The 144,179-nt window shown below is 37.0% G+C and overlaps 2 protein-coding genes across 2 annotated transcripts; one reads left to right on the top strand and one right to left on the bottom strand.

The window, feature by feature from the left end:
* Positions 1-36,997: 36,997 nt before the first annotated feature.
* Positions 36,998-42,442, bottom strand: COX8 (Cytochrome c oxidase subunit 8). The gene is made up of 2 exons (XM_089092909.1): positions 42,271-42,442; positions 36,998-37,204 (listed from the first exon to the last, which is right to left on the bottom strand). The coding sequence occupies exons 1-2, from the start codon at positions 42,376-42,378 to the stop codon at positions 37,082-37,084; spliced, it is 231 nt and encodes a 76-aa protein (XP_088949035.1). The 5' UTR covers positions 42,379-42,442; the 3' UTR covers positions 36,998-37,081.
* A 25,007-nt stretch (positions 42,443-67,449) lies between these two features.
* On the top strand, positions 67,450-117,576 carry LOC148949275 (unc-112-related protein-like). The gene is given in 6 exon segments (XM_089092667.1): positions 67,450-67,518; positions 94,945-95,144; positions 97,311-97,326; positions 97,960-98,193; positions 117,377-117,518; positions 117,521-117,576. Coding segments are annotated over 6 exon segments (717 nt in total).
* Positions 117,577-144,179: the final 26,603 nt, after the last annotated feature.

Below are 144,179 nucleotides of genomic sequence, written 5' to 3'. Positions count from 1 at the left end.
AATATGTGTATAAATATTGGCCTTCCTTTTTCGTTCCTCCATGTTTATCGCGTAGTTTTTCTCACGTTCCTTGCTTGTATTTGATTCTCTGATAAGCAATGGTTTTAAACTGAAATGCTTGATTGGTTTCGAAAGTAATTTAAATGGAATAGAATGTTATTTTCTAGAATATCGCCAAAAAAACTGAGCCTCAGTAATAAAAATATTTTTTTAGTAATGCAGTGGATGTTAGATTTTATGTCCCTGATAGTTTCCCCTCAATTTTTGTTACCCTAATAGATTGTCATCGGGGTTGAGGAAAAATTAAGGAATCTTTTTCTATGAGAAACAAATGTCCAAATAAATATTTTTTTAGAGATATGAAAAAGGCCCAACGGTCTGTTTTTGGCCCACACCAAGCAGGCCAGCGAAATGCAAAATTGAAATTGTCTTGGTCTGTGACGTAAGGAATGAGGGATAGAATGACCCAAGCCCACACTAGCAAGAGAATTACTGTGACTTATCTTCCTCTAGCAGACTCCTCTGTGAGAGCTTACCATGGCTATTCACAGTAGCAAACTCCAGGGGTATCCAGTAGGGGAGGCGCCATTGCCCCTGTACTTTGAAATAAATATTTTTGAACATTCAATAAAAAAAAGTAAACCACTTGATTTTGAAATATCCTTTTTGTGTCTTCATTATATAATCAAATAGATTTCCCCTCCTCTAAATTTTCTGGAATTGGCATCCTCAACATAGCCATACATAAACAGTTCATGAGCATCCTACTGAAAGAACAGCTTGATTAGCCGCATAAAAGTTGACAATCAAAGTAATTAGCAACATCAAAACTTCAAACGAACAGAAATTATTACGTATACGAAGGGGTTACCCCCTACTCAATACTTCGCTCTTTACGCTGAGGTTTATTTAGAACTTTTAAAAAAGCTTATTATTCCAATTAAACGGCCCTTGTGTTTAAGAAGTTGTTCTTAAAGAATCGGGGGAAAAAAGTCAAACTTTAGCGTAAATAAGTAGGTATTGTGGAGCGGGTAACCCTCTCATATACGTAATAATTTATGTTTGTTTTAAGTTCTGATGTTGCTCCTTACTTTTAGTTAAAAATATTGTTTTTTTTTTATTTAATTTCTGATCGTATTTAAATAATGGAAAATAACGGCTCCATGAAAAATTCCTTCCCTATGGAAAATTTCTCCATGGAAATATCTTCCCACACAAAATACCCCCCCTCCCGGCCAAGAAGATTCCCCCAGACAATACCATTCGAGTTGAAAATTATCCCCGGAAAATTTCTTACGGATGATTCCAAGTGAAAAATTTTTCTAAGCCCACTTTCATTTGAAAAATACGTTAATTTCTGATTTTTTAAAATAATGCCAGAAATTCCTTCCTGCGTGGAAAAGTTTTCCCTCTAATACCCAACAGAGATAAAACAAAACTAATTCGGTAAATGGAAGAAAAAAATTATACAATGGATTCATACAAATGAGTTTCCGTGCGAGAGGCGGGATTGATTTCATGTACCCACTATCAGAAGGTATAGCCATATCCACTACATTATCGTACGGTAACCAAAGGTTCGATTTTTCTAATAGTTTGCTCACATTCTTTTGATTAGGGAATTATAAGGACTGACGTATAACCCCTTCTTAGTATAGTCAATAGCAGATTTGAGTTTGTATTTATGTCAATGGACAATTCAAAAAATGAAATGGTATAATCTCGTATGAATGAGGAATCAGATGACCAACAAGATAGGTATTATCAAGATTTATAATGGAATCTATCAAGATTATAATGGAATCAAAACTTTGTCTCAGTGCCACTCTCCCCCCCCCCCCCAATGCCTAGATATATTTCTAGGCAAAATATAAAATTTAATTCACAAATTGGTATTAGCAATCAATGGCAGGGGCTGATCTAGAGCAAAATCGTTGAGGGAGGTCCAATGACAATAGTGCCAATAATTGACCAAATTATTACTACTGCTAACAACTCACCGCAGAATCAAGTCGCCTGAAACCAACGGGGCTCCGTACGTTTCTCCTCTATCCTTATTCATTCAAATCCTCCCTCTTTACAGCCTCCCAGGAAGTTCCCATTTCCTTTAAATCTTACTTTATGACATCCCCCCCCCCCAAGACGAGGACGACCTGCTTTCCGTTTAGCCCTATACGGTTGGCCGAAAGAACAATCTTCGGCAATCTGTCATCCTTCATCCACAGAACGTGCCTTAGCCATCTCAACCTTTTTTTCATTATAGCCCTAGAAAGCGGGATTGAACCACATTTCTCGTACAGCTGGGTACCCAGAAAAATCCGTTGGCAATTTCTCTGGAAAACATCTAGCAAATCTTTATCCACTTTTCGGAGCGCCCATGCTTCAGAACCATATTTGACCACTGTCATCACTGTAGCTTCCAATATTCTAATCTTGGTTTGCAGAATTATCTTCCTGTTCTTCCAAACTTTATTTAACTGTGAAACAACACCCTGAGCCTAGAATATTCTACTTTTGACATCTTCACTGGTCCCACCCTCTTTACTAATAATACTACCAAGGTAAGTGAAGCTGTCCACCTGATCAATCTTTTCATTACCCAACTTCACCTTATCATCTTCACTTATTCTTCGCCTTAGTGACTTAGTCTTCTTAACATTAATTTTCAACCCTATTCTAGCACCATGAACTCGCAGAACCTCTAAAACCTCATTCATTTTGCTCACACTTTCATTTAGGATGCTCAAATCATCAGCATAATCTAAGTTCAAGAAACTTTTCACTCCCCATTTGATTCTGTGGTCTCTCGTTGCCTTTCCTGTGCTCCTTCAGACAAAGTCCATAAAACTAATCCATATAAATGGGGATAGAACACAACCCTGCTTAACTCCTGATTCAATAAAAAACCAGCTGCTTACCTCATTTCCTACCTTAACCGCAGCAGTGTTATTCTCGTATATAGCACTGATTACTTTAATGTTTATGTCTGGTATACCAAACAAGGGTAAGACCTTTGCTAATGCTCATTTATCAACAGAATCGAACGCTTGCTCATAATCTATATAACTGAGGACCAAAGGTGTTTGAGAACTCAAACACTTCTCAATTATTAACCTAAGAGTGAAAATTTGGTCGAAACATCCTCTACATTTTCTAAAACCACACTGTTCTTCTCTTAAAACTTTGTCTACAGCATCTCTCAGTTTAAAAAGTATCATATTGCTAAATAATTTGCTATCCACAGAGACAAGACTAATGCCTTTACAATTACCACACTCACTCTAATCACCTTTCTTGTACAGGGGTTTAATTAAGGTTTTCTTAAAATCGTTTGGTACTTTCCCTTTTTTAAAATCATATTCATAATCTTCAGTAACTTATTTCTAACGTTAAGAAACTCATTTAACACACAATCAGCACCTAGAGACTTATTATTTTTTAATCATTTTAGTACTGTCGCTAGTTCTTCCTCACAAAACAAATCTTCCTTCACATCCAAGGTATCACAAACTTTTTTATTTTCCTCTATATCTTTTCCTGCAACTCTATCTCGGTTTAGCACCTTCTCAAACTGTTCTTCCGATATCTCTCTAACTCTTTCCTTATCACTAATTGTGGCCTCGCTCTTAGCTCTAACTGGGACAAGTCCGGATTGACTACTCCCTCTCAATTTATCAACATGCCAGTACAATATTTTACCATTAGGCGGTCTGGCAGCATCTTCCAGTTCTTCGGCAATTTTATCCATGGCCTTCACTTCACACCTCCTTAGTTCATACTTTGTACTTTCTCCACTTTCTTTACATTCCTTTTGTTTTTATATGATCTATCCCTCATATAATTTTCGTACAAGCCCCTTCTCCTTTGTATTAAACATGAAGCTTTTTCACTAATATTCCTAGCAGCAGTCCTAACTTTCTCCCCTAAGACACCATGAGCAACTTCACAAATTGTTTTTCTAAAATTATTCAAACCATTTTCCACATTGTCAAATTTTAAACTCTTAAGTTTAGTATTCAACTGTTCCTGGAAAGTTTATCTCAAGTTCTCATCCTGGAGTCTACCAACATCATAACTTCCCGGTAGATAGTTACCCTTCCAAAATTTCATCTTTAAGTTAACCCTAGACACTACTAGATGGTGATCTTTACTTTTAACATCAATAACAGCACTCCTATATACCATAGTATCTCATACTGATCCTGCCAGACTTCGGTTTACTGTAACATAATCAATAAGGTTTGCTGTCTTGCCATCACGTGAATACCATGTAAACTTATTGGCCATTTTATGACACACCGTATTGGTTATAACTATATTATTATGCCTACAAAATTGCAAAAGTCTGTAGCCATTAATGTTTTCTTTTCCTACACCAAATTTACCTAGGCTAGGATACCATCTATCCCTATTTATATCAACTTGGGTTTTCAAAGCTCTTAGTAGAAAGATCAAGGTTTTGCCTTTGACCCTGTCTATTTGTTCGTGTAACTGTAGGTAAAATTCATCTGAGTCACTAGTATCTCTGTCAATCGGTACTACGGGGGCGTCTACTACTATACCTAATACCCTGAACTTTTTAGTCATAAAATGAGCAATTAGTATTCTATAATTTATACCTTCCCAGCCTAAACAAGACTTAGCAGATTCCTTATTCATCATGAGCCCTACTCTTTGTTTGTGTACCCCATTATTCCTGCCTGAGTAAACAAATTCTAAATCACCTAATTTCATGCTTCCTACCCCTGGGATATGAGTTTCTGAAACTCTTAATAAGTCTAGTTCGAATTGTCTAAATTCATCAGTCAAAATGTTGACACGATAATTATTTTTTAATGTCGTAACATTCCGAGTTCCAATTTTCATGTTTTTTAAATAATTGAAATTATTTTGGCCTCAGGAAAAGCAATGTTCCCGGATACCAGTACAGGATGGGGACCAAACATATCTTCTCGAGTCTACGCCAAAGCGCTTAAGTCAACTTAGAACCGGACAGCAAGAAGTCCCTGGGACCTCCAGTATGAGTGAAGGCTTTGTGCAATCTTGGGCCCATCTTGGTCACAACATGGTTTTCAGCACTTGGCGATGCTCTTCTATCAACAAGAGTCGAAATCCTGCACAGACAGTCTCAAGCCCATTACATCCGCCTCATTATATATTCATGCCTACAAATATTATGCTATCAAATATTATAGTATCAGTTATAGTAGTATATGCCCCTGTAGAACCGACTGACGGAGATACTAGTGACTCAGATGAATTTTACTTAGTTACAGGAGCAAATAGACAGGGTCCCAGGTAGAAATATGATGTTTTTATTGGGAGATTTTAACGCCCAGGTTGGTAGAAATAGGGATAGGTGTACCCTAGCCTAGGTAAATTTGGTGTAGGAAAAGAAAATAGAAATGAATACACATTTTTGCAATTTCGTAGGTATAACAATGTGGGTATAACCAATACGGTGTTTGTTCATAAAATGGCTCATAAGTTAAAACGGTATTCACGTGATGGTAAGACAGCAAATTTTATTGATTATTCTATTGTAAACCGAAGGCTAGCAGTATAAATACAAGATGCTAGGGTATATAGGAGTGCCGTTACTGATGTTAAAAATAAAGATCACCATCTAGTAGTGTCAAGGGTTAATTTAAAGCTGAAATATCGGAAGGATAACTACCTCCCGGGAAGTTATGATGTTGGTAGACTCCAGGATAAGAATTTGAGAGAAACTTTCCAGGAACAGTTGAATAATAAACTTAAGAGTTTAAAATTTGATAATGTGGAAGATGGTTGAAATAATTTTAGAAAAATAATTTGTAAAGTTGCTGAAGGTGTCTTGGGAAGAAAGCTAGAACTGCAACTAAGAATATTAGTGAAAAAGCTTAATGCTTGATAGAAAGGAGAAAAGACTTGTACAAGAATTACCTCAGTAATAGATCAGATGAAAACAAAAGGAATGTAAAGAAATTGAAGAAAGCATTAAAATATGGACTAAGGAGTTGTGAAGTAGAGGCCATGGATAAAATAGCCGAGGATAAGATAAAATGTTTATTTTAAAAAAATCGCTATCACAAGCCCACAAAGGGCCGAATTCGGACTTAGGAGTCGACAATATAAATGGTTACACTAAAAATGCAAAGAACAACAACGAAATAGAGAAAACCATAATGAAACAATCATTTAAAATTCAATGATTAAAACTGTAAAAAGTCAATTAAAAAATAAAAAAGATAAAAATTGGTCAAACTAAACTTAGAGCAAGACATAAATGCATTAAAAACTGGTAGAAACTGGTCAAACTAAACTTAGAGCGAGACATAAATGCATTTAAATTAAAAGGGATACTAAGAAGGTGTCAATAATTCAACTACAGTAAATCAATAAAAGAGTTAAAAACAATAAAAACTGGTCAAGAAAGGGGGGGGGGGGCAAACAAAAGATTGCAAGAACCAGGGCAGTACCATCAGCTAATAAACAAAAATGAGGAGGAAAAAAAGAAACGACTTAGACATTTTATTCATTTTTTCTGTAATGAAGGGGATAAAAGTTCTTTCGTATCTGGAAGTAACGCAGCGAATGGGGGACAAAGCAAGGATGGGCTCATAAACAGCTCGAGGCGGCCGTAATCTGGATGGGGAGTGACGTTTGGGGAAAATACTTGCCGTCCGAGGGTTTGTTATGGCATTTTTTGCAAAACGGAGGCACAACGAAACCCTCCATTAGCTTTTTTTAAGAGCAGAGAGTATGGCACCTTGCCTTCTTTGAAAATTATTCGCAAGGCCCTTTTTTGAACTGATTCGATTTTTTCGATTCTTCGCGAGAGATACCAAGGTGCCAAACTGGACAAGCATATTCTAGATGCGGGCGGACAAAAGACGTTTAAAATCTTAAGGAGTGGACAGGGGGGACGCTGAATTTATTTAGAAGCTTAAGGAGGGCGATAGACACATTAGCTCCATGGATGATGTCTTTAACGTGTTTATCCCACTTTAACTTTGAAGAAATTGTGACGCCAAGTAGTTTAAATGAGGACACAGAAATTTCAGGAGGGATAGGATTAAGGAAACAGGACGAGGATTTGAGGAAACAAATGGGCATTATCATGGACTTAGAGGGGTTTACTGTCATGTCTAAGTCTAAGGCCTCGTCTCCATTTTCATTGAGGATACTCATAGGGTCACTTATTAAATTTCTGAAGCAAGTTTCAACAACCGTTAGGTCATCAACAAATTTCCATCGGTCAGGAAATTCCTTTGCGAGGCTGTTGATCATTACTGAAAAAAGGAGGGGGACCTAGGAGAGTACCTTGGGGTATGCCGTTGTGGACAGGGAGAGGATTTGAATAATGATTTCGATATTTGACAACTTGCGATTTATTTGTTAAGAAGGAGGCAACTAATTTCACCAGTAAGGGATCAATATTGAACTCTTTGACAAGTTTCTCAATTAAAATATTGTGGTTAACATGGTCGAATGCTTTCTGAACGTCGATGGAAATTAAATTTAGCCAGGAATTAGGCTTTTCAAGGATTTTCCCGATGTGATCAATAAGATAAACTAGGTAATGGGAAGTAGAGGTAGATTTTAGGTTCCCAAATTGTTTCAAGTCAGTAAGAGGTAGGATTTTTTCCTTTAGCCAATCTGCAAGTAATCCTTCATAAAGTTTCGAGAAAATAGGAGTAAGAGTAATAGGCCGGACGCCTTCAAAACCAGGCTTTCCGTTTTTCTTTTTCAAAGGGGTTATGAAACCCTGTTTCCAAATTGTAGGAATTTGCCCAGACTCGGTAATCTTGTTAAACAGGAAAGACAAGGGCTTAAAAAAGAAATCACCGAAGGCACTAATAAGAGGAAAGGGGATATCCAAAGGACAAATACTTATCTTTCTTAGTTTTTGAATTCTTCTTTCTATCTCAGACGGGGAAACAGTGGGTAAAGAAGGGAAAGGGCTCCTGACGGTAATTGGTCGGACAGTGGTGGAAGACTCTGGACAATGGAAGTGAGGAATTTATTGAGATTATTGGCAGTAATATCATGGGAATCGGGTAGACTGAAGTTAAGCTGTTCAAGCCTCCTGCCACACAGTTTTTTAACCTCAGAATACCAGTTTTTTGGTTTATTAGTAAACAATACTTCGACCTTATTTTTGTAGTACGATCGTGCCAATTAGCGAATTTCTCTTTTATTTGATTTTCTTAGTTTATTGGCTTCATCTGGTTTACCATTTTTGAAAAGCTTCAATTTGGTTCTAATTAGTGTTTTTATAGTTTGGTTAATAAAGGGTTTGTCACTGGAGCAATTTTTAAATTTTTTTTTTAGGGAAGCAAATTTGATATTTGTCAATTAGCTTTTTGTGGAACAAAGCCATTTTCTTATCAATATTTTTTGAACTATAAACATCGGACCAATCTTCAGTATTCAGCCACATACAAAAAGAAAGAAGACCAGAATTTTGAAGAGGGCGATAACTGCCATAAGTTATTGAGAAAGAATGATTAAAATTTGAGGAGGGGGATATAAGAATCGAAAGATTATAACTCCCACCTAATGGAGGCAGAGGTGAGGGAGGGTTGTAAAAATTATACATATTAGTTAAAATAACATCAAGAGAGGTATTACCCCGAGTCGTTGGTATTTTAACAAAAAGCTTAAAATTAATTGTGGAGCAAAAAGAAAACAATTTAAGGTCGTTTTCATCGCCAACAAAAAAAAGACCACCAATGGGGTATTTAGAAATAGCAAAATCAACACTTGTCTGCAATTGCTGGATGAATTTACGTTTAGACTCGATATTTTGATTTGGGGAGTAATAGAAAACAGCTATTGCAATAATATTAAATGGACGAGGGAGAACTTTTGGTCTAATACCTAGCCAGAGGGTTTCATCGTACTCGGATAAACTAGGGACTCGAATAACCTTTGGGTAAAAGTTACTCTTAGTAAAGAACAAAACACCGCCACCTTTTTTTCCAAGTGGGTGTTCTAAAGGACGGAGTTTAATAAACTCTGAATAATTTGTCAGGCGCAGAGACCCTGGGTCGTGGGACTGTACTTCCGTAATAGCTATAATATCGATTACATTTGATTCTGAAAGCACCTCGAGTTCAGTCAGCTTTTCAAAATTAAGGCTTTCGGCATTAGTAACTGACAGTTTGGGAAAAACAAACCAATTGGGGAATTTCGACAGGGATATTTTGTGTTTTTGAGAATTTCCTGGGCGGAGTTTCAATTTAATATTATGATGCTGCGGAGAAATAGGGTAAGAGAAGGATTTACCTTGGGGATTTGGAGGTGGAGGGAAGGGCGAGGATATAGCTGAAGCATGATGAGGAAGGTGCGACTTGTTTTCAGTTGTCGGGAAGTGCGAACAAATAGGATTTAATACAAGACAATTATTAAATGCAAAAGGTCTCAGACCTGAGTCACCCTGGTAGGGTGGGCACGAGGGATTAAACGCATGGGTCGGAGGCGGGAAAATATGGGAGGGAAATAAGACGGTGGTATTTTCAGGGGGTTCAACTTGGGAGGGGTTAACTGGAGTGTTAAGAGAGACGGGATTTTGCTGGGAATATGGAGTTTAATCTGGGTGGTAAAGGTGGAAGTTTTTTGAGTGAGCAGGGTGGATTTGGGATAAAAAAGGAAGAGTATGCGCTGGTGAGCTAATTTTACTAATTGAATGAAGGGGACTCGGCTTTTGGGTTGATTGAGTACTTGTAACTATTTTACTATTAAAAATTATACTGCACCTGGCTAAAGCACGATAATCCCTGTTTTTCAAATGTAATAACATGCACATAGTTTCAAAATAAAAGCCACCTTGAAATTAATGGCATGGTCTGGAATGGAAAAGGGAGCAAGAATTGTCGTTACAGTGACCAGTAGTTAAAAAAAACATACAAGGGTGAGCAAAGGTATAATTACTCTTTTTTATACACTTGTTGGCCAAGTGAAAACGACAGGCAATAGAATTCTTCCCTGATTTGGCTTCAGGAACCGATTTACTAATAATACTCAAGTTGTCACTGACCCCTGGATCTGGAATATTGGCTGAGTTCACACTTAAATTGTCACTGACCTCTGGATCTGGAATATTTAATGAGTTCTCATTTAAGTTTTCACTGACCTCTGGAACTAGGTGACCGATTAAATTCATATTTGAGTTGACACTTGCATCATTAATATTCATGTGTTGGGAGTTGTTGCTTGTGGATTGAATTGCAGTTGGTTTCAAATTGGGCGTTTTTTTATATTTGTATTCACAGACTTAATTGTGTTCTTAATTATATTCACCCTAAGATCAATGAAAGTATAAATTTCGTTGGTAATGAACTCGAGTTTTGTTTTCAGCACTAAAAGGGAGGGGAGGGAAGGGTCACATAGGGGACTGGAATCACAATTGCCACAAGGAAAATTTTCAGTCTGGCATGAGGCATCATTAGAAGGCTCACAATTAGATTAAAAAACCGTCTGGGTACTGGCCAGCGGCGGATCCAGGGGGTGGGGGAGGCCTGGGCCCCCCCAAAATTTTCTGGCGCCCTCTCATCCATCGTGCAAACGACCCTTTTTTGTGAATGATTCAACTAAGGCCGACGCTAAAAAAAAAAAAATCGGATACGCCGTCATTTTTTACTTTCTTTTTATCACATTATCTAAAATTCAAATCCGACACTGCACGAATCAGGATTATTGGGTTTATTTTTGGGACGTGCTAAACGAGCAAAACATTTTGTGAATGCTTACGAGAAACGCATGTCTTTGGGGAGTTGCGTGGGTGGTTAGATCCAACCGGCGGGAGACTAGGCGCGAGCGACCCTGCCACTGCCTTCGGAGTATTTTTGCTCCGTGTGTTAGACCAGTTAGACGGAAAAGCATTTAAAATGGGTCGGAAAAAAAAATCAGGGCATGAATATAGAACAGAGAAGAAACAAAGAATGATGGCGGAAAGCCGTAAAGGATCGAGGGACATCTCTGATTATTTTGCCAAGAAAGATCAGATTAAAGGTAAGCTTTTAAAGATAGAACAATAAGGAAGGAGTGTCGTTTAAAGTGGGTATCAACACTTCTAATTTATAGCTTTATCCCATTTTCGGATAGCTTTCCTGATAAGGCTCATTCGTCAAGCTTCATCGCTTACCAGCTGCTTTTGTTGTTATATATTGCATACGGTCCCTCTTGTACAGTGTTCTTCGTATGCAATTTGTCCGAAGCGTTTGACCTGATTTTTACCAGCCCACTCGTCTCGCCTGACGGTTATGATATTGGCTTAAAGCAGTATTTTTACCGACACACTGTGTCAGCTCTGAAATTATCTTTCAAATTCTTGCAGTTAAAGCTCTCTCTTTAGCCTTGTAAACTTCGGTGATAATTGTTTCGGGTTTCAGCTCTTGAAAAATATTTGTTAGCATATGTCGGGGATCGGTTCTTGGGGTTGCAAATTAAATTAGTGATGTTTAGGGTGGTATTTTATTTTAAAGTCCGGGTTTCCTAGAAATAGTTTTGGGGTATGAAAGTTCAAGATTGTTGGGGGAGTTTAAAGTTAATGTTGCTGATTCAGTTTATTTTCAAATTTAGTTCTAATTCTGCCTTCTCCATGTTGAGAGTTAAATCTACTAAAGCAAGCCATTATACAAAGTGTATATACGTTTACAATAAATGTCTTGTGCAAACTTTAAAAGAGAAACTTTTTTTGTTAGATGTTGAGACGACGGCAACTTCTGATGCCCACTCTGAGTCGACGGTCGGAATGCACAAAAACGCATTCAGCCAGGAGAACGAACTGTCACCAACAACTCCGTCCACTTCACAGACGGCCTTCATAACAAACTTCGGCGAAACGACACACACTGATCAGCTGACTGAAGGATCAAGAAGCAGTACTCAAACCTTGGTGGTACATAGCCCAACACTGATTTCACAGTCCCCGCACCCGCAGCAGAATCAAAGCGCTATTTTTCGCCTGAAACTGACTTCACGCCGTCGAATGACTTTGGTATTGCAGTAGCGCTGAAAGAGCGAAATCAGTTGTCTTCTGGCGAAATTATGTTTTATATGAACGAAAGGTGGAAGCCGAAGAACCAATCTGATCTTCCAGTCTCGACACAAAAGAGAAAAGGTGGCGAAGTCAAGCGTCGCTTGAATACCGAACATCTTGCCCGGTATCCTTGGCTTGCAGTGAGTCGTCATCCAGACCACGAAGGCCTTTGGTGCAGTGTTTGTGTTTTGATGAGGACCACCGAAAGCGGAGGAGGATGGTCGGCTTTATCTGGAGGCGGCGGAGGGCAAAAAATGGGAAAGTTGGTCTTGAAACCGCTAAAAGACTATTCGAAACTTACCGGGAAAGATGGTGCGCTGACAAACCATGCTGAAGCACAGTTTCACAAATACTGCCAGGAAAAAGCTGCCGCGCTGCTAACAACGTTTCAGCGCGGTAGTCAAGATCAAGATATCAGGAATGCTCTGGACTGTGAAAGGGTCAAGCAAATACAGCAGAACCGTGCACTCTTGAGAAGCGTTGTTGAAACTGTCAAGCTTTGCGGGGCACAGAATATCCCCCTTCGTGGCCACCGTGATGATGGCAAACTTGATATCCAAGACTCTGATGTCATTACAGCAGTAAACGACGGGAATTTCCGCCACCTACTTCGGTATCGGATTCAGAGTGGAGACTCGCAACTTAAAAATTTACTTGAAAATGCACCGAGCAACGCCAAATATACGAGTAAACAGATCCAGAATGAACTGATTGGAACAATTGGGGAAATGATAAAAACCGAAGTAGTGAGAAAAGCAAACAAAGCAACGGGTTGGTGTCTTCTTGCGGACGAGTCAACAGACAGGCAGACCAGGGAGCTGATGGTCATTGTTTGACGTTATGTGTGTAAAACCGAGCAGGGATACGTGATTCGAGAAGATCCTTTTGCAGTTGTCGATGCCTTTCAAACCCTGTCAAGACTCGCTGGAGATGAGGAAAGTGACGACGGTAGAAGCATCGAAGAGAAGCTAGACGGCAAGAGCCTCGGGAAGCTGCTGTTGAGTGAGGTCAGGAAGTCAAATCTGGATTTGTCAAAGTGCGTTGGTCAGGGATACGACAAAGCTGCTAGCATGGCAAGCTTGACAAATGGTGCTGCTGCTGAAGTTAAACGCCAGTGTGAACTGGCAGATTGCTTCCACTGTGTGAGCCATGCCACAAATCTCTCATGTTCAAAGATAGTTTCAGCTCCCATTCTGTGCAATGCCCAAGACGTTGTTCGAGACACAATTTCTCACTTCAGCTCAAGTGCCAAGAGAACAAGACTTCTAAAAAGCATCTTATCGCGGACAAAGCTAAAACAGAGACACTCGTCAGTCTTTGTACCACGAGATTTGTAGAGAGACACGAAGCAATCAGCAGGTTTTGGGACTCCCTTCCGTCGATCGTTTCTGCTCTGCAGGAGATGGAAGGATGGCACGATCGAGAGGCAAGTAGCAGAGCTTATGCATTACGATCCTGCATTGAAAAATCAGATACACTCGTAGGACTGGTTTGCCTGAATTCGTTTTCGTCGATCATGAAACCTTTGGCCGAGTCACTACAACAGAAGGATGGTGACCTCGTGAGAGCCTTGTCCCTCATTAGCAGCGTGAAGGCAATGCTGGAAGATATGCGATCACATGCCGAAACCAAATTCAGACTGCTTTACGAAGATCTTCTGAAAATGGCCGAAAAGATTGATGCTACCATCAAGGTAACGCAGCCACGCATAGCTTCACGTTCTACATACCGGGCAGGGGTACCCAAGATGGATCCAGAAAGTCATTATAGGATGGCGGCATTTATTCCAGCCCTGGACGCCATGCTGCTTGATTTTACGGAGCGGTTCAGCTGCCATTTTACGAATGCTGCAAAACTTTCAGCTTTGATCCCGGCTGTGGTTAATGGCAAACGCTGGGAGGACGTTCAGCCAGGGTACGAAAAGTACAAGGAGCTGCTCGTGGGTACGGAGATAGACGTTAAAACCGAGTTCGAGATTTGGAACAAGTATTGGTCTAAGGAAACCGTGCAAAAACCGAAAACAGCTATTTCAGCGCTGAACAGTTGTCAGGAAAATGTATTTCCCAACATCTTCGCATTGTTGACAATTCTCGCGACGCTTCCTGTGTCAACCTGTGAAGCAGAACGAATGTTTTCAAAGGTTGACAGGACATGTTCATCAATACGAAGCATGATGACTGAAGAGAGGTTGGAGGCTCTACTACTCATGCAGACTTACAGAGACGAACTGCCGAAAACAGACGATGCTATCGATATGTTCGCTCTCAGAAAAGCTCGCCGATTGAGTTTAGTTGTGTAGTGTGGTACTGTTTTTATTTTCTTTTGCTACGTTTTACATTTATGAGCATATTTGGCATTTTTTTAATATAAATAAATAGCTATCAAATTTTTCCTGTTTAATAATTTTTTGGGGCCCGGTGTCCGGCGCGGCCCCCCCCCCCCCCCAAGATTTTCCTCTAGATCCGCCGGTGGTACTGGCATCTTCAGTTCCTAGCAGAAAAGCAGCTAGGCAACTGGCAACACTGGTTAAAACTTGTAGAGGAGTAGTCTGACACTCGTTTTGGGCTACAATAAAACCTTTACAACCCCTTTGGCATGTCGGGGCAAGGGGGGACGACTTGATATCATCTAAAATTTCCTTTAAGGAAGAATTTATTTCTGACTATCGGCGTCGTGGAGTATCACCACCTTTTGAAGAATTTATTCCTGACAATCGGCGTCGTGGGGTATCATTAGCTTTCGAAGAATTAGGGGTGGTATAATCTTGATTTTTGGTGATGTTTTATTTCGAGGAACAATCCAAACATAACCAGTTCTTATTCCACTGGGAACGTTCTATCCCTGCACATTGCTCATGAATGGAAGAGTTGCAAGTACTACATACCAGGCAATTGATTGTTGCCCTTAATCTACACTCAGGACACACTCTCTTGAAGTCCTTTAGTCATTTGGTTGATTAATATAAAGGGTTAAAAAATTCAATTCACCTGATGGCTGGTAACAAAATCTGGAAGTCAGGTCACAGTTAGTCAACTTTGTCACTGAATTGGTTGTCCTTTAGTTGGTTAATATAAAGGGTTAAAAAGTTCAATTCACCTGATGGCTGGTGGCAAAATCCGGAAGTAAGGTTACAGTTAATCAACTATGTCACTGAATTAACTGAGTTAAATGCAGAAAGGCATAAACCAAATAGATGTTAACAGGTTGAACTCTGGTTTAAGACTGAAGACTGGATCTAGAAGATGCAGATAGACGGCATAATAGTAAAATATTGTACTGGCATGTTAACAAATTGAGAGGGAGCAGTCAATGCGGACTTGGCCCAGTTAAAGATAGGAATGGGACCTCAATTAGCGATAAGGAAAAAACTAAAGAGAGATGGGCAGAACGTTTTGAGAATTTGCTTAACCGACATAGAGTTAAAGGAAAAGATGTAGAGGAAAATGAAAAAGTTTGTGATACCTTGGATGTGAAGGAATATTTGTTTTGTGAGGAAGAATTAGCGACAGTACTAAAAGGACTAAAAAAATAATAAGGCTCCAGGTGATGATAGCGTGGTAAATGGGTTTCTTAAATATGGTGGCTCTGAGGTTAGAAATAAGTAACTGTACTAAAGATTATGAATATGATTTTTGAAAAAGGGGAAGTACCTAACGATTTTAGGAAAACTTTAATTAATCCATTTTATAAGAAAGGTGATAAAAGTGAGTATGGTAATTATCGAGGGGTTAGTCTGGTCTCTGTAGGTAGTAAATTACTTAGTAATATGATACTTTTTAGACTGAGAGATGCCGTAGACAAAGTTTTAAGAAAGGAACAGAGCGGTTTTAGGAAAGGTAGAGGATGTGTCGACCTACTTTTCACTCTTAGGATAATAACTTAGAAGTGCATGATTTGTCAAAAACCTCTGGTTCTAAGTTTTAGAGACCATGAGCAAGCGTTTGATTCTGTTGATAGAAGAACTTTATTAAAAGTTTTATCCTTCTATGGTATATCAGAAAAATACATTAAAGTGATTAGTACTATGTACGAGAATAACACTGGTGCGGTTAAGGTAGGAAATGAGGTAAGCAGCTGGTTTTGTATCGAATCAGGAGTTAAGCAGGGTTTTGTTCTGTCCCCCTTTAAATGGATTATTTTGATGGACTTTGTCTTAAGGAGCACAGGAAAGGCAATTGGAGACCACGGAATGAAACGGGGAGGAAAAAGTCTCCTGGACTTAGATTATGCTGAAGATTTAAGCATCCTAGATGAAAGTGTGAGCAAAATGAATGAAGTTTTAGAGGTTTTTCGAGTTCAGGATGCTAGAATAGGTTTGAAAATTAATGTTAAGAAGACTAAGTCACTAAGGCTAGGAATAAGTGAAGATGAAAAGGTGAAGTTGGGTAATGAAAAGATTGATCAAGTGGCAGCTTCACTTATCTTGGTAGTATTATTAGTAAAGACGATGGGAGCAGTGAAGATATTAAAAGTAGAATAGGCAAGGCTCAGGGTGTTTATTCACAGTTTAAAAAAAGTTCGGAAAAATAGGAAGATAAGTCTGCAAATCAAGATTAGAATATTAGAAGCTACAGTGATGACAGTGGTCAAATATGGCTCTGAAGCATGGGCGCTCCGAAAAGCGGATGGAAATTTGCTAGATGTTTTCAAGAGAAATTGCTTAAGGATCGTTCTGGGTACACGGCTTTCAAACCGTATTTCAAACAATATGCTACACGAAAAATATGGTTCAGTACCGCTCTCTAAGGCTATAATGAAAGAAAGGTTGAGGTGGCTAGGGCATGTTGTGCCGATGAAGGATGACAGATTGTTCTTTTTGGCCAACTGTCTAGGGCTAAGTGGAAAGTAGGTCGTCCCCGTCTGGGATAGGAGGATGTCAAAAAGAGAGATTCAAAGAAATGGGAACTTCCTGGGAGGACGTAGAGAGGGAGGCTTTGAATAGATTGCGATGGAAGAGGAGCGTGCGTAGCTGTGTTGGCCTCAGGCGGCTTGGTGCTGCGGTGAGTTTGTTAGTAGTAGTAGTAATATTATGCTACTACAGGGAGGCAGCCCATAGTAGATAAATTAATTAGGAAAAGGTTTTTCAGCCCGAAAACACCCGTCAAAACACACCAAGCCCAGAAGAATCATCCATTAATCAGAAACTCCTGTGAATGCTGTGTCGTTTTCTAGGCCATAGTCCAAGGCTCGCTATTGTTCAAAAAAAGGGAAGGGGTGGCTCACATCAGCTGCAGTTGGTTTGAGGGTGGATTCTAGGGTAATCGGGGGCGCTTACAACGAATACCGGGGTGCACAAGCTTGCACGCATGTAGAACATGGTCATTCTAGCCTATAAAGTCAAATTTGGCCTATAACGACCTCATACCGCTCTTGATTTTTTTTACATGGTAAAACATATTTAAAGCTTTATAAACTTGACAATTTCTGAATCTAAATAACGAGTAATTTTACGTACTATTTTTAATATTTCGCCGAAACCTTTATTTTTTTAGTTAACTCCTATTCAGTTTTTAAGACAAGTTTTGTTTATGTATTTTTATTATTTTTTTCGTTTTTTCTGAAATTTTTGCCTACATAAGTATATTTTTTATGCTTTGTTTGAGTACTGCTCGTAATTAAGAGTCAAACTATGTGCTTCTTTTCCAAAAAATCTGAATTCTTGAGCAACTATTTATTTTTTCTAAATAACATCATAGCTTTCAGTAATTAGCCTACAATGACAAAGTTTTTTTAATTTATTTTAGTTGCTAAAAAAACGAAAACGAATCAAACTTCACATCATTCGGGCCGTCAGAATGTCTTACACGCTGCTAATAAAGCAAAGTCGATACTGGAATCTGCAAGAATATATAATCGTTTGAACAAGAAAATCCCCCCCCCCCCAAAAAAAAGAAAAGTTTCTAAATAGTGGCGTTTTACTCGAGTTTTTAACACAACCTATAATTTTAATCTCACCAAACGATATATCACTCTTTTTTTAATCAAATCTTGTATTTAGATTTTATACATCTAATATTTTTAACCAGGAAAAAAAACAACAGAAGCCCCGTTCTGCGATCGCATACGCGAATTTGGTTTCCATAGCATTAAAAAAACCTGAGCATCTTACATATCGGATTTTAGTTGCATAAAGTAGCGAAAGTTACAACATAAAAAGGAAAGGGTGTAGGCAGTGGATCTGCTCCAGCTAAAGGTAAAGATTCCTGCAACAAGGCTTTTAGGGGGTGTGCGTTGTCTTGCATGTGTTACGTCATGTTTTCTAGCATAGTATTGTTGTTTCACTGTTGTGTTCTTTTTGTCGTGTTTTCTCTCTTGTGTTACAATTGTTGTGTTTTCTTCTGACATTCAGTTTATTCCGTTTCCCGTTTTCCTCTGACCAAGGGTTCCACAACTTGGGACTGATGTACATTCCATGTACATCATCAGCTTGGAAACAAGTACACAGTCATCAGTCAGGATCTAGCTGTTTATGAAATAAGCTATGGCCTTCGAAAGTCCCAGCCCGAAAAAATTCTCTAATCCAGTTCTCTTATTGGGCGGTTTTCACAAGCTCATGAACATTTGAAAGCGGTTGGATCTCTCATGGATGGAGCAGGACTAAAAGAACACAGTCATCCGACAACCCTGTAACCGACAACCCTCTTGACACTCAAGCTAGTGAACATACCTGAAAGGTTAAAATCCCCAGCAAAACGCGACCTTGTGACTCTGCTTCCTTACTTTCTTTATTTGAAAAAAGTTACGAGATTCCGATGCCATTTTTGGCGCCGAACTTGGACCTCTGCTGGACGCTTTGTAGGTTGTGTCCTTCGAAACTTTTTGAAGTGGAATATGAAGAACCAACTCCCAGTTGGAAAGCCTTTAGAAAAGTTGTGTTTTTATTGTCGTGTTTTCTCTCTTGTGTTACAATTGTTGTGTTTTCTTCTGACATTCAGTTTATTCCGTTTCCCGTTTTCCTCTGACCAAGGGTTCCACAACTTGGGACTGATGTACATTCCATGTTGAAATTAATCCAGATTTAATCTCGGATTTTTACTTTTATTGCAAATTTTTGTGATGAACTCTGATTTTTAACGATGATTTATTTTCTACAGGTTGCTTGTCAACGTCTCCTGCAGACTTCAGAAGAACTGTTGATGTGACTGGTGTGTCGAGTGGAAGTTTCGAGATGATTTCCCGGGAAAGAACCCGACAGATGGTAACCGACAACTCTCTTGGCACTCAAGCTAGTGAACATACCTGGAAGGTTAAAATTCTCAGCAAAACGCGACCTTGTGACTCTGCTTCCTTACTTTCTTTATTTGAAAAAAGTTACGAGATTCCGATGCCATTTTTGGCGCCGAACTTGGACCTCTGCTGGACGCTTTGTAGGTTGTGTCCTTCGAAACTTTTTGAAGTGGAATATGAAGAACCAACTCAAAGTTGGAAAGCCTTCAACGCAAGAATCGTTCTTTTCTGGTGTGGCAAAACCACAGTAGGTTACTTACCCTTGCTTCCCTATTCACCAAAATCCTGTGAAGTCGTAGTCTCTGCCATTAGCATATGTCAAAGAAAAGCAGCGAAGCTTGGAAACAAGTACACAGTCATCAGTCAGGATTTAGCTGTTTATGAAATAAGCTATGGCCTTCGAAAGTCCCAGCCCGAAAAAATTCTCTAATCCAGTTCTCTTATTGGGCGGTTTTCACAAGCTCATGAACTTTTTGAAAGCGGTTGGATCTCTCATGGATGGAGCAGGACTAAAAGAAGTTATTGTTGCGGTAGAGATTCTCAGGAAAGGTACTGCAAATAAGGTCCTTTCAGGAAAGAATATGTACCAGACACTCCATGCTCACTTCCAGGTCTAAGAAGGAATGAACGCACTCTGGTGGGAGGCATTTGAGAATTGGCTTGAAACATCCTGCTTCGATTTAGTGCTTTCTACAGTCGAGAAACTTCGAATCCTGAGTGATGCAATTGAGCGCTTCAAAAGTGAAACTAGTTCAGAAGCATGTAAACAGATAGGAGATGCATTGGACAGTATTGCTCTGCTTTTCTTGAAGTACAACAAGTCCAGATCTACCATAAGGAATCATAGGCTCTGGATCAACTATTTAGATCTTATCCGTACCTGAAACGACTATCTTTATGCTGAAAGAGCTGCGGACTGGGGATCACACTTAAACGCCATAAAAGAGAGGATTCCGATTTCCTTCACATTTGGAAACCATAAAAACGCCGCAGCTGCGCTTAACTAGCTAGAAGAAATGCTATGCCTGCCTGAAAAAGTGCCAGAAGTTCACATAGAGTTTGTAAGTGGCAATTTATTGTTAGGAAAACAACACAGCCGTTTTGCAGCATTGCATGCGATCTGGTTTTAGAGTGGATTGTGAATCTGGACATCAAAAGTCATCGAGGAGTTTCTGGTGTCATGGGTGCGAAAACAAATGAAAATGCCAGGGATCTATATCTGGCTAATCTCCCCTTTCTTGCAGCAGTCCCTAGAACGCTGAAAGCAAACCTGAATATGGATGACGAGGCAATGAAGCATCGTGAAGATACCACTGCGTTTACAAATTTGACAATAAAAGGCAGGAATCGGGTTATGGACTTGGTAGAGTTGATCGGAAACCCATTCAAGACAACTATAACAGAACTGCACAAATTTACGACAGGGAAAACAGCTCCAGAAGCGATAGCGAATAGTGTGCTGAACTTCCAAGACATTGCTTTCGATGCCATAAGCTCATATCTCAAAAGGACATCTACGAAAGTAAAATTTGTCATATTGCCAACTTTCGCGTCTGTTGCCAAAAAAGGAAAAAAGAATCAGCCACAAAAAATATTTTGTGGAAACTAAGCTGCTTTAACCAGCTCTGTGTCTTGCAGACTCAACACAAAATTTGTCCCTCTGTGAGCTGCTGAAGTACGAGCTACAGCCATATCCGGCCTCACTTGCAGTATTATCATCATGTCGTACCATGTTGCTATCACCTTAGCAACATTAGTCTTGCTAAAATATCGCTTTTGGCGCCATTTATGGGGTTGAAAGCCTACGAAACGAAAAAAAATGGCGTGGTAATCTCCATGGTCGAAAATCAGTAACTGAAGGTTTATAACTCCTACGCTTGTATAGTAGCTACGTACCTGTACAAAGGCAACAGCTTTTAACTACATTCTTGAACAGTCTGGTTTGCAGTCATGGCCAAAAATGATTCCACATTCACTTTTTGAAGACCCTCCTCGATCTGACTATATAGTTGATGTCATGAGTGTCATAAGGTATTATCGACCAGAACAAAATAAGACGCTAGCTGATTTTGGAATAAGAGTTTACGATGGGATTCTTAAGAACATACCCGAAGCTTGTCAGTCTATCCATTTGGTTGGTGACAGGTATGACGGCCTTGGTGACGATCGAACCCGTGGTGATTACTCGTTCAACATCAAAGAAGCATCTGGCTTTCGAGAAAGAAAATGAAATCCTAGAGGAAATATTTCCAGCCCGTTCACTTCCTCCAGCAAAGCTGCAACACTCTGGGACAGGATTTTCAGTAGTTGCTCAGCGAAAGGTCGACTCTTGAAAGTTCTTTTCGAGGTCTGGGAGTACAAAATTTTGACCCGTCAGATGGTTCATCTCGGTGGAGGTTTCGAGAGTCGACATAGAGCTGTTACAATTTCGCCCCATGGAAACTCCGTTGATGATGATCTCTCGTCTTGCCATGAGGAAGCAGACACTCGGGTTTTATACCATACAACAGTTGCCGCAAGACGAAAGAGCACGCTTGTGATAATACAAGCCAACGATACTGATATCGTATTACTAGCTGCATATTATTTCCAGTATCTTGCTAGTCTCACCCTCAAGCAGCTCTGGGTTAAGTTTCCAGTCCTACTGCATACCTATTCATACGGCAGCGCAAAAACTAGAAGTAATATTTTGCAACGCCTTGCCATTGTCCACAACTTGAGTGGATGTGACACCACAAGCCTTATGTATGGAACTGGAAAGGTCCACTTTTTTCGAGCTGCGAAGTCTTCGGAAACTTTGTTGGGGTCTTTAGGTGATTAAGTTCGACCCCTTGCAGAGAAGTCTTCATATGTGCAAAGTAATGGTTTAGTCAGCATGTATAAGCAGCTTCTGGCTACAGTCAGTGGCAGAAGTGCGACTAATTTCAATAGTCTGAATAATCTTCGAGCATATTTGTACCAAGATTGGAGGATTTGCGGTGTTTACCACCAACTGATATCTCGTTTCTGCTTCATTTGAAAAGGTGCATATTTCAGTCACTGATTTGGATCCAAAGCTACAAGCCCTGTATTGATTCACCTCAGGCTACCGCTATGGGCTGGAAAATTGAAGATCATGAACTGAAGCCAGACCTAGTTTCTGCGATGCCGCATGGCCTAGCATCGCTTTCTTTCTGCAACTGTGACAAGACGAGGTGTGGCTCGCACTGCAAATGCTCCAAAATAGGTTTCTGTGATGGCCCATGCAAGTGTGGAGCTCACCCCCAAAAATGCCTACTTTCCGAAGTGAATCAGAACGAGTCCGAAGACAAAGATGAAGAAGAAAAAGAGATTTGATCCACCTTTTCATGTTAAGTTTTAAATAATTGATTTTTTATTTGTTTTGATATTAAACTGCTAATGCAGTCGTCTAAGCCTTACTTCAGCTGATCATGACAGTTATTGTCTACTACATCAGTGACCGTTGACACAATCTAACCAATTGGATCATTGGCCCCTGCTATGCTGGGATTTAAAGAAAATAGTATCTTAAATCAGCCTTAGTCACCTCTGCACCACAACTTCACATGGCTTCACCACCTTGAGACTCGTGTATGAGCCTAGGTAAACCAGATTGTATCTACTACTACAGCAAAAATAAATAGTTGCTCAAAAACTAATATTTTTTGGAAAAGAGGCACATGGTTTGACTCGTAATGACGAGCAGAATTCAAATAAAGCATAAAAAATATACCAAATTCGCGCATGCGATCGCAGAACGAGGTATCTGTTATTTTTTCTGGTTAAAAATATTGGTTCTATAGAATATAAATATATGATTTGATTAAAAAAAGAGCGATCTTTCGTTTGGTGAGATAAAAATTATAGGTTGTTCTGTAAATATTTCGAGTACAACGCCACAATTCAAAAGATTTTCTTTTTTTGAAAGGGGGGGGGGAATTTTCTTGTTTAAACGCTTATATATTCTTGCAGATTCAAGTCTCGACTTTTTTTTTATTAACAACATGTAAAGGACATTACGACGGTTCAAATGATGTGCAGTTTGATTCATTTTCATTTTTTTTTTTTAACAGCTAAATTTTTTTTAAAAAAAACTTGGTCATTGTAGGCTAATTTCTGAAAGCTATGACGCTATTTAGAAAAATAAATAGTTGCTCAAGAATTAAGATTTTTTTAAAGAAGTACTTGGTTTGACTTATAATAACGAGTAAAATTCAAATAAAGCATAAAAAAATATACTTATGTAGGCAAAAATTTAAGAAAAACCGAAAAAACTAAGAAAAAAATATATTTAAAAACATCGTTTTCGAAATTATATAAGGGTTAATGAAAAAATAAAGGTTGTGAGGAAAAAATAAATATACCAGGTGAAAGTACTCGTTCTTAGGATTCAGAATCTTTCAAGTTTGTAAAGTTTTCAGTTTATTTACCATGTAAAAAAATCAAGAGTGGTATGACGTCGCTATAGGCCAAATTTGACTTTATAGACTAAAATGACCATGTTCTACACGTGTGCAAACTTGTGCACCCCAATATTCGTTATCAGCGCCCCCGATTACCTCAGAATCCACCCTCAAACCAACTACAGCGAATGTGAGCCACCCCTTGAAAGATAACGGTCCCTGAATCACTGACTACTATAATTTCCTCAAGGGGCGCCACTCCTCAAGTGGGAATAGAGTTGACCGGAAGGTCCCCGGTCTTACAGGTACCCTGAAAGGGTCGAGGCAGCCCTTTGCAGAGGCCGTTGTCCACAGATATGGATCTTACGCCCTGCTGCAGCTGTCCTATAGAGGATCCTCCCACGATGGTATTCTGCGCCACCATACAATTCAACCCATTACTGGGAGAAGGTTTGTAACTCACGGGACGCGTGGACACGCCGGCAAATTTATTCTAAAAAAAGAGTGAAAAAGAAAAAAAACAGGGAAATAGGGCGCTATAAATATCTTGGAGGGGGCTCGAGGTCCCCCCGGCCCCCACTCTCGGATCCGCCAGTGATCAATGGTTGATTAGATGTAAATTCAAAAAGTGATCAGAACAAAACACTAAAGTCCAGGAACTTTTGTGAATACTAAAAAAAGTCCTAAAAAACGATCAAAAATGGCTTTTTTTAAGGCCAACAAAAATACTGAAAAACAAAGTGAATATTTGGGGAGGACAACCGCCTCCCTTCTTCAGCGCGAACAGAAAATTTTAATGAAAATGCCAAAAATGTGGGAAGACAAAGAACACCAAACAACGTGAAAACCAAAACATAATTTGCACTTTATTGAAAACAAATACATTTTGAATGTTTTCACTTTTTGACTTCGGTTAATAAAAAATATTAAAAATATAAAATAAATATCGGCATTTATGTATATTAAAGTGACAATGTATATTAAAGTGACAATTGTTTTTTTTCAGTAAAGTGTAAATTATTTACTTGTATTGAGTAGGAATATGGATTGTCAGCCCCACTTATCTTAATTTCAGCTCGTTTCGAGTTTGACTCTGTTATCTGTTTTCATTTCTGTTTGTTTTGGGTTTTATTTCTTTATTGATGGTGATTTGTAGTAGTTTTACGCTTGGAAGATTATTTGAATTTATGTCTTCTCATTTTTGGTTTAATACAGCTCTTTACTTTCCTTTGAAAAATTTGTTTTATGGAAAAAGTTTTTATGAATAATTTCTCGTCATTTTTTAATGACATAGTGTTTTTCATGAAAAAATAATAATATACTCTATTTTTTCGGTTTTTCTATAAGAATACATAGCTTAGCTTGCAATTTGTATATTAGAGAAATTTTGACAACAATTTTTAACATGAACGTAAATAGTATTGTTTAATTTAATCTTATACCTCCTCAAGTTGACCTGAAAAATAAAACTTAATATCAAACAGTTCGTGGTAACGAACTGTAAGTAAGGAACGACCCGGCTCAATGGTAACCGAAACTCTGAAAAACGGAATTTGATACCAATAGATACATCAAAAGAATCAGATTTTAATGCTGATTTCAAATATATAAGTTTCATCAAGTCTAGTTTTACCCATCAAAAGTTACATGCCTGAGAAAATTTGCCTGTTTTTAGAAAAAGGGGGAAAGGCCCCCTAAAAGCTATAGAACCTTAATAAAAATAACACCATCATATTCAGCATATCAGAGAACCACTGTACAGGTTTCAAGCACCTATCTACAAAAATGTGGAATTTTGCATTTTCTGCCAGAAGAAAGATCACGGATGCGTGTTTTTTTCCAGGGGTGATTTCATCGACCCAGTGGTCCTAGAATATCGTGAGAAGGCTCATTTGAACGGAAATTAAAAGTTCTAGTTCCCTTTTTAAGCGACCAAGGAAGATGGAGGGCAACTAGGCCCCCTCCCACGCTCATTTTTTCCCAAACTCATCCGATCAAAATTTTGATATAGCCATTTTGTTCAGCATGGTCGAAAATATGATAACTATTTCTTTTAGGATTACTTAATCCCCTGAAGTCCCCGGGGGGAGGGCTGAAAGTTATGAACTTTACCCAATGTTAACATATAGTATTGGTTATTGGGAAGTATACAGACGTTTTCAGGGGGGATTTTTTCTGGTAGGTGGGAGGGGGGTCGGGGGCTATATGGGAGGATCTTTCCATGAAGGAAGTTTTAATGGGGGAAGGGACATTGCTATGAAGGGGGCGCCGGATTTCCCAGCATTATTAAAAAAAAATCAGAAATTAAATAAAAAAAAGCTTTTTAACTAAAAGTAAGGAGCAACATCAATACTTAAAACGAACAGCAAATATTACGTATATGATTGGGTTCATCCCCTAGTCAATACTTCGGTCTTAGTACTTTCATAAGAGCTATTTATTCTAATTAACGGCCTCTGTGATTAAGGGGTCATTTTTAAAGAATTGGAACAAAATTCGAACTTTAGCATAAAGAGCAAGGTATTGACTAGGGGGCGAACCCCCTAATATACGTATTAAAAATCCATGAATATAGAAGTTCGTTACGCTAGTTAATTCGTAAGTTACGTATATTTACTACTAATAAAAACTTTCGAAAAATAAAATTAAACAAGTTTCGAGAAAGCCATTTAACCAAATAAAGGTAAAATTAATATGCAAAATTTTGTTTTAATTATTCATGTATGGTGAGCCAAAATCAAAACCTGCATTAATTTAAACGTTCAAAAATTAAATAAAAAAACAGGTTTTTTTACTGAAAGTAAGGAACGACGTTAAAACTTAAAACGAACAGAAATTATTCCGTATATGAAAGGGGCTGTCCCCTCCTCAACGCATCGCTCTTTACGCTAAAGTTTGACTTTCTCACAACTCTATTTTTTTAGACAATAAAAAACTTTAGCGTAAAGAGCGAGGCGTTGAGGAAGGGACAGCCCATTTCATATACGGAATAATTTCTGTTCGTTTTAGTTTTAACGTCGTTCCTTACTTTCAGTAAATAAAACCTGTTTTTTTGTTTATTTATCATTCCCAAAAGATTCTATCTATGCTCTTTGACAACATAGATAGACTTACATTCTTTTGATTCAGTCCAATTGTAAGAGAAGAAGTAGTAATAGTAGTAGCCCAAATGCTTCAACTTAATACCCCCAGTCGTTCTAGAGATATTACTAAGGTGTCTTATTGGCAACCATATATACAGTGCCTTTTTATTTAGTTTAAAAGCAACATTTAGTTTTACATCAAAATGGTGCAATTGCATAATTGTTTGGGATGGACATACCCAATATCCCTAGAGAGTAAAGACATAGTTGCTGGACCATTCTACTATGATAAAAAAATGCATGTCTCAAAAGTTTGACTGGATGTATTGGGAAAATGAATGAGCTGTGGAGAGGGGCTGATTGCCCTTCAATCTCTTTTTACTCTTAAAAGGGGTACCAGAACTTTTAATTTCGAATCGAATTAGCTCCTTTATAAGTTCCAATTATATTTCTATCTATTATAGAGCGGTGCTGCCTTTGCTATTACTTATATGCCTTTTTGAAAACCTTCATGCATATAGTTTTTCGTTTAATTGAAATTCTCCCTAAACGTTCCCTAAAAGTTCCACCTTAATACCCTTAGCGTCATAAGTTACAGTAACTGTAATGGCAGTATGAATAGCAGGAGCGAATCTCTAACATTTTTATTAGGGGGGGGGGGGTACAAGAAGGGTCCACATCTGGATAGTCAAAGGACATGGGATGTATAATATATTTTTCTCCACATTATTCGGGGGGGGGGGGGCAACTGCCCCCCCCCCAACGACGCCTTTGATGAATAGTGTACACATAGTGCCTTCTGGCTAGTTGAAAATCTGCCAAAACTTACCCTTAAAGATCTAACTTAATAGTGCAAGCCGTTCTTGAGATATTGCTTTGTTATCTTTTTGAAAATCCACATGTTCATAGTTTGTTTTGATATAGTTCAACATCTGCTTAAATATTCCTTAAAAACTTCACCTTAATACTTTTAGCTTGCGTAGTAGCAATATTCGTAGTAGCAATAGGAGCAGAATGCGCACAACACCCTGGGTTTCTTTAACACCCCTTTGAATACACACTGATTAGTCCAACTGTCAAACTTGACATATTTTATGTCCAAAGGACATATTTCTATGTGCCTGGACATAATGACATAATAGGGCAAAAAATGGAAACATTTTAGACATTTGGGACATAAAGTGGACAGATTTTCCAAATTTATGACGTAAAACAAATTATTTTCATAAAAAAATGTCACTCATCACCACGTGAGTGCTAAGACTTATATCTACTTATTTTTTAAGCTCTGTATTTATTTTCCGGGGTTGCTTGCTCTTCCCTGAAGAAAACTTTCTGAAAATGCCTTCAAAATTCGTTCACCTATAAATGGTATGATCAGCCCTGATTTTTACTCGCCACGGTCAAGATTAAGGACAAGCTGTCGCCTTTTCATATAAACTTACTTCCGGCTTCCGAACATCACACAAAAAGCTCAATGAAAAGTTAACAAAATGAAACCTTTCGATTGTTGATGGTCTGAAATCAAAATTAAACCCAAGTTGTCAAAAACCTGGGGTAAATTCCTTCAGTTTGAAAATTTTGAAAACTGGACATATTTTATGTCCAAAAGACATATTTCTATGTGCCTGGACATAATGACATAATAGGGCAAAAAATGGACACATTTTAGACATTTGGGACATAAAGTGGACACATTTTTCCGTTTCCTGCAAGAAAGCGGGTCATACCTGCTATAGCGTAAAGTGTCCGAAAAACGAGCAAAAGGCAACTCATTAACATGATGAATAACGAATTCTCTAACATTTCACTAATTTCTTGGAATATAAACGGAAATTTTTCCGAGCGGTCTCTTGTGGTTGACCAGTTTGTGAATAAATATAATGCGATACGCCTGCAAGATTATTTCATCACAGAAGCCGGCGTAAATCTAATAAATTTCTGGTTATCTTAATCTGCGTTCTCCGTGCCTGCTAAACGTTCATCTCTGCGGGGCCTTTTGTCTGGTGGTATTGACACGTTGGTTAGCAATCATCTTGCGTGCAAAGTATACAATAACAGTGGCAATTTTCTTGCAATTAGACTAGATAACCTGCTAGTTATAAATGTGTACCTTCCAACTGATTACCGTGACGACAAATCTGACAGTGTTTTTGCTATAAGTGATGCCAAACTAGCCCACTACCTTAAAAAAGCCGAACGCGAGTCCCTTGAGTTCATAATAGTGGGTGACTTTAACTGTAATTTAGAAGTTGATATTAGTGACCAAAATAGTCGTTGTTACATTCTAATAGGTATACTAGAGAACCGTTTTACTATTCACCGAAGAACCAGAACTTTTCGTATATCCACCAATCTGGCTCTACGTCCAATCTAGACCATATTGTTAGCTCTAGTTCTTTGCCAGTACGTGAGGTTCTTGTCCTTCCGAATAGTTTCACTTCTGATCATTTCCTAGTTCAGTGTATTATCAGTAAGCCTACCTCGTTTTCCGCTGTGAATAATTCGTCGATATTCACTCAGAGGTGGCATGAGGTTCCGATTTGGCGTAAAATTGATAAAGAAAAAGTTTAAAGATTCTTGTGATCTTGTTCTGTCGAAAATTCGCGTACCGTTTGACCTACTTATGAAATTCTCTCATCGTGATGAAAGAGATGCGCGGCTACGTCTTAATATTTATTACGCCGAACTGACCCATGCTCTTCTGTTTGCCGAATCTCAGGAAGTACCCAAGTCTCGTGCCAGATAAAAAACTCAAGAAAAGGGATGGTCTTCTAACCCTTTGTTACAATTAGCATGCGACCGAGCTTCTTTCTGGCACGAGATACGGAAAGAATGTAGTAAACCACGCTCAGAAGTAGTTAAAGAGATCAGAGTTGCATCTAAGTGTAAGTTTGGGAAGGAACTTGCTCGTCACCGTGTGCAGTTGAAATCTGAGCTTTCTGAAAAAGTAATTAAAATTCTAATCTGTTATGGAAAATGTTTGATAAGAAGGAATCAGCGGGTCCCGAGTCAGATATCCCATCTTTAACATGGATAAACTATTACTTTGATGAGTTTTCAGCCCCAAAACAGGATCTTGACATTTATGTTCAAGAAACGCTTTTATTTGTCCTCTTATCAATTCCAAATAGGGATTTCCTAGTTACCCAGCCACAGGCTGCATCTACAACCTGATGGTTGAAACATAAGAAGCCGGCTGGTATTGACTGTGCATCCACCCTTCACCTTAGCCATTGCAGCCAAACTTTCACGGGGCACCTAACTCTTCTCTTTCAGACGATCTTCACTACTGGACTCGTATCATCGGCATTCAGTACTGGGTCGCTTAGGCCAGTCCTGAAGAAAGGAAAAAGTACTTCGGATTGTGCTTCGTTTAGATCAATCACAGTGGCACCAACGCTTTGCAAAGTCTTCGACTTTCGGTCATTGATGAAAACCAGGGAAAATTCTGGACTCCCCCTTCCCAGTTTGAGTTCCAGACGGGTCTTGGTTGCGGCCACGCCATTTCTGCTTTGGCTTCAGTCTTGATTGACACTGATGAATCAAAAGAGTCCATTGTTATATGTCTACATGACGTCTGCCGTGCCTACGACTCACTTCTCCATGACCAACTCATTCTGGGTATGGGAAAGAGGGGCGTACAGAAGGACATACTACTACCTATTAATGACATGGACGACCACCTACAGGCTGAACTCCTACTTCCTGGCCATGGTCGAGCCCTCACTGAATATACACCAGACGTGATGCTGTCCCACCGAGGGAATCCTGTAGTTCCAGTAAAAAAGGGTGCTCGACAATGATCAGTCACATCTCCTTGTGCATTTAATAATTGTATTATTGAACCACAGTCAACAATCGAGACAACATCCATAGCTCGGGGTATAGACGTTACAATGATAGCCTACGTCGATGACATTCTGAACCCCAGCCGCACAGTTGCAGGCACAGAGACCACCTTCTCCACACTAAAATCAAATTACAGTCGTATTGGTCTTGATTTTAACCCAAAGAAGTCGGATATTCTTCTGTTCAACTGGCGCCAAGAAGAGGTCTCGTCTCTGAGGCTGGGAAAACTGTCTGTAGCCTCTGTCTCGAAAATTATTTACCTTGGTTTACCAATTGGAAAGGATCTAAAAACTACCCGCTCCCTTCTTATTGATCATCTCCGTAAACGCCTGGCTTTTGCTTACAGTAGAGTAGTCTCATCTAAAATCCGTTTCAACTGTTTAATTCTGGCTCGATGTTACAACGCAGTATCCCTTCCCCATTTCCTGTACCTAAGACGGTTTTGGAGAATTTTTCCCGAGCCAGAGAAAAGAAAGCTCAGATCCACGTTTTTTAAGTATGCGAAGTTCTTGTTGCGGCTTCCGCCGTGGACAAGAAATTCGTGCCTTGTTAAAAATTTTAAAATTGCGGACCCAACGGCAGCTATAATTGAACAAATTAAACGGTACAACGAGAAAGTCTCTTCCCACCCTTGGTACTGTTTGCTAAGGCAGTAAATCGCTGTCCATTTAATTTTGTTTGCACATGTCTTGTCATATTTAGTCTTTTTACCGTCTCTTGTCATATTTCGACTAGTTGATTGAGTCCATTGATTATGAATTGAGGTTATCAATCATATTGCTTATGTTTCTTCAGTACTTGGGAGTTTAAAAAGTAAAATTTCTTACGTACCTGCAGTGCAGTGTATAATTGAGTTTTTGTTTCTCGTCTTTGTAATTTGTTCGATTATGTGTAATGTGTTGTAATTTGTTTTTCGTATACGTTTTTTCTTTTTTAGTGATACTCCGTCTTTTGTACCTTTTTTGACGGGTAATAAATAAATAATTTTTTTTTACAAATTTACAACGTGAAACAAATTACTTTCATAAAAAAAATGTAACTCATCACCAAATGAGTACTAAGACTTATATCTACTTATTTTTTAAGCTCTGTATTTATTTTCCGGGGTTGCTTGCTCTTCCCTGAAGCAAACTTTCTGAAAATGCCTTCAAAATTCATTCACCTATAAATGGTACTATTAGCCCTGATTTTACTCGGTTGCCAACTGGTGGTTTCAACTTAATACCACCAACTGTTCCTGAAGCATTCCTGATACATCTTCTTGATAATCTGTGTGGGTATAGTGTGTTTCGATTTAGTTCCATACAGTTTCAATACATTCCAAATCTTTCCCCGTAATACCCTTAATACCAACAGTAGTAGTTGTATGAATAGATGCAGTAAAATTAGGATACAAATATTTCCTTTTGGTTAGTTCAACATCCCCCATAACAAGCCCTGTTATTTTCAACTTCTCACACAACACTGTTCCTAAGATATTGCTGTTACGCCATTTTGACAACCTGCATACAGATGACGTGATATGATTCAGTTCACCTTCCCCACCTCAAAATTCCTTAAAAATGTCACCTTCACATTATTAGGCATAGCTGTAATAATAGTCACAGTAGTAGTATTTGCATTACTAGTAGTAGTATTAACTGTAATAGTTGTCCTAGTAGCAGCAGTAGTATTAACTTATGGTCCTTTGGTCAGTTGGGCATCCCTCTAAAAAAGTCCTTGAAATTTCAACTTAATACAATGAGCCATTTCTATGACATTGCTAATATGTCCTTATGACAGCCTGTTTCTTCATATACTTTTGGAAATTTTCATTTCAATGCTCAAAGCCTTACAAGTAGTTCCAATAGAAGTAGTAAATGTAGCAGTAATAGTAGTATAAGTAGTAGCATGCACATATTGCCTTTTGGTCATATGATCTTCCCCTTTAAGCATTCTATGAAAATTCTAACTTAATACCCAAGTCAATTCCTGAGATACGCTTTTTTGACAATATACATGCACAAAGTGTTTTTTGATTTGTTTAAAATTTCCCCTCATTGTAAATTGAGTAATGTGGTAGTAATTGTAGTAGCAGGCAAATATTGCCTTTTTGATCATCTCCCTTAACATTTACTAAAAGTTCCAAATTAATATACTCAGTCATTCCTGAGTTACGCCCTTTTGACAATCCTTATACACACAACGTGTTTTTGATTTAGTTCAAAACTCTACTCATGATTCTTTGAAGGGCTCAGCTTAATGCCATTCGTCTTTTTGGAAAGTAAAGTTAAAAATACTTACCTTTCTCAATAACATATAATAATAATAATCTATTCTTACACTCTGTACACAACAAAATGCACTAAAGAGGAGTATAAGAAAATGAAAAGAAAAACAAAAAGGACACAGACAAAAATTACGCACAATTCTTGACAACTTTAACTTTTAAATACTCATTCAAAATCCTCTTCCAGTTCCAAAATTTGTGAAGGGGTATATGGACTACCAAATTAGTCATTTCACCCCTTTGACTCTGCAAAACTATCTTCAAATAGAAATAAAATTTCCTCCAATCAGCTAACAACCGGTTCTCCTCATAAAATTACTTAATTCTAATGATTTGTTATGGGAAGTGCGAGTACTTGAGCTGCCTGTCCCTGGCAGTTTAAGGCCTATAGGCAGGCCGGTACCTATACAGCTCTTCCCCACTGACTCCTGCTATCTCCTGCACATTCCATAACTATTACTGAATCAACCCCTCTTCCATTATCTTCTTCATGCTTTAGTACATGGGTCAAACATTATAAGATTTCACAACTAGCAATGCTAGGCACTTGATAGAAGGCAAGTCAGTGGAAAATCGACAATTCTGTCGCAGCAATAAGCAGACCTATGTGACAGTTCGTCTATTTTTTTTTTTTTTTTTTTTTACAAATCTCAAAAACACCATACCGTCGGGTGGTGTAACTATTACGAGTCCGAATTAGATGCAGAGAACATTTTCCAAAAAGGTGTCAAAAACAACACAGTGATGCAAAAAACGCAGTATATAGTCAACCCAGGGTTCTCTTATCAAATTGGCCATTTACCCTGGTGAGAAGAACGTAAGATTTTCTTAGTTTTTCTTTCAAAGAATCAATTATAAGCGCCTAGTGGTTCTAATTGAAGTTCCAAATGGAAGGCCTAAATACCTAAGTGAACTGGAAGATGAGATTGTGGCAGGACCAACTTGGATTTTATCATTGGCATGACCAAGGCATGACTTGATTTGTTTCTGCACTGAGTTAGCCTACATCTCATACTTACCTTGTTTTTGCATTGATATGGAAAATCCCTGCTTGGTTCTTGTTTAAGCAAGGTTGACATGCCTAACTATCTGTTATAAGGTGATGGTTGAGAAGAAAGGAGGAAGGGAGGCTAATATTACCCCAAAAACATACAGATTTTAATTCCTTGCACGATTCCGGCTTAAACTAGATACAACATGCCCACCTTCTCTGAAAAGATTGTACCTGTGAAGGGCAGGCCAACTGCATAATTTGGGGCCCTTGTCCTTGGAGTTGTATGCAGTGCCCCTCCCCCCTAGATTTTCAAAACTATCTTTTTGGTATTGTCATTGAAAATACATTTATTGGGGTATTTTCATTGAAAAAAACAAACAAATAAAACAGCATTGCCCCACGACGACTTTGAAAAAAAAAATCCCCCCCCCACAAACACACATACACTGTCGCGCATTGACACCCCTGCCCTCTCTCTTTGGACATTATGACCCTATACCACTGGATTGGCTTCCTATCCTTTTCAACCCTTGAAAGGGCACTAGAACTTCCAATTTTGAACTGAATGAGCCCAATCATATATTTCTATGACAATCAGTTGTATAGAAATTGGTAAAAAAAAATACATGGGAAACATATCACTCTTAACTAAGTCAAGACTATTACATTGACTCTGATAGTTATAGATTTTTGTATGCAACTAACCTTCTATGGCTAAAATCTTAATTAATTCAATGACTGACAGTTTACCAATCACTCAATGGAAAAAAAACAACAATGATCAAGCAGTAGGTAATTCTGGAGACCACACTGCATTTTCATGACTATAAATAAAAGTTCAAATAGGGATAAAATCCTTTTAATAGACAGTGATAAATTTCACAAACAATGATAAAACACAAAAATACTAGATATTTTGGTCACATATGCAGTGACCATCATCAGTAGTAAAAGTCATCAGTGTTACTACAGATGACAGTAACTGCATTGTGACCAAAATATATAGTATTTTTTTGGAATTTTATCACTGTTTGTAAAATTTATCACTGTCCAATAAAAGGATTCTATCCTTATTTGAACTTTTATTTATGATCTAGCAGTTTTCACAACAACTTTGTCAAAATTGCCACATTACATAATTAACCAACTTAAATAATTATTACATAATTAAACAACTTTAATATGAGAAATATATGAGGGAAAGAAGAATATGAAAGCTAGTTGTTTTCATAGCAGCACTGTTTTGCAGTGTCCAAACTCAAAATAATATTTGAGGCAGGTGAGCAGCACCAGACATTAAACACCTGTTTGGATAGCAAAGTTAGCATTGGATAGCAGATAGCAAAATAGCAAAGTTAAATAAAGTAAAGGACGCTACAACATCTTTGTTGGTGACCATTCTCAATTCAATTCTTTCATTCTTACAAGTTAACAATCTAGTGATTTTCAAAAACAATCACACCTTCAAAGGACAGCTTCATCCTCTTAAGCTACTTGGGGCCCAATGTTATGAGCAAGTGTTTGATTCAGCTGCTAGAAGAGTTTTAGTGAAGGTCTTGCCCTTGCATGGTATACCAGACCAATACATTAAAGAGATCAGTGCTATGTACAAGAATGCTGCAGTTAAGGTAGGAAATGAGGGTTGTAAAGATGCTTAATAATTATTGCTCACAGAAAATTGTAAGCTTTGATCCTATTTCATTGCAGGTTAATTATGTAGATCATTAATCCATGTTCAGCAATAAATTTTATATCTATTTAGTGCTGAAGTGATCCTAGATGAAGATATTACTCTTAGAATAAGCACTCCACTTTCCAATCAAATTACATAGGTTATAATAGAAGGTGATTGTAAGGATTTGAAAATAATACAAAAGCTTTAATAGTAAAAGAAGAATATAAAAAGGAACAGAACTGCTTCCTTTATTACTTAATTTCCGAAATTCCCAAGAAGACTTCTACAAAGGAAAGTAAAGAGCTACATTAAGACCCAAAAACAAGTAGAAATAAAGTATTCTGATAATTCCCCCCCCCCCCCAATCCTCCAAAAGGCTTGAGTGTCATTGGTGCTTTACTAAAGATGATATGTATTTTGAACCATGCGTTTTTTATGTCAAAACATCAACAAAAAAAAAAAAAAAAAAAAAAACATGATAATGATAATGATCAAGATCACAGGGAAGGAAAAGATACTTCTCAGAATAATTACATTTGTGACTTTCAATTTAATTTTAGTATTTAAAAGATCAATTATCTTTGTTCAAACATTTCCCTTTTATTCTTTTTTTTTCAAATGATTCAATCTAACTGCAATATAACTATATTAAAATACATATATAGATATGTATTAGTCTGCATAGTAGACCAATAAAACATGCCAAGGTCATTTATAAGAAAAATTCTGTTTTATTGTCTTTACAAAAACTGATTTCACCAATCAATACAGCTAGATTTCTTTCTTCATTTTTTCTTTTGTCCAAATAGAGCTTACTTTGACCCTGTCTAAATGCCCCAAATTTTCAAGTGGATGAGCAAGGAGTCCAGACTACTTTCACTTTTTTTGTGTTTTATTTCATTAATTATTGTCATTATTTCAGGTAGGAAGGGGAGGGGGTATTTATTCAGATTTTGAACTGTTTTGATGAGAGATGTGGTTTTGTTCAAGACTGAAACAAGAGCCATAGTATGTGATTAAGAGGAATTATTAAGTTCAAGGGACTTAACGTATGTTTGTCTATACATGTATAATTAAATTATATTTATTTTCATTTACATTAATAAGACCCCAATGAATGTAAATCTAACCTATCAAAACAGAAAAATTAATGCCAATAGGGAAAATCCAATCTTTGTCGATTCTTGGGCCTCACAAATCAGCACAAGAAATTGTTTTCAATAGTTTGCCTTTATTGAGGTACCATTGTCTGTGTCTAAATACCCTCCAAGTTAAAGTCAGATAAGACAAAATTTGTTAGCCCAGTTTCAGGTGTCAAATATTGATAAAACCAAACTTCAGAACTCAAAAAGCTTTGTCTTTAATGATTCTACCTGACCCTGTAAGTTTCAAGCCAATCGGGGACAAATCAAATATAGAGGCTTTGCTTTGCTTTTCCTTAACCTATGAGAATCTGTACAACAAAATCATTATTTTATATCTACTGTTCATTAATATTTTACAAAAACATAATACATTAATCTTTCCAGTTTCAAATATAAAACAAGCTGTTAACGACCATAATATCCTCCTTCTTTTTGCTCCATTCCATTCCAGTGTTTTAGGTTCATAAGGACATATATAGGGATGCCTAACATTCCAGCCATCATTAAACCTCCATGGGCAAGTTTCTCCTAAAATGGAACAAAGGTGTAAGAAAAAGAAAAGCTGAGTAAGTTTAACCTTATTTAATTTGAGTGCCCTGCTGAAAGGATAGAGAATTTGTTGACTTATTTTAGATTCATATTGATAATTTAAATGCTTGGTTTGGCTCTGTTGACGTTTCATTTGTCTTTTGACCATATAAAGTAGTTGGTTATCTTCTCTGTTAACTGATAATTGTCAGATTTTTCCAACTGACACTTCTATGAATTAAAACAAAAATAAGGGAAAGGGTTGATATTTAGGGAGCTGAAAAATGTACAAATACACAATCTAAGGATTGACTCAGAAAGTTTTTTATGAAGAAAAAAAAACTGAATTTGTTTCCCTTAAAATGTTTGCTACTTATATGTTTTTCTACCTCTACTCTTGATGCCCAGCCAGAGTAAAGATCTTTGGGCAATCAAAAAAAGAAATGACCCTTTTGAAATAATGAAAACTTGGGGAAAAGGGCTGGATTTTTGGGAAGATAAAATATAAGTTTTGGTAAAAAGGAATTAAGAGATGAAAACAGAAAGATATTCTTAGCCGTAGGGGAAAGAGATAATTATTAGATAATTTTAGAGACATACATGCAAAAAGGAAGGTCATACATTCTCCAATGGAAAACCTGTAAAATTGCAACCAACAATTTTGATTTCATGTCCAAATGAAATCAAAGCCTGTATTTAAAAAAAATATAGTTGCTAGGAACAGAAAATCTTTCATAATTATGGTAGACAGAATGGGATTTTTGTGTTATAACTGGAGGTGTAAAATACAACTACCTCATTATTTTTCCAGAGTTTTCTCATGTTTTTTATTGAAATATAAGGAACAACAACAAATGTGAGCAACTATATTTGACAGCTACTACCTTTGGATCCTTTTTGTTGATCAGATTTCTCAAAAAGCTTTTAAACCCCATAAGTGAATTTGTATTGACATAATGGAAATGAATCCAGTATTTTATAGGGACTTGGTTGTTCTTAAGAATATACAGCATTTCTTTGAGCTTTGAAAATAGAAATATTTGAAAAATGAAAATAGAACATTCCAATAGACAAAAGACATCAACTTCTACCAAATACCTCCTGTTACAAAGACCCTTTACATAAAAAAGGGGTCTTCAACCAACTAGGTCAGCAAAACCTTATTAATCTACTAACCTTAACTATGCACATAGAAAACATAGCAATGTTATTTTGGGAAACCTGGTTTGCACAATTTATTAAATCTTCCTAGTGTTTGTCCTGGAAACCAAAGGAAAACTTTTTGAGATTAAAGTTAAAGCCAAGCAAGATTTATTAACTGTTATCAAACTGCCAACAAAGAAAGGAAATCATTCTGCAAGATTATCCATTCAGGTGTAATAATGCAGTTTAATATGGTTGCCCAGACCCTACAATATACTTCACTTTGGCTAATTTGCTGGCAAGAAGAAGTTAAAGGGCAATGAATTAGTCCAAAAACCCTTAGAAGCTAAAAGAAGTCTGATCTGGAGTTGAGGCACTGGTTTTCAGAAGATGAAGTTTTTTTTCTGCAAACCAAACAGCATTGAACCAAAACAAACAGTATTCTGATCTTCTATATTTTATTTAACAGGGTCTACTGAGCCTTTTAAGCCTCTTCGTGTAAGACTGTCAAAAAGTGGGTTTGTGAAGTGTCTTGCAACCTAATTTGGAAAATGAACATTAGACAAACATAGGTAAGCCATTACTACCAAATATTTACTATGGAATTGCAAAGGTATTTGTCAAAATTGAACTAACAGACCAATTTTCATAACCAGCCAAAAACAGTTAATGAAAATTCTGAATTTTGGAACATTGATTTTCAGGGACTTAGGAGACAAATTTTCTTTTCAGCAAATGGAAGAATTTGGCAAAATATCTGAAATTTCAAGGATAGTGAAAGCACTGCATGTTACACAAGAGGTAGGAGACTGCCATATCCCAAAGTTTCAATGTCTCAAGAGCATCTACAGAACTGTCATCTGAGGGCAGAGAGGGGTTCAATTTTGGAGGGAAAACCACAAATGCTCAGAAGTTCAAGTGAAAATAAATGGGATCTTCCTCAAAGGAAGGTTCAGAGACCCCTTCTTCCTCATTTCTGAGGGAAAACCAAGATACTTGTGTCTTATAGCAACCCCACTCAAGAAGTGAAGTTAGATTAATTGTAATGAAATATACCAAAATATGACGCAAATATAATACTTTAGAAGCACAATTATGGAAACTACAATAGAAAATTATGGAAAGCAGACCGCGCAAAACGCATTATATTAAATACCTAACCTAACAAACTCTATATATTAAATATTTAATCAAAATATACCTGCATAATAATTTTTCTCACTGACACTAAGCTAATTATATTTGAATGCAGACAGGGAAACTCAGATGGGTTAGGCTACTCAGATGAAACCTTGAGTGTGGTTGCTGTAAGACAAGTACAAAAACCAAAAATGTATCCACATATTGGAAAACCAATATATGCTTTTATTTAAATTATAGCTACTTGTTAATTAAACAAAATGCTCAAGAATTATGCTTAGTTAAGGTTTGGTTTAAGTATTAGATTAGGTTTAAGTATAGTGGGTCTGCATACAAAAATTTGTTAGTTATAATTATTCTGCATATTATGAAGTAAAAACTGTTTTCTAAGTTCCTGCTGTCCAAATACTTTACCCCTTCCCCCCCCCCTCCCTAATGTGCAAATATGTAGTCCAAATTTTATAAGTCCAATACATTGTATCACTTATCTTTGTGGCTATGAAACCAGTTTTCTGAGATCTAACCTAAGCATAATGGTAAATATCTACCAAATCATATTATTGACTTAAACATAAAGTGAATATACCAATTGATGCCTTTTTTATGCTTATTACAAATATAATAATCATTTCTATTGGAAATGAATTTCAGCCCCCCCCCCTCCCTATATATGCCAATTCATGGTAAATATTGGGGTGGGGGTAAAGTTTAAACTTGCCTCCCATTTATATCAGAAACACAATTTGCCCCCCCCCTAATGTAGAAATATACCCTGAATTAGCATATATAGGGGGGGGGGGGCTGAAATTCATTTCCAATAGAAATAATTATTATATTCATAATCTGCATAAAAAAGGCATTGAGTGGTATATTCACTTTATGTGAAAGTCAATAATATGATTTGGTAGATATTTACCAGCATAAATCTCAAGTGTTTCATTTAAATAACAAGTACCAAAACATGTTTTGTATAATAATATATTAAGTTTAACAATTAATAAGGAAAACCAAAAAAGTCATCTGTATAACTTTTGGTCAATATCTACCAGATCATACTATTGAGTTAGGAATAAAGTGAATACACCATTCAATGCCTTTTTTTATGCTGATTACAAATATAATAAGCATTTCTACCAGAAATGAATTTCAGCCCCCCCCCTATATAGGCTATACCTAACCTAACCCTGAATTGGCATATATAGGGGGGGGGGCTGAAATTCATTTCCGATAGAAATGCATATTATATTTGTAATCAGCATAAAAAAAGCAGTAAACTTCTACAAAATCGAATTATTGAGTTAGGACTAAAGTGAATACACCATTTGATGCTTTTTTTTATGCTGATTATGAATATAATAGCCTAAGCATTTCTATCGGAAATGAATTTCAGCCCCCCACCCTATATAGGCCAATTTAGGGTTAGGTTAGGTGGTAAAGTTCTACAAAATCCTATTATTGAGTTAGGACTAAAGTGAATACAGCATTTGATGCCTTTTTTTTATGCTGATTACAAATATAATAATCATTTCTATCAGAAATGAATTTCAGCCCCCCATTTCAAGGCCAACTCTGGGTTCGATTAGGTATAGCCGATATAGGGGGGGCTGAAATTCATTTCCAATAGAAATGCTTATTATATTTGTAATCAGCATAAAAAAAGGCATTGAATGGTGAATTCACTTTATTCCTAACTCAATAATATGATTTTGTAGAACTTTACCGGTTAGGTATAGCCTATATAGGGGGGGGGGGGCTGAAATTCATTTAAGATAGAAATGCTGGTAAAATTCTACTTTAGTTACTTTTACCTATATTGGAAAGGGGTGAGGTTAGGAAACTGAAACTTTCAGGGATGGGTCTGCAGGCTAAAATATGTCCTGGGAGGGTATTTTGAAGTACTTATCTCCGCTCCTTCTCCCTCTAGAGGATCCTGAAATTTGCCTACATGACAGGTCTATACCTATTGAAATTTTGACAAAACAAAATTTTACCTTAATTTTCTGTTATAAGATTCTTTTTCTCTGGCTTTAGTTCTGAAAATGCAATTCCTGTTATTTGAGTAGTATTTTAAGACATATCAATGTTAATTTTCAAAATTTAGGAAATGTATTTGCACATCTTTAAAACTCTATATATCAGGATTGAGCAAAGTTGTGAGGCTGAAAACCATTTTGTTTGACTTCATTTTAAGCAGAAGATATATTTTACAAGGTTTCACTTTTATAACACACATATTTTTAAAGGTAATCAAAGGTCGGGACCCTCTAGAGAGAGAAGGAGTGGAGGTAGGTACTTCAAAATACCTTCCTGGAACATACTTTAGCCTGTAGACCCATCCCTGAAAGTTTCATTTTCCTAACCAAACTCCTTTCCAAGATAGCCAGAAGTAGCTAAAGTAGAATTTTACCGAAATGCTTATTATATTTGTAATCAGCATAAAAAAGGCATCAAATGGTGTATTCACTTTATTCCTAACTCAATAATATGATTTCATAGAATTTTACCAAAAAGGCATCAAATGGTGTATTCACTTTAGTCCTAACTCAATAATATGATTAGTAGATATTGTCCTAACTTTTTCCTTGCTGCTCCCTAAGAGATGTGGCATAAAAAGTCATCAGTGTGACTTTATTTATGTTTGCTCTATAATATAATTAAGCCTTGGCACTGTTTCTGTTTTTATTTCTGTCTAACTTGTTTCTGTTTTTCATCTGACTGTTTGCAAACATTGCAAACCTGCCTTTGTCTAGCTTAAAGAATAAGTTTATATAGGCTAAACTTACAGCAAGTGAAAGTTTATTTTGAGGTGGGGCACTGATCACGACACCTCTCTTGGAGACAGCACTGATGCATTGAGAAGCACCAGAAAGGAGAGCTCTTTGACCAACCATTTTTATATCACCTCGGTTTATGATTATACAAGTAGAAAATTTTCCTACTTATTGAGTTGCTGCTGTTGTATTCAATGTATACAGCTTTGCCAATGCAGAGGACAACTTCTAAAAACTAGACGTAAAAAAAAAACGGCTTTAATTTTCATTTTTACTGCAAGATGGACGTTTGTGAGGCCGTTCGGCGTTCTTCAGTAAAAAGGAATTAAGCATGTACGGCTGAAGTACCACGGGGTTATCAAATTTCAGTCAGCAGGGGGGTACAATTTTTGTTTATTTCAAGAGAAATATCAACAAAGGTATTATTCATAAAAATATATCCCACAAAAGGTTTTTTTTTCAAAGTTCATGCAGGAGAGGGTGTCCTTCCGTAATTGATGCCAATGTTGAACTCCAGATCGAAACCTAAAATTTTATTCAGCAGGCTCAACTACTTTTGAAGATAGTAAAAAGGCCTTCATCTAATATTCAAACCAGTCTAGTCTAAATTCTTGTCTTAATAATTCAGCTGAAGGCAAGGAGTAATATTCAGATGGTAGTCGGTGTTTATCCCCCCCTGACGATTTCTCTCCACCCCTAGAAAATACCTCCCCCAGGGAAAATACCCCCCGGAAAAAATACCCCCCATTGAAAATACCCCTGGAAAATACGCTGTGTAAAACTCGAGAACAAATCGGTTTCTTCGTTAGTTTTTTTCAGCTTAGTGCGAGACAAGACAAAGACAAAAAACATAATATATAGGAAATATATAATTTGGGCTATATATTTGCACATAAAGGGGGTGGGGGTGGGGGTGAAGTATTTGGACCGTTTGAAGTCAGAAAAAAGTTATTTCTGTGTATTAATTAAAAAAACTTTTTCCACAAAATAAGTTTTTCAAAGAAAAGTAAAGAACTCCATTAAACAAAAAATGAGCAAAAATAAAATCAAATAATCTACCAAGCATGAAACTACCGAAAATCAGCATCAATAAATAAGTGAAACCCAAAACGAACAGAAATCATAGGCAGCGCTCTAGCGCTGCCTAACTAAAGAACGATGTGGACACAATGTGTGTTTTTCTCCCTCCATACTAGGGCACTTCGTATCGAAGGAGTTGTCGCAGAAACTTCAAAAAAGGCTCATTCGATTGGAAATGGGAGTGGCTAGTGCCCTTTTTAATTGTCAAAACTGATTGGAGGGCAACTAGCCCCCCCCCCATGCCCCTCATTCCCCCAAACACCTCCAATCAAAATTTTGAGATAGGCATTTTGTTCAGCGTAGTTAATTTCAAGATAGAAAATGTGTTTTTGAGGAGGACAATCCACCACAACCCTCGGGGCAAGGGTTTTAAGTTATGCCCTGAGGGCATGTAAGAACGATGTTGGCACAATGTACTATTTATTATTTTTTCCTTTAGAGCAGGGCACTTGCTATGGAAGAGGTCGTCGCAGAAACTTCAAAAGGGGATCTTTCGATTGAAAATTGAGAGTTCTAGTGCCCTTTTTAATAGTCGACAGTGATTGAAGGGCAACTAACCCCCCCCCCCCACGCCCATCACTCACCCAAATACATCCAATCAAAATTTTTAGATAATCATTTTGTTCAGCGCAGTTGACTTCCAGATAGAAATATGTTTTTGAGGAGGACACTCCCCCACAACCCTCAGGGCAAGTGTTTTAAGTTATGCCCTGGGGGAATATAAGGTTTTTATAGAAGGCAGTGTCGTAGAAACTTCAAAACAGGTTCATTCGATTGGAAATTCAAAGGCCAAGTACCCTTTTTAATAGTCGAAAGTGATTGGAGGGCAACTAGCCCCTCCCCCCACCCCCATCATTACCCCAAACACATCCCATAAAAATTTTTATATAGCCATTTTGATCAGCGTGGTTGATTTCCAGATAGAAAATATATTTTTGAGGAGGACACTCCCCCACAACCCTCAGGGCAAGGATTATAAGTTATGTCTTGGGGCATATAAGTTTTTTTTTATTGAAATCTTTGTCGTAGAAGCTAGAAAAAGGGCTCATTCGATTTGAAATTCAAAGAGTTAGTACCCTTTTTAATAGTCGAAAGGGATTTGAGGGCACCTTACCCCCCTCTCACGGCCACCTTTTCCCCAAACACATCCAATCAAAATTTTATATAGCCATTTTATTCAACGTAGTTGAAAGTTTTGGAAATTAGGTCTTTAAGGATGACAACCCTTCCCCCCACCGGCCTCAAGGCATGGGTTGCGAGTTATGCCCTGGGGGCATATAAAGTTTTTATTGAAATCGTGGTCGTAGAAACTTCAAAAGAGCTCATTCAATTGAAAATTGAAAGGGCTAGTGCCTTTTTTAAAAGTTTAAAGTGATTGGATAGCGACTAACGCCCCTCTCACACCCGCCATTTTCCCAAACACATCGGATTAAAGTTTTGAAATATTCATTTCAAAAAGGGCTCATTTAATTGGAAATTAAAATTGCCCTTTTTAATAGTCGAAAGTGAGTAGAGAGTAATTAACCCCCCTCTTATGCCCATTATTTCCCCAAAAACATTCAATCAATGTTTAGAGATAGCCATTTTGTTCAACGTGGTTGAAAGTTCTGGAAAATATGTATGTAAGGATGACAAACCCCCCAGAGCCCCAAGGGCAAAGGTTGTAAGTTCTGCCCTGGGGGCATATAAAGTTTTTTATAGATAGAGTTGTCGTAAAACTTCAAGAGGGGCTCATTCAATTCAAAATTGAGAGGGCTAGTGCCCTTTGTAATAGTTAAAAGTGATTGGAGGGTAACTAACCCCCCTCTCACGCCCACCATTCCTCCAAATACATCCAATCAAAATTTTCAGATAACCATTTTGTTCAACTTAGTAGAAAGTTCTAGGAATTAGGTCTATGAGAATGACACCCCCCCCCCAGCCCTCAGGGCAAGGGTTGTAAGCTATGCTCTGGGAGCATATAAGATTTTAATTCAAGTTTTTTCGTAAAAACTTAAAAAGGTCTCATTTGATTGGAAATTAAAAGGGCTAGGTCCATTTTTAATAGTTGAAAGTGATTGGAGAGCAACTACTGCCCCTCTCATGCCCACCATTTCCCCAAACACATCCAATCAAAATTTTGAGATAGCCATGTAGTTTAAAATAGTTGAAAGTTCTGGAAATTCGGTATTAGAGGATGACAACCACCCTATAAGACCTTACGGTAAGGATTGTAATTTATGCCCTGGGGGCATATAAGGTGTTTATAGAAAGCGTTGTCGTTTCCAAAAGGGCTCATTCGATTGGAAGTCAAAAGACCTACTGCCCTTTTTAATAGTTGAAGTGATTTCGAGGAAGACACTCCCTCACAACAATCAGGGCAAGGGTTTTAAATTATGCCCTGGGGGCATATAAGGTTTTATAGAAGGCGTTGTCGTAGAAAATTCAAAAAAGGCTCATTCTATTGGAAATTCAAAGTGCTAGTGACCTTTTTAATAGTCGAAAGTAATTGGAGGTTTACTAGCCCAACCCCCCCCCCCCCACGCCCATCATTTCCCCAAACACATCCAATCAAAATTTTGGGATAGCCATTTTGTTTAGCGTAGTTGATTTCAAGATAGAAAATGTATTTTTGAGGAGGACACTTTTCCACAACCCTCATGGCAAGGGTTTTAAGTTATGCCCTGGGGGCATATAAGGTTTTTATAGAAGGCGTTGTCGTAGAAACTTCAAAACAGGCTCATTCGATTGGAAATCCAAAGGGCTGGTGCCATTTTTAATAGCTAGAGTCAACCCAGCTGTAAATGGGTACCTGGAGAAATCTGGGGAAGGTAAGCAAGGAGGGTGTGTGAAAGCACAGGATGGCTGGCCCCCAGTCCCCCATTGCACTTCCTGGCTGAAGGGCCACGAAACGGAGATCAGCACCGCCGGTTTGGACCTTAAGGGTCTAGTGCTGTTATACTTACTTACTTACTTTTTTTTTACTTCCAAGTAGGGAGGAATAATTGGACTGTAAATGTTCTGCTCGATTTTGACTGATTAGTTGAGTAAACTAAAATTGCCTGCAGAACGCAATAATTAACCTTATTGTGATTTTATTCTACTTGACAACAAATTCCATTGGGAAATATTTTTTTTTCTATCGCAGCTAAAGAGATATTGAGTTCTTAGGCTGCTAAGGTATAGTTAGTCTGCACAAAGAATAACGATGTATCTCCGTTGTTGAAATGAAATGTTCGGCAGTAAAAGTATTTTGGCATTTTATGTAGTTAACTTCCAAGTAGGGAGGAGGAACTGATCTGAAAATATGGACTGCAAGTGTCCCTGCTCGATTTTGACACTAAATAGTTGAGTAAACCAATTGTCAACAACACGCAATAATTTTCCTGTTAGTGATTTCTATTTTACTTGACATTAACTTTCATCTGAAAACGAATTTTTTTTTTCGTTGGACGCTATATGAGGGTTGACGTATCAGAGGTTTTCTGTTCTATGGGGGACCGACTTAGGTTACATTCTTGCAAAGTTCTGAAGTTACTACCTCACTAATATATATAGTGTATTCTGGGCTTGCTTCGGAGTACTTTACAATCCATCGTACCTGAACCTACTAGTTTACATTCTTGCAAAGTTCTGAAGTTTAATTTTAATATTAAACTGAAGGAAAATAAAAATATTTTTATCTTTGCTTCAAATTTGCTTTCTGTCTCCTATCAAATTGTTTTCTCTCCCAAGACTAATATCCTTCTTGTACTACATTATCCATTACTACAATTATGTATGAAACCAAGAAAGGAAAGGATATAATTAATAAAAAATAAAATCTAATAGGTGAGAAAACGGTGATTTTGTCAGCCAGTGGAAAAATATGAAAACGAAAAACAAGCAAATATTTCGACAAGGACCTCCGCCAAGTCATCCTCAGTGCTCATAAAAAAAATAAGTGTATTAAAAAAAAAAAAAAAAAAAAAAGAATGCATTTACAACCATTATCTATTAATAAACCTATTCCCTTTTCAGAAACTAAATTAAACTGGATGATAATAATAAGCGCAGTCTTGGAAATCCATTCTCATTGTTATTATTATTTATTTATGACCCACATTATGAACATTATAAATGACACTGCGGAGTAATGGAAAATATAAAAGAGAAAATAACAACATCATTACGAAATCAAACAACAACAACAAAAAAATTCAAATTAACCGATATCACCATTACTAGTATTCAGACAGAAACAACATTACTAGTATTCCTAATCATATTAGAAGTCACACTCGCCAGTCGCGCACAAGCATCAATGACACCATAACAGGATACAATATTTCTATTTTTAAAACGGCCGGGTAAATACATCAGATATTTACAATATCTAAAGTAACCACTTCTAAGTCTCCGTAAATCTTTTTTCCTCAGTAAGTGGTGGAATCCAGATAGAAAATTTACTCCTGGAGAGCAAAAACTATTATAAAGCCGAGCTACACCTTTATGGTTATAACGCCCTCTATTTGGAGATATTTTACCATATGACACACGAATATTTTTTAATGCATTAGTAACCAACTCGGAGCAAGTTTCATAAATAGACGGGCAACACGATATACCAAGCCGCTTAACTTTATCCCAACAAGGTAATGAAATTGAACGAATGTTTAATGGAGAAACAGAAATGCTACTATTAAAGCACATAAACTCAGACTTTCCCATATTAACAGATAGGTCAATATCACTAAGTAGAGAATACAGCTTACGGAAGTTCTGAGCCAGCCCTCGACGAGAAAAACTGACTAAAAGGACATCGTCGACGTATGCAATATAACTTACACCAATATCACGAAAAAACACAGTAGGAGATAGATGTTTTAAACAAGTAGCGAGGACACATTTAAATATATAAGGAGATAAAACTGCTCCCTGTCTAACGCCTTTCCTAACAGCTCCCGAATCAGAAGTATTTGACAGCCACTTAATACGCACATAAGAATAATCATACTAATATCGCAATGTAGAAATAACTGAATAATTGACTCCGGAACAAGCAAGGGAATGCAAGGCCTGGGCGTGAACAATATTATCAAAAGCCCCGGAAATGTCTACTGTGCAGCAATACAATGAACGCTTCTGGGCAAAAGCTTTCTTTAACAACCGGCTGAGCCCATGATGCGCCTGGGGGCAACCAACCCCTCTTCTAAATCCCAGTTGAAAAGACGAAAAATCGCACTTAGAAGTTATTTCAGGCAAAAGGGCATACTCAAAAACCTTACTCATAAAGCAAGATACAGTAATCGGTCTATAATTCGAGCATGAATCTGGATCTTTACCGCGTTTAAGTATAGGAGTGACACTACCGGAAAGAAAACTATCAGGAACCAGAGATTGAGCTATACAAATCTGGAATAATAACTGCAGGTGGTTCAACAATAATGGGCAATCATAAGCAAAATTCCTAAAGCATAGGCCATCACAATCAGGAGAATATGATCTTTTTACTTTCTTCAGCGCCCAATGTAAATCACTCATACTTATCACAAGGACTCTATATTAAAAAACAGACACTGGCAGGACCGAACTAAGTAGATTAGAAAAATGTTTCTGAACACACTGATTAAATACGGAAAATATGTCAATATAATGGCGCACAAAATTCATAAGGTTTAATTCTGACTGAGGTGGGGGAGAACACTTACTGCTATTGATAACTCTATTCCAAGTCATTTTACTATTTGGAGCGTCCCACGCGTTGAGCCTTGCATTATGTAAACAAGATTTGTATTCTTTCTTCGTTTTTTGCTTGACTGTAAACACAGCACCGGTGGAGGGTTGATCTTAAGCATTCCACAATCGCAACCAAAACTTTGCGCGGTTCTTTACTTTTTTCACTTCCGGATGTATATTCCACAGGGGCTTGCGAGACCCAGAACGCACGTGCTCAATCGGAATTGCAACTTTTGTGGCTGAATTTAGACATGCCACTATCTGGTAATAATACGAATTTAGGTCTTCCTTAGAATCAGGGCACTTTATTGAAGTCTGGAGCAAGTGAAACGGGACTTTAATAGTTGAGAGTAGAGTGCATAAAGTAGTAATATACATCTCAACGTTTATCCGATTCCAATTGGGCTTTTGATACCATTTTGAATGGGGACCCTTAAAGTGGGCTTGAACATCAAGAGGCTCAATTAGGCACGAAATAGGGAGATGGTCATCATTGATTTTTATCTTCATCAACAAACATCTCGGATTTAATTAGACCGGACTTAGACACAATAACATGGTTGAGGTTGGATTTAACGGAGCCTCGATTGTGAATGTAAGTATAAGCCAGGTTCTTAGCAGCGACATGATAGACACGTGGCAGAGAATCGAGCAGGAGTTCAGATCGATCAGATGAGGTCAATATGTCAGTATTCATATCCCTGGCTAAGATCCAATCAACATTTTTATCTGCAAATTTTATGAAAAGAGATTTCAGTTTATGGCAAGCTTTAGCAAAAGCAGTAAATGACTGAGTATTTCGATGATTGCATGGGAGATACACATTTACAAAAGCCATGTTATTACACTGGATTGCTATAATATTATCATCAGAATAAATTTGCATAGGCTGATATCCCGCAATCAATTGACGCAATCAGTTAGTAATATATATATATATATATATATATATATATATATATATATATATTATATATATATATATATATATATATATATATATATATATATATATATATATATATATATATATATATATATATATATATATATATATATATATATATATATATATATATATATCTGTTGAATTTCACACTTAGGCTACTTTAAAATATTGTATTTTTCTGCATACCAGAGCATAGAAGAGAGGGAGGGACCAGAGGCATGATCCTTCCAAGATTTTGAAAAATTGTAGCTTAAAAATGATTAATTTATGCCCCTTATTCTCCCCCAAAGGGTAGGACCTATTTGTAAGCTATCTTCATAATTACGCCACCCTAAAAGTTTAGTCGAAAGATATAATGTTTAAAAAAAAATCGAACTTTAAGCAAAATCCTAAATTACAAGAACTATGGAATGGTAATTTAAGAGGAAATTCAAGAATCAAGGTTATTTCAGAGTCTTAGTAAAAGAGAGAACCCCTTAAAATCAGAACCGAAGTCGAATGGACATAGTTGCTTAAGTCCTCTCAAAAACGCTCATTCCTCTTTAAAAAAAATGTTTCAGGGCGATAATGTACGAAACTATAGAAGGGGGCAAAATGTATTCTTAAAGTCAAAGTATGGTAATTTTGTAGTTTTTTCTATTCTTTTCAATGAAAATATGAAAAAAGGTATTTTTTTATTTTCAAAAAAAATGGAATAGAAAAAACGTAATTATTCAAAATCTAGACCACCTCTCCCAAAATTGGCCCTGTGTGGAATCTTATGTTAAAATATCCTACCATGATTTCAAACTGACCAATAATAGGAAACAATTCTAAAAGAGTTACGTTGAGATATTTATGTTGATATATCCTGAAATATACGCAGATCCTTAATTGAGAGACCAGAGAACATTTCTATTTTTAATTTAGTGCAGAAAAAGGTAACAAATAATAAATTCAAAATCTTTTTATTTTGAATGGTCTTTCCCTTTGTTTATTACCTCTAAAAGAGCATCCCCTTTCCTAAGGATTTTGAAAAAGTAGGCTATTTTTTGGTATTTTTCTTATTGAAAAAAGGTGCTTTGGTACTTTCATTGAAAAATTACAGAAACAGCAAAATCCCCTCCCCTTGCCTCCAAATTTTCAAAAATAACTCCCTTCATTAACTACCGTGAATTTTTTTGGAAAAGCCTTTTTTTAACAACCGAAAAATTCAAAAATCCAGGATGAAGCTTTTTCGCTATATTGGAAAGAGGTTTTTCTGGCATATTGGGAGGGGTTTCTGGCTTTTTTGAAAAGAGTGAAAGAGATTGTGGGTGAGACGATTATACATTAACGTGTATGTTAGAAAATCTAACTGAAATTTGAAAAAAAGAGATATTTAGGTCAAAATTTTAGGTTTTGAAGAAGAAGGGACTTTCGAAAATCTTGGGTTTAGGGGGGGGGGCTCATACTCCTAACCACCTTTTCTGTGCAGGTAAGCATATGATCGTAATCCTTCATTAAACACGTGGAAATTGTAAATTGCCACAAAAATTATTAAACTATATAGGATATTTAGTGCCCCCTCCCCACCGAAAAATATGTACGTCAGGCTGGCATCTGATTGTACCACTGTTTGCAGATGACGGTCCTACTAGCTAACGCCAAGGAAAGCCTTAAAAACCTCCTAGAAACAGCGTTGGATTATTTTCAAGGAAAGCAGTTAGTTTTGAATAGGTAGAAGTAAGTAGTTACAATATTTGGTACTTTTGGGGGAATTTGCGGACTAAGATTTTGTTATAGACGAGACAAAACAAAATTGGTCGAAGAGTTTGATTATCAAGGATTAAGCTAATGGCTAATTGAAAATAGGAGGCGGATAGAGAAAACGGTTGCTTAAAGCAACAGATAAAGGTTTATGATCCATATCATAAAAGCAGCTGTCGTAGTTGCAGCTAATGCCGCCAACAATGTACGCCACTTTTCACAAAACAGTGTTTTACGCCATATTTTTTAAGAATAATTTACACCACTTTTAAACATCAAATACGAATTATCACACTAGTGAAAAATATTGACAAATGAGCCACTGAAACAATTCGTCCTGCGTACCGGTTCAAGCTTGTTCTTGTGGTGTGCGTATGTTGACTGCAGTGGCGTGGGTAGTAGGAAACGGTGCTTGTCATGGTGCAAGTGGTTCTGCACATCAGCTGGTACGTGCATTATTTAAGGCTTGGAATTCACAGCCCTGCAAAGACAGATTTGCAAGTACTTTGGTTTCAAGCATGATTTTAAAGGCTCGTTTCAGCACCGCTTCTAGTTCATCGTTAAGGTAGCTAATGTCATGCACATATGGTCCCAAACTTGACACTGTGTTTTTTGAGGGGAGGCTGCAATATAATAGGTTTAATAGACTAGTATTAAGAAGAGATTTAGGCCTAAGCTCTCATGAGAGTAAAATACTAGAGATAATGGTTAGGCTCCGAGAGAAAGTTACGTCACTACAAAAGATTAAACTAGTTAAGGTAGCATTTAGAGAAAATTATACATGATAATAAAACAGATTCTTTACCTAAACAAACAATAAAAATATGAACAGTTGTGGCATGTCAAGAGTTTAGAGTCAGGGGGTAGGCACAAGAGGAGAAGTTGGCTCGGAGGTCAGAGAAATACAAGGAGCGTCGCGGGGGAGGATATGAGATGGATTATTTAAGTAAGGGGTAATAGTATGCCAAATGGAAAGAGAAGGATGTACCTTCTCTCTCCTTTTGAGGAGAGAGAAGGTCGCGGAGTAGTTCTTATTTCTCTCCGATGTGAGGGGATAACAAAGATGTACAGGTCTGTATGTACAATTTCAAGGTGTGCTAGGTATGTGCAATTGCAAGGTAAATTGTTGGATGTGAGTTAAGAGGGAAAGAATGGAGTAAGAGAGTGGGGTAAGATGGGTTATTAATTTGAAGACATATTATAAGATGTATGTTAAGAATGTGGGGAAGTATACTCGTGGAGCGATGCATCATAGACAGAGCTATTTAGAAAATGCAAGATCGGCAGGATAAGGGCAGGTTATTTTGAAAAAAAACAAATTGTTCCAAGGACATTATACTTGGACTGAGATGTTTGCTATTGACTTAAAGCTAGTTGACCTCATTTCTCCAAGTAAGAAAGAAGCCCCAGCAGTATATTAGCTTATTATAGCAATTGGCTTCTACTTGCAGATTAAGAATTTAAATCTTCCGGATGTAAGGTTCACTATTTAGGGCATAGTAACCCTCAAATCTTTACTAAAAAGTTACAGTATCTCCATTGGCGAAGTGAAATTTCTTTCAAACAGTTCGTGATAACGAACTGTAAGTAAGGAGCGACCCGGCTCAATAGTAACCGAAACTCTAAAATACGGAATTGTGATACCAATAGATACATCAAAAGAATCAGATTTTATTGCTGATTTCAAATATAAGTTTCACCAAGCTAAGTCCTCCCATCAAAAATTACACGCCTGAGAAAATTTGCCTGATTTTCTAAAAAAGGGGGAAAGGCCCCCTAAAAGCTATAGAACCTTAATGAAAATCACACCATCAAATTCAGCGCATCAGAGAACCGTATTCAGAAAAAGCATTGAATTGCAGAAAGAGCAAAAAATGGGTATTTATATATACTTTAACAAGGGATATAGTCCTATCATTCTGGAAGCTAATAATGTAATATTTGAGCAGAGAAGTACTTTGTCAAACTTTTATATCTTTGCTCAAGGTTAGAAAGACTTATGACTAGGGGGAGGAGTCCTAAACCATCTGAATTCATTGTGTGGAGGAGTCATAAAACCCATAGAATTCATTGTGGGGAGGAGTCATAAAACTCTCGATGTCTATTGCATCCAAATGAAACATGGAAATTGTTACGTAACTCTAATTTCCAGAACTTGGATCATCATTTGGTTCCCACTGAAAGTAAAGTAAGCAATACAAGCACCCAATTGACAATACGCTTAACAGCAGAGGAAATAAGATTCATCCAAATTTTCTGTTTTGCAGTCATGTATTGTTGTATTGTATTGGATTAACGACGCTTCTTGACTACTTACGCCCTTAGGTCGGCCCTGCAGTTTGTTCTTACAGCTGGTTAAGTCCTCTGGGCCCCGTATTACCAAGCTGAGGTTAGACCCACTGCGCTGCCATAGGACTTGGCACACAACTAGATTTTCTATTCAACAATTATGCGTTCAAAATTATTAACTTAATTATTTATAATGATTTTCAAAGAAAAGAGTGGGAAAAATTAGAGTGAGATAGAAAAACGGGGGGAAGAGATAAATCATGGAGAAAGAGAGAGAGGAAGAGACAGTCAGACAAAACAAGAGATAGTTACCACAATTAAAACACTTCGGAGCAGCGCTACAACGGTTATCCTTAGTAGAAAGATGTGGCCCAGCACATCTAGCACATTTTGGGACATTGCTGGTGCAAGCACTTGACAGCAATCGTATGATCGGCATTGAAGAAGCATTAAGGTATTTCCTTAAAGTCATGAATTTGAAAAAATTCAAATCCAACTTTAATTCCTTCTTTGAAATAAGCAGACGGAGGGAAGGAGTCTTCAAATTCGAGCTTGACTGACAAAGTCTGGCCCAGTCGATTTTCACTTATTATACCTTGCAGTCTATTAATAACTGAAAGATCGGCATCAACTGGGAAACCTCTGAGAATTCTAAAAACGTGCTTGGATCGTACTTTAACTGTTGCTCCGGTAATAAAGTTCTGAACTGATGCAGAAAATCTTCAGTTCCAGATTTATCAATATTGACATACCATCTGTCTTAGACTGGTTTCACAATACAAACTAATTCATGCCCACCTATTTGATCGAGAACAGATTTGCGTTTAATCGGATAAGACAGATCTGAATGCACTTTAGAGACAATAACTTTCGTATGAGTGTCAATTACTGGGGTAGGTTTGGGAAGTTGAGGAAATTCAACTCATAATTGCCAAGTTTCCCTGACATTTACAACCCCTTGTTGTAGCTCATTAACTTAGAGAGTAAAGAAGTATAAGGATTTGCAAGGGTACATTGCACCTCTGTAGATCACTTTATAACAAACATAAATACAAAAGTATCGCTACGTTCAAGAGTTCTCAACATAAAAACAGTTTCCTTAAATGACTTGAAAGGATATTGTTCCACTCAGCCACTGGGCGATCTGATTCAGGTGCACTCATTTGCCACAGTAAACGTTTAGCTTCTTTGACTATTCACGTCCAAAAACTCCATACCATGTCTTTTGATAATATCCTCCTCAATTCCGCTTAGCAAATTGCTTTGAATAAAATTCAGAACCGGAGAATAAACAAGTTCAGGCGTTTCCTCAGAGCTTTTCATTGCTCAAAATCACCATGAGTTGGGAAATCCCTCTTTCTCTTGCTCCTCACAAGGAAGTTGGGAGAAATGCAGTGTGTGCGTAACTTAAACTTCGTGTAAGTGAACCCTGCCCAACTAAAACCTTGTGCAACTGAACCCCTGTTTATTTCGACCCCTTTTAACTGAATTCTCGTTCAACTGAACCCCTGTGCAGCTCAACCCCATTTAACCAAACTCTTGTTCAAACAAAGAAAATGAAGAAAATTCTGGGTAAATACCTATAAATTAATTTCAGCAAGAAACTTTTACAGTTAAGATAAATCTAAGAAATAAAATTCTTCTTGAATTAGCATTAACATCAAATTTTTCTTATGAGGCAGTGATTTTTTGAAATATTTTTAAGGTTTTGGCTACTATAGGTCGTGGTTTTCTCTGTGCTAGGGTGCAGCTATTGTTGCAACCATGGGATTCAAGTGCTTTCGGACTCTTGGTATCACAGTTTTCGCCAATTTAAATATATATAAGACAGGCGGATAAATTGTTGTTCCTTAGCGGGGGAGGAGGAATAGCTTGGCATTGAAGCAGCATAAAATTAAACACAAAAACACTTACGTAAAAATTAACCCATAAATAAAGACAATTTTAGTCAAGTCAGCTTTCATCACTTTCGACAAAACGGGCTGAATTTTATTTTCTAGCTATAATGTTGTTTTGAGGAGGGTTGAGCTGAATGCGGTTGATTTGAATGTGGATTGCGTCAAACATGGTTAGTTTAAAGGGGGGTTGAGTTGCATGAAGATTGAGTTAAATGAGGTTTGAATTCCATGGAGGTTGAGTTGAATATGGTTTCAATTAAACGGGGGTTTAGTTGCATGAGGGTTAAGTTCAATGGGGTTGTTTTCCGTGGATACTGAGTTGAATTGGGATTGAGCTGTATTGGCGTTCAGTTAAACGGGGGTTGATTTGCGCAAGGGGGATGAGATACATGGGTGTTGAGTTGCACGAGAGTTCAGTTAAACTGGGTTCAAGGTTGGCAAGGGTTTAGTTGTAACGGAACGAAGAAACACTCCCAAAAGTTTTCTAAAACTCTTATATTTGATTAAATATATAACTTTTCTTAGATCAAAGGATCAAAGAGTGCTACCTAGCTTTCTTATTCAGGAGTTTTAACCCGACTGAGGTGGATTGTCCAAGAGAGATCTATGAAAAAATGGAGCTGGGGTGTTTGAATGGCACATTCGATCGGGAGATCATCAGCTCCGTAGATGAACAATTGAACTTGATCATGCGTACATCAGAGCACTTTTCAGTTTTCAAAAAGTTTATCTTTAGGGGCAGGGAGGCTTTGTGTTGGATCATCGGGTTTTGGGATGGCTCCGTGTTTCGTGGTATCTTCGGTAATGTGATGTACTGGGCTTGCAAGGTTGTCTCCCATGTCATTTATGTAGAGAACGAAAAGCGAAGGTCCCAAGATACTACCCTGGGATACGCCTGTCTTTATTGGATATTCGTGGGAAGTGTGTCGTCAAGAACAACCCGTAGTGAACGATCAAAAAGAGTAGTGGAGCTCTGTTACTTTTAACAAAGATCTGTTGAAGCTTAAGCGTGAAGTTTCTTTAGTAGGCCACAATGCCATGCTCTGTCGAAAGTTTTAGCGATGTCGAAAGCTAATAGCCTGATGTCATATCCTCTTTCTGTTAAAAGTTTCGTTTAATTGAAAGTAAGGAGCGACATTAAAACTAAAAGGAACATAAACTTCCGTATATCAAAGGGGCTGTTCCCTCCTCATTGCTTTGCTTGTTAAGCTAAAGTTTTTTATTGATTTAAAAAGTAGAGTTGTGAAAAAGAGTCAAACTTTAGCGTAAAGAGCGAAAAATCTATTGCCGGTGAAGCAGCAATATAGACCGGAAGAAACTATGTGTATCCAGGCATCAAGCTAACGTATCTTAATTATCTTTAGGGGAGCTTGAGGAATTAAGTTAAAAATGTTTATAGGGGAGGGGGAGGGCTTGCATCTCTTCAATCAGTTTGGAAATAACATTTGTACATTTCTTAGCTAGGCGCTATGCAGAAAATAAATTTTAAACAAATTTTGGTTAGGTCAGTTTGTGGAGCCCCAAACTGTGCCTAATTTTTTTCTTTGTCTTTGATAGGCTCGTTACTTATTGGTCATTTAGGTAGGGCAAGGTTGGCCGTAATGGAAGCAAAAATATTTGGAAGATTGTTTGTATTATGCGCGACAACAGCAATGGGGCCAGTAAGTTCTGTTTTTTCTGATTGATTTAGGCCTACATGACATGCAGACAGAGAGAAAGCTGCGTTTTGTGTTGTCCCCCTTGGTGTTTTGTCCGGCTGGGAAGAGGCTGGCAATGAAGGGCTTCCTTTGGTCCGGGCCTCAGGTGGTTGGCGTTGGATGTGCTCAACACAGACGGTGTATATTGATAACTGACCTGCTGTCAAGGTTCTGGAAGCATGATCGATGGTGATCTGCATTGGTCATTCTGTCAGTTTTTCTGACGCCGAGGATCTTTCTAAGGAAAGAATGGTCAGAAACTTTCAGATCTTGTACCTACAATGCTTTCAGCGTCCAAGACTTACATCCACATAGGATGACCGATCTGACGAATGCCTTGTAGATACGGATCTTTGTTTACAGCTGAATTTGACGCTTCTGCCATAGAAAAGATCTGGGCTGGGCAATCAGTTTTGCCGCGGATGCCATTCGAGTGTGGACTTCGTTTGAGTTGCTTCCGTTGCCGACGATCAGAGATCCTAGGTACTTGAATTTTTCGATCCGCTCAATTTTATCTTATTGGAGTTGGATAGATAGACTGTATCGGCATTTGCACTGGCTAATAAAAGGATTTATCCATATTTGAACTGTTATTTATCGAAATTGAAGCCAAGCTCCTGTTTGTATTGCTTTCTGTTTGTTTTAAGTTTGGTATGTTTATAATTTAATTTCCATTTGAAAGTGATTCCAATGTATCCTTTTTTTTACATGGAAGATACTAAGCAAAGGAGAAATCGATATTATCTGAGTAGCTAAAAATACTTTTTCTAGGTACCAATTAATGTTATTTGATGAGTTCTAAAGTGTGATATTATAGTAACTGAGGTAAACTATGGTGTGGCAGTTACCACAAATTTGAATCACTTTACTTTAATCAACATTACTTCATTGAATCGTTCCTAATTTTTCTGCTTTCATCACCTTCGTTGACTTTGTTGTTGCTTTGCCCAAAGTTTTATAAAACTATTATATTCGATTAAATATGTAACTTTTCTTAGATCAAAGGACCAAAGAGTGCTCCCCAGCTTTCTTATTCAGGAGGTTTCACCCGACTGAGGTGGATTGTCCAAGAGAGATCTATGAAAAAATGGAGTTGGGGTGTTTGAGAGGCACATTCGATCGGGAAATCATCAGCTCCGTGGATGAACAATTGAACTTGATCATGCGTATATCAGAGCACTTTTCAGTTTTCAAAAAGTTTATCTTTAGGGGCAGGGAGGCTTTGTGTTGGATCATCGGGTTTTGGGATGGCTCCGTGTTTCGTGGTATCTTCGGCAAAGTGATGCACAGGGCTTGCAATATTGTCTCCCATGTCATTTATGTAGAGAACGAAAAGCGAAGGTCCCAAGATACTACCCTGGGATACGCCTGTCTTTATTGGATATTCGTGGGAAGTGCATCGTCAAGAACAACTCGTAGTGAACGATCAAAAAGAGTAGTGGAGCTCTGTTACTTTTAACAAAGATCTGTTGAAACTTAAGCGTAAAGTTTCTTTAGTAGGCCACGATACCATGCTCTGTCGGAAGTTATAGCGATGTCGGAAGCTAATAGCCTGATGTCATATCCTCTTGCTGTTAATTTTTTTTTTAATTGAAAGTAAGGAGCGACATTAAAACTAAAAGGAACATACACTTCCGTATATCAAATTGGATGTCCCCTCCTCAACCCTTCACTCGTTAAGCTAAAGTTTTTATTGGTTTGAAAAGTAGAGTTGTGAAAAAGAGTCAAACTTTAGCGTAAAGAGCGAAAAATATATTGCCGGTGAAGCAGCAATGTAGACCGGAAGAAACTATGCGTATCCCGACATCAAACTAACGTATCTGAATTATCTTTAGGGGCGCTTGAGGAATTAAGTTAAAAATGTTTATAGGGGAGGGGGAGGGCTTGCATCTCTTCAATCAGTTTGAAAATAACATTTGAATATTTCTTAGCTAGGCGCTATGCAGAAAATAAATTTTAAACAAATTTCGGTTAGTTCAGTTTGTGGAGCCCCAAACTGTGCCTAATTTTTTTTTTGTCTTTAATAGGCTCATTACTTATTGGTTATTTAGGTAGGGCAAGGTTGGATGTAATGGAAGCAAAAATATTTGGAAGATTGGTTGTATTATGTGCGACAACAGCAATGGGGCCAGCAAGTTCTGTTTTTTCTGATTGACTTAGGCCTACATGACATCCAGACAGAGAGAAAGGGAGCCCAAATGAGATAAAAGCTATAGAAATAAATTGTTGTACTGATTCGTGACACCGAAAATAAGCCCGAATTTGGTTTTGCTCGATTGGCTAGTAACTTACTAGGCATGTATTCTGGGCCAAAAAAGCCTAAGAGGAAAACATATTTTGAAAAAATAATGAGTTGTATTTATTTTTAAAACCCAAAAATGAGCCAAACATAGTTTTTCTCTAACCAACATAACATTTTCAGAGTAAGAAGACTGAACCAAGGAGACCTTAACGAGGAATATAAATTCTGGCGGAAAAATGTGGCTGTATTGATTCTTGGTGTGAAGAACTCCTTTTTACGCTGATCTACTGTGAAAATTCTGGCCATGTAGAGCCTTCAATTTTTACACTCACTTGGGCTTGAATTATCAGGACTAATAGAACTGTCACAGTTGTGCTGGATTTCCGTTATATGCTGATGTATTTAATTGACGGTGTGGTGTTGGTATTATAATATCTCTGATTATTCAGTTGTCAGTTTCGAAGAAATTCAAAACATTCATCTAGAATACTAACAAGGAAGATTAGAAACGCTGATTGTCACTTCTTTTTAAAATATTTATTTCTAGAAATGGGAATTAATTGGTCAGATCACGCACTTTGGTGGCCAGAGAAGAATATGTGGTTATCTCGCACCAGGTCAACATTAGATCAGTATGGAGTTCAAGCTGATGCAATCCTATGGTTCACGTCAATGTATAAAATGTTGAAAATTCAACTGCCGGACCTCAGTTCTATTGATTGTCGTGTAGACTGTTCCGTTAAAACGTTTAATGCTGTTGTTACTCTCTGCAAAGAATTAGGTAAGTTCTATCGTTTAACTGTCTCTTTTCTTAAGCTATATGCTTTTAGTTTATTTGTTGTTGTTTTTTTGTACGATAAAAAAGGAGTGGTTTTAAAACTTGAAATGAGCAGATACTAACTAATGCAAGCAGTCATACTAATGGCAAGTATAGATCACCAATAATGAAGAAATGAAACCTAAAACAAATCGAAAAACGCACAGACAAAATTCATGAGTGAAAAAACAAATCTGTAATAAACAAATAGTACAATGAATGAGGAATCACATTGACAAATCATCATGAAAATCTTCAATTACTTAGAGTAAAGTTGATCCGAGACCGGAAGTGGTAAAATGGCGGGCTAGCCAACCAGCATATTGTGATTCATGACTGACGGGAAGCGTCGGATGATTTTCCCCCTACCACGTATTGCACTCCCGGCTGAAGGTATTGAATCAGGAGGTGGGTACCTGCGCAACACAGACCATTGGTCAGCATACGAGAAATTTTAGTAAAGTGAAGACTGACCTTGATTTCAGTCTAATAGTAATTACTTCTAGGTAACAGTGAGGCTATTGCCAGAATAACGCAGACTGTTTTTCCTATTTTGATTAAAATATTAATAGTTGAACAAAAGTTTGAGAATCATCAGGCAATTTTTAAAGTGATCTTCTTTTAGTAAAATACATATGACGCTCAAACATTTTTTTTTCCGGGCTTGATCAACTACTGTGCGGAATTCAAAATATCGAATTAAAACTCTATCTGACTTACTTGTACTTGGATCAGGACACAAGCTATGTAGCTCTCCCTGGCGACAGGATGTGGCAGATTGTTGAATTCCACAGGTTAGGGTCTTGAGTTAATGGGGCGATAATTTCAAGCCATGAAAGGTGCCATCTGCGACCATGTCTCCGGAATCCACCAATGGGCTCGAGTTCAGATTTGACTGTCTTAAGCCAAATTTGGCTTGTCCTCCATCTCGTTTCCTCCAATAAGGTGCTGGTTTGCAGCGTAAGCTTTGATTTGTGAAAGTCTCGGCTTGTCTTCAGCAAACATAGCCGAAACCGGACAGGTGGCGACGTCGAATGATAGACGTGATGTCATACTTCTGGTCACATCGTCGGCGGATGATCGTATTTGGGATTCGGTCGCTGAGTCGTAACCCAATATGCTCCTCAGGCATGTTTGTTCAAAAGTGTTGAGGGCATGCTCCTCGGTGACTTTTAAGGGCCACGTCTCACAGCCGTACAGTAAGACTGACCGGACTAGGGCATTGTAAATAAGAATTTTTGTTTTCTGGTGGATTTCCTTCCTTTGCCATAGCGGCTTCCACAGCTGTAGAAAGACAGCGGAAGCTGATGCAATGCGGCATTGGATTTGTTCACTACATCCGCCGTTAATGTTAATGTATGATCCGAGATACTTGAATTTATTGACTACTTCAATCTGCCTATGGTTAAGGGTTATAGGGGTAAAGTTGATATTCAGGGTGTTAGACATAGCTTTAGTCTTGTCAATATTAATCTTGAGCCCCACTGGGGTAGCAACTTCGGAGACTTTCAGACGCATTTTCTGGGCTTCGTCAACGGACTTTCCAAGAAGAGCGACATCATGGCATAATCCAGGTCAGTGGTACTGAAATCAGGGCTAACCTCAAATCCTCTGAAGATTAGCATTGTTTTTTTTCATTACCCAATCGACAACAAAATTGAATAGTGTTCTCCGTTCACCTTGATGGAAGCTCTTGTGTGTTGAAAGTAAGCCTGAATTTGTTGTATGATCTTTGGTTTGACACAGTCATCATCCATTGCCATCCAAATTTCTCGCCGGATGACTGAATCGAAGGCCGTAATGAAGTCAATGAAGACAGCGAGTGTGATTTGTTGATGCTTGGCTGGATGTTCAAAAATCTGTCTCAAGGCCAAGAGTTGGTCAATACAGCCCATGCCAGCTCAGAAACCAGATTGGTTTGGCTGGGTTCTTTCGTTGTGGACTTTGCGGAATCGGTTACGCAAAATCATTGCAAAGATCTTTGCCGCAGTGCTCATAAGTAAGATCCCTCTGTGATTTTTGTATTCAGTGCGGTCGCCTTTGTTGAAGACAGGCAGTATAACTGAGTCTTGCCATTCCTGGGGAAACCGTTCCTGAGACCAGATTGAGCAAATGAGCTTCTGTAGTTTCTCAGCGAGAATAGGAGCAACTTTGTAGACTTCTCCCGGGATAGAATCTGTGCCTGGCGCCTTGTGATTCCTCAGCTTCTTGATTGCCTCTTTGATCTCTTGTATTGGTGAACAATGACGTTGCTCTCTGGGGCTTGTTGACTTGGTGGTAGTGAGTTAAGGTTAGGGTTTCTTCGCTGGAGTGCAGAGGCGCTATTGTTTGAGTGGGAGGGATGTTGCGACTGGGGTTCAGCAGCTTCTGGAAGTGGTATTGCCATCTTTACGATTATGTCATCTTTTTCTTGACAGAAGAGTTCCATCTTCACCTCTCACTTCAGTTGAGAACTCATTACTTTTCCCAGTTGCTTCTTTTAGTAGTTGGTAAAGCTTTCTGGTATCTGAATGACTAGCAGCCTTCTGCATATCTGCTGCCACGTGGTCTCAGTAGCGTTGTCGGTCGTGGCGGGCGGATTTAATGGATTGTTTTCTCAGTGTCTTGAACACAGTGGACTTGGTATTTCCGGTCTGTTGTTTCTGGTTTAATAGCTTGATGGTGTCTTCTGAGATCCACTTCTTTCTCTTCTGATTTAGCCTGCTAAGGACTTTTTTTTTAGAGGAGTCTGTTATGGTGTCTCTGATCTTCCTCCATTCGTCTTCTAAATATATGGTGGTTGGTTCGTTATCGTCGTCCGCGGACAAGATGTCAAAAAGATTAGATAATTGCAAGCGGAACTCTTCTGCGACTGCTCTATCACGAAGACGTGCTACATCGTATCTTGGAGGAGGTTGCGTTCGTTTCCCGGAGACGAGCTTTATGGTTAGGGAAGCTTTTAGCAGCATATGATCGGAGCCATTCTTCGCTCCTGTTTCGGCTCCACGGTAGACTCTACAGTTCTGTATAGAGCTTCGCCATCGGGAGGGTATTAGCAAGTAATCAACCTGGGATTAGGCTCTTCCATCTCGAGAGTGCCAGGTGATCCTCTGGGATGGTTTGTGTTCAAACAACGTGTTCCCCAATACAAGATTATACTGTTGGGCAAATTCTTAGAGCCTCCTTCCCCACTCGCACCTCTTGTCCCATCCAAATCTTCCAAAAGGTCTTTCGCAGTCTGTCTCGCGGCTTCCAACATGGGCGTTAAGATTACCTCCAGATTTTTTTTCAGATTCAATCGGGTTTAATTAAAACAAATAGAAATAAATACACATAAATAAACTTCTCTATGCCAAAAAACGCACGTTGAGTCCCTTAAAAAAATAACGATTCCTCCTAATCACGCTTTATGACTCTCGCTTTATTCCTCAACACAACCACATCCCTCATCCATACAATTCACTATCAAAGAGATTCCCCCTTCCTCCCCAAAAGCACAGTTACCGTAACCTTATAAAATAATAATCAATAAATATAACAAAAAAAACGAGATAATAATGATAAGAATTAAAAAAAATCTCAATTATTAATAAACTCTATTTATTGAAATTCAATAAAATATTTTTTCAAACTATTTTTAAAAGACCCAAGGGAGCTCCTACATCTCAGCTCTTGTGGAAGCATGTTGCAAACTTTCGCGCACGCCACATCCGGTGCAAAATCCGACCGTACTGTAGGTGTTCTTCTCACCAGAAGGTTTGAGGCAGATCTCATGTTCCTAGGATGCTGTTCCGATACCAACTGGAATAGACTGTGGAATGCTGATGGAAGTAATCCGGAGAAAAATTCGAAAACAATAACTGAGCACGATAAATGATAAAGTGATTCACGGGAAAGGAAATCGTCCATAATTCCGATTATTTTCAGGGCATGTTTGTGGATTGAATCAAGCTATTTCAGGTGGGATGTATATATTGACTGCCGAATTGACGCAAAATACTGTAGATAAGGCTTCTTGAGTCCATTAATAAGTAGACGAAGGGGTTTTTGAGAGAATGGGTGTTTCAATTTCCTGATAATCCCAAGATTACGGGAGAGCTTTTGTTCCACAGCGCTGATGTGATGTAAGAAGGACAAGTTTTCGTCAAGGAGTACACCTAGGTACCTGGCATAGCCAGTTTTTGGTCGTCTGATCATTCCTCGAGAAGTCGTTATTCCCGATACCTCTGGACGAAGAGGTCCAATCCTTGAGAAGAATAGAACGCAAGATTTGTCAACATTTATTACAAATCGATTGGCATCCATCCAAATGTAAGTTTCTTCTAAGATGACCTCAAGTTTACTCTGGAGCGCTGACATGTCGGTGTCACAGGAGACCATTGTAGTGTCATCCGTGAACGCCACAAGTTCATCCGATTCATCATCGTTGCTCAAAATTTCTGGGTCACAACATAACTTGCAGCACCGTGAAGTCCTGGAGTTAGGGTTCAGAACGCGACTTAGGTCATTCACATGAACCAGGAATAACAGTGGGCCTAAGATTGAGCCTTGCAGCACACCGAAATTGACAACGGTGTCATTCAGCCGATCTTCTCCTATATAAACACGTTAGCTACTAAGGTAAGACCGGAAGCATCGTAGAGCCTCTCCTCTAACTCCAATGTGCTCTATTTTACCTAATAGAATCCCATGATCCATACTGTCAAACGAGTTTTTTATGTCAAGCAAAATAGCCGATGGCACAAGTCCCAGGTCAAGTGGTTTATTAATGAATAGGCTTAGTGATGCCAGAGCATTTTCAGTCGAGTGTCTGGGTCTGAATTGAAATTGGCGTTGTTTAAGGAATCCCTTAGCTTCCAGAAAAGAGTAAAGTTGGATCTTCATAGGTTTTTCGAACACTTTGGAAAACACCGGAAGAATAGAGATGGGTCGAAAGTTAGACGGGTCGTCCTGAGGGCCACCTTTGTGGAGGGGAACTATTCTTGCCTTCTTGAGAAGTAATGGAAACACTCCCGTCTCCAAGGAGAGGTTTACCAAATGTGTTAAAGGTAGTAGTACGGACGGCAATACTGCTTTCAACACTTTAGTATGGACGCGGTCAAATCCAGAGGTGGATGCTCCCCTCAAGCCCTTGACTATCATCGAAACGTCCGTTGAAGTTACAGGAATGAGTGCCATCGACTGGACACACGCTGGGCCCAAAAAGTTCCTGTAGGATTTTCTGGGGGGTAGCACTGTGTTAGCCGTTTTTTCTCCAATTTTGGCGAAGAAGGTACAAAGAGTTTTTGCAACTTGTGCTGGTTCAGTCAAGGTTTCTCCAGCAACCGTAATTTTGGATGGTAGTTCATGATGTTGGTTATTCGGTCGTTACACTGAATTGACTATCTTCCATACCTTCCTTCCATCCTTCCCACTTTCGGCTAGCCTTTGATTAAAGTAATCCCTTTTGGCTTTTCTGAGAACTGACCATAGGTATTTCTTATAAATTTCATAACTCCGCAGGCTAGTTACATTTGGTAGATTACGGTATTCCACCCAAAGATCATTCTTTTTATTGATGCTCCTGAGTAAACTTTCTGTAACCCACGGGCAAATTGGTGCGTTTTTTCTTCGCGTTTCTTTATTTTTTCTTTAAAACAAGAAGCCTCATATAGTGTTGTAGATGTACTGTGAAAAATTTCAAATCCTTCATTCAAATCTTCTTTCTCCATAATTCTATCCCAGGTCGTTTTTTCCAATTCCTCGTTAAGTAACCGTAATTTTTCTTAACTTAGATCTACAACCGGAATATCATCTCTAGTTTTTGAAAATGACCTTGTTGCCTTTGATGTTTCGAAAACGGTACATAAGGGGAAGTGGTCCGACATGTCACTGATGATTACTGAAGCCTAGAGTGGAGGTAGAGTAGAGAAAACATTGTCTATTAGTGAATGAGTACTCTCAGTTACTCTCGTTGGGATAGTTGTCGACGGTTAAAGATTAGATCCAGACATAAGAGTGAGAAGTTCATTAGCGGTATTAGTTAGGGGATAGGCTAGGTTGACGTTGAAATCACCTATGATGACCACATCATAATTCTGTTTTTCAAACATTTAGAGTGTTTACAATAAATATTCCATAAACGAAGATACAGAACCTGACGGTGATCGGTAAATTTCTCCAACGATTACCTTCTGTTGTGAAGGAAGGGGCATATCAAGAAAAAGTTACTCAAAAATACCTTCTATTTTTCGAATCAGTTTGCCATTAACACAGACTGGGTATTTCCTCTTTGTGTGGATTGCCAATCCTCCTCGTGCTGACTCTTTTCTATGCACAAATTTCGATGTATACCCGGGGATATCTACCAGGATGTCAGTCTGCCTCGACAGGAATGTTTCCCACAGTCCAAGAACGTCAGGTTGTATTTGTCGGCACATGGTCATTACATTTGTCAGTGAAGAACATAATCCTTGGCAGTTGAGTTGAACTATACTGAGCTGAGATTCAGAGCATCCCTGGGGCATACTCATTAACTGAATATATTTACTTCAAGGAAATTCAGTTTCACTAAAAAGAGAACAATCATTTTCATTACTAAATACTCTATCAAAAATTTCTTCCAAATTTAAGAACGACTTTTCTAACTGTTCTAACTTTTTTTTGAGCTGCTGGCAAGGTAGTGGACCTCGGGGATGAAGACAAGGAACTCAAAACTTACCCAAAACTCTCTGGAAAATGTGGTCGCATCTTGGAGCAAAGCGGAGAGCCGTGAGAAATGCACACACCCGAATGAACTTCATTGAAACTGCAACAAAAAACTGATGTAAACAAACATGGATTACCACAAGAAACACAGAAAAATGGAAAGTGAAACATATCTGGAAAACAAATCACTCATTTCGGCAAGCGGCAAAACAAAAACCAATTCAACAATGACAATCTTTCCCGTTTCCGCTGCTATAGCCCCAATAACAAATAATAAAAAAAAATATAATAATAATAAGAAAAAACTCAACTAATTTTATCATATTTTTCCTTCATCATTTCGACTACAGCAGGCGGAACTACCAGACAGTCCAATTTGTATACATTTAATATTTGTTGCATTTATTTTTAATTATTTATTATGTTAAAATATATATTTATTTATTAGAAGCATTTAGAATATTGATCGTAAAGCTTCAATTCTTATTGGGTTTAAGCAATAGTATTATCCCAGAGGGTATCCAGTATTTTTGTTTAGGGGGGAGGGACTAAAAAAAGTTCAAAAACGCATAACAAATTTGTTTATATGGGTTTTGTTACGTTTTTACTAGTCGAACAAAAATTTTGGGTGTGAGTGGGTCAAGCCTGACTCCTCCTCCCTGTATACGACCTTAATGTTATCGTTCTTACATAATTATAGAGGGAAAAGGTAGAAAGCTATTCTGTAATTTTAGAACCCGAAGAAAAAATATATGGGCGCAGTTGCAATTATATTTTTAGCGTCTGAGGTCTAACTACAAGTTGCTCAAATATTAACAACACATGCACAAATTAAACACTCTTTTCTTCTTCCAAATGGAACAATGTTGAATCCATCTTCCTTGTAAAGTGACATTTCCAAGTTACAAAGAAGTATTACAAACCCTGTAATGAAACGGTGTTGCCCCGTTTTTTTTTGTACAATTTCTAAAATAGTTTTTATAATTAGCCTGTTTTTTGTGTTCGTTTTCCATTTTTTTTTATCTCCCATCATAATATAAAAACATATGAATGTATAAAATTACCTTGTAGTATATTGAAGTTTTACTTCTTTTCAAGCACTCGCTTTTTCAGTTTATTTTATCGCTTTAACATAAAAAAAATGAAAACTTTTTAGACGCTATTATCCAAGTCTATTTTAACTTCGAGGGAGACAATGTCAAAACTGTTATCCTCTGCTTCACACTGTGAAAACTGTTTGAGCAATTGGTTTGAAAACTGTTTGAGCAATTTCTGTGTCACACTGTGAAAACTGTTTCACATTGATAGGCCCAATGCAATAAATAATGCTCGTGTTTCGTAGCTCACTTATAAAGAACCCTTGTCGAAATTATTAACACGTAAATTCCTTGACATAGCAATTTATTTCAACAATATACAGATTAGAGGAGCATGGATGGCGTTTGGGTCGTCCTTTAATGGACGACCATATATGGTTTTTTTGTATGTGTACGTGATTAACCGAGAACAAAAAAGAACACTCAAAACGGTATTTGTCATCTGCAGACACGTACGAGACATTTTCCAAAATTCAGGGGGTATTACATTACTTTAAAAAATGTATTGAAAGGTGAACGATATAGGAAATACGTGACTTATTTACATGGATTTTTGCTTTTAAGTTGCAGCTTTAGCCTCAGATTTACCAATTTTAGCGTGAAATTGTCATTCTATAATTGTTAACTTAGTGTCTATTAATTAAGAGGATTCTTTCCTTGATCTTTTATCAATTTTGATGATTAACCTCTTAATGTTTTTCTCCAATCTTATATAATCTCTGACTGATCATGAGTCGAAAGTAGTATAACATAGCTACGTGTGTTAATTTTGACTAGGGAGGGGGTGGTGGATGGGACATAGGCCTGAAGTCGCCACTTTTGGCCCTACAGTCACATATTTTGGAAATTATTATATACTCCGCATATCTTTGACTGCATTACTTCATTGTAGCTCCGTTTAATATCTCTTTTCTCTCTTTTACTTCTCTTTACTTTTACCGCAGAAACAAATATTTCGTCATCAAATGGGAACTGAATTCCAACATTTGGTTTTTTATATTGTACTAAAATTTCCCTAACTTTGCGAGGAAAAGCGCGTACAATAAATTTCGTCTCATTTTTCTCTGGTACAATCAGCGCTTCATTTTGGCCTGGACTTGCTAGCGTCTCATATTCATTAAAAGTGTTCTCAAGTTTTCTATTATCTGCAAATTTTCCTGAAAAATCATTTTCGCGCGTCTTATTTTCTATATTATGCGGTCTGTTAACTTCCGCTTCCCATTTTTGTGGATTATGAACATTTTGAACACGATTATCAAGTATTTCGTTTTTCTGACAGGGTGGCACAGCCTCCCAATTTGTTTTATGGGCCAGTCCACCTTCCCCGTAGTCAGCGAAGTTGTATATTTTTCCTGGCTTCTACCGCATGCGGTTCTGTTATACGTTTGATAGTTTTTCCCTGCAATTATTTGCATTAGTTCTCTTCTATCCTCCCTATCTGCCTCTTCCTTTCGTTCTCTGGCTATCCTCTCTTTCTCTCTTTCTTTTCTATCTTCCTCCTCTTTTCGTTCTCTGGCTAATCCATCTTTCTCCATGAAATTTAATAGCTGTTGCTTCATATCTATTTGAGTGCTTTTTCGCGAGCTCCTGCTGGATCTCGATTCAACACTGCTCCTTCTACTCGGAATGCTTTGATTCTGTCTGTCATTATTTCATCTTAATTCATTTTCTGAATCTGTTCGTTCTCTAACCGTATTGTCTCTTTCTTTATAGGCTACTCTAGCCCTTTCGTCCTCTTTTCTATTGTTTCTAATTTCATCTTTCTCAGCCTACATTTTTCCCTCATATTCTCCGTGCTCTCTCTTAAAGACCTCCGTATTAGCCTTTCTTTCTATTTTCCTACTTTTTCTAAGGGCTTCACTCGCCCTTCTTGGTCTTGAGTTAATCTCATCTCTGTCCGACATAATTTCAAAATTTCGTTAACTTCAAATTACCTCTTCAGTCTAAATGAAAATTCTCTTATCCATGTAACTTTCGGTTTCTCGCGAAAAATTGCTGCGTGTCAATTACCCTTAGATTTTTGCACACTAATTAGGTGCGCGATATATTGATTCGTAAATTTCCCAATTACGATCTAACAAGGCACAGCCCATAATAGATCTTCATAATTCTATTAATTGATTCCGTATTTTTTTTCTCTTTATATGTAACCACAATAGGCTACTATCACTATGTAGGCTAACTCAACTAGTCTCTTCGAAAACGCGGAATTCTTTTACTATCAGGTTTACTGATAGGACCTTTTCTGGCTGCCACCAATGTTCGTGGTATTTACCGCTGACACCAATGTTCGTCGTATTTAGCCACCAGTGTCATACCGGTAGTCCACAACGCCACTGGAGTGGTAATATACGGGTGTCACCACTGATTGGAGGGGAAAGCTTCGGCCCCAAATTATAATGTGATACCCGAGTCTACCACACCGGTTCTGCAAATATCGGGTTTGGTACTACCCTATTTACAGTATACCCTGTCCCAGGGTATGATAACGCGATCAAGTTATCAAATGGCCACTTTATAAAGCCAAATGTACCCGCCTTGGGTTACGGTTAGAAAATCTCTAACTATCTCCTTGGAGGTAAAAACCCCCCTGTCAGTATAATAATGCAGATTCCTCGTAGCTATATTCCTACCCTGCCAGGGTTATGGATACTAGTGCATAGTTTGTGAAAGATACCCTACTTGTACTCTTCCAAACGGTCACAATAATAACACAAAAATATAACTCCCCGGAAGGGGTCTAAACGCAGATTAAATCAAAAATAATAATAATAGGTACAGCAACTGTTAATAGGGGTGGACCTTCACTTGGCCCAGCCAATCATCTCAATCCTTATTCAAAACCAATTCTCTCTTCCCAGCCCTATTATTCAATGACTCCAACCAGGAAGTACAAAAATAGAACTTACTTCAAAGCTTACTTATTGCAACACAACTATAACTTAGCAACGAGATTTTTAAATTATCATTAAAATTATACTATAGGCCAATATAAGCAAATGTAATTAGAACAAAAACAGGTCATTTATCTGAAAGGAAAAGAAACAGGGGTGGAACCCCAACATCAGGCTATGGGGTGTCTTCGTGCTAAAAAAAAAAACTTTCCACGTCTTCTCTTACGATGTAAATAAAGAACAAAACGCTTATAAAGAAAAAGAAAAAATCTAGCGACTGTAGTTCTCATCTAATGGGTAAAATCTAAAAAAAACAAAATAATTTAATATTTTAATAATTTAACAAACGACAAAGTAATTTGACGAGCGTAAAAGACAAAAGAGTAAAAGACGAGCTCAATTTCAGCCAGTGAATAAAACGATCGACAAAAAAATAACAAACGATCAATAGACGAAAGAAAACAAACTGATGAAAAACAAAAATGTTCAAAATAATTATGAAAAATAAAAATCAAACGAATGTAAATTACAGCAACTAGATAAAAACGAACAGACAAAGCAGACATTCCGACAAAGACTTCTTTTAAGCAGTTCTCAGTGTCAGAGGCAACGCTGTAGCGTTGCCTATAGTAAAGGCCATACGGCTCCAATGTTTTATTATTTTTTTTTTTCCCCAGAGGCACTTCATATGGAAGGGGTCGTCGTAGAAACTTCAAAGGGGGCTCATTCGATTTGAAATCGAGAGTTCTAGGACCCTTTTTAATAGTCGAAAGTGATTGAAGGGCAACTAGCCCCCACCCACGCCCATTATTCCCCCAAACACATCCAATCAAAATTTAGATATAGCCATTTTGTTCAGCGTAGTTGATTTTCAGATACAAAATATATTTTTGAGGAGGACACTCCCCCACAACCCTCAGGGCAAGGGTTTTGAGTTATGCCCTGTGGGCATATAAGGTTCTTATAGAAGGTGTTGTCGTAAAAACTTCAAAATATGCTGATTCGTATGGAAATTGAAGGGCTAGTGCCTTTTTTGATAGTCGAAAGTGATTGGAATGCAACTAGCCCCCCCCCACCCCCACGCCCATCATTTCCCCAAAAACATCCAATAAAAATGTTTATATAGTCATTTTATTCAGCGTAGCTGATTTCCAGATACAAAATATATTTTTGAGGAGGAAACTCCCCCAAAACCCTCAGGGCAAGGGCTTTAAGTTATGCCCTGTGGGCATATAAGGTTTTTATAGAAGGCGTTGTCATAGAAACTTCAAAACGGGCTCATTCGATTGGAAATTAAAGGGCTAGTGCCCTTTTTAATAGTCGAAAGTGATTGGAATGCAACTCGCGCCCCCCCACGCCCATCATCTCCCCAAACACATCCAATCAAAATTTTTAGATAGCTATTTTGTTAAGCGTAGCTGATTTCCTGATAGAAAAATTTTTTTTCAGGAGTACACTCCCCCAGTACCCACGGTGCAAGTGTTTTTATTTATGCCCTCGGGAATTATAAGGTTTTTATACAAGGGGTTGTCGTAGAAACTTCAAAAAAGGCTCTTTCGATTGAAAATTCAAAAAGCTAGTGCCCTTTTTAATTTTCGAAAGTTATTGGAGGACAACTAGCCCCCTCCCCCCCCCCCACGCCCATTATTCCCCAAAACACATCCAATCAAAATTTTGAGATAACCATTTTGTTCAGTGTAGTTGATTTTCAGATAGAAAACATGTTTTTGAGGAGGACAATCCCCCACAACCCTCAGGGCAAGGGTTTTAAGTTATGACCTTGGGGCATATAAGGTTTTTATAGAGGGGCGTTGTCATAGAAACTTCAAAAAAGGCTCATTCGATTGGAAATTCAAAGGGACAGTGCCCTTTTTAATAGTCGAAAGTGATTGGAGGGCAACTAGCCCCCCCCCCACGCCCATCATTCCCCCAAACACATGCTATCAAAATTCTGAGATAGCGATTTTGTACAGCGTAATTGATTTCCTGATAGAAAATATGTTTGTGAGGAGCACAATCCCCCACAACCCTCAGGGCAAGGGTGTTAATTTATGCCCTGGGGGCATATAAGGTTTTTTTTAGAAGGCAGTGTCGTAGAAACTTCAAGAATGGCTCATTCGATTGGAAATTAAAGGGCTAGTACCCTTTTTAATAGTCGAAAGTGATTGGAGTGCAACTAGGCCCCCCCCACGCCCATTATTTCTCCAAACACATCCAATCAAAATTTTGAGATAGCCATTTTGTTAGGCGTAGTTGATTTCCAGATAGAAAACATGTTTGTGAGGAGGACAATCCCCCACAACCTTCAGGGCAATGGTTTTAAGATATGCCCTTGGGGCTTATAAGGTTTTTATAGAAGGCATTGCCATATAAACTTCAAAAAAGGCTCAACCGATTGGAAATTCAAAGGGATAGTGCCCTTTTTAATAGTCGAAACTGTTCGGAGGGCAACTAGCCCCCCCCCCCCCACGCCCATCATTTCCCCAAACACATCCAATAAAATTTTGTTATAGCCATTTTGTTCAGCGTAGTTGATTTCCAGATACAAAATATATTTTTGAGGAGGACACTCCCCCACAATCCTCAGGGCAAGGGCTTTAAGTGATGCCCTGTGGGCCTATAAGGTTTTTATAGAAAGCGTTGTCGTAGGAACTTCAAAACAGGCTCAATCGATTGGAAATTAAAGGGCTAGTGCCCTTTTTAATAGTCGAAAGTGATTGGACTGCAACTAGCCCCCCCCCCGCCACGCCAATCATTTCCCCAAACACATCCAATAAAAATTTTGAGATAGCCATTTTGTTCAGCGTAGTTGATTTCCAGATAGAAAATATATTTTTGAGGAGGATAATCCTCCACAACCCTCAGGGTAAGGGTTTTAAGTTATGCACTGGGGGCATATAAGGTTCTTATAGAAGGTGTTGTTACAAACACTTCAAAACGGGCTTATTTGATTGGGAATTTAAAAGGCTAGTGCCCTTTTTAATAGTCGAAAATGATTAGAGGGCAACAAGGGCCCCCCGCGCCCATCATTCCCCCAATTATATCCAATCAAAATTTTGAGATAGCCATTTTGTTCAGCGTAGTTGATTTTCAGATAGACAACATGTTTTTGAGGAGGAAAATCCCCCAAAATCCTCAGGGCAAGGGTTTTAAGTCATGCCCTGGGGGCATATAAGGTGTTTTTAGAAGGCGTTGTTGTAGAAACTTCAAAAAAGGCTCATTCGATTGTAAATTCAAAGGGCTAGTGCCCTTTTTAATAATCGAAATTGATTGGAGGGCAATTAGTCCCCCTCCCCCACACCCATAATTCCCCCAAACACAGCCAATCACAATTTGTAGATAGACATTTTGTTCAGCGTAGTTTATTTCCAAATAGAAAATATGTTTTGAGGAGGAAAATCTCCCACAACCATCAGGGCAAGGGTTTTAAGATATACCCTGGGGGCATATAAGCCCCCATGGCACGCCCATCATTTCTCCAAACACATCCAATCAAAATTTTGTGATAGCCATTTTGTTAGGCGTAGTTGATTTCCAGATAGAAAATATGCTTTTGAGGAGGACACTCCCCCAAAACCTTCAGGGCAATGGTTTTAAGATATGCCCTTCGGGCTTATAAGGTTTTATAGAAGGCACTGCTGTAGAAACTTCAAAAAAGGCTCAACCGATTGGAAATTCAAAGGGATAGTGCCCTTTTTAATAGTCGAAAGTGATTGGAGGGCAACTAGCCCCCCCCCCCACGCCCACCATTCCACCATACGAATTCAAACAAAATTTTGAGAGAGCCATTTTGCTAGGCGTAGCTGATTTTCCCATAGAAAACATGTTTTTGAGGAGGACAATCCCCCACAACCCTCAGGGCAAGGGTTTTAATTTATGCCCTGGGGGCATATAAGATTCTTATAGAAGGCGTTGTCGTAGAAACTTCAAAAAAGGCTCATTCGATTGAAAATTCAAAAAGCTAGTGCCCTTTTTAATTTTCGAAAGTTATTGGAGGACAACTAGCCCCCGCCCCCCCCCAGCCCAACATTCCCCAATACACATCCAATAAAAATTTTGAGATAGCCAATTTGTTCAGGATATTTTATTTGCAGATAGAAAAAATATTTTTTAGGAGGACATTCCCCCAAAACCCTCAGGTCAAGGGTTTTAACTTATACCCAGTGGGAATATAAGGTTTTGTATAGAAGGCGTTGTTGTAAAAACTTCAAAACAGGCTCATTCGATTCGAAATTCAAAGGAATAGTGCCGTTTTTAATAGTCGAAAGTGATAGGAGGGCAACTAGGCCCCCCCCACGCCCATCATTCCCCCAGACACATCCAATCAAAATTTTGAGATAGCCATTTTGTTCAGCGTAGTTGATTTTCAGATAGAAAACATGTTTTTGAGGAGGACAATCCCCCACAATCCTCAGGGCAAGGATTTTAAGTCACGCCCTGGGGGCATATAAGGTTATTATAGAAGGCGTTGTCTTAGAAACTTCAAAAAAGGCTCATTCGATTGGAAATTCAAAGGGATAGTGCCCTTTTTAATAGTCGAAAGTGATTAGAGGGCAACTAGGCCCCCCACGCCTATCATTCCCCCAAAAACATCCAATTTAAATTTTGAGATAGTAATTTTGCTCAGCCTAGTTGATTTCCAGATTGAAAGTATGTTTTGAGGAGGAAACTCTCCCACAACCTTCAGTGCAAGGGTTTTAAGATATGCCCTGGGGGCATATAAGGTTTTTATAGAAGGCGTTGTCGTAAAAACTTCAAAAAAGGCTCATTCGATTGGAAATTCAAAGGAATAGTGCCCTTTTTAATAGTCGAAAGTGATTGGAGGGCAACTAGGCCCCCCTCACGCCCATCATTCCCCCAAACACATCCAATCCAAATTTTGAGATAGCCATTTTGTTCAGCGTAGTTGATTTTCAGATAGAAAACATGTTTTTGAGGAGGACAATCCCCCACAATCCTCAGGGCAAGGGTTTTAAGTTACGCCCTGGGGGCATATAAGGTTCTTATAGAAGGCGTTGTCGTAGAAACTTCAAAAAGGCTCATTTGACTGGAAATTCAAAGGGATAGTGCCCTTTTTAATAGTCGAAAGTGATTAGAATGCAACTAGGCCCCCCACGCCTATCATTCCCCCAAAAACATCCAATTTAAATTTTGAGATAGTAATTTTGCTCAGCCTAGTTGATTTCCAGATTGAAAGTATGTTTTGAGGAGGAAACTCTCCCACAACCTTCAGTGCAAGGGTTTTAAGATATGCCCTGGGGGCATATAAGGTTTTTTATAGAACATGTTGTCGTAGAAACTTCAAAAAAGGCTTGTGCGATTGGAAATTGAAAGGGATAGTGCCCTTTTTAATAGTCGAAAGTGATTGGAGGGCAACTAGCCCCCCCCCACGCCCATCATTTCCCCAATCCCATCGACCCCATAATTTGAGATAGGTACAGTGTAGTTGATTTTCAGATAGAAAAAATTTTTTTTAGGAGGACACTCCCCCGCAACCCTCAGGGAAAGGGTCTTAAGTTATGCCCTGGGGGCATATAAGGTTTTTATTGAAGGCGTTGTCATAGAAACTCCAAAAAAGGCTCATTCGATTGGAAATTCAAAGGGACAGTGCCCTTTTTAATAGTCGAAAGTGATGGTAGGGCAACTAGCCCCCCCCCACGCCCATCATTCCCCCAAACACATGCAATCAAAATTCTGAGATAGCGATTTTGTCCAGCGTAATTGATTTCCTGATAGAAAATATGTTTTTGAGGAGGACAATCCCCCACAACCTTCAGGGCAATGGTTTTAATTTATGCCCTGGGGGCTTATAAGGTTTTTTTTAGAAGGCAGTGTCGTAGAAACTTCAAGAATGGCTCATTCGATTGGAAATTAAAGGGCTAGTACCCTTTTTAATAGTCGAAAGTGATTGGAGTGCATCTAGGCCCCCCCACGCCCATTATTTCTCCAAACACATCCAATCAAAATTTTGCGATAGCCATTTTGTTAGGCGTAGTTGATTTCCAGATAGAAAACATGTTTTTGAGGAGGACAATCCCCCACAACCTTCAGGGCAATGGTTTTAAGTTATGCCCTTGGGGCTTATAAGGTTTTTATAGAAGGCATTGCCATATAAACTTCAAAAAAGGCTCAACCGATTGGAAATTCAAAGGGATAGTGCCCTTTTTAATAGTCGAAAGTGTTCGGAGGGCAACTAGCCCCCCCCCACGCCCATCATTTCCCCAAACACATCCAATAAAAATTTTGATATAGCCATTTTGTTCAGCGTAGTTGATTTCCAGATACAAAATATATTTTTGAGGATGACACTCCCCCACAATCCTCAGGGCAAGGGCTTTAAGTGATGCCCTGTGGGCCTATAAGGTTTTTATAGAAAGCGTTGTCGTAGGAACTTCAAAACACGCTCAATCGATTGGAAATTAAAGGGCTAGTGCCATTTTTAATAGTCGAAAGTGATTGGAATGCAACTAGCCCCCCCCCACGCCAATCATTTCCCCAAAAACATGCAATCAAAATTTTGATATAGCCATTTTGTTCAGCGTAGTTGATTTCCAGATACAAAATATATTTTTGAGGAGGACACTCCCCCACAATCCTCAGGGCAAGGGCTTTAAGTGATGCCCTGTGGGCCTATAAGGTTTTTATAGAAAGCGTTGTCGTAGAAACTTCAAAAAAGGCTCATTCAATTTAAAATTCAAAGGGATACTACGCATTTTAAGAGTTAAATATGATTAGAGAGGCACTAGCCCCCCCACGCCCATACCATCCCCCCCTACATACCCTACCTCGTGGTAGCTGGCGCGGTGGTTCCGTAGAGTTGATTTCCAGACAGAAAATATGTTTTTGAGGAGGACACTCCCCCACAACCCTCAGGGCAAGGGTTTTAATTTATGCCCTGGAGGCATATAAGGTTTTTATAGAAGGCATTGTCGTAGAAACTTCAAAAATGGCTCATTCGATTGGAAATTAAAGGGCTAGTACCCTTTTTAATAGTCGAAAGTGATTGGAGTGCACCTAGGCCCCCCCCCACGCCCATCATTTCTCCAAACACATCCAATCAAAATTTTGCGATAGCCATTTTGTTAGGCGTAGTTGATTTCCAGATAGAAAACATGTTTTTGAGGAGGACAATCCCCCACAACCTTCAGGGCAATGGTTTTAAGATATGCCCTTGGGGCTTATAAGGTTTTTATAGAAGGCATTGCCATATAAACTTCAAAAAAGGCTCAACAGATTGGAAATTCAAAGGGATAGTGCCCTTTTTAATAGTCGAAAGTGTTCGGAGGGCAACTAGCCCCCCCCCACGCCCATCAATTCCCCAAACACATCCAATAAAAATTTTGATATAGCCATTTTGTTCAGCGTAGTTGATTTCCAGATACAAAATATATTTTTGAGGAGGACACTCCCCCACAATCCTCAGGGCAAGGGCTTTAAGTGATGCCCTGTGGGCCTATAAGGTTTTTATAGAAAGCGTTGTCGTAGGAACTTCAAAACACGCTTAATCGATTGGAAATTAAAGGGCTAGTGCCATTTTTAATAGTCGAAAGTGATTGGAATGCAACTAGCCCCCCCCCCCACGCCAATCATTTCCCCAAAAACATGCAATCAAAATTTTGATATAGCCATTTTGTTCAGCGTAGTTGATTTCCAGATACAAAATATATTTTTGAGGAGGACACTCCCCCACAATCCTCAGGGCAAGGGCTTTAAGTGATGCCCTGTGGGCCTATAAGGTTTTTATAGAAAGCGTTGTCGTAGGAACTTCAAAACAGGCTCATTCCATTGGAAATTAAAGGGCTACTGCCCTTTTTAATGGTCGAAAGTGATTGAAGGGTAACTAGCCCCCCCCCCTCCCTACGCCCATCATTCCCCCAAATACATCCAATCAAAATTTTGAGATGGCCATTTTGTTCAGTGTAGTTGATTTTCAGATAGAAAAAATGTTTTTGAGGAAGACAATCCCCCACAACCCTCAGGGCAAGGGTTTTAAGTTATGCCCTTGGGGCATATAAGGTTTTTATAGAGGGGCGTTGTCATAGAAACTTCAAAAAAGGCTCATTCGATTGGAAATTCAAAGGGACAGTGCCCTTTTTAATAGTCGAAAGTGATGGTAGGGCAACTAGCCCCCCCCCTACGCCCATCATTCCCCCAAACACATGCAATCAAAATTCTGAGATAGCGATTTTGTCCAGCGTAATTGATTTCCTGATAGAAAACATGTTTTTGAGGAGGACAATCCCCCACAACCCTCAGGGCAAGGGTTTTAATTTATGCCCTGGGGGCATATAAGGTTTTTTTTAGAAGGCAGTGTCGTAGAAACTTCAAGAATGGCTCATTCGATTGGAAATTAAAGGGCTAGTACCCTTTTTAATAGTCGAAAGTGATTGGAGTGCAACTAGGCCCCCCCACGCCCATCATTTCTCCAAACACATCCAATCAAAATTTTGCGATAGCCATTTCGTTAGGCGTAGTTGATTTCCAGATAGAAAACATGTTTTTGAGGAGGACAATCCCCCACAACCTTCAGGGCAATGGTTTTAAGATATGCCCTTGGGGCTTATAAGGTTTTTATAGAAGGTATTGCCATATAAACTTCAAAAAAGGCTCAACCGATTGGAAATTCAAAGGGATAGTGCCCTTTTTAATAGTCGAAAGTGTTCGGAGGGCAACTAGCCCCCCCCCCCACGCCCATCAATTCCCCAAACACATCCAATAAAAATTTTGATATAGCCATTTTGTTCAGCGTAGTTGATTTCCAGATACAAAATATATTTTTGAGGAGGACACTCCCCCACAATCCTCAGGGCAAGGGCTTTAAGTGATGCCCTGTGGGCCTATAAGGTTTTTATAGAAAGCGTTGTCGTAGGAACTTCAAAACAGGCTCAATCGATTGGAAATTAAAGGGCTAGTGCCATTTTTAATAGTCGACAGTGATTGGAGTGCAACTAGCCCCCCCCCCGCCACGCCAATCATTTCCCCAAACACATCCAATCAAAATTTTGAGATAGCCATTTTGTTCGGCGTAGTTGATTTCCAGATAGAAAATATATTTTTAAAGAGGACACTCCCCCACAACCTGTGCCCTGGGGGTATATAAGGTTTTTATAGAAGGCGTTGTTGTAAAAACTTCAAAAAAGGCTCATTTGATTGGAAATTCAAAGGGCTAGTGCCCTTTTTAATAGTCGAAAGTGATTGGAGGGCAACTAGCCCCCCCCCACGCCCATCATTCCCCCAAACACCGCCAATCGAAATTTTGAGATAGCCATTTTGTTCAGCGTAGTTGATTTCCAGATAGAAAATATGTTTTGAGGAGGAAAATCTCCCACAACCATCAGGGCAAGGGTTTTAAGATATACCCTGGGGGCATATAAGCCCCAATGGCACGCCCATCATTTCTCCAAACACATCCAATCAAAATTTTGTGATAGCCATTTTGTTAGGCATAGTTGATTTCCAGATAGAAAATATGTTTTTGAGGAGGACACTCCCCCAAAACCTTCAGGGCAATGGTTTTAAGATATGCCCTTCGGGCTTATAAGGTTTTTATAGAAGGCGTTGTCGTAGAAACTTCAAAAAAGGCTCATTGGATTGGAAATTCAAAAAGCTAGTGCCCTTTTTAATAGTCAAAAGTTCTTAGAGGGCAACTAGCCCCCTCCCCCCCCCCCGGCCCATTATTCCCCTAAACACATCCAATAAAAATTTTGAGATAGCCATTTTGTTCAGCGTAGTTGATTTCAAGATAGAAAATATATTTTTGAGGAAGACACTCCCCACAACCCTCAGGGCAAGGGTTTTAAGTTATGCCCTGGGGGCATATAAGGTTTTTATAGAAGGCGTTGTCGTAGAAACTTCAAGACAGGCTCATTCGATTTGAAATTCAAAGGAATAGTGCCCTTTTTAATAGTCGAAAGTGATTGGAGGGCAACTAGCCCCCCCCCCACGCCCATCATTCCGCCAAACACATCCAATCAAAATTTTGAGATAGCTATTTTGTTCAGCGAAGTTGATTTCCTGATAGAAAATATGTTTCTGAGGAGGACAATCCCCTACAATCCTCAGGGCAAGGGTTTTAAATTATGCCCTGTGGGCATATATTGTTTTTATAGAAGGCGTTGCCGTGGAAAGATCAAGAAAGGCTAATTCGATTGGAAATTCAAAGGAATAGTTGTCGTAGAAACCTCAAAAAAGGCTCATTCGATTGGAAATTCAAAGGGATAGTGCCCTTTTTAATAGTCGAAAGTGATTGGAGGGCAACTAGCCCCCAACCCCCCCCCCCCATACCCATTTTTTTCAGCGCAGTTGATTTTCAGATAGAAAACCTGTTTTTGAGGAGGAGATCTCCCAAAACCCTTAGGGCAAGGGTTTAAGTTATGCCCTGGGGGCATAATAAAGGCCCCACGGCTCCAATGTTTTATTATTTATTTAATTTTTTCCTAGAGGCAATTCATATGGAAGGGGTCGTCGTAAAAACTTCAAAGGGGACTCATTCGATCTGAAATCGAGAGTTCTAGTCCCCTTTTTCATAGTCAAAAAATGATTGGAGGACATCTAGACCCCCCCCAAGCCCATCATTCCTCCAAACACATCAAATCAAAATTTTGAGATAGCCATTTTGTTCACCGTAGTTGATTTCCAGATACAAAACATATTTTTGAGGAAGACACTCCCCCACAACCCTCAGGGTAAGGTTAAAACCTCAGGGTAAACCTCAGGGTAAAGTTATGTCCTGGGGGCATATAAGGTTTTTATTGAAGTCGTTGTCGTAGAAACTTCAAAACAGGCTCATTCTATTGGAAATTAAAGGGCTAGTGCCCTTTTTAATAGTCAAAAGTGATTGAAGTGCAACTAGCCCCCCCTCCACCCCCACGCCCATCATTTCCCCAAACACATCCAATCAAAATTTTAGATAGCCATTTTGTTCAGCGTAGTTAATTTCCAGATAGAAAATATTTTTGAGGAGAACCTTCCCCCACAACCCTCACGGCAAGGGTATTAAGTTATGCCCTTGGGGTATATACATTTTATATAGACGGCGTTGTCTTAGAAACTTAAAAAAAGGCTCATTCGATTGGTAATTCAAAAGGATAGTGCCCTTTTTAATAGTCGATATTGATTGGATGGCAGCTAGCCCCCCCCCATGCCCATCATTTCCCTAAACACATCCAATAACAACTTTGAGATAGCCATTTTGTTCAGCGTAGTTGATTTCCAGATAGAAAGTACTTTTTTGAGGAGGACACTCCCCCACAACCCTCAGGGCAAGGGTTTTAAGTTATGCCCTTGGGGTATATAAGGTTTTTATAGAAGTCCTTGTCGTAAAAACTTCAAAACAGGCTCATTCGATTGAAAATTAAAGGGCTAGTGCCCTTTTTAATAGTCCAAAGTGATTGGAATGTAGCTAGCCCCCACCCACGCCCATCATTTCCCCAAACACATCCAATCAAAATTTTGAGATAGCCATTTTGTTCAGTGTAGTTGATTTCCAGATAGAAAATATGTTTTGAGGAGGAAACTCCCCCATAACCTTCAGGGCAAGGGTTTAAAGATATGCCCTGGGTGCATATAAGGTTTTTTATAGAAGGTATTGTCGTAGAAACTTCAAAAAAGGCTCGTGCGATTGGAAATTCAAAGGGATAGTGCCCTTTTTAATAGTCGAAAGTGATTGGAGGGCAACTAGCCCCCCCACGCCCATTATTCCCCCAAATACATCCAATCAAAATTTTGAGATAGCCATTTTGTTTAGCGTAGTTGAGTTTCAGACAGAAAACATGTTTTTGAGGAGGACAATCTCCCACAACCCTCAGGGCAAGGGTTTTAACTTATGCCCTTGGGGCATATAAGGTTTTTATAGAAGGCGTTGTCATAAAAACTTCAAAGAATGATCATTCGATTGGAAATTCAAAGGGACAGTGTCCTTTTTAATAGTCGAAAGTGATGGGAGGGCAACTAGCCCCCCCACACCCATCCTTCCCCCAAACACATCCGATCAAAATTTTGAGATAGCGATTTTGTCCAGCGTAGTTTATTTCCTGATAGAAAATATGTTTTTGAGGAGGACCATCCCCCAAAACCCTCAGGGCAAGGGTTTTAAGTTATGCCCTTGGGGCATATAAGGTTTTTATAGAAGACGTTTTCATAGAAATTTCAAAAAAGGCTCATTCGATTCGAAATTCAAAGGGATAGTGCCCTTTTTAATAGTCAAAAGTGATTGGAGGGCAACTAGCCCCCCCCCCCCACGCCCATCATTCCCCCAAACACATCCAATCAAAATTTTGAGATAGCCATTTTGTTAAGCTTAGTTGATTTCCAGATAGAAAATACGTTTTTGAGGAGGACAATCCCCCACAATCCTCAAGGCAAGGGTTTCAAGTTATGCCCTGTGGGCATATACTGTTTTTATTGTTTTAAACTTCAAGTTTTAAACTGTTTTAAACTTCAAGAAAGGCCAATTCGATTGAAAATTCAATGGGATAGTTGTCGTAGAAACCTCAAAAAAGGTTCATTCGATTGGAAATTTAAAGGGATAGTGCCCTTTTTAATAGTCGAAAGTGATTGGAGGGCACCTTGCCCCCGCCCCCCCCCCCATACCCATTTTGTTCAGCGCAGTTGATTTTCAGAGAGAAAACCTGTTTTTGAGGAGGACAATCCCCCAAAACCCTTAGGGCAAGGGTTTTAAGTTATGCCCTGGGGGCATAATAAAGGCCCCACGGCTCCAATGTTTTATTATTTATTTATTTTTTTCCTAGAGGCACTTCATATGGAAGGGGTCGTCGTAAAAAATTCAAAGGGGGCTCATTAAATTGGAAATCGAGAGTTCTAGTGCCCTTTTTAATAGTAAAAAATAACTAGACCCCCCCCCATGTCCATCATTCCCCCAAACACATCCAATCAAAATTTTTAGATAGCCATTTTGTTCACCGTAGTTGATTTCCAGATACAAAATATATTTTTGAGGAAGACACTCCCCCACAACCCTCAGGGTAAGGTTTTAAGTTATGCCCTTGGGGCTTAACTTAACTTAACTTAAGGTTTTTATAGAAGGTGTTGTCATAAAAACTTCAAGACAAGCTCATTCGATTGGAAATTCAAAGAGTTAGTGCCCGTTCGAACGGTCAGAAGGAATTGAGGGGGGTCACTTAGCGCCCCCATGCTCATCATTCCCCCTAACACATCCAATCAAAAATTTGAGATAGCTATTTTGAACAGCGTAGTTGATTTCCAGATAGAAAGTATATTTTTGAGGAGGACACTCCCTCACAACCCTCAGGGCAAGGGTTTTAAGTTATGCCCTAGGGGCATATAAGGTTTTTATAGAAGGCGTTTTCGAAGAAACTTCAATACCGGCTCATTCGATTGTAAATTAAAGGGCTAATGCCCTTTTTAATAGTCAAAAGTGATTGGAGGGCAACTAGCCCCTCCCCCCACGCCCATCATTTCCCCAAACACATCCAATCAAAATTTTGAGATAGCCATTTTGTTCAGCTTAGTTGATTTTCAGATAGAAAATACGCTTTTGAGGAGGACACTTCCCCACAACCTTCAGGGCAAGGGTCTTAAGTAATGCCCTGGGGGCATATAAGGTTTTTATAGAAGGCGTTGTCGTAGAAACTTCAAAAAAGGCTCATTGGATTGGAAATTCAAAAAGCTAGTGCCATTTTTAATAGTCAAAAGTTATTAGAGGGCAACTAGCCCCCCCCCCCCGGCCCATTATTCCCCCAAACACCTCCAATCAAAGTTTTGAAATAGCCATTTTGTTCAGCGTAGTTGATTTCAAGATGGAAAATATATTTTTGAGGAAGATACTCCCCACAACCTTCAGGGCAAGGGTTTTATGTTATGCCCTCGGGGCATATAAGGTTTTTATAGAAGGCGTTGTCGTAGAAAATTCAAGACAGGCTCATTCGATTGTAAATTAAAGAGCTTGTGCCCTTTTTAATAGTCGAAAGTGATTGGAGTGCAACTAGCCCCCCCCCCACGCCCATCATTTCCCCAAACACATCCAATCAAAATTTTGAGATAGCCATTTTGTTCAGCGTAGTTGATTTCCAGATAGAAAATATATGTTTGAGGAGGACACTCCCCCACAACCTTCAGAGCAAGGGTTTCAAGATATGCCCTTGGGGCATATAAGGTTTTTATATAATGCTTTGTAGTAGAAACTTCAAAAAAGTCTCATTCTTTTGGAAATTCAAAGGGATAGTGCTCTTTTTAATAGTCAAAAGTGATTTGAGGGCAACTAGTCCCCCCCCCCCCAACGCCCATCATTCCCTCACACACATGCAATCAAAATTTTGAGAGGCCATTTTGTTCAGCGTAGTTGATTTTCAGATAGAAAACATGTTTTTCAGGAGGACAATCCCCCAAAACCCTCAGGGCAGGGTTTAAAGTTATGCCCTGGGGGCATATTAGGTTCTTATAGAAGGCGTTGTCATAGAAACTTCACAAAAGGCTCATTCGATTGGAAATTCAAAGGGATAGTGCCCTTTTTAATAGTCGAAAGTGATTGGATGGCAACTAGCCCCCCCCCCGCCCATCATTCCCCCAAACACATCCAATCAAAATTCCCCACAATCCCCCACAATCCTCAGGGCAAGGGTTTTAAGTTATGGCCTGGGGGCCTATAAGGTTTTTATAGAAGGCGTTGTCGTAGAAACTTCAAAAAAAGCTCATTCGATTGGAAAATCAAAAAGCTAGTGCCCTTTTTAACAGTCAAAAGTGATTAGAGGGCAACTAGCCCCCCCCCCCGCCCATTATTCCCCCAAACACATCTAATCAAAATTTTGAGATAGCTATTTTGTTCAGCGTAGCTGATTTCCAGATAGAAAATAGATTTTTGAGGAGGACACAACCCCACAACCCTCAGGGCAAGGGTTTTAAGTTATGCCCTAGGGGCATATAAGGTTTTTATAGAAGGCGTTCTCGTAAAAACTTCAAGACAGGCTAATTCGATTGGAAATTAAAGGGCTGGTGCCCTTTTTAATAGTAAAAAGTGATTGGAGTGCAGCTAGCCCCCCCCATGCCCATCATTTCCCAGAAACACATCCACTCAAAATTTTGAGCTTGCCATTCTTTTTAGCGTAGTTGTTTTCCTGATATAAAATATATTTTTGAGGAGTACCTTCCCCCACAACCACCAGGTCAAGGGTTTTAAGATATGCCATGGGGGCATAAACGGTTTTTACAGAAGGTGTTGTTATATAAACTTCAAAACAGGCTCATTTTATTGGAAATTCAAAGGGAGAGTGCCCTTTATAATATTCGAACGTGATTGGAGGGCAACTAGCCCCCCCTACGCCCATCATTCCCTCAAAAACATGCAATCAAAATTTTTAGAGAGCAATTTTGTTCAGCGTAGTTGATTTCCAGATAGAAAACATGTTTTTGAGGAGGACAATCCCCCACAACCCTCGGGGCAAGGGTTTTAAGTTATGCCTTAGGGGCATATTAGGTTCTTATACAAGGCGTTGTCATAGAAACTTCAGAAAAGGCTCATTCGATTGGAAATTCAAAGGGATAGTGCCCGTTTTAATAGTCGAAACTGATTAGAGGGCAACTAGCCCCCCCCCCACGCCCATCATTCCCCCAAACGCATCCAATCAAAATAAACTTCAAAAAAGGCTCATTCGATTGGAAATTCAAAGGGATAGTGCCTTTTTCATAGTCAAAAGTGATTGGAGGGCAGCTAGCCCCCCCCCCACGCCCTTTATTTCCCCAAACACATCTAATCAAAATTTTGAGATAGCCATTTTGTTCAGCGTAGTTGATTTCCTGATAGAAAATATGTTTTCGAGGAGGATAATACCCCACAATCCTCAGGGCAAGGGTTTTAAGTTATGGCCTGGGGGCCTATAAGGTTTTTATAGAAGGCGTTGTCGTAGAAACTTCAAAAAAGGCTCATTTCATTGGAAATTAAAAGGGATAGTGCCCTTTTTAATAGTCTAAAGTGACTGGAGGGCAACAAGCCCCCCCCCACGCCCATCATTCCCCCAAACACATGCAATCAAAATTTTGAGAGAGCCATTTTGTTCAGCGTATTTGATTTTCAGATAGAAAACATGTTTTTGAGGAAGACAATCCCCAAAAACCCTCAGGGAAAGGGTTTTAAGTTATGTCCTGGGGGTATATTAGGTTCTTATACAAGGCGTTGTCATAGAAACTTCAGAAAAGGCTCATTCGATTGGAAATTCAAAGGGATAGTGCCCGTTTTAATAGTCGAAAGTGATTGGAGGGCAACTAGCCCCCTCCCCCCCCGCCCATCTTTCCCCCAAACGCATCCAATCAAAATAAACTTCAAAAAAGGCTCATTCGATTGGAAATTCAAAGGGATAGTGCCCTTTTTAATAGTCGAAAGTGATTGGAGGGGCAACTAGCCCCCCCACGCCCATCATTCCCCCAAACACATCAAATCAAAATTTTGAGATAGCCATTTTGTTCAGCGTAGTTGATTTTTAGATATAAAATATGTTTTTGAGGAGGACACTCCCCCAAAACCCTTAGGACAAGGGTTTTAAGTTATGCCCTGGAGGCATATAAGGTTTTTGTAGAAGGCGTTGTCGTAAAAACTTCAAAAAAGGCTCATTCAATTGGAAATTCAAAGGGCTAGTGCCCTTTTTAATAGTTGAAAGTGATTGGAGGGCAGCTAGTCCCCCCCCCCACGCCCATCATTCCCTCAAACACATCCAATCGAAATTTTGAGATAGCCATTTTGTTCAGCATGGTTTATTTTCAGATAGAAAATATATTTTTGTGGAGGATACTCCCCCACAACCCTCAAGGCAAGGGTTTTAAGTTATACCCTGGGGGCATATAAGGTTTTTATAGAAGGCGGTATCATAGAAACTTCAAAAAAGGCTCATTCGATTGGACATTCAAAGGGCTCGTGCTCTTTCTAATAGTCGAAAGTGATTTGAGGTCAACTAACCCCCTCTCACGCCCACCTTTTCCCCAAACACATCCAATCAAAAATTTTGAGATTGCCATTTTGTTCAGCATAGTTGATTTCCAGATAGAAAATATATTTTGAAGAGGACACTCCCCCATAACCCTTAGGGTAAGGGTTTTAAGTTTTAGGGTAAGGGTTTTTTCCTAGAGGCACTTCATATGGAAGGGGTCGTCGTAGAAACTTCAAAGGGGGCTCATTTGATTGGAAATAGAGACTTCTAGTGCCCTTTTTAATAGTCAAAAATGATTGGAGGGCAACTAGGCCCCCTGCACCAATGATTTCCGCAAACATATACAATTAAAATTTTGAGATAGCCATTTTGTTCAGCGTAGTTGATTTCCAGATAAAAAAATATATTTTTGAGAAAGAAACTCCCCTACAACCCTCGGAGCAATGGCTTTAAGTTATGGCCTGGGGGCATATAAGGTTTTTATAAAAGGCGTTGTCTTAGAAACTTCAAAACAGGCTCAATCGATTGGAAATTAAAGGGCTAATGCCTTTTTTAATAGTCGAAAGTGATTGGAGTGCAACTAACCCCTCCCCTCCCCCCGCCCATCATTTCCCCAAACAACTTCAATCAAAATTTTGACAATAGCCATTTTGTTCAGCGTAGTTGATTTCCTGATAGAAAATATATTTTTGAGGAGGACACTCCCCCACAACCTTCAGGGCAAGGGTTTTAAGTTATGCCCTGAGGGCATATAAGGTTCTTATAGAAGGGGTTTTCGTAGAAACTTCAAAAAAGGCTCAATCGATTGGAAATTCAAAGGGATAGTGCCCTTTTTAATAGTCGAAAGTGATTGGAGGGCAACTAGCCCCCCCCCCCCTCCTAACGCCTATCATTCCCCCAAACACATCTAATCAAAGTTTTGAGATAGCCATTTTATTCAGCGTATTTGATTTTCACATAGAAAATATGTTTTTGAGGAGGACACTCCCCCCCAACCCTTAGGGCAAGGGCTTTAAGTTATGCCCTGGGGGCATATAAGGTTTTTGTAGAAGGCGTTGTCGTAGAAACTTCAAAAAAGGATCATTCGATTGGAAATCCAAAGGGCTAGTGCTCTTTTTAATAGTCGAAAGTGATTGGAGGGCAACTAGCCCCCCCCCGTCCCTCATTCCCCCACACACATCCAACCAAAATTTTGAGATAGCCATTTTGTTCAAGGTAGTTGATTTTCAGACAGAAAATATGTTTTTGAGGAGAACACTCCCCCACAACCCTCAAGGCAGGGGTTTTAAGTTATACCCTAGGGGCATATAAGGTTCTTATAGAAGGTGGTGTCGAAGAAAATTCAAAAAAGGCTCATTCGATTGGAAATTCAAAGGGCTAGTGCCCTTTTTAATAGTCGAAAGTGATTTGAGGGTAACTAACCCCCCTCTAATGCCCACTTTTTCACAAACACATCCAATCAAAATTTTGAGACAGCCATTTTATTAAACGTAGTTTTAAGGTCTGGAAATTAGGTCTCTGAGGATGACAACTCCCCAACAGCCCTCAGGGCAAGGGTTGAAATTCAAGGATTCCCCAATTCTTTCATATTATTTTTTATGGAAGGGATACTCGTATAAACTATAGAGACGGCTCATTTGATTGGGAATTGAAAGTTCTTGCTCACTTTTTAAGAGTAAAAAGAGATTGGAGGGCAACTAACTCCCCCCACCCTCCTCCACTCCCTAAATGCGTCAGATAGAAAATTTTGTTAAAATAGTTGAAAGGTTAAGTAACAAAACTCTGGCGTCGACAAAACCCTCCAGGGCCCGGGGGCACGAAGGTATTCTCGTATAAACTTCATAGAGGGCTGATTTGATTGGAAATTGGAAGTTTTAGTCCAGCTCTTACGAGTCAAAATCGATCAAAGGGCAAATACCCCCCCCCCCCCCACGCCCTTTTCCCCCACCCCTCTCTTTGAACTAATTCTGTTTATACCTTAAGGATAGATGAGAGTTAGAATATTCTGGTATTAACACACACCTATTAGGCATCTGCTCTCCTCCCTAACAAGGAAAGAAACAGAGAGGGTTAGGCAGTGGCGGATCCAGGGGAGAGGCGAAGGCAACCCCCCCCCCTAACGTAGTCTAAAGTAATGTAATTTACTCAATTAACGCATGATTGCGTTAATTAAACTTACTCCTAAAACAAGGTTATCGGATCAACCTATTTTGCGCCCCCCCTCAAAATCCTGGATCTGCCCCTGGTGAAAGGGCACTATAAGTTTTAATTTGTAATTCAATGAACCCCGTTCCAAAGTTTTTATGCGACCACCTCTTCCACATAAAGTGACACTGGAAAAATAAATAAGTAGAAATACGGTTAACCCTTATGGCTCTTTACTTAGGTAACGCTATAGCATGGCTTCTGACCTAAAAAGTTGAGTAGAAATTTCAGCTTCCATTTTTATGAATATCTGAAATTATCTGAAGGGAATATGTTTGGGGAGCATATTCCACAGCTAGGAAATTTCTGCTGGGTGGAATTTAACGCGGGGGAATTATCAGCAGGAAAAGAAAATGTTCTTTGAGGGGGGAGGAATTTCCCAGGGGTGGGTTTTCCAAATGTGGATTATTCAGGGAGGGGACGACTAAACTCATTCGATAATATTCTAAATTTTACATCTGAAAGTAACGGGAATAAAGAATCAACGGAAATGCCAGAGATAGCACTTCAGGTTCCTTTAGACGATTTTGTTCGTGTCTATTGAAAAAAGACATTTTCAAAAGATAGATTAATTTCATTTGTTTTACTTTCTCTGTGGCTGCTCAATTATGCAGGTGAGGGGGGAGACTTCCCCTTACCACTGTCTCCACTAAGGTTTCAGTTTTTATCTCAAGCCTGAAAAATGAACGCAATGCGATAAAAGTATAACTCAAAATAACATATATAGAATAATATATACACATAACACGGAACAATTAATCGAAATTGTATATTATGAGTTGAGGCTCACCCAAATAATGGGCCAGGGGGCTCACCATTCCACAATCTATGAAATCCATCCTGAAATGACTGAAAATATAAAGTATTTTTGAGTATTTTAACGTCTTCCACAACTCAAACGGTCCAACATTCTACAGCCCAATGAGTCTGTCTAATCTCCTAAATCGGGAACGGAGGAGATAAGTGAAGTTCCGCCCCGTATTGGATGAGTCTCCAGCCTCACCCTCCCCCTCTCCTACTGTCTACGCTAAAGTTTTTTCCTTCTGCCAACTACGCCGCCCCCACCCCAAATACTTTATTAAGGTAAGGTTTTGTATGGGAAGAACACATAGTAAATCTATGATAATTATCCAGTTATAAGGTTAAAATACATATTCTGTGATAGATACAAAATTGCTTTGGCACATAAAATCCTATTAAGGTCAATTCCAAACAGTCGTGATTCCTTTGTGTCAGCAAGTGAAATGGTCAAAACACCCTTATTGGAGCTGTTTTTTCAATCCATTCATTGTTGCCAATCGCTGTCCACAAGTTATACAAGCTGTCTATTGTTCATATATATGGTTTTTATCAAAGAGGTAATCGTATAGACTTTGAAAAAATCCTCATTCGATTTAAATTGTAAGTTCTAGATCCGTTTTTTAAAGTAAAGAATAATCGGACAGTATGCACCCCCCCCCCCATGCAATAAAAACATTAAACTTTTTGCAATAAAAAACGAACAAAAATTAATTAAAAAAACTTTCCGAAAAATAAGTTTTCAAAGAAAAGTAAAGGCCATTTTAAACTTAAGCTCAGGAGATATGAATACCTGTTAAAATTCAAACTCAAAACTACCAGAAATTACTATTAAAGAATAAATGAAAGCCAAAAGAACAGAAATTAAATAAATAATCATAGCAAAAAACATGCAACAAGTAATAATATAAATGAATAAATAGATCATAAAACTATTAATGCTTAGATTGAATATGAAAATCATTCTCAAAACGAAAAAAAAAATATTTTGGTACTAAAATATAAATGAAATTTAAAACGAACAGAAATTAAATAAACAATCAATGCGAACAAATATACAATATATATTAATGTAAATGAATAAAGAAATCTTAAAACGATTGAAACTTAAATTGAATATGCAAATTAAATTTGAATCGAATAAAAATAACTACAAACAAGAGTTTGGGTATCGCCTCACTGCAGAAGCCTAAAACCTACTGCGTCATTGGCGCTTTACTGAAAATGAATAATATTACAAATGTTTTCTTTTGTACTTAATATTGAAAATAAATATTAAAATTACAGTCAAATTTTGAACTGATGAGCTTTCAGCAATTAATATCATTATGCATCAAATATTCAGGTTAATTTATTAGTTCTTTCCATGCCTGGTCAAGACAAATATAGCTTAACTACAAACAAAATTTGGATACTGCCCCCTTCTTGAACTGTAAAAACCTAAAGCCTTCTGCGTCATTGGCGCTTCACTGAAAACGAATTAGTATTATATTACAAATTTATTCTTTTCCAGTTCTTATAGCATTGAAAATGAAAATGAAAATTACAGTGAAAACAAAATCTTGAACGGATGGATCTTTCAACAGTTAATATCATTATATATCTAATATTCAATTTGATTTTTTTTATACTTTCCAAGACTCATATAGTTTTCAGTAAGGCTCGAATGACGCAGTAGGTTTTGGGCCAACGGGGGGGGGGGAATAAGTGCCCTCCAATCACTTTTGACTATTAAAAAGGGCACTAGCCCTTTAAATTTTCTATCGAATGAGCCTGTTTTGAGGTTTCTATGGCAACGCCTTCTATAAAAACCTTATTTATCCATAGGGCATAACTTAAAACCCTTGCCCTGAGGGTTGTGGGGGAGTGTCCTCCTCAGAAACATATTTTCTATCTGGAAATCAACTAGCCTACGCTAACCGAATGGTGATTAGTAAAAGTGATTAGTGATATTTTTTGCTGTTGTTGTTGTTTAGACCAGGGCACTTCGTATCGAAGGAGTTGTCGTGGGAACTTCAAAAGGGGTTCATTCGATTGAAAATCGAAAGGGCTGATGTCCTTTTTAATAGTTGAAAGTGATTGGAGGGCAACTAATCCCCCTTCCGCTCCCATCTTCTAACGCCCACCTTCCAATTCGCCCATTATATTAAAAAACTAAATGTTGCCTTAAGATTAAATCAAAATGCACTGTGCTAATGCTAATTCCTAATAAGACATCTCAGCAGTATACCAAGAACGACTGAGGGTATTATGTTCAAACTTTTGGGGCTACTTCTGCTCTTAAAATTTAACCAAATCAAAATTGCATAAGTGTATCCAAGCTGTTTTTACTTTTATAAATTTAATAAATCAAATAATACTAACATTTTGATTACTAAAAATCAGTATATGTATATTAAACTGACAATGCACATTCATTTGTATTTTTCACTAAATTGCAAATTTTTTTCTGGCCTTGGGAAGGCATAAGGGTTTTGCGCCCAACTTATGTTAATTTCTGCTCGTTTTGAGTTTGAATCGGCTAATTATTGTAATTTGTGTTCGTATTGGGTTTCATTTATTTACCGATGCTGATTTGTGGTCGTTTTACGCTTGGTAGACTATTTGATTTTATTTTGTTCGGGGGTGGGGGGTTGTTACAAAAAAGCTTTAAAGGCGCATCCAAAATTTATTTATGTACATTTTTGTTACATTCTATGAGTCGGGCAAAAATATGCTTTTAGGGGGGGGGCTCAAATCCTGACCCCACTCCCCCATGTATACGGCCTTGACCTTATATATCTTAAAAATAAAAAAAAAATCGATATTTAATTTTTAATGAAAAAGGCTTCTGGATAAAGTTTATACAGTTATTGGTTTTAGTGGCTGCCAGGTTTAAAAATAAGAAACATTGGTGAAAAATTAGGAAAACATGATCTAAAAACCTATCACGCCAAGCAACATAAGAAGGTGTATCTTTCTTTTGAAGATTTAGTTGTCTCTGACAATTAAAAAATTGTCAAAGGTTGAATTATTTTTACGAAAGAAAAGCCTTGTCAAATTTTACAAATTAGTCTTGCTTATTTATTTTCGCTGGTCAACTTGGCAACACTGACGAAAATGTGATGCTACCTTAAAAACTTGGGCGCAACGTGTTGCTAATTTCTTGAAAATAAGGATTAATTAGATATAAAAATGAAAGATTGCAGTGGAATATTTATATTTCTTGACTGAGGGCTTGTTACACAAATATCATTTGACACGATCCTATGCACTACTTATTTCCTATCTTTTAAGTAAGGGACCCAATTTGCTCATTTAGTATATTTGCTTAATATATAAAATTAATAATAATAAATTTTATAATGAGTTTAATTGCTGGAAACAAAATGAATAATTCCAAAATTACTTCTAAATTTAGCCATAATAAATAGTTGTACAAATGTGTTCAAGTAGATTTGGCTATTTGAACATAGAATAGAGATTAATTTAAGAATTTCTTTCTCAGCATTATTCTCGAACTTTGAATTTGACTTTCACGCCAAATGTAATGTATTGTACAAAACACACAAATAAAATAAGTGAAAACGTGGTTTAGAAATAAATGAGAATTAAATTAAATTAATGACTAGTTTTCCTGGCTGTTATACATTTCAACAAAACTCTTGCGATATTTTTCAGGTTTTTGCAGAAACATGAATATATGAAGTTGTTTAACTAGTTAAATATATAATTTGTTTGTTATTTTTTTTTAGGAAACTCAGTACGCAAACTGGATCGCTGCTTGTCGCTTGGCATCCAAAGGGAAAACAATGGCTGACGCGTCATACGACTCCGAGGTCAAGAATATTTTATATTTCTTATCCTTGCGAAAACCTGCTGCAGAGCCAGCATTTGAACCCTCAAATTTAGACGTTGATGTTGAGGATTATCTACCGTACAAATACACAAGAAAGTACAAAGGAAAGGTAAGTCTGGTGCACATTTCAGTGAGTAGCTTGAGACTTTTTCGTCACGGTACATTGTGGATTCTTGATGGAACACTTAAAGAATGAATGAATAGCTGAAACTGATAATGTAGGCATATAACACAAGCTGTTTAAACTGGAGGCACTGGTTTCATTAGTTGTCAGCATTAATTCTACCTTTTGTTTAAGTTTTTTCTCTCTATCATTTTCTCACTACTCACTTTTTTCCCTCGAATACATCTTACAAGTTTTCTTTCTCCATATAGTTCGACTCCATCGTCCGCAAAAGGCGCCAAATCCATTTTATGGTATTAAGCCGTTTCCATTTCCTATTTATGATGTTTAGTCTCATTCCTACCATTAGCAACAGTCCGTAGACCGCTAAGACCCAGGGTTGCCACCCTGATTTGGAAGAATTTACTAAATCGGAGATTAAAAATTTACTAGATCGCATCTGTTTTTACTAAATGCTCAAAAAATGTTTTTGCGCTTGCGGCTACGCCGCACGCGCACCATCATGCATCGATTTTTACTATAGAAGGATAATCATTACGATTTTCACAATTTTTTTTTCTGTTTTCCTCTTTTCTTTCGTTTTCATAGTATGATTGAAAATTCCGGAAACCTACAAGTTCAAAAATCCCTTTTTTTGGATTATTTGGATGTACTACTGGATAGGCTTCATATTCCAGATGCGGTCTATCTATGCAAGACGATAACTGTTTCTTAACACGTATATATATATATATATATATATATATATATATATATATATATATATATATATATATAATGTTACTTTTCTACTTACTTTTAATTTCTCTCTGCAGGCTCCTTTTTCCTCAATAAAAATTTTCAGACTGATGAGATTCGCCTAATCACCTTGGGTGGTTTTTGTTTTGGGTGGCTTTTGTTTTGATTCCAATAGATTCCCAATCATCAGAAATCCAAGTGTCATTACAGCTTCATTTTTAGTTGGTAAGATTTGATACACAGAAAGATAATTTTGTCGACCTTTGGACGCCGGAAGTGAAGTGTCTGTTTATGAAAATAGGTGACTGCTTGTCTGTCTCTTTAAGAGACAGACAAGCAAAAATTGTAAATTGTCATATATTTACGAATTTTTTTTCCCTGAATTCTTTTGAAAAAAAAAATTGTTTACTACAAATCATGACTTTTTACTAGTTTTTACTAGATTTCGGGAAATTTACTAGATCCTCTAAATTTACTAGATTTTTTTTTTTACTAGATGTAGTAAAATCCTACTGTCGGTCGCAACCCTGCTAAAAGCTGTGAGGCCTTTGTTACCAGAAATCTTCAATTATCGAAAGCTGGGTGACGCTACACACTCTTAGGTGATAATATTTTACTTCTATTATAGCCACTTTGACAAGTGCCAAAGATCCGCTTCTGCTGAGTTTTTTTTTTATTTTCGTTTGGGTTGAAAACAGTAATAGGGTGTATGGAGTCATGCCCTACACTCTAGGCTTCAGATTCTGTAGGATTCATAAATAATGAGTGGTTTAACACTCAAAAACTTGAAGGTAGTTTCTAGTAAGCTGGCAGGTATGTGCAAAGGGATTTATTTTTGCGAGGGATTAATTTTGTCGTAGGGGGATTTATTTATGTAATAATTTACAAATTTGTAATATTTATTTACGAATTGGACAAAACGCAAAAAAAGTCAAACAATCTGAAAAATATAAGAAGCTGCAGGAGAGATCAGAAAATTACTAAGATTTCTGGGTAGGTCTGAAGTACCCCTTTAGTTGCATACGTAGCTGAATAACGTGTGTCCTGGAGTTTTACTCTTTCATTTGAACCTCTTTGGGATACTAACCTAAAGATAACTTTGCAAATGGCATTGGTTTGTCTTATGAGCTTTCTGTCTGATCACAGAACTTTTGTAATTATTTAATAAGATTTTGGACTTTGTAATATCTTTCTTCTTTTCTTGAATAATATTTATGGCAATCTTTGGACTTGATAATCCAGTCTTTACCTCTGCGGATGACATGACCCCCTTAGTCCCTGGGGAAGTGGCTTTAAAATATGAACTTTTACCCACTATTCGCATAAAGTGTTTGTTAATATACGTAATTTTTTTGGGGAGAATTTTTTTTTTTGGAGGGGGGGGCATTTCCCACGGGGAGAATTTTTTCTAAGGTGGTAAGTTTGTGGATTATTTTAGATGAGGTGTGGGGTGGGGGGGGGGTCTGGCATAATTTTAAAACGGTCAGAAATTAAATAATAATAAAACATGTTTTCTTCAACTGAAAGTAAGGAGCAGCATTGAAACTTAAAACAAACAGAAATTATTTCGTATATGAAGGGGGCTGCCCTTTCCTCAAAACCTGCTCTTGACGCTAAAGTTTTCCTTTTGATGACGATTCCTTAAAAAAAAACAGTTCAAACACAGGGGTCGTTGAATATGAATGTGAACCACTTTTAAAGAAGTTTAAGACTTTAGTGTAAAGGGCGAGGATTGAGGAAGAGGTATCCCCCTCATATACGGAATAATTTCTGTTCTTTTTAAGTTTTAATGTTGCACCTTACTTTTAGTTGATTTTTTTATTTTAACAGGTGTTTTTACCATGACCTTAAAGCAACATATAAAATACCAGCTTCTTTAAACTGTCTCAAGTTTACAGAATTTTTTGCATACCTCGTATTTATTACCTCAATTAATTTCTTGAAATTACCTTATATTTAAATTATTATAATTAAGTTTTTTTATTAGAAGTTATAACTGCCTTTTGGTATAAGAAAAAATTTTGAAATCAGAGCTTTCTTTTTTTTCAGACAAATCGTATTTTAGAAGCTCAGGCAAACGTAAAAGAATTGGCATTAATCGAAGCCAAGTTAGGCTATATTCGTGCCTGGAAAAACTTACCATGGTATGGTGTCCACCTCTTTGTTGTACGATTTACCAATCAGAAAAAAGATGAGCTATTGGGAGTTACAAATAACAGAATTATGAGAATGGATTTAAATACTGGAGATCATATTAAAACTTGGAGGTTTAGCGCTATGAAAGTAAGTCTATTAAATGGGTTTTGCGAACGTTATATACAAACTTTCATATTTTACCAATTGATAAAATGGCATTAAATCACTAAAATAGTTTTATCATTTTCTATATTTTAATTTTGATTGATGTGCGTCAAAGAAGGAGTTGAATGTTGAGTGTTATGTTAATGGTAGCATGGTAACTGATGTTTTCATGTTTGTTTTTTTAAACCCCTTCTGTGGTAAAAGTAAATTTATTTTTTATTTTGATTCTTTTGATTTATTTGATTTTTCCTTCTCCATATCACACCCAGGCAATTCGAGGGCATGTACTAGAGTTTCCTGATATTATTTGATATTAAATAAAATAAAAATATATTGTTTCCTTACCATACCAGAAACATAAGTTTACATCAAATCTAAAAAGAATGTCAAAGAAGGGAAGAGGACGCGTCGACCAAATTTTCTAATTTTAGATGAATAATTGATTAGTGCCTGAGTCATCAGACCCCTTTAGTCCTTAGTTGTATAGATTATGAGCAAGCGTTTGATTTAGCTGACAGAAGAGCTTTGGCAAAGGTTTTATCCATGTATGGCACCTGAAAAATGTAAAATTTAAAGCCGAACAAGGGATAGAATTTCTAAGTATCAAGAACTTAAATGGGAAACAGCGAAAGAACGCTTGAGTCCTAAATTTGTCAGCTTATTTTGATTTAAAGTTATTATAACTACTTCAAGACAATTTTATTCTTATAAATTTTAATGTTCAATGAAAAAGAAAGTTGAGAGGGAAGAAAGTTGACTGAAATTCCTTGCAGTGGCCTCATAGAAATACGTGTATACATATAATGTATTTATTAATATCTAGGAGGGGAATTTTTTTTTCGCGCTAAAAATCCAAAAAGGCATTTTTCAGCCGAGACTCCCCCAAAAAAGTCTTTTTCAAACTTTGGGGGGGGGGAGGCAAATCTCCCATATCCTGTCCCCGTCCCCCAATTTAAACCCCTTAGTCCTTGTGTGACTTACACCCAAATAAGGCTCCATGTGCATACCCTTTTATTAAAAATTATTCAGTCGGAGGGGCTTGTTTGGATTGTTACCATCAGACGAGTGCATAGGATTTTGACCCAAGATGGGTGATCTCTTTGTATCACTGCAATTACTGCAACATGATGCAACATGAAACCAGATAAACACATTATATGTACGAGAACAATATAGCTGCGGTTAACGTAGAAAATTAGGTTAGTAGCTTTTCCTATTGAATCAGGAGTTAAGCATGGTTGCATTGTATCCCCTTTTATATGGATCATTTTGATGAACTTTGTCCTAAAGAACACTGCAAATGCTATAAGACTGTATGATATCAAACAGGGAAGTAAAACCCTCATAGACTTAGATTATGCTGATGATTTGAGTGTCCTAGAGGTAAATGTTAGAAAAACTAAACATTTTTTGAAGGTTTTGAGAGTTGAGGGTGCAAGAATAGGTTCGGAAATTAATATCCCAATGCTGCACCTCTGACGACACTGCTACTACTGCCAGCACTGCTACTGCTTACAAATCATTATAATACAAAGCTGAGGGAAAACTCATCATAACGGCGAGACTTTATCAGAACCATCATAGCTTATAATACTCTTATTTCTTGAATAAATTAGGATTAAAGACTTCACTTCACGCTTTTATGAGGCTGATTAAGTTCAAAAGTTCTGAGATTTGAGTTAAAAATTAAACATCTAAATAGAAAACCTTGTCTAATTCTTGAGTGCATTGTTGTGTGTAACATGTAAGGACAAGGTTTTTCATTTTGATGCATTTTGGGCGTTAGTAAGAAAATTTGAGGAGGAAATTTTGTGCGTTAGTAAGTAAAATTTGAGGAGGGAATTTTTGATGTTAGTAAGTAAACTTGAGGAGGGAATTTTTGGTGTTAGCAAGTAAATTTGAGGAGTGAATTTTGGGTTTTAGTAAGTAAATTTGAGGAGGGAATTTGAGATAACTATGTAGATAATTATTAATTATATGGAATTTTCAGCAGTTGGAAACGTTTTTTTTAATATTTGAATTAAAACTTTGAAAATCAAATTAAATAAACATTGAATTAAGAGTAGCTAAATTAACTAAGATTGAATTACAGTTTAAAGATTTAAATGGAAAATCTTGCCTAATTGTTGAATGAATTGCTGTGTAAGATAATGTAAAGACATGATGTATTATCTAGGTGAAGTTAGGGTATAAGTGAGTAAATTGAAGAAATTTAAGATAACTGAGAGACTTCTGAGAAAAAAGTATTTTGTGGATGTTTTGTAATTTTTCGAAGGAAGGGCATTCTGAAAAATGACTTGGTGGATGTTCTTGTAACACACGAAATTCCTCTTGAAATTCATCTTGTTACAATAAATTCTTCTTGTAACACAAGGAATACTTGTAAAACAAGCATTTTTCTTGTTTTTGCTCGTGTTTTTCCGCATCGTCTGGTATCAGAAACTTAGATGTTACTTGGGAATTTGGTTAATCAAAAATCAAAAACAAGAGATAGTATTAAGTGGACAGATCGTACAAACATTATAATTGGTTATGCCACTACGAAGGAGTATCCAAGAAGGTGAAATAAGTTTAAGCACGAAATAAAAAAAATTCAAGGTGAAATAAATATCGTGTCAATAAATGTAACGTAGTTTTCAGCTGGATATTGGTAAAATATATACATTTCAAGGTGAAACAAATTCCACGACAAGAAGTCTAACTTAGTTTTCAACTGGATAGTGGTGAACTAATTGTGAAATAAATTTCACCATTAATTTTAAATAAATTTCACAATAAATAAATTTCACCTCACTATCTAAGTGACATTCGGCTCACTTGGATACTTGACAGTAGAATGCTCATAAATAAAATCTATTTAGTTTTAGCTGATCAAATTTCAATGTTTATAATTTGGTAAAATTTTTATTTTGCCTGTTTGTGATTGTAGGTGGTACCAAGGCCGTACCCAGGATTTTTTTCCGAGGGGGTTTTATTCAATTTATTTTTTTTGGGGGGGGGGGGGCAGGGGTTACAAAAAAAAAAAAAAAAAAACGCATACAAAATTTTTTTATATCCATCTTTGTTACATAAACATTTCGGTGGGAGGGGTCAAACCCTCCTAACTCTTTCTCTGTGTACGGTCTTGGGTGGTACCTTAAGGAAGCTATTAGGTATAGAAAATAAAGAACGCTTAGGAGATATTGTTTAGAACGTTTAGATATTGGAGTTTTAGTTTCGAGTCTTAGCTTAGAGTTTTAGTTAAAGTTATAGTTTAGTTTAGGTTTAGTTAAGAATTTTAATTTAGAGGTGTTGTTTAGTTTTAGATAAGAGTTTCAGTTTAGATTTTGGAGTTTTCGTTGCACTTTTAGTTTAGTTTAGTTTGAGATAAGAGTTTTAGTTTAGAGTTTCAGTTTGGTATTAGCTTGAAGTTCTTGTTTAGAGTTTAGAGTCTTAGCTTAGAGTTTTAGTTAGAGTTTAGAGTTTTAGTTTAGAGTTTTAGCTTAGAATCATAGCTTAGAGTTTTTGTTAGAGTTCTAGTTTAGTTTTAGTTAAGAGTTTAGAGTTTTAGCCTAGAGTCTTAGCTTAGAGTTTTAGTTAGAGTTCAAGTTTAGTTTAGTTATAGTTAAGACTTTTAGAGTTTCGAATTTTAGCTTAGAGTCATTTTAAAACTTGAAGTACTCATCCTTTTTACCCACAACTTTACTTTATGGCTTTTTGAATACCTCAACACCTAGCAATACTTTCAAAAGGCTTTTTACATCTTTTCAGAACAAGTTCTTTTCTTAATGTTCCTCCTAAACAAATTTTACAACTTAAAGTACTCATCCTTTTCACTCACAACTGTACTTTATGGCTTTTTGAATATCCCGACACCAAGCAATTCTTTCAAATGGCTTTTTTATATCTTTTCAGAACAAGTTCTATGTATTTTAAACATGAGCGTTCTTATTTCCGAAAACTAAAACCCAACTTCATTCAAAAATCAAATATTATTAATAAAATCAAATGTATTTTAAATGTGGGCATCAAAGTAAAAACATTATTCTTTAATATCACCAAATGTTTACTTAACACACACAATTTTCTCTTAGAAATAATATTTCTTATCAGTGATAACACGTTTTCAGTTCGAACTAGCAAGTTTTCTGCCAAAGATACCAAATCCTTTTTACCCACAACTTTACTTTATGGCTTTTTGAATACCTCAACACCAAGCAATACTTTCAAAAGGCGTTTTTATATCTTTTCAGAACAAGTTCTTTTCTTAATGTTCCTCCTAAACAAATTTTACAACTTTAAGTACTCATCCTTTTCACTCAAAACTGTACTTTATGGCTTTTTGAATATCCCGACAACAAGCAATTCTTTAAATGGCTTTTTTATATCTTTTCAGAACAAGTTCTATGTATTTTAAACATGAGCGTTCTTATTTCCGAAAACTAAAACCCAACTATATTCAAAAATCAAATATAATTAATAAAATCAAATGTATTTTAAATGTGGGCATCAAAGTAACAACATTATTCTTTAATATCACCAAATGTTTACTTAACACACACAATTTTCTTTTAGAAATAATATTTTTTATCAGTGATAACACGTTTTTAGTTCGAACTAGCAAGTTTTCTGCCAAAGATACCAAATTTTTTCTTAGAAGTAACACTTTTGATTGTGATAACAACTTTTCTGTCAGAAGTAGCAAGTTCTGCTTAACACTAACATACCTTCTCATCAAAGTAACATCATTTTACATTAAAACTAACATACTTTTACTTAACACACACAAGTTTCTCTTAGAAATAATATTTTTCATCAGTGATAACACGTTTTCTGTTCGAACTAGCAAGTTTTCTGCCAAATATGCCAAATTTTTTCTTACAAGTAACAATTTTTTGATTGTGATAGCAACTTTTCTGTCAGAAGTAGCAAGTTTTTCTTAACATTAACAAACCTTCTCATCAAAGTAACAACATTCTTCTTAAATACCACAAAATGTTTACTTAACACACACAATTTTTTCTTAGAAATAATACTTTTCATCAGTGATAAAACTTTTTCAGTTCGAACTAGCAAGTTTTCTGCCAAAGATACCAAATTTTTTCTTAGAAGTAATATTTTTTTGATTGTGATAACAACTTTTTTGTCAGAAGTAGCAAGTTCTACTTAACACTAACAAACCTTCTCATCATAGTAACAACATTCTACATTAAAACTAATATAGTTTTACTGAACACACACAAATTTCTCTTATAAATAATATTTTTTCATCAGTGATTAGACGTTTTCTGTTTGAACTAGCAAGTTTTCTGCCAAAGATACCAAATTTTTTATTAGTAGCGAGTTTTGATTAACACTAACAAACCTTCTCATCAAAGTAACAACATTTTACATTAAAACTAACATACTTTTAGTGAACACACACAAATTTCTCTTAGAAATAATATTTTTTCTTCAGTGAGAACCCATTTTCTGTTCGAAGTACAAGTTTTCTTTCAAAGATACCTTTTTTCTTAGAAGTAACAATTTTTTCGTTATGATAACATGTTTTCTGTTCGAACTAGCAAGTTTGCTGCCAAAGATACCAAATTGTTTCTTAGAAGTAACAATTTTTGATTGTGATAACAACATTTCTGTCAGAAGTAGCAAGTCTTGCTTAACACTAACAAATTTTCTCATCAAAGTAACAACATTTTACCTTAAAACTAACATAATCTTACTTAACACACACAAATTTCTCTTAGAAATAATATTTTCCGTCGAACTAGCAAGTTTTCTGTAAAAGATATAAAATTTTTTCTCAGAAGTAACAATTTTTGATTGTGATAACAATTTTTCTTTCAGAAGTAGCAAGTTTTGCTTAACACTAACAAATTTTCGCATCAAAGTAACAACATTTTACCTTAAAACTAACATACTTTTACTTAACACACACAAATTTCTCTTAGAAATAATATTTTTCGTCAGTGATAACACCTTTTCTGTTCGAACTAGCAAGTTTTCTGCCAAAGATACCTATTATTTCCTTAGAAGTAACTTTTCTTTGATTGTGATAACAAATTTTCTGACAAAAGTAGCAAGTTTTGATTCACACTAACAAATGTTCTCTTCAAAGAAACAACATTCTTCCTTAATACTACCAAACATTTACTTAACACTAACAGATTTTCTCTTCGAATCATCAACTTTTCCTTAATACTAACAAACTTTTACTTAAAGACTCAAATTTCTCTTAGAAACAACCATTTTCGTCAGCGATAGCACGTTTTCTGCTTGAAGTAGCAAGTTTTCTGTCAAATATACTTTTTTTAGAAGTAACAATTTTTTCGTTATGATAACAAGTTTTCCGTTCGAACTAGCATGTTTTCTGCCAAAGATACCAAATTTTTTCTCAGAAGTAACAATTTTTTGATTGTGATAACAACTTTTCTGTCAGAAGTAGCAAGTTTTGCTTAACACTAACAAATTTTCACATCAAAGTAACAACATTTTACCTTCAAACTAACATAGTCTTAATTAACACACACAAATTTCTCTTAGAAATAATATTTTTCGTCAGTGATAACACGTTTTCTGTTCGAACTAGAAAGTTTTCTGTCAAAGGTACCAAATTTTTTCTCAGAAGTAACTTTTCTTTGATTGTGATAACAACTTTTCTGTCAGAAGTAGCAAGCTTTGATTAACACAAACTTTTACTTAACACTATCAAATTTCTCTTAGAAGTAGCAGGTTTTTAACAAGTTTTCTTTAAAGTTAGGTTTCTCTACGTTTACCTTATGTTCATCTAACCTCCAAAACCATAGGTTAGGTTAGGTATATTTAAACATTAATAAATAAATAGAAACATTTCTCCATGTTTAAGTTAGGTTAGGTTAGCTTATCATGAGCGCTCATGATAAGCTAACGTAACCTAACTTAAATATGGAGAAATGTTTCTAGTTATTTATTAATATTTATTTATACCTAACCTAACCTAACTTATGGTTTTGGAGGTTAGATGAATCTAAGGTAAACGTAGAGAAACCTAACTTTTAAAGAAAACTTGTTAAAAACCTGCTACTTCTAAGAGAAATTGGATAGTGTTAAGTAAAAGTTTAGTAGTATTAAGAAAAAGTTGTTACTTCGATGTGAAGATTGTTAGTGTTAGGGATAGTTTGCTACTTCTGACAGAAAATTGTTATCATCAAAAGAAAAATTGTTAATTCCAAGAAAAAATTTGGTATGATTGACTTATAACTTGTTATTTCTAACAGATAATTTGTCATCATAACGCAAATTTTTACTTCTAAGAAACTATTTGGTATTTTTGAGAGAAATATTGCAGGCTCAAGCTGAAAACGTGTTATCACTGATGAAAAAATGTGACTTCCAAGAGAAATTGGGATGTTCTAAGTAAACGTTTGTTAGTATTAAGGAAAAGTTGTTACTTCGAAGAGAAGATTTGCTATCTTTGACGAAAAAACTTTGTGCTGTCAGAAGAAATTCGTTACTTCTAAGAAAAATTTCCTGTATTTACTGGATAACTTGCTATTTCTAGCAGAAATTGTGTTATCAGTGATAAAAAATTGTTACTTCTAAGAAAAAATTGGTATCTTTGACAGAAAACTTGCTAGTTCGAACAGAAAACTTGTTATCATAACGAAAAAAATTTTATTTCTAAGAAAAAAAGTATCTTTGACAGAAAACTTGCTACTTCAAGCATAAAACTTGTTATCGCTGACAAAAAGTGTTATTCCTAAGAGTAATTTGAGTGTGTTAAGTAAAAGTATGTTAGTATTAAGGAAAAGTTGATGATTCGAAGTGACAATCTGTTAGTGTTAAGTAAACGTTTGGTAGCATTAAGGAAGAATGTTGTTACTTTGAAGAGAAGATTTGTTTGTGTTAATTAAAACTTGCTACTTCTGACAGAAAAGTTGTTATCGCAATCAAAGAAAAGTTACTTCTGAGAAAAAATTTGGTGTCTTTGACAAAAAACTTGCTAGTTCGAACAGAAAACGTTTTATCATTGACGAAAAATATTATTTCTAAGAAATATTTATTTTTTCTAAGCATGAGTAGGTTAGTTTTAAGGTAAAATATTGTTACTTTGATGAGAAAATTTGTTAGTGTTAAGCAAAACTTGCTATTTCTGACAGAAAAGTTGTTATCACAATCAAAAAATGTTAATTCTAAGAAAAAATTTGGTATATTTGACAGAAAACATGCTAGTTCGAACGGAAAACTTGTTATCATAACAAAAAAATTGTTACTTCTAAGAAAAATAGTATATTTGATAGAAAACTTGCTACTTCAAGCAGAAAACGTATTATCGCTGACGAAAAGTGTTATTTCTAAGAGAAATTTGAGTGTTTAAGTAAAAGTATGTTAGTATTAAGGAAAAGTTGATGATTCGAAGAGAAAATCTTTTAATGTTAAGTAAACGTTTGGTAATATTAAGGAAAAATATTGTTACTTTGAAGAGAAGATTTGTTAGTGTTAATCAAAACTTGGTACTTCTGACAGAAAAGTTGTTATCACAATCAAAGAAAAGTTACTTTTGAGAAAAAAATTGGTATCTTTGACAGAAAAATTGCTAGTTCGAACAGTAAACGTGTTATCACTGACGAAAAACATTATTTCTAAGAGAAATTTGTGTGTGTTAAGTAAGAGTATGTTAGTTCTAAGGTAAAATATTGTTACTTGATGAGAAAATTTCTTAGTGTTAAGCAAAACTTGCTACTTCTGAAAGAAAAGTTGTTATCACAATAAAAAATTGTTACTTCTGAGAAAACATTTGATATCTTTAACAGAAAACTTGCTAGTTCGAACAGAAAACGTGTCCTCACTGACGAAAAATATTATTTCTAAGAGAAATTTGTGTGTGTTATATACGACTATGTTTAGTTTTAAGGTAAAATGTTGTTACTTTGATGAGAAAATTTGTTAGTGTTAAGCAAAACTTGCTACTTCTGACAGAAAGATTGTTATCGCAATCAGAAAATTTTTACTTCTAAGACAAAATTTTGTATCTTTGGCAGAAAACTTGCTAGTTCGAACAGAAAACTTGTTATCATAACGAAAAAATTGTTACTTCTAAGAAAAAAAGTATCTTTGACAGAAAAATTGCTACTTCGAACAGAAAACGTGATTTCCCTGATGAAAAAATATTATTTCTAAGAGAAATTTGTGTGTGTTCAGTAAAAGTATGTTAGTTTTAATGTAGAATGTTGTTACTTTGATGAGAAGGTTTGTTAGTGTTAAACAGAACTTGCTACTTCTGACAGAAAAGTTATTATCACAATAAAAAAAAGTTATTTCTAATAAAAAATTTGGTATCTTTGGCTGAAAACTTGCTAGTTCGAACTGAAAACGTATTATCAGTGATGAAAAATATTATTTCTAACAGAAAATTGTGTGTGTTAAGTAAACATTTGGTGATATTAAAGAAGAATATTGTTACTTTGATGAGAAAGTTTGTTAGTGTCAAGACAAACTTGCTACTTCTGACAGAAAAGTTGCTATCACAATGTAAAAAATAGTTACTTGTAAGAAAAAATTTGGTATCTCTGGCAGAAAACTTGCTAGTTCGAACAGAAAACGTGTTATCACTGATGAAAAAATATTATTTCTAATAGAAATTTTTGTATGTTCAGTAAAAGTATGTTAGTTTTAATGTAGAATGCTGTTACTCTGATGAGAAGGGTTGTTAGTGTTAAGTAGAACTTGCTACTTCTAACAGAAAAGTTGTTATCACAATAAAAAAAATGTTACTTCTAAGAAACAAATTTGGTATCTTTGGCAGAAAACTTGCTAGTTAGAACTGAAAAAGTGTTATCACTGATGAAAAATATTGTTTCTAAGAGAAAGTTGTGTGTGTTAAGTAAACCTTTGGTGATATTAAAGAAGAATGTTGTTACTTTGATGAGAAGGTTTGTTATTGTTAAGCAAAACTTGCTACTTCTGACAGAAAAGTTGCTATCACAATCAAAAAATTTTTACTTGTAAGAAAAAATTTGGCATCTTTGGCAGAAAACTTGCTAGTTCGAACTAAATACGTGTTATCGCTGATGAAAAATATTATTTCTAAGAGCAATTTGTGTGTGTTCAGTAAAAGTATGTTAGTTTTAATGTAGAATGATATTACTTTGATGAGAAGGTTTGTTAGTGTTAAGCAGAACTTGCTACTTCTGACACAAAAGTTGTTATCAAAATCAAAAATGTTACTTCTAAGAAAAAATTTGGTATCTTTGGCAGAAATCTTGCTAGTTCGAACTGAAAACGTGTTATCACTGATGAAAAATATTATTTCTAAGAGAAAATTGTGTGTGTTAAGTAAACATTTGGTGGTATTAAAGAAGAATGTTGTTACTTTGATGCCCACATTTAAAATACATGTGATTTTATTAATAATATTTGATTTTTTAATAAAGTTGGGTTTTAGTTATCGGAAATAAGAACGCTCATGTTTAAAATACATAGAACTTGTTCTGAAAAGATGTAAAAAGCCATTTGAAAGTATTGCTTGTTGTTGGGATACTCAAAAAGCCATAAAGTAGAGTTGTGAGTGAAAAGGATGAGTACTTCAAGTTGTGAAATTGGTTTATGAGGGACATTAAGAAAAGAACTTGTTTCGAAAAGATATAAAAAAGCCTTTTGAAAGTATTGCTTGGTGTTGAAGTATTCAAAAATCCATAAAGTAAAAGTTGTGGGTGAAAAGGATGAGTACTTCAAGTTGTAAAATGGGTTTAGGAGGGAACTATAAGTAAGTAGCTTTTTCTGAAAAGATATAAAAAAATCCTTTTGAATGTATTTCTTGGTGTTGGGGTATTCAAAAACTCATAAAGTAAAGTCGTGCATGAAGAGGAGGAGTTCTTCAAGTGGAAAAATGGCTTTAGAAGGGATTTTAAGAAAAGAACTTGTTCTGAAAAGATATAAAAAAGCCTACTATAACTAAACTAAACTTCAACTCAAACTAAAACTCTATGCTAAGACTTTAGGCTAAAAGTGTATGCTAAGAGTCTAGGCTAAAACTCTAATCTAAAACTCCTAACTAAAACTAAACTAAACTCTAACTAAAACTCTAAGCTAAGACTCTAAACTAAAACTCTAAACTCTAAAAGTCTTAACTAAAAAAAAAACTAAACTTCAACTCTAAATAAAACTCTAAGCTAAGACTCTAGGCTAAAACTCCAAGCTAAAACTCTTAACTAAAACTAATCTAGAACTCTAACTAAAACCTAAACTGCAACTCTAACTAAAACTCTAAGCTAAGACTCTAGGCTAAAACTCTAAACTTTTAACTAAACGAAATTAGAACTATAACTAAAACTCTAAGCTAAGACTCTAAGCTAAAACTGTAAAATCTAAAAGTCTTAACTATAACTAAACTAAACTTCAACTCTAACTAAAACTATAAGCTAGCCTCTAGGCTAAAACTCTAATCTAAAGGTCCTAACTAAAACTAAACTAAACTAGAACTCTAACTAAAACCTAAACTTCAACTCTAACTAAAACTCTAAGCTATGACTCTAGGCTAAAACTCTAAACTCTTGACTATACCTAGACTAAACTAGAACTCTAACTAAAACTCTAAGCTAAGACTCTAAGCTAAAACTCTAAACTCTTAACTATAACTAAACTAAACTTCTACTGTAAATAAAACTCTAAGCTAAGACTCTAGGCTAAAACTCTAAGCTAATATTCTTAAGTAAAACTAAACTAGAACTCTAAATAAGACTCTAATGTAATACTCCAAACTAAAACTCTAAACTCTTAACTATAACTAAACTAAACTATAACTCTAACAAAAACTCTAAGCTAAGACTCTAACTAAAACTCTATGCTGAGACTCTAAGCTAAAACTCTAAACTCTTAACTAAACTAAACTAGAACTCTAACCGAAACTCTAAGCTAAGACTCTAAGCTAAAACTCTAAACTAAAACTCTAAACTCTAACTAAAACTTTAAGCTAAGACTCTAAACTCTGAACAAGAACTGTAAGCTAATACCAAACTGAAACTCTGAACTAAAACTCTTATCTAAAACTAAACTAAACTAAAAGTGCAACGAAAACTTTAAACTCTAAACTAAAATTCTTATCTAAAACTAAACCAAACTATAAGTCTAATTAAAACTCTAAGCTAAGACTGAAAACTAAAACTCCAATATCTAAACTAAAGCTCTTAACTAAAACTAAACTAAAACTATAACTCTAACTAAAACTCTAAAGTAAAACTAAAACTAGTTTATAGTTTTAGTAAACTCTTAAGTAGAATTAAACTAGAGATCTAAACTATAGCTCCTAACTAAAACTAAACTAAATTATAACTCTAACGAAAACTCTAAGCTAAGACTCTAAACTAAAACTCTAAATTCTCAACTAAAACTAAAGTAAACTATAAATAGAAATAAAACTCTAAGCTAAGACTCCAAACTAAAACTCTAAACTCTAACTAAAACTCTAAGCTAAGACTCTAAACTCTAAACAAAAACTCTTAACTAAAACTTTAAGCTAAGACTCTAAACTAAAACTCTAAACTCTAAACTCTTAACTACTATAACTCTAACTAAAACTGTAAGTTAATACCAAACTGAAACTCTAAACTAAAACTCTTAACTAAAACTAAACTATAACTCTAACTAAAACTCTACACGACAGCTCTGAACTAAAACTCTTAACTAAAATTAAACTAAACTATAGCTCTAACTAAAACTCTACGCTAAGACTCTAAACTAAAACTCTAAACTAAAAAGTTTAGCTAAAACTAAACTATAAGTCCAAAAACACTTTACTAAAACTAAACTACAACTCTAACCTAAAACTCTTAGCTAAAACTCTTAACTAATACTAAACTAAACTAAAAGTGCAACGAAAAACTCTAAACTAAGACTCTAGGCTAAAATTCTAAACTAGGGCCCCGGGAAGGAGTGGGCCCTTTGGGGGGGCCCGGGGGGAAGGGGGCCCTTTGGGAGGCCCTGGAGAGGAGGCCCTTTGGGCGCCCCGGGGGGAAGGGGGTCCTTTTGAGGGCCCGGGGGAGGGGGCCCTTTGGGGGCACTGGGGGAGGGGTCTCTTTCGGGGGCCCTGGGGGGCCTTTAAGGGACCGGGGGTAGAGGGCCCTTTGGGTTTTGGGTAGGGGACCTTGCAACACTGTTCAAATGGAACTTGTGTATTATAACGACCACAGAGTTTCACCCCAAATCATCGTTTAGAATGTCTCAAACTGTTTCGCCTAAATCATCTTCTAAAATGTCTCAAACTGTTTCGCCCAAATAATCCCCTAAAAGTAATTTCTGTGTGTTCCTTTGTTTCGGCATCCCTGCGCTGTCTTGACTTGAATTGACTTGACTTTATTTAACGAAAACATATACATAAATTTTGTACAAAGGAGAAGAGAGGAATCTCGTAATGTCTCCTTTATCAAACAATAGGGTAAAAAAAAAAAAAACTACACTTCCCGCTAACATAACTTCAGAAAGAAAAGAAAATTTGATAAGAACATAACATGATTTAAATTAAATTTAAAGAAGAAATGAGAAAAAAAAAAACACATACATAACTTAACTATCGACTCACGGAGATAGGGATGGGATTTACTTATTAATTTATAAATAAATCAATAATACAATCAATCCCCGCTACTGCAGGCTGAAAGGACCATCTTTTTCAATTTCTTTTTATATATTTATAGTGATGGTGATTCACTTACTAATTCAAATAACTTATATTTATTCGCAATATGAGGAAGTTGATATCTTAAACTTAGTCTGGATCTCTCAATTTTAACAAATGGGAAAAGAAACTTAATCCTAGCTCTTGATAAAAGGTTATCTTTATTTTCAACCAAAAGTTTCATACTATTGAAAAAATTATCTTTTTGTGTGATTTTAAAAAACCCATTGCCCAAAATAAGGTAAAAAATTTTTTTTAAATAAAATATACACAAAAATAGAAAAGATTTTTTGATTTCAGGTAATTCCCGTGTCTTCCTAGGGTGTGCTAAAACATGCTCCAGAATTCTTATTGATTTATTTTGAACGATTTGGAGTCCTCGTAAATGTGAAGGGAAAGTCAGCATCCAAACATTCGGACAATACTGGAAATAACAATCAATTAATGAAAAATATAAAGTTCTAATGATTTGGTATGGAAACAGAAACTTTAATCTATGCAAACAACCGAGATTCCTGGACACTGTTGCTTTAAGTTTACTAATATGCGTCTTAAACGACAGAGTTGAATCAATATAAATACCTAAATATCTAAATAAATCCACTCTTTTTATGGAGGGAGCTCCAATATTAATACTTTGAAATGACACACGCTTCACTGACCTCGAACTTCTCCCAAAAACCATAAATTCCGACTTCTCTAAATTAGGTATTAATCGGTTATCATGAAACCAAGAATTTACATTCAAAGCAACAGTCTCCAAGGACAATCGTAGGTCCTCCTCGTTGCCCGCCCTCAAACTAATTACTGTATCATCCGCAAAAACAATATTGGTAACTCATCACCTGAGGGCATGCAATTTGGAAGATCATTTACATAAATCAAAAAAAGTATCGGCCCCGATACAGATCCCTGCGGTACCCCTATATTTTCTAACGGGAAAATATGAGATGATTCTTCACAAACTTGGACTTTAAAACTTCTTTCAGATAAATACGATTTCATTAAATCCAGAGCTAGTCCACGGATTCCTATATTTTCCAGCTTATCAAAAAGAATTGCATGATCTATTGTATCGAAAGCTTTTTTTATGTCAAAAAATATAGTTGCCTCCAAATAACTATCATCCATAGCCTCTGATAAGAAATGACGTAAAGCAGCTACTGCTTGCTCTGTTGATCTACCACTCAAAAAACCAAACTGATTAGGAAAAAAAAACTTATTCTTTTCCAGAAATGAAATAAATCTACTTTTTATTATTTTTTCAAAAAATATAGAAACAGGTGATAAAATAGTAATTGGCCTATAATTGTTTGGGTTATCTTTATCACCTTTTTTAAACAAAGGTAAAATTTTAGCTACTTTAAGACAAAATGGGAAAAATCCATTTTTTATACAAAAATTAAAAATATATAAAAGCGGCTGAAAAAGTACACTAGCTAATTCTTTAAACAGAGAAGTCGATATACCATCACATCCTGCCGAAAATCCATTTTTCAAACTAGTAACGGCTTTTTGGTATTCCGAAAACCGGATAGGGTACATAAATATAGTCTTATCTACTTTATTTGGTAAATATTTTCTATGATTATGTGTTCCAGAAGAGATTTGATCCACCAGACCAAGTCCAACTTTTCTAAAATGGTCAGCAAATGCTTCCACCATCCCTCTCTCATCACTTATCTTGACTCCTTCATGACTTGTAATGCGAGATGGAATATTTCTTGTTTTAACATTATTCATTTTTTCATTTATTAACTTCCATGTTTCCCGAGGTGAATCACATTTGCGAAATTCATTTTGATAATATTTTGCTTCCGCTTCTCTGAGAACAAGAGTTAACTGATTTTTATATTTTTTTAAATTTTCATTATTCATCTCATTTGGGTACTGCATCTTCGCCTTATAAAATCTATTTTTTTCTTTTATAATCTTTAACAGGCTTTCAGTAACCCATGGTTTACGAGGCAAATCCTTACTCTTTCTTAATACCATAGGACATACTTGGTCGAATATTTGGTTAAATTTACTATTAAATAACACAATTGACTGATTCAGGTCTTCAACATTTAGGACATCATTCCAATCTATATATCTTATTTTTACTTTCATCTCATCAATCTTTTTCTGGTTAATTATCCTTTTATAACTTTTAATTGGTCTCTTTTCACGTTCCACTCCTGATCCAGAGAAGTCAGAAACAACAACACAATGATCAGATGCATCATTCAAAATAATATGGGTATCAAGGCAATTTTCAGATGTAAAAATTTTATCAATAAGAGTTGCATGGTTATCACAGATTCTTGATGGTAGTAAACAAGTAGGTGACAAACCATGTAAAAATGAAATATTCAAAAATTCTAATCCCTTATTCGATGTCAAAACATTATGTCGCATTAAATCAATATTAAAATCCCCCATTACATAAAATGGATGGTGTTGTTGGGTGAGAACATCTAACAATGACTCATATTGTCTTAAAAACTCGTGAAGACTAGACGATGGTAGCCGGTATACTACAATTACCCAAAACGTATTTATTCCATCATTTACTTCTACTACACAACTCTCAAATAGCATCTCAACATTCCAAACCATAAATTCATTACGTAAAGAAGATGCAAAACATCTCGTATAAAAATACCAACTCCTCCTCTGTTATTCTGATTTCGACTGGTATGAAAAAACCTATAATTTTTATTTTGTTCGAATGTATTATTTTTATCAAGAAATGTTTCACAAATTCCTAACACATCTGTTGACGACCCTTTAAGAAAATCATGCAAAAAATTTAAGCTGCTATTTAATCCTCTACAATTCCAAAATGGCAGTCGTTTAAATTGATTATTTAAAGGTGGAAGATCATGGACAAATAAATATTTATTTTTAGGTGCATTACAATAATCTGGCAAATCTTGATCTTGTGACGAAAACCTATGAAAAAATTTATTAATATCAAGAGGAAGTTCCTCCAACCTACCAATTTCTACAAAACTTAACTCATCCATAATCCAAACTGTCACATTTGAAATTTCCAAGAAACCATTTCCTGCGTAAAATATATTTAATCTTTCTTCATCTCTATGGTGCTTCTAGCTACAATATTAAGGTTTCGAAAAAATATTAATTCCCGAATTTATCACTAAGCCTAAAGACCAGAGAAGCCATATTTAAAAATTGAATATTAGTTTATCTCTGTCACTAAAGACCATTTATCTCACACACCTAAAGACCAAAGAAGCAATATTGTTTCTTAATTCCCCTTGTATTATATTGGAATTCCCCGTCAGATTATGTAAATTGATTTCTCAGAAAACTACTTCCTCTCTAGTCGATCAATTCATTGTCCCGTTAGAATTCAGTGCGCATGTGCAAACCTCGTCCCGGAGTCAGTACACTTAGAAACAATAAATAAATTAACCTTGAAAAAGGTGTCATTGACCCGTTAGTGGATCAATAATCCATGAATAAATTATATCCTGTCAGCGTTAGACTTGATTATAGATGGCAGCACGTGTGTTCGCCTCGGAGTAATACCTGACTCCCTACTCGCAGCCCAAAGTTGAGGGGAAACCTATCATAACGGTTGAACCCTATTTCTATTTCCTGAATAAACTTTGGATAGTGACCTAATTTTGCATAATGCCACACAAATTGAGGCTAAAACAAACTTAAAAAATCGGTAAAACATGAAGTTATATCAAATTTCTAGACTTGAGGGGGTGCGAACAGAAAAGGAATAATATTTTGCATTGATTCTAAACAGCGAATTCGGGTTTTTGTGAACCCGGGTCCACTTTTAGTGAGCACATGGGGGCAATTGTATTCAAGAGTAGGATAGATTTCTTTTTTAGATGGTGGTCAAACCTCTTCCGTAAGAGAAGCCTTGTATAATTCACTTTAAAATGAATTAAAACTATGTACAAAAAAAACGACTTTAGTTTTTATTTTATTTTTTTTAATTGCTTTTTGTTTTAAATTTTCATCTCAAAAGCGGTAGAATATACTGTATTCAAAGTAATTACTGGTAAACAAAGTAAAAAAAAACCTTAATTACATGTACTGAGCGAGTTTTCGATATGTTATCATAAATCTGAAAGGTAAATATCGGTTTTGCTACCCTGTGTCCTTGAGGATGCAGGCTCAAATCCTAGCATTTCCAATACCCAGGTCCTGGCTTAAGGTAGGTTTAGTGGTGTGACTGTAAGGTCAGCCATCTGGGGTGTGAAGGCAATGGACCTTTCAGGCCTGAACCTCATGCCAATTGGGTCCGGTCCCACAACAACATACAATTAAAAATGGCGAGCTAATGAATTGAGTTGAGTAGAGTTGTTACTGTAAATGTCCGAAATCTAGTTAATGTCAACATTCACCGGTGAATGTCCGAAATTGCTTTTTCTCTTCTTGGATTCTATAGCTTTGCTAATAGGCTTTTCAGTCTTATGCAAGCTTTGACGGTAAAAGTTATGTTAGGTTTAGTTAAATTAGGTTATAAATCTCAGAAATGGGTTAAAAACCTAACCTGTCATCATCAAACCTTGCATAAAACTGAAAAAGTTGACTGGCAACGCTGACTAAATCCAAGTCACCTGTGAATTTCGAAATTCGACACTTTCGGACATTCACGGAAACATAGCAAATATTTTTAGTAACAAGGGTATGCAAAGATATGCTCCCTCAAGTGTCCCTCTTTCAAGAGCAGGATAAATTTCTTAATGGCCTGTAATAATTTAAGAAGTTACATGAAAAAGAAAGATGAAGAAAATATCAGATAGACTAAAAATAATACTGTTTTCAGTAAATGAGTAATCTTGATATTGCCCAGCTAAACATGAAGTTGACGGCACTGCCGAAAGGGTATGCATGTCGTCAGTGCTGAAAGTTCCTGACTCCATGCCTTTTATAGGGTCATCACTACCTTTTCTTTTATTGGAATATTCCTACCTTTTCTAAGGGTAAATATAAGATCAGTGAATGTTCTTTGTCTTATGAAACAGTACTGGTTGTGGCTATTTTGTGTGCCATTTGGAATCATTACTGATGCAGCTAGTGATCTTAGTCGAATGGATAGGCGTATAAATACTAATGGATTAGTTTCACGAATCTTGCTATTTCAAGCTAGCAAATGAAAAAATACATTGGTTCTAAAGCTAAATTTATTGAACTTGGGAGTGATTTTAGAATAGGATATTTTAATCCTTCCCGTCCCGTAATTTATTTTGGGTATCTTGCATATAATGCTAGGACCTAGGTCAACACATACAAATCTCATAACATTTTAAGGGGGAAAAGGAGAAGGGTCCTTAGAACCAGTGTTTGGGATTGGGATTGCTCTTGAAATCTATTCAAAGAGAGTAGGGACAACTTTAAAAACTAAAGCCAAAAATTCCACTTTCTTTATGTCTTCGCATTTTGATTTACATTTATTCCAAAAAATGAAAAATTCGTGCTTAAAATGTTACCTTATCAATTTTTTTTACCTCTCTTTCCCTGAAAGTTTTTGAAAACTGTTGATAAGTTTATATTTTATTACAGGCGTGGAATGTTAACTGGGAGATCAAGCACGTGATAGTTCAGTTTCAAGAAGGCAATGCTATATTATCTGTCACATCAGCTGACTGTAAAGTAGTCCATGAGTTTATTGGTGGTTACATATTTCTATCGATGAGGTCAAAAGAGGCAAACAATCCTTAAATGAAGACATGTTTCACAAACTAACCAGAGGACAGGATTAAGTGTTTTCGTGACAAATTATGACAAGCCACAAAATGTGACAGTGTCGAACTGCCATAAGATAAAAAGAAAAAAGCAGTGATATTGATCGTAACGATTCAAAAAAGAGTCAAAAGTCCAAAAAAATTAAGAACACGTATTTTAAAGCTGCGAACGTAAATTTTAACTAAATGGTAACCGTTTTCTACAAAACTTTCAATAAAAAAAACTCGTAAGAATTCTAGCCCCCTCCCCCTATAATTCAAAATCCCAGATAGGCCTGGATTGTGGATCCTCCGAGAAACTTGGTGTGTCCAGTACTCAATCATAATTATTTAACCTTGGTTTTGCGTCATTTTCTTCAGTGAAAAATAGTAGATAACAACAAATGCAGCCCCTGAAATGTTCACAACACAAAATGGGTTAAACTTTAGTCCGACTTGCAGTAATAGTAATTGAAATTGCAAATAACTTTTGGTATGCAATGTCATGAAACTAAATAATTTATCATCATTAATGATAAATGAGTTCTGGAAATTATCCTTTTGAATTATTTCTTCCTTGAGGTAGATTAACCCTTTTTCCCTCAAAGGATTTATAATTCTTGCGAATTTTTATTTTAAGCTCTTTGTGTTTTGTAACATTATGTAACTGTCATGAGATTAACAGAAGATTAGGTGATATATCCTAACGATGCATTTTGAATAGTGATTATTAATGAGTTTAATAGCTTTTGATGGAGTTAGTAGTTTTATTTTTGCGGTCAAGTAATCAAATCTTTGCTTTTAATGCGTTGTATAATTTAGTTTTGTTGTCTGTGTCGTCCACATTTTACGCCAAATTTGCAAGGCTGTATAAATTAGAACTATAGAACATAGAATTTTAGCATCATATCTTTAGAACTCTTTTTGAGCATCTAGTTTAAATTTTGTTTCCATATATTCGTAAATCTGTAGTACCAAAGAACCAAAGTGAAAAGAAGGATATTTTTAAATCTAATAAACAACATTAAGTGTTAAGAAAGACGGCTAATTAATTAAGTAATCAGTGCATATAAATTTGATTGACCCAGTCCTTTATCAGCAGAGCAAGATTTCACAAAAATACCTAGTTTTTATAATGGCATACGATTACAGTTAGCATTTGTCAAAAAATTCCAGACACCTTCTCATCAATGTCATCTATTCGCAGTATTTGTGTTCAAGGGTCTCTAACTTCAGTCAGCAGACATTTTATGAGAAATATTCAGGGGACTGGGACCCAAAGTCGTGACCTATCTATATCTTTTTTTAACCAGAAGATGGTAGTATGCTAATTTCATAAAAAAAAGACATATACGATTATCACTGTGGAAGATAGATAACTGATGTTTCATTAGTGTATTATTTTTCTTTTTTGGGATACTGAAAAAATAAGTTTTACGTGGAAAGTTGCATAGATTTATTGCCAGAAAAGATGCTAGATCATCTCTTAAAGAAACCTCGCGGAATTAAAGGGATATTTTTTTTACCATTCTTGTTACCATTTTTGTTACCATAGTTACCATTCATGTGGTGACTGCTTATTTTATCAGATAATCAGGCGATCTAGAAAAAACTGCATATAAAATCATGGTTTATTTTTGGGTTGGTTAATGTAAAACTACGTACTTTCAGTGACAAAGCTTAATACTATAACTTTCTAACGTCATAAAGTCAGCCGTGGATAGCAGCAGCAGATTTGAATGATTTTTGCCGATTTTATCTCTCATAATAAATATATACGAAAATAATCTTGGTTCTCAGTTGCTGCTAAGAACTAACAGTATAATTAAGAAGTTAATTAAAAAGTTTGCAAAAAATTACAATTTTCTCCGCATTTTTGATTTAGTAAATAAAAATAAAAATAGAGTTATATACATCCGTGTTATAACCCCTTATTGCACTGTTTCTGGTTAACTTAACTAGTGATGTTACCACTTACTACAAGGTAGGAACCACGATAGCACTATTTTTGGCCCCATGCTCATCGAGAATGGTATTTACGTTGCTAGCTAGAGTAAAAAAAAAGGAAGGGAAGCGGGTGAAAAACACTTACTTCAATGGACTATTGAAGTAGATGTAAACATGAATGATAGTCTTTACCGATAGGCTAAGTGTAAGGGTCACCACGAAAAAGGTTATAAAAACTGGTCACCATCTTTTTTGCGATTTTGGCTATCCGAGAATCGTTCCAGATTTCAGATTACATCAGCAAAATTTTATTTTGGTCTTGTTTATTTCTTTTTCTCCTTTTTTATATTGTAATCGGTAGTATTTGTGGATAAAAAATAAATTCATTCATTCGTTGAAGGACTGGCAAAGGACACACACGGGAAATTGTTTCGAAGGGGTGCCATAATCTTACAGTGGGAGACAAAAGCAAGTCCGAAAAAACTGCAAATTTTTTGTAAGGTTTAAGAAAATATGGAAAAATTGCAGAGATCTCCACGAGATATTAGGGCTCATGTATTTAAGTGGAAATGCCGCATGCTTTCACTCAAATCACAATTGCAGAAAGGGATAGGAATGGTAATTCTATAAGATTCATTCGCTAAAGAACCCATATAAGCTTCTTTGACTCATTTCACTTTACCCTCCCGTCCCTTTTTTGAAAATATCAATAATTTCTTTAATGTCGGACCTCTATGTTTATTTATAATCATACTGCTCTGTGTTTACACTGTTACTCATAATTGAATGTCCTTTTTGCGAATTTTGTTTCTTGAAATACATCTTTTACCCTTATGAAGTTCATATAGAAGACGTTAGAGCACATCCGCGCTTGTAAAACAGATTTGTGTGAATGTAGATTTTAGCTCGATTTATATTTTATTTTTATGCCGCTAATCAAGGGATTTTTGGGCCTTCAAAAGTGTCGTCTGCATTTGTTATAGTCTTGTAATTCAAACTCGGAATCTAATAGTGTTGTTTGCATATTTTTTTTCTTGGCGCTTTTAATTCAGAAATTAATTGTATTGTATTTAACAACAGTAAACTCTGACTAAATATTGTCTATCCGTTTGATATTAATTTAGTCTTTTATTCCGTTAGGTCCAAGTTTGCTCAAGTGATAATTACATTTTTTGACGAATGAAATTTGTTTTGCTAAATATTTAACATACATTTAAGAATTTCTGAAGAATGACACTTGTTTTGCCAAATATCTAACCTATATCAAAAAAATTTTAACTTGGATATTGACGAAGACATTACTGCCTATCCATCATACAAAACAAGAAATAAAAAGAAAAGAACTTACTAAAAAAAAACCTGATTGATAAAATAAAATTTTAAATAAGCATGAATGAATAATTTCTTATTTTTTCGGTTTCGACCAAACCTTTGTGAGGCGAGGAAGCTGAATATCTTTCAAAAATTGTTGTTTAAAGTTTTAGAATTTATTTATCAGTGAGATTTTTTTAGACTGTTTGTTTATTTTATATTGTTATACTGTTGCATAATTATCCGAAATATCCGCTTAACTTGTATTCACTGTATTTCACAAATTTCCTCGTTATCTTCTCTTGTTTTTTGATTTTTGATAAAAGCTGAAATCTCAGACAAAATAACTACCTCCCGGGAAGTTATGATGTTGGTAGACTCCAGGATGATAATTTGAGAGGAACTTTCCATGAACAGTTGAATACTAAACTGGAGACTTTAATATTTGACAATGAGTAAGATGGATGGAACAATTTTAGTAACACGATTTGTGAAGTTGCTGATGGTGTCTTAGTGAAGAAATTTGGGAATGCAGCTACGAATATTAGTGAACAATCTTATGTTTAATAGAGAGAAGGGGCTTGCACAAGCATTATCTGAGTGATAGATCATATAAAAACAAAGGGAATGTAAGGAAAGTGAAAGTGGAGAAAGCGTTAAAATATGAACTAAGGAGGTGGGAAGTGGAGGTCCGGGATAAAATTGCCAAGGATCAGGAAAATGCTGCTAGATGGCATAATAGTAAAATATTGTATTGATATGTTAATAAATTGACAGGGAATAGAACGGGGCTACAATTAGTGATAAGGAAAGAGTTAAAGAAAGATGGGCAGAACATTTTGAGGATACGCTAAACAGAGATAGAGTTGCAGGAATAGATACAGAGAAAAATCAGTTTGTGATACCTTGGATTAGAAGGAAGATTTTTTTTGTGAAGAAGAATAAGGGATAGTGATAAAAGGATGAAAAAATAATAAGGCTCCAGTTGCTGATGCTATGGTAAATGAGTTTCTTAAATATGGTGGCTCTGAGGTTAAAAATAAGCTACTGAAGATTATGAGTATGATTTCTGAAAATGGGGAAGTACCTAACGGTTTTAGGAAAGCCCTAATTAAACCACTGTATAAGAAAGATGATAAGAGTGAGTGTGGTAATTATCAAGGCATTAGTCTGGTCTCTGTAGTTAGCAAATTTCTTAGTAATATGGCACTCTTTAGACTGAGAGATGTTGTAGATAGAGTTATAAGAGACGAACAGTGCGGTTTTAGAACGGTAGGGGATGTGTCTACCAAATTTTACTCTTACGTTAATGATTGAGAAGTGCCTGAGCTATCAAACACCATTGGTCCTCAGTTTTATAAATTATGAGCCAGCGTTCGATACTGTTGATAGAAAAGCCTTGGCGAAGGTCTTATCCTTGTATGGTATACCAGACAAATACATTAAAGTCAAGCGATTAGTGCTATTTACGAGAATATCACTGCTGCGGTTAAGGAAGAAAATGAGGTTAGCAGCTGGTTTCTTATTAAATCAGGAGTTAAGCAGGGTTGTGTTCTATCCCCCTTTATATGGATCATTTTGATGAACTTTGTCTGAAGGAGCACAGAAAAGGCAATGGGAGACCACGGAAGCACATGGGAAATAACTAGAACAACAGGGAAATTTTTATACAAGACACTGGAACGCAACTTTAAATGAATATTTCGACCCTATATCCAAAGGCCTTGCGCTCTCGGGCTACCCCTGAGAGCCCAAAGACAAGAAAGACGGCCTCCCAAGCTCTATCTGAGTAGTCTGGCTACATCTGAGATGCAACAGAAGTATGCTCTCGATATCTCTAACCGGTTTAGCTGCCTCCAAGATCTGGACGACCCTGAAGTAGCCTGGAGGTCTTCCAAAGATAATATACTTGATTCTGCTGGCAGTACCATTGGCCACAGCAGACACAAGAATAAGCCCTTGATATCCCAGGAGACTATGTCTGTGATCAAGCTGCGCCGGAAGGCCCGCTTAGCAAAGAATATGCAAGAGTACAGACGACTCAATGGCCTGCGCAATAGCCTACTGCACAGTGATAGGAAGACCTTTGTTGACAAGAAAGCCAGCGATCTTGAAGATGCCTCAAGAAAAGGAGAAACCTGTTCGCTGTACAAACACCTCCGCGACCTGACGGAAGGGAAGACTTCCACCGTGAGCCGTGTTTTGTCTGCTGACGGCAGCATGCTGGATGACGATGCAGGCCAACTCTCCGCCTGGAGTAGTCACTTCCCAACGCTTCTGATTGCCGAAGCAGTTGATCATTCCGACCCAGATCTGATTGAAGCAGCAATGACCACACCCGAGGCTACTTCCGACCTCGTATCACAACCGTTTACCACCTTTGAGATCCAAAATGCTGTAAAACGGTTAAATAATAATCGAGCCCCCGGTGTCTTCGGTATTTCTGCAGAACTCCTCAAGTACGGGGGTGCAGTGATGATTCTGTGGCTCAAGCTAATCTTCTTAGCTGTATGGACGACGGAAAGCGTACCGAATGACTGGCGTGCTGGCATCATATTGCCGCTCTGGAAACGTAAGGGCAGTCGTCAAATCTGCTCCAACTATCGTGGGATCAAGCTTCTCTCCGTTCCTGGTAAACTCTTCGCCATGTCACTCCTGGACAGGTGTTCCACCTTTTTGCGTAGAAAGAGAAGAGTCAAGCAAGCCGGATTCATGCCCGGCAGGTCGACGACGGAGAAAATGTTTACTATGCGCAAGTTGATCGAGAAGACGCGAGAGGTCCACCAAAAAGCGTACATCGCATTCGTGGACTTTAAAGCTGCCTTCGATTCTGTTGATCGCCGTTCACTTTGGCTGATACTAAGAGCTACGGGTCTACCCAAGAAATATTGCTCACTCTTTGAAAAGCTGTATGGGGATACGGAAAGCTGCACGCAAGTCAATGGAAGACGCAGTCCCACATTCTCGGTGAAGACTGGCCTCCGGTAAGGTTGCGCCTCCGCTCCTGACCTTTTCATCTGCATCGTAGACCATTTCATGACCAGCACGACGAATCGGTCTAAGTTTGGTCTTCAGTTCGGAGACTGGCTCCTCTCTGATGCTGAATTCGCCGGCGACATAGCGCTAGATGCGAGCACCGTCGAAAAGGTCATCAAAGCTCACCAGGTGCTCTCAGAAGAAGCCTCTAAAGTTGGACTGAAGATCAGCTGGCAGAAAACCAAAGTTATGCTCCTTGAGCCCCCCACGTCCCGTTCTACTGTAAAGGAAGTCAATATCAGAAGCAACCGATTAGATGTGGTTGAAGACTTCACTTACCTGGGATCTATTCTGTCAAATGATGGCTTGATCACAAAAGAGCTTACATCTCGAATTGCCAAAGCTTCAGCACTTATTGGGAGGCTTAGCAGCATCTGGCGAAAGCCAAACATAAGCCGCTTTACCGAAATGCGCATTTAAAATGCGTCAGTCAGCACCGTCCTGCTGTATGGAGAGGAGACGTGGCCAGCTGCAAAATCGATCCTCAGCGCCGTCGATGTCGCTCAGCCGAAACATCTCCGAAGAATCGAAAGACTTCACAGGACTAACTTCGTTAGCAACCAGACTATCCTGTCACGTACGACTCAAACTCCCTTCTCGACGCATCTTGCCCAGCGTACTGTTCGGTGGTACGGCCACCTCCTTCGCATGCCACGCGACACCCCAGCACGGGTCACATTCGACTTCGACCCCACCCTACACGGATGGAAGCGACCCAGAGGACGCCCACCCACTAGCTGGAAAGACAAAGCCAATGAATTCCTCACCCAAGCCCACATCCCGGTGGAAGAAGCTCCGATCCTGGTAAGCGATAGGTCAACCTGGAGGTGCCTAGTCTCATCGTTCTCTACGCTAAACCCTCGGCAGGAGCCTTAAGTAAGTAAATATATCCAAGGGCCGTCCTAAGCAAAAAAAAACGAAGAGAAAAAAAAACAATATAAAAGAAACTTACATTAAAATTCAATAATTAAAACTCAGAATAGTTTTTTTTTATTTTTTTTTTAACAGCCCTACTATCATTAGTTCAAAGAAGTCCAACCAGAACTGGTACACCAAGCGAAGTGGACAGAGAACAATTCATTTAAATGGAATAAAAATGCTTACAGACAAGCTTTTAAAGCTAATCTCACCTTCTTGGCAGCCAGCCTAGATGGTCTATTCGTAACAGGTTGAGTGGAGTTATTTACTTTTTTTTAATATAATTAGGTAAATCATTTTTACTTAAGTTTGTGTATAGGGCATTAAGCGAATATTCCCCCAAATCTCTATTTAAAGAAATATTACTATTTATTTTGATTTTAATTTCAATTGTCTCTCGAACAACCTGTTTTATGCCTAAATCATTGCTAATAAGGCAAGATTCTTCAAAAAGCATTTTATGATTAGGGTTATCATATATGTGACTGCTTAAAGCAGAATCAAAGGAAATGTTTGTACTATTAGAATTTGAAACTTTAGTAATGTCATCTAGTTGTTGCTGTAGGCGCTTTTCTAAATTTTAATGGGTTCTACCAGCATAACAGATGCCAAACTCACATGGCATTTGCTAAAACTAATGTTTGCGAGTAATTGGGGTTACAACTTTACCAGAATTTAGGAGATTCATGCTTTTAAAACTATTTGTAAATATGACATAAAAATTATTTTGTGTGCAAACTTTTTTAAGCTTATAGTGACTTTTGGAATATATGGAAGGTAAATTATATTTGAGGGCTTGGCGGGAACTTCAAACTGTAAAAGACCCTTAATTTTACGGGAGTGTTTTGCCAATCTTCGACTAATTGTATTGTTAATAAGGACAATAGGAAAACCGTTTCCAAAAAGTATGTCTCTAATAAACTTAGTTCACCTGTGATGTAAGATTCAGAGCAAATGTTTAGAGCACGATCGACATGAGATGTAACAAGTCCTTTTTTAACTTGTGGGGGGTGAGTGGATATAAATATAGATATCTGTTATTTGTGTGGGTTTTCTTTAAATTGTAAAATCTAGTTTATCAATGTTATGAATAATTTATACTTCCAGAAATAATAATTTATTTCCATTTTCAATTTCTAAGGTAAATTCTATATTTTGGTCATATGTATTAAGGTGATCTAGAAAGCCCCTAAGTTCACTTTCCCCATAATTCCAGAGCAATATTACATCTTCCATATAACGCCCCCAATAGACATGTTTTAAAAAATATGAATTTAAGGCCCAATTTTCAAGGTGTTCTACATAAATGTTCGCTAATAACCCAGATAGCGGCGCACCCATAGGGAGACCATCTTTTGTCGATAAAAAGAATTACGGAACTGAAAATACATTGAATACTTATTACAAATTTTGACTAGGGATATTAAAACATCACTATCTATTCCTGTTGTTGAATCTTCAATTAGATGATAATTTTCTTCTATTTTGTTTTTTAATAACTGCTCAGATATTGCTACATCAATATTTGTGTACATAGAAACTATGTCAAAACTATTGTATTTAAACTATTACTTACTATTGTATTTTCTGAAATGCTTGCACTTTTAATTTTTTCTACTAAATCTACCGAATTACATATGCATGATTTTTGGGAATAAAGTAAAGGTTTGAAGGCTGTACACAACCACTTTCCAATATTGGAAGCAGGGGCTTTCGTATATGCTACAATTGGCCTTAAGGGAATACCTTGCTTGTGTAATTTTGGTAAACCGTAAAACTTTGGGCAAAAGCTACCTCGGGGGAGAAATTTATTATACAATTGTGGGGGGATTTTGCCAATTTGTTTTAGATTCTTCAATTTGGTTATAATTTTATTCGCAAACTTATCAGTATGGTCGTGAGTTATGGAAGTATATGTATTTGTGTCATTTAAGTGTGAATAAATTTTATTGTCGTGATCTAACGTATCCATGACTACAAGTGAATTTCCCTTGTCTGCTTTAGAAAATTTAGAAAAACACTGACAACAACACAAAGATGACATAACTAAAGCTTTAAATTTTAATAGTACAAATATTTCCTTTGATTCTGCTTTAAGCAGTCACATATACGATAACTCTAGTCATAAAATGCTTTTTGAAGAAACTTTCCTTATTAGCAATGATTTAAGCTTAAAACAGGTTGTGCGAGAGGCAATTGAAATTAAAATCAAAATAAATAGTAATATTTCTTTAAATAGAGATTTGGGGAATATTCGCTTAATGCCCTATACAAAAACTTAATTAGAAATTATTTAACTAATTATATTAAAAAACTAGTAAATAACTCCACAGTAGGAGGGACCCAGTAGACGCGGACATGACTCCATATATGGGCATGTTTTTATAGTTTTTCTCACTGAGGATGTTTTTTCATGGTTTTTCTCACTGTGGATGTTTTTCATGGTCTGTCTCACTGTTGATGGATGTTTTTTGGATGTCAACATAAGTTCACATCAACAATTGCTGGATTATTGATCGAGTCTAGTGGGACAGGATCAATGAAACCTCTTTCAAGGTCAATTTCTTTGTTGTTTCTAAGCGTATTGATCGACTCTAACGGGACAAGATCATGTGTCTCTTTCTAAGCCCATCAGGGAGTCGGAAATATTAACGGGACAGGATTGCAGTGACTATAAGGAAAGGATTTTTGCTATAGTTCTTATTAGTGTGAGAATTGAATTCAAGGAGTGAGAACAGTTTGACTTTACTCATTCGGATATATTTGTGATAATGAGTGGACTGTTAACACTATTAGAAGTTGATAGTGGAGTTGGTGGAAATGATACAAGAGCCCCAAACATTGCGGTGGAAATCACGAGATGATTATGGCTTTGTCTGGAATGGGATGAAGTATATGCAAGATATGTGATATCCTTGAGCAAATTTAAAATCGAGGATCAATAATGCTTCGCTACAAAAGTTGATATAGCACGTGTGAATAGACTTCAAAGTGCTTTAAAGGCAATAGTGAAGCATATCGAAGACAATAAGCTATATCGCTAATTTTACATGTGTAATAATATTGTTGTCTTTATACAATAAAATTGTTTCGAAATCGAAAATGCTCCCTTTCTTTTTGTTAGAATATTCTTGAAGTAGAACGAATCATGGTCAGCCTGGAGTCAGCAGTGAGAGTGATAGGATTAAAAATGAATAAATTTGAGAAACAGAGAATTAGATGGAATCTTGTGGTTATGGAAAAACATTTGATTTTGGATGATGATTTTCTGGAGTTATCCCTTCAGCGACAGATATTCTCACAGGGGACACTTGACAATATAATGAAAACTGATTCTCCCCCATTGGACTATTGTATGAAACTTTTACAATGTGACTCAAATGCTTATACTCAAGTTATTGATATATTAATTGAAACAAAGCAGAATAATATTGTGGATATACTTTTGAAGACATTGCCATAGATTCAGTGTAGATGAACCCCACCCCCTTCGAAAGAGGTAGCGTCACAGAGTTACTCTTCTCACCATTCCTCCCTCTGAATTTATCGAACGAGGATCAGTTTCGTTTCAGATGTCAGAGAGTCGACACCGGAAACCAAAAAAATATTCTCTATATGTCCACTATGCATGTACACTCTTGGCAGTTGGTCTTCATTTGAGAATTGTAAAATTACTGATGACCATAATGAAAAGTACAAATTATGCAATCGTTGTAAATTACATAGAGGATATGCAGTACAAATTAAAGGATGTAATTCATGTCTTGAAGAGATTTGTGACTCTCACCCTAGAGGATATCTATGCTCGAATTGCCATTATGACAAATGTGATCAGTGGGAGAATTCTTACCCCGGTATGATTGGAAAGAATCCCAAACGTGATTTTAGTTTATTTCTACGAGATTGGTATCGTTGTGGATTTAAATTATTTTGGGAGGAAGAATCTGGCCTACGATTCAACTGTTGGGTTAACAAGACAGATGGTTTCTACGTCATCGTTGTGACGACACTGCTTATTATGACTATAAACCTAGTGATTTTTCTTTGGCAGTTACCGAATGTCATTCATCATTTGAAAACACTGTATGTGGTATTGCTTCAAATAGACAGATTAAAACACGTGAATTTCATAATATAAATGCAAATTGTATCATTGACTATACAAAGAGATATGACAAGAGTGAAGTTACATAATATTGTAGAAAATGTGACCCTGAACTTTGCAGCCAATGAAGATCTATATACAGTGAATCCAAATAATTTACCAGCATTAGTGGCTCATGACAGTTGCCTATACACAGAAGAAGAAGAAATCAAAAGTGAAGAATAAAGACCTTATTGTACATACATTTCTCATTTATTAATAAACAAATTCACATACATTTTGTAAACACTTTATTCGTAGTGCACTAAAATCAATATTATACAGGTCAGAGAGGATATTTTCCACCATAAAGTAGTTCAGACGTGGATTGTCTACATAAATGTTGAAAAACTGCTTGTAAGTATAACCGCGACATCTGAACACAAAATATAGTAGCGCATGGAAGCCACAGCTTTTAGTCGTCAGATCCTGTAATCTCTTCCGATTTTGAATAATAGTTTTCCCACTGCTCTCAATATAGTTGCTGATATGTGGAGTGTAGAAGGTATAGGGTAAACCAAGAGGATCAAAAACTTCAGTCGTCTTCTTTGTTTGAAAGCTGCACAACCACTGACCTGTCTGCACAGTCGACGGACTGATATTAACAATGATTAGGGTATTGTTGGCACTTTGAATTTTTCTAAGAAATTCCGAGGGCAGACAATAGGATCTGTATTTGAACATGTATGGGTCCATATTTAATAAATTGATTATTTGACTGGTGTTAATGGTGCCCAGTCTAATAGAACACTGCCTTCGGGAGTGATTTCCCAATAGGTTTCAAATTGATTTAGCGAGATTAGTGCGATACTCTCAGCTAATGGGTCGGCAAATGAACACTCTAAGCGCAAACTCCCCGTACGTACTCTACTCATATCCTGGGTACCAGACAAATCCAATACAATGATACCATGTGTTTTAGACAAAATTTCTTCGGTTATACTATTTTCAAATAGTTTTGAATCATGATCTAGGGTTTGCATGGTCAACTCTGACAATGTCCTATAGGATTTATCAAAAGATAGATTGTAGAGTGGGATTCCATTTACTTTGCAGACAAGAGATGAAAGCCCAAACATTTCAAATTTATGTGGGCATCCAGTCCACGATCCTATTGCACTAGCGCATTTTACAAATGCCAAGAACAGTTTTGACAGAATTTCGCCATTGATAAAGGATGAGTCGGTGAAGGTGCGTGAGCCTGTGGCAATATCACGCTGAGTGGTGATTGTTTGAGGAACAAGTAGTTTAATATTATTTCCACTGGGTCTCAGTTTTTCCACTGCCAAAGCAGCAGAACTCATAACCTGCTGTTTGCGTACATGTAGTATTGCCGAGGTGAGGGAGAGAGTTACATCAGGATTGGCAGCAATTTATTTTCGTAAAATGAAATTGGATGAAGCAAGTTTCAATTTTATATCCACTTTAATATTGGGTGGTAGCCATTGGGGTATATTAAATATTTCATGATATATTTTTGCAACTAGATGTAATTCACTAGTTGTAGCATTTTTAAGTGCATGTGTACTATCAGTATTAGTAATATATTCGTATCCATTGGAGGTGCTTCTCAATTCCTTTTATGACTTGGGTGTCATCAGCATGAATTTCATATAGCTTGTATAACTTGAGAGATTGTTGCTTGTGCTCACCAGTGTGCCATTTATGTAGACACTGATTTGACGAAATAAATTATGTAATATACAATTTTCATAGGATATTCCATCGGCAAGAACCGCCAATGTATTATCAGATTTCAAGACTTTCATTCGTAAATCTATAAATGTCGAAAACATGTCCATAAAGTAGTCTTCATTGGAATAAATTTGAAAGTGGATATTATCGGAGAGAGGTTGTTGTGGATAAAATTGTACATAGTATCTATGTTTTAAACTCACATCAAGATTTTCTGCATTGAATAGATTCAATGAGGAAGTGCTTGAAGGTTGGGAATCCTTATGCGGTAGATATGACATCTTAGGAAAAGAAATCTAGTTTTGATCTAACAAATCTCTTCCTGGGGCTTCTTCTTCTATTTACTACACGCGTCGGCTTTTTCTGTCTTTTCTTTGACAGGGGTGATGTCTTTTGTTTCTGACCTGAATAGAGACTCATGAGTGATGCACTGTTTCTCGACCTTTTTAAACCTTTTCCATTTTGATAAGATTTCAATTGTTTGCCAAGGGTTCGCGCACTGGACCCAAGATTTTCCGAAGCACTTTTTTTAAATCCTTGCCAGAGCCCCAATCGTATAGTGTAGAGGATGCAAAATCTGTACAATCCGGAACAATATATTTTCTAGCCAGAGGTAATGCAGAGACAAACAGCTTAGCAAACCAAATGCCTAGACCATAGCCAGACATTGATGAACGACCTTTTTTAATAGTCCATCCCATTGCAATGTTGTCTTGGGCCAAGAGTATTAACATAGCAGTCAGTATCAGGACAAATGATTACCACTTTTCTATTAGACATCTTGTTGTTGAATAGGTCGAAAATGGCATGTAATCACAGCCAAACCTTTTGTTATTACCAGGGGATCACCTAATTCAGTTCTTAGTGTTAACACTGTAGTGGTGAATATGTTCTTCATTGGTTTTTCGTTCAAGAACTCGTAGGAGGGAAGCATTGCTATTGCCAACCCGAAATGTTCCAACAAATGAAGCGTAGAGAAATATACAAGTGTCCGTGGAGAAGGCAGGCGGGTAGTCAGCAAAAATAAAATTATTGTTTCCATCAGTTTTACCATTGATTATATTGAGCTTAAAGCCAAGAACATCTCTCAGATTATCATTGAGAATAACCTTTTCATCAGCAATGGGTTAACTAATGTAGATCTTGCCCTCCTCCTTTGACTAGCAGCCACTGGTGTAATAAAATCATTGCTGCTGCTGCTGCTAGTATTTTCCAATATTGAATCTTCTTCTTTTTTAAATGATGCTGGTGTTGTTGGAGGACTATATTGCCTTAGTTTCTTTAGAATTTGCTTATTGCCAATAAGACTTTTGGAGAAGTTTGATGCATTTAGAAAGGTGTATAGATTATTGTCAAATATTAAAAGTCCTTTACGATTCGTCACCATATCACAAATTAAATAAACTAGATTATAACCTTTTCCCTGAATTATAATTCGTTTCCCTGTGCTATCGACTTGAACTTGATCACCACTTTCCAACATGAAATATGTTAATATTCTTTTAGACTGTCCTCGATAGGTCACTGGCAATAGGTTTCCAATTGATGCCACTATGGAAGTCAATTCTCCTTTAATTGCACTGCTGCAATCAATTCTTCTCCTTTGATTGCACTGCTTTGATTGCATTCCTTTTCCTTTGATTGCACTGCCGAATCTGGAGGAGATGTTTCCTGTTTAGGGGGATCTGTGACGGTGACGGCGGGTCTCTCACGATAAGGTCTATGTTTGTATACACGTCGCAATGCATCTTGAAGTAAAACTAGCTTTTTATCATCGGCAATATTTTCATCATTAATGAATTTGCTTAGATTATCTTCAAAATGTTCCACGGGTTGAGAGGACAAGTTCAAATGGCGTCAATTTATATGGTTTAGCCATCTAGAGAAAACTGTTTGCAAGTCCTGCAAGTATTGGCAGTAAAAGTGTAAAAAAGCTACCGCCCGCTTGAAGGAGACGTTTTCTTTTTAAAAATTTTACGTTGTTTTTGCAAGCCAAGGCACGTACAGTGGAACGATGTTGCTTTTTCTGTTGTCTAACACCTTCTGGCAAGTGTACATTGCCCTCAGTTAAATTTAAACAAAATTTATATATTAGATTAGTGAAATCATTGTCAACACCATGTTTGAGTATGGTCTTCCTGAGTGGAGATTTTGAAGTGCCTAAAACGGAAAATAAATGCCGTTGTTCGTGTAGTTTCTTCAGTGTCATGATGGTAACTTTTAGCTTTTTCTACTGCTCACCGGAAGATATACTGTAATTTCATTTTCAAAAAATATCCGTGACTACACGTAGATCCTCGGGTGTATTCTGATTAAGATCTAACAAAATGTACCCATAGGGCTTATTTGTCGCCTGACTGTACGCTGAAAACAGAAATTTTGGAGCACCTGGATATATTTGCTTATTGAGAGTTATTAGCGAGCTAGAATCACGAACATCTTGAACAAATGAAAACAACAACAGTTATTAGCGAACAACTGAATTGCACAATATAGATGGTGCAATTCAAAGCAAGGGTTCTCATACATTTGCTCTGATGAAACAGATTGTGTAGAACTAGGGTTATGGAAATGTGTTCATGATGAGAATGAACGATAAACAGCTGTAGCATTTCCTGTGAGAACTGTTCAATGGATTCAGCCAAATCATCAATAATCAGCCATGAGTTTGGTTCAATACTATTGAAAACATCAAGTCCCCGTATGAAATTTATTGGTATAGATGTAGCAATAGCTTTTATTTGATCGTAGGAGTCCTGCCCAATACTATAGCAATAATAAATTTTCTTTGGTTTTTCCAAAAACATTTTATTATAATTTTGAAGGTTAGCCGTGGGCGGGAACCCCCACCCCCCGGGGTCGCTGTGGAAAAACTGTATACAATAGTCTCTGCCGCCGCTGCTGCAGGTTAGGTTAGGTTTGAGCATTTAAGTTAATTCATGGATTTGCTGTCTCCATAGAAAAAAAAATGTGGACCACAATTTGCTTTAAGGGTTAGGTTAGGTTGGGTTAATTTAATTTATCCAGATTGAGTTGGTTGCGATAGTCTACACATTCAATCCGGTCTGAAATTCGATGGTGGTCACGGGGGAGTACTTTTACACCATTCTCGAGCACAAAGACTTTGTCGGATATACACGACATTCTTTTCAACTCTAAGTATAATTTTTAGACTGCAGAGAGCGAATTGCAAGAACTTGTGCTCTCGGCACTCGACTACTCTCTACACAGTTTCTGAAGACAGTCATGTTGAAATTGTTTTTTACAAAATGTGTAGGCACCCCTTTACACGCCTGTTTTACATCTTTGTTGTGGGTTTCTACGCGATAAATCTTAGGACCGGGGAACACCCCATTGGATATTAAATCGCTCCCCGTCTCTGATTTTAAAATTAGTAGCTGATTGGTTAGTAGCTTGCATCAGTAGCTTGCCTGACGTTTCATCAACTTGGGATAGAGGGATGCATTCCAGTTAGTGAAATCCATCCGAGAGCTGATGTGTTCCCCATTTTCTAAATCATTTAATAAATCCCCGGTTTTTACTTTTAACAGCAGAGATTCTGTATCCCCATAATAAACTTGAAATTCACCTCCCTTGGCCATAGCACCTTGCACACATTGTAAAAAAAGGACAACATGAGCTTTTTGGAAATTTCTAGTAATTATCTACCTCCCGCTATATTCTTTTTCAGTACCACATTTCATTTCTTTCTGTGTAGAAGAACCATACTTGCCTTTATGCTCGTGAACGATGTAAAATTAGGGTCTGCTATAATTTGTGCACATTCTAGGGGGTCAGTCACGACGACACAATGGGATCTGTTCCGTACGCTTTCACACATTTTGCCAAAGGCTGAATTTAAAATGAGTTTTTACATTTCCTTTTCTACTTTACTTTTTGCCCGAGAGCGTTTATCGACAAAGGTGACGATAAACGTCTTGAAATAAGTTTTCTGACTGAATTGCAGGACCCTATGTATTTTTGTAAAAATACATAGCGCAAATCCAATGCAATCGCACACGCAATCACCATCCAGCGCAAAAGAACATGGTGAACAACGATATTCTGTTTAGGGTCTAAATTTGCAATCAGTTTCTGCTTGGAGGGGGTCCAGTGCATCCCCATATTATCAACCAATGATCGATTGTATGGGCTCAGCGAGTCCTTTGTCACTGGTCAATTGATAAGGGTGAATACAAAATCCTTGACAGAATCATGAAGCGCCTCGACAGTGTCCTCGACGGTGTGAATGTCGGGGATCTCACAAGGATTCTCAAGCCATTTATAGTTTCCACACGGCAAAGAGTAGTGAGACATTGCCGACGGCTGTAACGTGTTCATGTCAAGGAAAACTGCATTTGACTTTACACCAGTGTATTGCCCGCTTGGATCTGTTGCTAGAACAAGATCTCCATGAAAAACATACCCCCCTCATTGATTTTTATACAAAAAGGTGTTGATCTACGTCAGTGATCAACCCTGTTTCTTCCCTATTAATTTTTAAAATCAAATTCATTACTAAATGTGGTTTGGAAAAATAATACCCCAAATCTAGTCCAAACTCTGAATAAATTTGGTCTGTGTTTTTACAGACAATATCTAACAGAGTAAAAACGTCACTGGACAAGTACAGTCTACAGTTATCCCACCCATTTTTACAATTACCCTTTGCCCAGACCCTCTTGGCAAATTTGTATTCCTCAGCAGTGCATTCACTATTGGTGAGTGAATTATAGAAAGCTTTAATTGAAGGTAATTTTTCCTCGCTTAACCGTGCGCCAGAACAGTAATAGTCGTATGCATATACGCCGTTACAGATTAGTAGGTCATACATTTCACGGCCTGGAAACTGTTGTTTAAGCAAAGGAAAACAATCAAAATTGTCGCTTTTCTGCACTTGAATCAATTGACTCAATGCCTTGGGGAACAAACTAAATGAATCTAGAAACCCGATTTTATTCTAACACGTATGCCCGTTATCCTCCGCCTTACATTTCAACTCGAGAGGCACCAGCTTCTCTGCTGATTTGGGGATAATATTGTAGGTAAATGAATTGTTTACCCATGGACTATCTACTCCTCCTCCCTTCCTCTTCATACGTGCCGAAGCCGGTAAAATAAATTTTAAATCATAATTTTAATTGTGAATGAAAACCGGTATAAACAACTGCTGCCTTATATTAACATTGCATGATTGATGTGCTACACCACGAAAATTACTACCCCCTGATGATATTTCTTGGCAAAAGTGATCATGGTCGATCATTTTTCCCTACCCTCTCTTTTCCCCCTAGTTCCCTTCCCCTTAGTCGTCTCTTCAAATTCCCCCTTACAAACCCAGCATATTTTTTATTTTTAATCGCGAGACGATTCTCTGCAGACAACAACATTGGGTAATGGGTATTTCTCAAAAGAAAAATAGCTCCATTTGCAGTGACAATTAGTTTGGTAAGTGCCTTGATCATTCGCTCGTTCTCATCCAACGACTCGACTATTTCTAACAACTGCATTGCGTTAGAGTTGTCTCTCTGCGCGTGGGTATAAGAAACCGCGTTGGCCAGATGTTCTTTTATTCGATTCGGAAAAGATCATCGTTCATATCCACTAGCTTAGCGTCACAGTCCAAAGAGATTTTATTGCTTTAGAGGAGGGTATTTTGGAAATTTTTAAATCTTAAAATGGCCCTATAACCTAAAACTGTTTCCACTCACTGGTAACCATGCCGTCTGCAATGTTTCATATGATTCTGTAATTTTAAATCACTATGAAATCTAGACAGGCATGTTGGACAGTAGAAACATACCCCCTTATTCTTTTTACCCTCCCCCAGAACTCTACTTATGTCTGTAGTTGGGTTAAAATGGCCAATTGCATTGGGTATATTAGATGGTGTGTATAAAAACCAAATCCAGTGCTTCACCAATTCAATTGACGAGCTCCTTACTGGGAACAACACCCCTTTTTTTATTAGAACGAATACCCCCTTCAAATTCAGTTTCATACTGGACAGCAGTAACGCCGATATTTAAATGTGCATTGGCCATTTCAAAAATATCAATGGATCTTAGCGTTACTGGGGATTTTTCATCTAAACAATTAAAATCTACAGGGGGAAAATCGGACCCCTTCTTCCCATGTGCAGCCCAGTGTTCTAAATTTGTCTTTGAAGCGTCACGTGCTAGAGGCTTGAAAGCTGATATGAGGAAAGCATACATGAAACATTTTTGACCTGTTTCAAAACAGATTCGTTGAACGCCCTGACAACCCTCTAAATCTGGATTATATTTTAAAACTGTGCCCTTAATAAATATATAAAATAAAATCTTTCTTAAATTTACAAATATTTACGCTTAATTTTTCAATAAAAAGAACCAAAGATCCACTACTATTCTCTTTATAATTTTCGAGATGCGTAATAATGTGGCCTACCCATTGCATAAGAGCTGTTTCGTAATTTTCTAAATGCAGATAGACCACTAGCATTTCTGTGTGTACAAAATGATAATAAACTTTACTTTTGCCCTCATTTAAATAAAATAACTCTTTAAAACAATTGAAACCTTAATTGAGTCCCTTCCCACCCACAACTGAACTTGGTTTTCTAACAGTGCACGATTTTTATCTACATATACATGGAAAATTTCTATAGGGTCAAATATAAAATTCCCCCCCCACATAGGCGAATTAAAGGGATCCCCGAAGCTCGCAGTGTAGACGACAATTGTATTTAATATCGAATTTTACCGCTGGAAGTCAGGAAGTGTCGTAAATTGCGTATTGTTACCCTCCTGTATATTATCACCACCCCCTCCAGTCCCACTCTGTTCAACAATAGAGTTGCGAGAAGCCATTTCATTTTTTTGAACTGCAACTATGTTCGTGTAATCTGTGGGGGGAGGGTTCTCTGTTAATTCATTAACAACATCGTCTAAAAGTTGAAAAGTATTCTACATTAAATTAATTACTTAAAAAATCATCAACGTTGTCAGGTATTTCAATGGAGTTATCATACCATTCGTTGATAGATGAATTTTCGTGAATGAACTCCATTGCCCCTTCAATGTGTTCAGGACTTGTTTTTGCAACTGAGGAGGGGTTAGGTGAAAAGGAATATGGAACCAATGTAATCTATAAAAAAAAATACCTTATTTTCAAATGTTCTAAATCACCCTATTTTTAAAATTGAACTGTTATTAAAAACACGCTTAGTAGCATTTGGTTAATTCAATACTCTAACTACTCTGAAATTTCCACCTTAATATAAGATAATTACAATCTAAAACATGACTTAGTAGGTTTTGTGTTTGTTCAAAAAACTCCCCAAAAAATTTTATATTAATACTCCTTATCTGCTTTGGAAAAAAATCGGGGTCTTTACTTTGTTTGAAATAGATAGCCTAACTCATTCAGATCATCTCCTGAAAATAGCTTATTTTCAATGTTTATAAACCCAGCTCCTGTGACCTTAGAATTACATACGTTAATGCAAGTCTGTTATTTTCAGGATTTTCTAGAGCATACGATAAAATGGGGACCGTAAACCTCGCATCTCCTATCGACTACCCCAAAATCTTGGCAAGCTGTAACTGAAAGTTGATAACAATATTACGCCAATTAGAATCCACATGTGTAAATGATAAAAGGTATAATCTCTGTCCTTCAAATTGAGTTGGGAGAAGAAATAGCGAGAAATAAATGTTAAACTTAAATTTCCAAATTCCAGCTGCGGTTGAGTGCTGGATGGTCCTGTCAAAGCATGATGGGGGGTGGACGGGACGGTGACGTCCGTTTCTTGCGCAGCCGGGCCAGCAATGTCATTAGGTTTTGCAGCCGGTGCAGCGATGTCACTGGTTTGGAGGGTTGGAGCAGTGGGGTTCATCACTTTGTAGTTACCAACCCACTCTCTCCTTATCTTTCTATGTGGCTGCATAGGGGCTGACGCGGAAGGACCTTGCGTAGGCAGTGCAGAGCTGGAGGGCCTCGGCCAGCGGCCATATTGTACAACTGTCGCCTTCGTAGTGGTTTTACCGTCACCCCAAGCTCTCTTACTGGGAGGCGGGTATTTGTCGGAATCATCCTTAAAAAAGAAGAAAAAATTTAGTATAAAATAAAGATCCCCCTGTTAGAGAAGAAAAACGAAATTTATTATGAGGCATAATTTTGTCTAGGAAGCATTTGTCTCAAAGAAGCCCCTCCCTCTTTTCAGCGAAGCCAGAAGTAAAAATTTGCGACAGTCAGAAATGCTGCTATTTTTACCATTTTAGAGAAAAAATTAAATACACAACCTGCTAGAAATAAACCCGAAAAGCATAGAAATCATATTTTTACCATTTAGAGAAAAAATTAAATACGCAACTAGTGAGAAATAAACCTGAAAAGCATAGCAATCCTATTTTTACCATTTAGAGAAAAAACTAAATACACAACTTGCGAGAAATAAACCCGAAAAGCATAGAAATCCTATTTTTACAATTTAGAGAAAATATTAAATACACAACTTGTGAGAAACAAACCCGAAAAGCATAGAAATCCTATTTTTTCCATTTAGAGAAAAAATTAAATACACAACTTGTGAAAAATAAACCCGAAAAGCATAGAAATCCTATTTTTACCATTTAGAAAAAAAACTATCATTATTCTTTAGGGCCAACAGCTGCATCAATTCCAATACAATGATTTAAAATCTAGATCTCAAAATAGCCACCGATAAATATGGTATAATTAAAAGCTAACCAAACACTAAACTTCAGTGTTACGTGTCGGAATGGTTACATTAGTTTTCTTGTCAAAGGGTGTACATGTCTGCACAATGAATCCACAGCTTTACTTTTCACGCGAAGAAACAGTTTGTTTTCACCTTACAACGAAGCTGTTAGAAGCGAGGCACTGACCCTTCCCCCCGCTCCCATATAAACACTGAGTACTTAAAATACAAGACAAATTTTCCATATTAAAATATTTACAGGTGATACCAAATTAAACGTAAAAAAATAAACTTAAATCCTAAAATGGACTATTGCTTTATCATAAAAGGAATGGATCCTAAAAGAAATTGATAATATTTTGGTTCTATAAAGAGTGACCTTAATTGGTTTGCTTTTACTGTACCAAACTCCTATATTATTTTGTGTTTACAGTAAAGTGCTAGTTTTGTATAATCCTAAAAGCATAGGGAAACATAATTAGTTGGTTTATTTATACTAGTTCTATTAATATATGTTAGATAGGCTGTGAAGTAATAATTTTTGTTCGGTTTAAGTTTCAACTTCGCTCTTTACTTCCCTAGGAGAAACTTTGTTTTTTTTAATTAATCTTTTTTCGTTTTTTTTATTAAAATTTAATGTAGAAATAACGTTGCCATGATCTTTTTTATTCATACGGAATATTGTATGTTCGTTTTACGTTTTAATGGCTCTCCTAAGTTACAGCTGAAAACTTATTTTAATGTAGTATCTAATTATCACCGATCTAGGGGAGATAAGACACCTATAGAAAATACAGAAAACAACCTTGACCGCTACGAAAAACTTTCAGTCTATAACATGAAGTTCATCATCCATGCTTCACAAAACAATGCATGTTTTTCATTAACGTTTGTTTGTTGTTAGGCTACACACTCGCTTTTGACTCTTGAATCAATAACCCTGTTTTTATGCTTGACTTTTGTATTTTCAGTAAAGCGCTAGTTTTGTGTAACCCTAAAAGCATAGGGAAACATCATTAGTTTGTTTATCTGTGCTAGTTTTATTAATATATGTTTGATAGGCTGTGGAGTAATAATTTATGTTCGTTTTAAGTTTCAACTTCGCTCTTTACTTCCCTCGGAAAAACTTTGTTTTTTTAAAGTAAACTTTGTTCGTTTTTTGATTAAAATTTAATGTAGAAACAACGTTGCCATGATCTTTTTTGTTTATACGGAATATTGTATGTTCGTTTTAAGTTTTAATGGCACTCCTAAGTTTCAGTTGAAAACTTATTTTAATGTAGTTTCTAATTATCACTGATCTAGGGGAGATAAGACACCTATAGAAAATACTGAAAACAACCTTGACAGCTACAAAAAACTTTCAGTCTATAACATGAAGTTCATCATCCATACTGCAAAAACAGTACATGTTTTTCAGGAACGTTTGTTTTTCGATGAAAAAAATGTTTTTACTCGACTGCCTTCCCCTGAAAAAGCCATATTGAAGACAGGGCTTTGTAAATCACCTACTGGCTAGCAGAAAATAGAATGCTACTGTAACAAAAAAGAGCTGTTTAAGGGCTCATTTAACATCTTATATTTATACCTAATCGTTTTTATAAATTTGACTTGATAGCACATTCCCATAAAGTGCTCTATCAGTTGTTTCCCCATTTTTTTCAATGAAATAAGTATCTTTTCCAATAAAATGACCCAAAAAAGGTGTGTTTCAAAACCTAGGCAGGAGCAAAAAAATAAGGGGGCAAGAACGTACTTTCCCCTCAATTACCGCCGTTAGAACTAGCACACAGGCTTCATCGCAGAGTGAAGTTTAAAGGTTCAATTCAAACTGTTGATCATTGAAGCTTAGTTTTGGTAGATTTTCAGATGAAAAATTTTTAGTTTTAGTTAATTTTTTCGCCATTATCTTTTACTTTTAAGATGAGTAGGTGATATATGAAACTTACGAAGTGGGTCTGGAGGGGGAGTATATGTGAGGGATATAATAAACCTCAAGTTAGGGGCTTTGAAACATAATTATTGCAATGGTACCGTTTTATGCTTCCAAACTCTTCCAATTAAGAAGTGGTACCAAAAGTGCCTTTTTTAGTGCTATATGGCACTTTTGGATTGTAAAATATACAAAAAAACGTAGATATGATTAATAGGTTTAAAATGAGCGATTAAGTGTCAGGCCTAGCACACTAGGCCCGTTGAAAAAATAGAAAAAAACGGGAGACAGATCAGTGATACCGATGAAAAAAGTGATTTTCCTTTTTGTTCAAGGAGGGGGACTGTAATTTCCCTGCATAAGGTTTTCAACGTTGCTGATTCCAATGGTACACTTTTTATTCTGATCTGATGCCATTTTCGAGGGGTTTAATTGCCATGAATTTCTTTTTGAGAGAGACAAAAACACATACAAATACGTAGATTCAGACACAAAAACCGAAAAAGACACCGGCAAAAAGAGTATACCCCGTGACGGCGCATACATAGTGACCGAGACATGCAAAGTCGACATAGCTTTATTTCATTTTTAAGGTTAATTTAGACTAGGTTACGTGTGCGCACGTAACCTAGTCTGAATTAACCTTAAAAATGAAATAAAGCTATATTGACTTTGCTTGTCTCTCTCACTGTGTATGCGCCGTCACGGGGTACACTTTTTTTGCCGGTGTCTTTTTCGGTTTTTGTCTCTGAATCTACGTGTTTGTATGTGTTTTTGTCTCTCTCAGTCTTTTGCCTGTGTGTCTGGGCGGGTGTTTGCTTATTCCAATGCATGTTTTTCTCGGTTTGTGTGTCTGAATCTACGTATTTGTATGTGTTTTTGTCTCTCTCACTCTTTTTTGTCTGTGTGTCTGGGCGGGTGTTTGCTTATTCCAATGCATGACTTTCTTGGTTTGTGTGTCTGAATCTACGTATTTGTATGTCTTTCTGTATCTTTAACTCTTTTTGCCTGAGTGTCTGGGCGGGTGTTTGCTTATTCCAATACATGTCTTTCTCGGTTTGTGTGTCTAAATCTACGTCTCTGTATGTGTTTTTGTCTCTCACTCTTTTTGCCTGTGAGTCTGGGCGGGTGTTTGCTTATTCCAATGCATGCCTTTCTCGGTTTGTGTGTCTGAATCTACGTATTTCTATGTGTTTTTTTGTCTATCCCACCCCTTTTGCCACATGTCTGGGCGGGTGTTTGCTTATTCCAATGAATGTCTTTCTCGGTTTGTGTGTCTGAATCTACGTATTTGTATGTGTTTTTGTCTTTCTCACTCTTTTTGCCTGTGTGTCTGGGCGGGTGTTAGCTTATTCCAAATGCATGTCTTTATCGGTTTTTGTGTCTGAATCTACGTATTTTTATGTGTTTTTGTCTCTCTCACTCTTTTTGCCTGTGTTTCTGGGCGGGTGTTTACTTATTCCAATGCATGTCTTCCTCGGTTTGTGTGTGTGAATCTACGTATTTGTATGTGTTTTTCGTCTCTCTTACTCTTTTTCCCTCAGTGTCTGGGCGGGTGTTTGCTTATTCTAATGCATGTGTTTGTCGGTTTGTGGGTCTTTAGCGGTTTGTGGGTCTGAATCTACGTATTTGTATGTGTTTTTGTATCTCTCAATCTTTTTGCCTGTGTGTCTGGGCGGGTGTTCGCTTATTCCAAATGCATGGGTCTGAATCTACGTATTTGTATGTGTTTCTGTATCTCACTCTTTTTGCCTGCGTGTCTGGGTGGGTGTTTGCTTATTCCAATACATGTCTTTCTCGGTTTGTGTGTCTGAATCTACGTCTTTGTATGTGATTTTGTCTCTCTCACTCTTTTTGCCTGTGAGTCTGGGTGGGTGTTTGCTTATTCCAATACATGTCTTTCTCGAATTATGTGTCTGAATCTTCGTGTTTGTATGTGTTTTTTGTCTATCTTACTCCTTTCGCCACTTGTTTGGGCGGGTGTGTTGAAGACATTAACTATGCTCAATGATTTCTATGTGACTTTCATGTCCAATGTTTCTGATACTTTCTACAATGATTTGAATAGAACAAGTGATTTTGGACGAAACTCTCCCCCACCATCAAATTCGACGATGCGTATGAAGTGGCTCTTGTCGACTATATTCTTAAAATTACATATGATATCCTGAGAAAAGATCGCAAATATGATATAAAATTAGACCCTATGATTGGCCGCCACCCTCAGGTGATCAAGAATAAATTCAAAAGATCAATTGGATGAATTATCCATACATTGAATTACCGTACAAGGAACTCACCTGTGTGAATGATTTATGTCGTTGTATCAATAAAAAATATCCGCTCGTAAAAAAGCAGCCTTTCATTTCAACTATTCAAAGGAGCAGGCGAGATCTACCCAAGAATCACAATCAGAGTTGTATCCTAGCCAGCGAACAAGCAACTGTCTCTTGCCCCTGCGAGTACGACTCTTTAATATCTTTTCAATTATTAAATTTCATTAGTGTTTCTAACTTTTTGCAGTTCATATTCATAAAAACTGCCGAGAATCTCATCATCTTTGGTGTCTCGCAGCCGATATGTCATGGGGGTAGTATCTAGGATTTTGGACACTTTTAAAAGTTCAGTGCTCCATAAATAATTCCCCTTTTTCAAAAATATTGGTGGTCCTATTAATTCGAACAGTATTACCAACATTGAATTTCTTCTTCACATTTTTTTTCACTGGAATAGTGCTTTAGAAAATTAGCAAATTTATTTTCACTACAATGAACTTCCCGAGGGCTAACATTGGACAGGGATCGATGTGGTCGTTGATTGTATATTTGCATGAATTTATCTAAATCATGAATAAAAGCAGCAGTATTTTTCAGCGTACAATATCTTGAAATTAATAGACGAATCGTTCTTATAAATCGTTCAGCCAATGCATCCTTTATCGCGCTGTGACTATG

Source organism: Artemia sp. Qi Xiang Cuo, chromosome 8 (assembly GCF_049724085.1).
Source record: "Artemia sp. Qi Xiang Cuo chromosome 8, ASM4972408v1, whole genome shotgun sequence".
NCBI lineage: Eukaryota > Metazoa > Arthropoda > Branchiopoda > Anostraca > Artemiidae > Artemia > Artemia sp. Qi Xiang Cuo.
This window is presented reverse-complemented; position numbering and strand designations above follow the sequence as displayed.

Coding starts and splice junctions, on each gene's coding strand:
- COX8 (XM_089092909.1), bottom strand. CDS start 42,378: ATGGTTGGTCAAAGAGCTCTCCTTTCTGGTGCTTCTCAATGCATCAGT. Junction 37,205..42,270: donor AAAATAAACTTTCACTTGCT/GTAAGTTTAGCC, acceptor GTTCCATTTTAG/GAGAAACTTGCCCATGGAGG.